Source organism: Perissodus microlepis, chromosome 5 (assembly GCF_051167445.1).
Source record: "Perissodus microlepis isolate ML-2025 ecotype Zambia chromosome 5, ASM5116744v1, whole genome shotgun sequence".
NCBI lineage: Eukaryota > Metazoa > Chordata > Actinopteri > Cichliformes > Cichlidae > Perissodus > Perissodus microlepis.
In genome coordinates, this window is record NC_140465.1 from 22,244,688 (window position 1) to 22,366,583 (window position 121,896).

The 121,896-nt window shown below is 39.6% G+C and overlaps 16 protein-coding genes across 31 annotated transcripts in view; 8 read left to right on the forward strand and 8 right to left on the reverse strand.

Moving 5' to 3' along the window:
• The window catches only part of abhd14b (abhydrolase domain containing 14B), a 5,536-nt gene extending 2,111 nt beyond the window's left edge, over window positions 1–3,425 (reverse strand). The window contains exons 1-4 of one of the 2 annotated variants that reach the window (XM_084928809.1): window positions 3,314–3,413; window positions 3,000–3,172; window positions 1,668–1,882; window positions 571–812 (exon numbers count right to left, since the gene is read on the reverse strand). In XM_084928809.1, coding sequence (XP_084784935.1) covers window positions 571–812; window positions 1,668–1,881 — 456 coding nt within the window. In that variant the 5' untranslated portion in view covers window position 1,882; window positions 3,000–3,172; window positions 3,314–3,413. Of the gene's footprint in view, window positions 1–570; window positions 813–1,667; window positions 1,883–2,999; window positions 3,173–3,313 lie in introns of both variants that reach the window. The other variant, XM_084928808.1, reaches the window with a different exon arrangement.
• mst1 (macrophage stimulating 1) overlaps window positions 1–17,865 on the forward strand; it is a 20,518-nt gene extending 2,653 nt beyond the window's left edge. Inside the window, exons 1-18 of one of the 2 annotated variants that reach the window (XM_084928805.1) lie at window positions 3,583–3,942; window positions 4,405–4,549; window positions 6,861–6,976; window positions 7,057–7,171; window positions 7,996–8,132; window positions 8,484–8,604; window positions 8,743–8,861; window positions 10,194–10,368; window positions 10,839–10,969; window positions 12,271–12,373; window positions 12,716–12,852; window positions 12,959–12,991; window positions 13,075–13,192; window positions 13,280–13,357; window positions 14,644–14,790; window positions 14,902–15,008; window positions 15,275–15,414; window positions 16,129–17,865. In XM_084928805.1, the coding sequence (XP_084784931.1) occupies window positions 3,894–3,942; window positions 4,405–4,549; window positions 6,861–6,976; window positions 7,057–7,171; window positions 7,996–8,132; window positions 8,484–8,604; window positions 8,743–8,861; window positions 10,194–10,368; window positions 10,839–10,969; window positions 12,271–12,373; window positions 12,716–12,852; window positions 12,959–12,991; window positions 13,075–13,192; window positions 13,280–13,357; window positions 14,644–14,790; window positions 14,902–15,008; window positions 15,275–15,414; window positions 16,129–16,290 (2,133 nt within the window). In that variant the 5' untranslated portion in view covers window positions 3,583–3,893 and the 3' untranslated portion in view covers window positions 16,291–17,865. Of the gene's footprint in view, window positions 1–3,582; window positions 3,943–4,404; window positions 4,550–6,860; window positions 6,977–7,056; window positions 7,172–7,995; window positions 8,133–8,483; window positions 8,605–8,742; window positions 8,862–10,193; window positions 10,369–10,838; window positions 10,970–12,270; window positions 12,374–12,715; window positions 12,853–12,958; window positions 12,992–13,074; window positions 13,193–13,279; window positions 13,358–14,643; window positions 14,791–14,901; window positions 15,009–15,274; window positions 15,415–16,128 lie in introns of those variants that run through there. The other variant, XM_084928807.1, reaches the window with a different exon arrangement.
• Window positions 17,866–18,950: 1,085 nt separating this feature from the next.
• Window positions 18,951–30,198, forward strand: LOC146387296 (uncharacterized). Of its 2 annotated transcripts, none has more exons than XM_084928813.1 (6): window positions 18,951–19,228; window positions 21,154–21,354; window positions 21,456–21,539; window positions 22,950–23,000; window positions 23,147–23,185; window positions 25,561–30,198. In XM_084928813.1, exons 2-6 carry the CDS (start codon window positions 21,250–21,252, stop codon window positions 25,627–25,629), a joined length of 348 nt encoding a protein of 115 aa, XP_084784939.1. In that variant the 5' UTR covers window positions 18,951–19,228; window positions 21,154–21,249; the 3' UTR covers window positions 25,630–30,198. The 2 variants fall into 2 exon arrangements, with proteins under 2 accessions (XP_084784939.1, XP_084784940.1); XM_084928814.1 differs by having other exon boundaries at window positions 21,185–21,354; window positions 25,561–26,380.
• Window positions 30,199–30,344: 146 nt separating this feature from the next.
• c5h3orf18 (chromosome 5 C3orf18 homolog) lies at window positions 30,345–34,218 on the reverse strand. 3 transcript variants are annotated; one of them, XM_084928812.1, is made up of 6 exons: window positions 33,836–34,218; window positions 32,456–32,883; window positions 32,327–32,352; window positions 31,901–32,030; window positions 31,691–31,726; window positions 30,891–30,925 (listed from the first exon to the last, which is right to left on the reverse strand). In XM_084928812.1, the coding sequence occupies exons 2-5, from the start codon at window positions 32,711–32,713 to the stop codon at window positions 31,721–31,723; spliced, it is 420 nt and encodes a 139-aa protein (XP_084784938.1). In that variant the 5' UTR covers window positions 32,714–32,883; window positions 33,836–34,218; the 3' UTR covers window positions 30,891–30,925; window positions 31,691–31,720. The 3 variants fall into 3 exon arrangements, with proteins under 3 accessions (XP_084784937.1, XP_084784936.1, XP_084784938.1); XM_084928811.1 differs by lacking the exon at window positions 31,691–31,726 and having other exon boundaries at window positions 30,345–30,925; window positions 32,456–32,869; window positions 33,836–34,215; XM_084928810.1 differs by lacking the exon at window positions 31,691–31,726 and having other exon boundaries at window positions 30,345–30,925; window positions 33,836–34,215.
• Window positions 34,219–36,144: 1,926 nt separating this feature from the next.
• Window positions 36,145–42,206, reverse strand: LOC146387298 (calmodulin-like protein 6). Its single transcript, XM_084927297.1, has 3 exons — window positions 42,198–42,206; window positions 38,120–38,290; window positions 36,145–36,252 (listed from the first exon to the last, which is right to left on the reverse strand). Exons 1-3 carry the CDS (start codon window positions 42,204–42,206, stop codon window positions 36,145–36,147), a joined length of 288 nt encoding a protein of 95 aa, XP_084783423.1.
• Window positions 42,168–53,025, forward strand: gnb1b (guanine nucleotide binding protein (G protein), beta polypeptide 1b). Of its 4 annotated transcripts, none has more exons than XM_084928822.1 (11): window positions 42,168–42,295; window positions 47,200–47,309; window positions 47,456–47,494; window positions 47,575–47,681; window positions 47,853–47,916; window positions 49,495–49,657; window positions 49,969–50,035; window positions 50,125–50,326; window positions 50,438–50,654; window positions 50,792–50,907; window positions 51,241–53,025. In XM_084928822.1, exons 2-10 carry the CDS (start codon window positions 47,253–47,255, stop codon window positions 50,896–50,898), a joined length of 1,023 nt encoding a protein of 340 aa, XP_084784948.1. In that variant the 5' UTR covers window positions 42,168–42,295; window positions 47,200–47,252; the 3' UTR covers window positions 50,899–50,907; window positions 51,241–53,025. The 4 variants fall into 4 exon arrangements, with proteins under 4 accessions (XP_084784948.1, XP_084784945.1, XP_084784947.1 ...); XM_084928819.1 differs by having other exon boundaries at window positions 42,169–42,601; XM_084928821.1 differs by lacking the exon at window positions 42,168–42,295 and adding an exon at window positions 45,268–45,812.
• Window positions 53,026–54,391: 1,366 nt separating this feature from the next.
• tardbpb (TAR DNA binding protein b) lies at window positions 54,392–59,077 on the forward strand. Of its 3 annotated transcripts, none has more exons than XR_014800269.1 (6): window positions 54,392–55,178; window positions 55,743–55,906; window positions 56,006–56,155; window positions 56,258–56,428; window positions 56,522–57,586; window positions 58,250–59,077. XR_014800269.1 is itself a non-coding variant. In XM_084928818.1 (5 exons), the coding sequence occupies exons 1-5, from the start codon at window positions 54,938–54,940 to the stop codon at window positions 57,011–57,013; spliced, it is 1,218 nt and encodes a 405-aa protein (XP_084784944.1). In that variant the 5' UTR covers window positions 54,392–54,937; the 3' UTR covers window positions 57,014–58,180. The 3 variants fall into 3 exon arrangements, 1 of the variants encoding a protein (XP_084784944.1); XR_014800270.1 differs by having other exon boundaries at window positions 56,006–56,146; XM_084928818.1 differs by lacking the exon at window positions 58,250–59,077 and having other exon boundaries at window positions 56,522–58,180.
• Window positions 57,872–63,699, reverse strand: cenps (centromere protein S). The gene is made up of 5 exons (XM_084928825.1): window positions 63,591–63,699; window positions 63,341–63,464; window positions 59,426–59,459; window positions 59,239–59,305; window positions 57,872–59,045 (listed from the first exon to the last, which is right to left on the reverse strand). The coding sequence occupies exons 1-5, from the start codon at window positions 63,618–63,620 to the stop codon at window positions 58,932–58,934; spliced, it is 369 nt and encodes a 122-aa protein (XP_084784951.1). The 5' UTR covers window positions 63,621–63,699; the 3' UTR covers window positions 57,872–58,931.
• A 2,680-nt stretch (window positions 63,700–66,379) lies between these two features.
• On the reverse strand, window positions 66,380–67,452 carry rbp7b (retinol binding protein 7b, cellular). The gene is made up of 4 exons (XM_084928824.1): window positions 67,346–67,452; window positions 66,962–67,140; window positions 66,679–66,780; window positions 66,380–66,451 (listed from the first exon to the last, which is right to left on the reverse strand). The coding sequence occupies exons 1-4, from the start codon at window positions 67,416–67,418 to the stop codon at window positions 66,398–66,400; spliced, it is 408 nt and encodes a 135-aa protein (XP_084784950.1). The 5' UTR covers window positions 67,419–67,452; the 3' UTR covers window positions 66,380–66,397.
• A 254-nt stretch (window positions 67,453–67,706) lies between these two features.
• On the forward strand, window positions 67,707–69,771 carry LOC146387303 (uncharacterized). The gene is made up of 6 exons (XM_084928823.1): window positions 67,707–68,414; window positions 68,502–68,564; window positions 68,664–68,743; window positions 68,832–68,962; window positions 69,061–69,127; window positions 69,225–69,771. Exons 1-6 carry the CDS (start codon window positions 68,341–68,343, stop codon window positions 69,302–69,304), a joined length of 495 nt encoding a protein of 164 aa, XP_084784949.1. The 5' UTR covers window positions 67,707–68,340; the 3' UTR covers window positions 69,305–69,771.
• A 12-nt stretch (window positions 69,772–69,783) lies between these two features.
• On the reverse strand, window positions 69,784–78,757 carry h6pd (hexose-6-phosphate dehydrogenase (glucose 1-dehydrogenase)). 2 transcript variants are annotated; one of them, XM_084928817.1, is made up of 5 exons: window positions 78,690–78,757; window positions 74,597–75,263; window positions 74,384–74,501; window positions 73,982–74,251; window positions 69,784–73,877 (listed from the first exon to the last, which is right to left on the reverse strand). In XM_084928817.1, the coding sequence occupies exons 2-5, from the start codon at window positions 75,236–75,238 to the stop codon at window positions 72,532–72,534; spliced, it is 2,376 nt and encodes a 791-aa protein (XP_084784943.1). In that variant the 5' UTR covers window positions 75,239–75,263; window positions 78,690–78,757; the 3' UTR covers window positions 69,784–72,531. The 2 variants fall into 2 exon arrangements, with proteins under 2 accessions (XP_084784943.1, XP_084784942.1); XM_084928816.1 differs by lacking the exon at window positions 78,690–78,757 and adding an exon at window positions 76,314–78,677 and having other exon boundaries at window positions 69,785–73,877.
• Window positions 78,758–86,108: 7,351 nt separating this feature from the next.
• Window positions 86,109–99,149, forward strand: epha2a (eph receptor A2 a). Of its 2 annotated transcripts, XM_084928828.1 has the most exons (17): window positions 86,110–86,324; window positions 87,129–87,196; window positions 88,660–89,296; window positions 92,774–92,929; window positions 93,034–93,366; window positions 93,763–93,890; window positions 94,017–94,194; window positions 94,312–94,414; window positions 94,689–94,741; window positions 94,831–94,956; window positions 95,055–95,240; window positions 95,328–95,389; window positions 95,816–96,025; window positions 96,214–96,363; window positions 96,617–96,810; window positions 97,644–97,799; window positions 98,359–99,149. In XM_084928828.1, the coding sequence occupies exons 1-17, from the start codon at window positions 86,249–86,251 to the stop codon at window positions 98,465–98,467; spliced, it is 2,925 nt and encodes a 974-aa protein (XP_084784954.1). In that variant the 5' UTR covers window positions 86,110–86,248; the 3' UTR covers window positions 98,468–99,149. The 2 variants fall into 2 exon arrangements, with proteins under 2 accessions (XP_084784952.1, XP_084784954.1); XM_084928826.1 differs by having other exon boundaries at window positions 86,109–86,324; window positions 95,055–95,389.
• Window positions 99,150–101,491: 2,342 nt separating this feature from the next.
• LOC146387306 (heat shock protein beta-7-like) lies at window positions 101,492–102,066 on the forward strand. Its single transcript, XM_084927298.1, has 2 exons — window positions 101,492–101,638; window positions 101,932–102,066. Exons 1-2 carry the CDS (start codon window positions 101,492–101,494, stop codon window positions 102,064–102,066), a joined length of 282 nt encoding a protein of 93 aa, XP_084783424.1.
• Window positions 102,067–102,482: 416 nt separating this feature from the next.
• cplane2 (ciliogenesis and planar polarity effector 2) lies at window positions 102,483–105,143 on the forward strand. Its single transcript, XM_084928834.1, has 5 exons — window positions 102,483–102,839; window positions 103,916–104,068; window positions 104,225–104,349; window positions 104,448–104,587; window positions 104,780–105,143. Exons 1-5 carry the CDS (start codon window positions 102,728–102,730, stop codon window positions 104,997–104,999), a joined length of 750 nt encoding a protein of 249 aa, XP_084784960.1. The 5' UTR covers window positions 102,483–102,727; the 3' UTR covers window positions 105,000–105,143.
• Window positions 105,144–105,335: 192 nt separating this feature from the next.
• On the reverse strand, window positions 105,336–110,229 carry LOC146387308 (rho guanine nucleotide exchange factor 19). Of its 2 annotated transcripts, none has more exons than XM_084928833.1 (12): window positions 109,807–110,229; window positions 109,355–109,525; window positions 109,211–109,275; window positions 108,838–109,112; window positions 107,288–107,448; window positions 107,047–107,199; window positions 106,752–106,881; window positions 106,599–106,673; window positions 106,281–106,367; window positions 106,039–106,187; window positions 105,725–105,889; window positions 105,336–105,641 (listed from the first exon to the last, which is right to left on the reverse strand). In XM_084928833.1, the coding sequence occupies exons 1-12, from the start codon at window positions 109,935–109,937 to the stop codon at window positions 105,596–105,598; spliced, it is 1,608 nt and encodes a 535-aa protein (XP_084784959.1). In that variant the 5' UTR covers window positions 109,938–110,229; the 3' UTR covers window positions 105,336–105,595. The 2 variants fall into 2 exon arrangements, with proteins under 2 accessions (XP_084784959.1, XP_084784958.1); XM_084928832.1 differs by having other exon boundaries at window positions 105,337–105,641; window positions 106,275–106,367; window positions 109,807–110,225.
• A 377-nt stretch (window positions 110,230–110,606) lies between these two features.
• On the reverse strand, window positions 110,607–120,808 carry ddi2 (DNA-damage inducible protein 2). Of its 3 annotated transcripts, XM_084928830.1 has the most exons (10): window positions 120,686–120,808; window positions 120,359–120,530; window positions 118,018–118,147; window positions 117,589–117,855; window positions 117,377–117,503; window positions 117,074–117,201; window positions 116,260–116,388; window positions 115,978–116,081; window positions 115,580–115,772; window positions 110,607–113,197 (listed from the first exon to the last, which is right to left on the reverse strand). In XM_084928830.1, exons 2-10 carry the CDS (start codon window positions 120,494–120,496, stop codon window positions 111,690–111,692), a joined length of 2,724 nt encoding a protein of 907 aa, XP_084784956.1. In that variant the 5' UTR covers window positions 120,497–120,530; window positions 120,686–120,808; the 3' UTR covers window positions 110,607–111,689. The 3 variants fall into 3 exon arrangements, with proteins under 3 accessions (XP_084784956.1, XP_084784955.1, XP_084784957.1); XM_084928829.1 differs by having other exon boundaries at window positions 120,359–120,808; XM_084928831.1 differs by lacking the exons at window positions 115,978–116,081; window positions 116,260–116,388; window positions 117,074–117,201; ... (3 more) ...; window positions 120,359–120,530; window positions 120,686–120,808 and adding an exon at window positions 113,545–113,593 and having other exon boundaries at window positions 115,580–115,764.
• Window positions 120,809–121,896: the final 1,088 nt, after the last annotated feature.

Below are 121,896 nucleotides of genomic sequence, written 5' to 3' on the forward strand. Positions count from 1 at the left end.
TTATCTGATTTTTTTTCTTAAAATCTTTAGGATCTTTCTTGTAAAGTAAAACATTGTTTTTGATCAAACATCCTTTAAAACTAAAAGCACTCATTATACAGAAAAACTGCTCCTGTTCGTGCCAATCTTCTTGCTGCATTATAATTGCTGAGACTTTAATGTGTGAGCTGAGTCTTTAGAATATTGTTTAGATTAAAATAAAAAAAGAATGTACAACTTCTGCATTTAAACTGTTTATAAAGGAAAGCAAATTTTGTTAAGGTAAGTGCTTGTTCTAAACAAGTATATTAGACAAATCACTTTTCAGGCTAATGTGCCTACAATTGATTTGCCATTAAGACATTTCTGAGCTGGATGAAAGCCAGTGGCATCTGTGCAGGTAAAGTCACTGTCTCTTTTAATAAGAAGAGTTGGAAAATTGGATGATATTCACAGCTGCTCAAGTTATCCTTTAAAAAAGGAAATGACAGTGCATATACTATACCAAAAAAGAGAAAAAAAACTTTTGCAGGAGAGGAACCTACAAAGGAATATCAAGCAGAGGCATATCCTCACACACAGACTCTCTACCTTTACGCTCTGGTACTGCTCCGCTGTGAATTTGTCCGTACAGATGGGAGCGACAGGGATGTAGGCTCGCACCAGAGCCTGGTGCTCGAGGAGGAAGGGCAGGGAATACATCCCGCTAAGGGATGGGCTGATCACCACCACCGGGGTTAGATTCAGCTGCTCACACACCTCTTTGAGGAAACCTGCAGGGGCGGGTGTTCCCACTGCCGCCGGGGCTTTGGCCGATTTAGACTGACCAAGTTCTGTGGAGAGAGGGGAGGCATGAGAAAAGAAGAGGAGGAGAGGAGTAAGGTTTGTTGATGGACACTGACTTATTAACCTAATTACTGTCCCCAAGGCAAACATTTTCTTTTGGGCCCATGCTGCCTCAGTGATCTATATAAATTGTAGAGTGCCTGCCAGATCATCACTAGAGGCTGTCAAAGCATGAGACAAAAATACCAGATTCTAAAAACAAGCAGAACACGGGCTGTAACAATCACTCGTGGAGGCAATTCAGTTCACTTCAAATTTGAGCCCCCATGCACATTTGACTTTCCAAACAAAGCCAAAGTCCTGATGCCAACTGCAAATACATATCCATAAATATAATGCAAAAAGTTAAAGTTTCACCTATGAAAATAGGTAAAACGACAGGACACAGCTAGCTTAAAAAAAGCTCTCATAAAAAGTTTAGAATATAAACAACAATAAGAAAGTTAAGAAACAGAGTTTTTGAGATTTCTAAATCATCACTGTGATTTTTATTTTTGTTGAAAAACTTAAATTTTTAAAATAAAAGTTTTAAGCAATAAATTGCAAACAAAAAATTAAAACAAGTTATAACTCATATATCCCAGCTGATATTTAATTAATATGTTTGTTTTTCATTTTCAGAAGGGTTAGCATAGGGCCACACAATTAGGTATTACTGTCAATAGTCCAAGCCCAATTTAATATTTGCGAGCATTCAAAACAGCGAAGAGCCTGAGACTTTTAGGAGCTCTTTATGTGCCGGTGGCAGCCTGTTGCCTTGCTGCGCTTCATTGGTCATGCTGACTTTTCAGTTAAAAGCTGAGTGACGGAAGGAGATGGTGTTTGTTCCCTGACAAACGCACCTGGCAGGTCGATGGCGACCGCGCGGCAACCTGCTCTGGCCAGCGTCTCCAGAGTGCCGATGCTGAGCCAGTTTTCTGAAGAGAAACGTATGCCGTGAAGAAGCAGAACTGACACTTTTGCTTCTCCTGTCACAGGTTCGCTTTGTCTGTAAAACAGTGGCGCGTTGCAGCTCTCCACCTGCACTGTACCCTCCGTCATTTTAACAGCTGCCATCCTGAACAACAGCAGAAGAAAGAGAAAGCAGTTATTTCACATTGTTATACCTCCCATTTTTCCTCCTCTTTAACAATATTAGTTCCTTCAGGTGGAAAACTCAATCATCTTCTATGCCGCCAGTTTCTGTGAAGCTCTTCTCTTGTCTCTTGACAGAATTAAAGATCACTCCAAGAGAGGACCATATTTCTTTGCAGAGAGAGAAAGTCTTGTGGAGATGCTAAAAAATAAAATTCCCAACCATAATGGGTGTACACCATAAAAATGCAATGATGTAACTTCATTTGCTTTGTTTTCGTTACAAAGTGCAAGCACAGAAAGATAAACTTCATGTAACTTTATGTAACATTTTTCAGCACAATAATGATCCCAAACACACTGTCAGTCTGGTAAAAGCATATCTGATAACACTATCAGTCATGAATTGGTCTCCACAGAGCTCAGACTTCAACATCATCGAAGCAGTGTGAGATCATCACGATCGAGAGAGAAAGGAACAAAAGCCGACATCCAAAGAAAAGCTTTGAATGTCATTCAAGAAGCCTGGAGAACTATTAATAGACTAATTAAAGAAATTACAAAAAAGCTTGGCTAACAGAGTTCAAGCTGTGCTGATTAATAAAGGTGGTCATACTAAATATTAGTATGGCCAATTAGAATAGTAAAAACTCTGTTTTTGGCTTATATTCTGTATTTCTTTGTATGTTTTCACACGTTTCAGTAAATCGCTGCACCTTTTCCCACATTGTTCAACCAAAATATAGAAGACCAAAACTTTTGCACAGCAGTGCAACATTTTTTCCCCTCTCTGTTGATAAATATGGTGATTATTTAACTGAAAATATAATAAACTAATTTGAAATACTATAAAATCAATGGTTTTTTTTTTAAAACTTTGCTTTATTTTTTTTTACTTTAAACACTTCGTAACAGGCATTTTTAACAGTCACATGTTTGTACATTTTATATATTATGTTTTAATGAAAGACATAACTGCATCACATGCCTACAAATGTGGTTATGTTGCCTCTTCATGTTCATGTTATACATGTTTTGTTACATTTCCGTAGCAACAACCCCCAATTACTCATCGCTCCACCCCTTTTTAATCCACTGACCGTGAATCAGAAAGTCCGATGGCAGGTTTACTGCTCCACGCTTACTAAGTACTTATTAGTCCACCGTTTTGTTGCTGTGAGTTTGTCCACGATCCCCGTGCTTTCAAAGATCAGCGTGGACTTAATCGGATGTTCCACGGACGCATAATCAGCAGACAGAAGTGTGTGCGCAGCTGCGGGTTAAACAAGTCGGATCAAAGTCCAGATTAGATCATTTTTATTTTACATCCAACTCGCCTATCTAGGTGCTTTTTGCTCATCATTCAAAACACACGTGGCGACAGAATAACAACCCCCTCCTTCCCTTTTCTTACCCGACTGTGAATCCCCGATGATTAAAGGTGCAAAACAGAGAAAGTCAGACAGGTTCTTGAACCAGCTGCAGCTTAGCTTCAGTTTATCTCCCCCGGAAAACAAGAGAAAGAGAAAAAACCTTTGGAAATCGCCCTACTGACGTCTAGCGTTTGTGGTGAGAATTGCGTTCATTGTGGCAGAAAAAAAATCACAAGTTTTCTTTTTTTCCAGGATATTGAGCGTAATCCTGATGCAAATATTTATATATCTGAGGGGCATGAAGAAGGTTCATGAACAAGGACCAATGTGCCACTCCTCATTAATGATTAATACATGTATTGATCGGCTGTGTTTTGGGGATTAGGGCCACTGTTTGAGCAAAGGCGCGACGCTGGCGTGTGGGTGGTCGTGATTTAGACTTTTTGTGTGGATGTTTAACATCGTGCTGAGCTTCTGGGGGTATTTTTCTGCCTGTCAGGTCGAGCTGTTCGTTGTTTGAAGTTGACCACGGCATCAAAAGAGAGGAGATTTTAGAGCAGAGATCTCGTTTTGACCCCCATAACGTGATTATAATAGTTTTATTTTCCACCGATTCAAACAATGAAACCGTTTCTGCAGTGCATTCTCCTGACTGTTGGAGTGGTCACTGGTAAGTTTGATTAATTTCTTAGTTATTCTGTCTACTTTCATTCTTTTTGGTTGTTTAAATCTATTTGGTTAAAGATGATGAGGCCTATTTACAGACTGAGCACTTTCAAAACAAATAAACTATTTTAAAAGACAGCTATTTTCATTTTGACAGCACCACTATTAGTATGTGATGGATTTTATCATTTCATTAGTGTATACTGGCAGTATCTGTGTTAATGGGGGCCTGTTTGAGTTACCAGTTGTTTAACTGTTGCTGTTCAAACCTTTTCTGGATATCTGCTGTCTCAAACTAGCAGCAGAGCGTCGGTCCAAAGGTTATATGTGTCCAGGCTCCTGCCCAAATATTCCATGTGGTGCCACTGCTCTCCAGTTAAAACCAGGACTAAACAGATGCAGATACTGCATGGTCCCCACATCAGTCTCTAAGCATTATGTTTGTGGTTTTGTTATACATGAACAGGGTACCGCAGTCCTCTGAATGACTTCCAGCGCTCGGAGGGCCGAGAGCTCGTTCCTACCTCCTGGAACTCTGCTCGAGTGCAGATTTTACCAGGCCTGAACCTTGAGGACTGTGCCACACGCTGCTCACAGTCACTGGACTGCAGGTAAACAACACACTTAAACTACTTAAAGATTACGGTTTGCAAAAGGACTTTGCTTATAAATTGGCCAAGAACTTAAAACATATTTTCATAATAGATATGGATGTCATTGTCACTTTGGGAATTTGGAATTGGGCGAATTTTTTTTTTTATATATATTTTGAATTCTCTCTAATTCACACAGGGTCAAAAGTATACACCCCCATTAATAGTTAGGCAATAGAAGGTGCTTCTGATTGAAGTGCAACTTGGCAAATTGCACTTCAATTACGGGCTTTTTTTGTTTTTTTGCCATCAACAAGCTTCTGGGCGCTGGTTTAGCTCAGTGGGTTAGCAGGCGACCATATCCCATATGACCGCAGAGAAGTACACCGAGGTTCGAGTCCCACAGCCCTCTTCTTGCTTTCCTGCCTCTATCCAATAAAGGCTAAAAGGCCAAAAAAAAAAACCATCTTTAAAAGAAACAGGCTTCTGGCATAATTCTGGATCGATATTTGACCACTGTTCTTGGCATAAATGTTGGAGTTCATTTAGCTGACTTCTTGGTACGGCCAAGGCTTTTGATTTCCTTAGGGATTATTAAAGTATTCTGATTCTGATTAAGCATAGTGCACAAATTTTCAGTAGGGTTAACATCAAGGCTTTGGAAAGTCCATTCCAGAAGCTTAACGGAGCCATTGCCAAACAACTGCAGATTCTAAGATCATCAGTTTAAACAATTGCACATAAGTACAAGCTTTTCTGATGTGTCACAATTTTACTAAGGTCCAGAACAATATCTAAACTCTTATCCTTAGATGAAAGGAAATTAGTTAGGATGTTCAGAAGCAACCCAGTAACTGCCAAGAACACCTGACTCACCGTTCACAGTTATATCGCCAAGGACTGAAAGAGTGTCAACCAAGAAAGAAGCCCCCGTTTCAAAATTGACGCTTTCATGCTGACTGAGATGTGCAGCTTTCCATACAGACGAGCCAAATGCCTTCTCGATTAAAGTTTTATGGTTAGGTGATACAGAAATTTAGCTGTTTGGCTAGTATGACAAAGAGGAGAAGGTGGTGCTAGTATCATCCTCTGGTGCTGTTTTACTGCCAGTACAACTGACACATTGCAAAAAGTGGATGGAATAATGAAAAAGGCAGACTACCTCCAAATTCTTCAGCTCAAATTAGCAACTAGATGGTTGAAATTACCAGCAGGACAAACTCACATGAAAAATTTTGGAAGGATAAAGCAGGCTGACATTAAACTTCTGGAATGTTTTTCCACAACAAAGTCCTGACCTTCTGGACTATAAAAATTTTTGGACTATGCTTAAAAGCCGGATCCGTGCCAAGAAACCAACCAACCATTCTGAATGAGCTCTACCAGTTCTACCAAGCAGAGTGGTCAAATATTCAGCCAGAATTGTGCGAGAAACTTGTTGATGGAAACCAAAAGCATCTGGTTGAGGTGCAGCTTGCTAAGGGACATTCAACCAAATATTAATGGACTCAGGGCTTTGAGAAAATCTAAAGTCAATTAAAACCTGTGCACCCAATTCTTGTTTTTTAAAGTCATTAAAGATGTATGCTGCACAACCTTTCCACCCTGGAATGAATGTCTAGCCTTGTAGATATTTATTAGTAAAAGGCTAGATGATGTGAGGCTTTCCACCACAGAATGAGTCCTTATTCAAAAAGGCTCAATTATAGGTCTGGACTATCAAGATTGTCATTGCAGCTTCTTTCCCCATAGTTTTGCCATCTTAAGACTAGAACAGTAGATAATAATGGCGGGCCATTACTATCTACTGATATTAGGTAATTGCCAGCAACATTGACATTTATAAATGGCAATAAATTTAAAAGAAAGAAATGGGAGAAACACTCTTCAAACACATCATGTTGCCATTTCATAGTTTCTAAATATGAACTTTCCTGTCTGCAACACATGTTTGGAGCACCAGAAACACAACAAACAGTGAATTGTGTCCCTGAAAGAAAAAGAAATCAACCGATATATCAGAATAGTCTTAAATGATTAAATATTGGTATTGATATCAATATTAAAATCTGTATCTTTACCAATCGGGGTCTAGTTAAGACAGCATTTATTTAATAATGCTGACACTGATATATCGGCAATCAGCTGACATGTCATCCCTGCCAGCATATCAGTCGGGCTTTCATTATACTGTCTGTTAAATGTTAAACATAATAGTCTTAAAAATAACTTTAAAATGTTCACTGATTAATTTAAAAACACTTTGTAGACATTAAGTTTATCCTCTGAAAGTAAAGAGCCTTGACATGAAAATATTTCTCAACATTAGAGCTTTCAACTATGAGACTCGTCCAGTTGTCACCTGTAAACATCTGCCCTGGGTGGGTGATGGCACCAATGCAGAAGTGAAGAGAAACGTGAACTGTGATCTTTATGAGAAGAAGGGTAAGACTCACATCGGTGATATCACAGAGATCAGTGCTTCCCATCGATACTGTAACCACTGATTGCTTTTTTTAATGCAGTCTATGTAAGGAAGTGCATTGTGGGTAAAGGGGAAGACTATCGAGGCAAAGTGTCCACCACAAGAAGCGGACTCACCTGCCAACAGTGGTGGTCCAAATTTCCTCACGATCACAGGTGAGTTACATCTTCAGATGATTCATCCGTCCCCATTGTACTGGAAAAAAAACATTGTGAAGATAAAGTGCTGCATTTCACTTTCAGTTCAGAGGTGAACAACAGCACAGCTCTATTTATAATTATTTTCCAATTGTGGGAGAGAGATGCAGAGGTGGGAAATTCACGACGAAGAAACTTTCCTGAATAACCGTGTCTTTCATTTCCCTTAAAGCCAGACTGAAGGCAGAAAGCCAGAGTGCATTACTGCTCGTACCCCTTTCACTGTTGTGGTATCTGTAAATTTCACTGTTTTTAAGCCTTATTTCCACCAGTGTGGGTGCCTGTTTTCTTCAGAAAAACTGATAAGCAAAATATCATAAGCAGTCTTCAGAGCAAAGTAAGGAGCCAGATCTTTTCTCTGTACCTGACAGCGATTAAATCGTGATGAATATCTGAGTAATAGCCATCAGGTGGCCAGCAGTTCTCTAACTACACCACCGTGAAGGAGGTGTACAGGTGTGCCTGATAAAACTGCAAATGATAGCAGATTTACATGTGATAACCAAAACAAATTTATGTCAGATATGTGTACTCTTCAGCTTGTAAAAATCCATTAATACATCTGTAAGTGTTTAAGATTGAACCCAGTCACTTTCTGTCATAGTTGTCTGAATCCATCCCTCGGGCTTAAGAACAGCTGCAGTTTCTATATTATTCATCCACACTAGAAGTTGACACTCCCAGATTAGGGAGTTGTCACTTTAACTGCATTATTTGTTTTATTTTAAACGACCAGTTGTACCAAAGTGTATGACTAACTGAAAAATTCTTTTTTTTCTCAGGTGGACTCCGACAGCTACCAATGGTCTGGAGCTGAACTACTGCAGGAATCCGGATGGGGATCGGATCGGTCCGTGGTGCTACACCACCGACCCGGAGCGACGCTATGAAAGCTGCAACATTCCCCAATGCAAAGATGGTACATCCCATAAATTACCACACATCATCCTGCTTATCTAAACTGCACATGTGAGATTTGTAAAGCTTTACGTAAGCTTTATTTCCTCCAAATGTCTCGTAATTAGCACTTTAATTTGGTGGAACTGGAAAACTTGTTACTCGTTTTTTGGCTTACCTGCTGATAGCAGTGCACTTACAATAGTTACTGTTTCAAGTTGCCTCATGAATAGCTTCAAGTTTCATTCTTTAAATGTGCTTTAAGAAAATTATTCAGCAATTATAGAAGCTGTTAAAAAAGAGTGGTGCTTTCTGAATGTGTGTTTCTCTTTACTTCAAGCATCTTTCACTTTGTGAGTCATTCTGCTTACAGAGGTGTGCATCACGTGTAATGGAGAGGACTACAGGGGCCAGGTTGACCACACTGTGAATGGCATAGAGTGTCAGAGATGGGACCAGCAGTACCCTCACCAACACATCTACCAACCTGAAAAGTATGCAATCATTACTACTGTTTTGTTTGCACCTGAGTTAGCATTGCACAACATATTTTGCTGTTGCACCTGAACTATTTAAGTCATTTCCTTTTTCCATTTCCAGGTGATAAAAACCTGCCTATGTGTGTTTTTCAGGTACCCTGATAAGAGTTTAGATGACAACTACTGCCGTAACCCTGATGCCTCTCCGGTGCCTTGGTGTTACACCACTGACCCTGAGGTGGAAAGGGAAAACTGTGACATCAGCCGATGTAGTAAGAGCTTGCATTTATTGGACCTTTACTGGACCAACTCCTATAGTAGAGTCTTTACTTTTACTTTTTTAGAGAGAGAAAAAAGAAAGGCAAAAAATCTCCATCCTTTCTTTCTTCTCCAAAATTCAGTATCTTTTGGATCTGTTTATAGGCAAAATTGCTGGCTTATACAGCGAGTAAGATAATTACTAGATGTTACTGTAATGTTTTCTCTCACTGTATAAATTTACTGGATTAAACATGTGGCTTATTTGTTTGTTCTGTTCTTGTCAGTGGGTCCCTCAGGCAAGAAAGAGGAAGCCAAATTGATTCCTGTAGTACTCTGAGACGGTGGGATTAGAGAGTCTCATTAAGTTGCTATAATTAAATCTAGAAAAATCACCTTTTCTGTGTTTGTACAAATTGCGTTCAGAAATGTGAGACATTTCAGGGCAGACGATGATTCTCTTTAAGCAAATCAATTTAAAAAAGTGTTTTCTCATCGATTTAAGCCAAGTATAACAGGCTGTGTTTGCCAGATATAGTGGCTTCAGTTGTAGTAGTAATAGTAGTTTTATTACCCCCCCCAGCTTGTTTTTTCTATGACTTTTTGTACTGCTTTTAATTCCAGTGTATTTTTGTAGGTCTTTGTAACTCTTGCCTATGAAAGGCACTTTAAAATGTTGCTTACTTTTAACAATAGCTAAGAGTTTTATTGGTTTTCTTTGCTTGTTTGTTTGTTTGTTTTTTTAATTACATTCATGACATACAGGCCCATACTTTAAAAAATAATTGTAATTCTAAAGCAGGTAGATGATGGCCACATGTGTTTTTTTTTATACACTCAAGGACTAAGAGAGAACGTGAACAACCAGCAAAACAAATCAAATAAACAGGGCGTTAGTGTTCTCCCAAAAATTTCAACAGAAGTTGTGTAACCTGGGGATTTCCAATGAGAATCATTGACACAAGAGAAGATCACGATAAAACAGTGCCATCCTGTGGTGTGATTAGTATTATGTAACATGTTATTATCCTTCACACACATGGAAACCACAGTGTTTTCCTGAGCTTCTTGTGTTTTCACTGTCACTTTCACATCTTAGTTTTCCTCATGATTTTTATCCTGTTTCGTTAGGTAATTATTCTCCTCTTTTATATCTGTGTTTATTTGATCCTCCTCGTAGTTTCTCTCTGCCGCTGTAAATCAGCATCATTTGGTCCTTAAAGGTGATTCATTAAAAAATGAGGTCACGTTGTTCTTTTATCTCATGAGACTATTCCAACAAACTTTCGTTTTCTCCTGCATTTTGTTGATGTTTATGTCATCTTTAACCTGTTCCTTCTCTCCAGCTGAAGTTCACGTAGAGAAGCGCCAGCGCTCCAGCTTCACCACCAAGTGTTTCCGTGGGCGCGGGGAGGATTACCGCGGGAAAGTCAACGAGACCACGTCAGGCATCCCCTGCCAGCGGTGGGATGCCCAGCAACCCCATGAGCACCCCTTCTACCCAAACATATATGAGTGCAAGTAAGCGTTGATCGCTGTTAAGGTTAACCTTTTCATTTAGTCTTTTTTTTTTAAATTTTGTTTGTTGTCACAGCTTGTTAGTTTGATAGTGCTCTCGCTGCATTGCACATGAATATTAATGTCAAAACGTCATTGCAGTGAGATTTCTTGCATCTTATTTCTCTGCTGACAGTTGACAGTAGATGATGGATAGTCAATAATTCTCCATTAAAAGCAGATCGCTCTCAGAGTGGCAGCATGCATTTGAAATGAATATTAAACTTCTTTGTGATGCTGTGATCGCTCATCACACCAGAAGTGATTAGCAGCATTTCATGCATTCATTTTCAGTAGACGTTACAAGGGTGGGGGGACAAGAACTTAGTTATTTCAGCGTGATCTCTGTGTCTCTACACTAACCCGGCACAGTGTCAGTGACCAGTAATTTAATGCATCAATGATGAGCTGAATCTGTGTTACATTTCATCCAGGGGTTTGGAGGAGAACTACTGTCGTAACCCAGATGGGTCGGAGGCTCCCTGGTGCTTCACATCTGTCCCAGCGATGAGGACTGCTCTCTGTTTGCAAATCAAACGCTGTGCAGACGACATAGAAGCTGAGGGTATTAGCCTTCTTCTCCATTTTAAAATGAATCCAGCAAACGGGCTCCTGTTGGCATTAATGAATAAAGATGACCTTACGATGCATCGACTGTATGAATATTCATATGAGGACGTGCAGGGCTGTAATATCAATGTGATGAAGACCCCTCCAGCGAGAGCCCCAAAATCCTGGAATATCTGACGAGTCGCCAGAAATTGTTTCTTTTTTTCTTTTTCTCAGTTTGAACATTTAACTATAGATGAGGACAGAATTATTAGCCCTCCTAAAACAAAAAGCAGCAAAGAAACAATTTTGGATGCTTACATTATTTTACTCTGAAACAAAACAACGAAATTATTTCTCAAAAAACAAAAACTACTAGGGGCAGGATTATTATTCACTTTGGTCTTCAGTTCTCTCTCCACAGATCTTCAGTGGGATTAAAGTCAGGACTTTGTGCAGGCCACCCAGTGAAGTTCACTTTGGTCTTCTCGAAAAACGACGTTTGTTTTAAGCCGTTGTCGTCTTGGAAGACAAAGCGAAGTCTTCACCAGAAGTGACATTATTACTTGATCTGCCACACGGGGTCCATTCCTGTGCAGGCTTCTAGTAATTGTCTTCTTTTAAACAACAATTCCTAACTTGGCTAAGTCATTTACTAGTGTCTTGGTAGTTGTTCTTAAATCTTTAAAGACATCTCTCACGAGTCTTTAAAATCTTTTCTCCCTCTGCCAGGCTTGTTCTGTGTGGCTCTTTGAATTTCCTGATGATACTTCTCACTCTAATTCTTGACACTTGGAAAGATTGTGAATCCATTTTGTTTTAACTTTGATTTTGGCACAATGCTTTCTCAAGTGGCAGCTCACTTATGGGTAAATTGGAAGAGGTTTACCTCAGGTTTAACTTTATAAAGCTCAAAGCTTGTAATATAAAAGTTAAATCACACCATTGCACAGCAGCGGTTTGTGCTATGGCTCAACTGAAAGGTCAGTTTTCAGGGGCTCATAATATGTAATTCATTTTTTTCCCTTTAATAATTTAATTACCGTGTGCTAAAAGAAATGATTTATTCATTCTAAATAAAACTACCATGTTGAAAATTTCTTTCTCTGTTAAATAATTAAATAATTTATCTGCATACCATTATTATAATGCAGAAATAAGAAACTTTGTAATGCCCAGACTTCACCTCAAATGTAGCTTTGATTCTAAATGAAGACAGAGTGCAGTGTTGTTCTGTCCCATTATGCTCATTTGACAGTCTGCCATACTTAGTAATGGCCGTTGCGATGATGATGAAGTCTTTCGTCTTCTTTCCAGACTGTTACCATGAAAACGGAAGAAACTACAGAGGCACTGTGCGTAAAACTCGTAAGGGCATAACCTGCCAGAAATGGAACGTTAACACGCCTCACAGGACAAAGTAAGATAAACATTTAAGTTATTAAACAGCAGAGGATTTATTTTATGCCCATGTATGACTATGACCACTAATTGGCTTTATATTGAAACTGTATCTGCACTTCATACTAACATCGAGTATGTTATGTTTTCTGTTCAAACCGATGAATACATTAGAAAATGTACTATTAAAAAATAGGCTCTATACTTAATATTTTATTAAGGTGGTCTGTAACATAATAGTTGGTAAATGTGTCTTGAGTAAGAAAAAAAGAATAATATTGTTACAAACAGAAGGGCTGTCATGTTTTCAGCATTTTTAGCATGCCTATATATTTTAAGAGATCTGTTTGTGATCTTCCAGGATAAACCCAAGAACGCATCCAGATGCCAATCTGACAGAAAACTATTGTCGCAACCCAGACGGTGACCATCACGGACCCTGGTGCTACACCACAGACCACAAAACAGAGTTTGACTACTGTGCCATCAAACAGTGCGGTACAGATCTTTTCTACCTGTCTCTTGTAGCACTTTATTGGGCTGTGTGGTGATGGTTCATCCAGAGTTTGAGTTTAACATTCAATCTGTTGGTGTTTTTACACAGCTGGGGAGAAAGTGTCTATCACTGAACCAGTAGGTTAGTTGAGCAGGCTTTCTAATATATTTCAAACATCTGCAAAATATGTTTTACAGTATTGAGTCGCCTTTTTGTGATCACAGAAAAAGTGGAGTTTAGTGAGTGTGGAAAGAGAGAAGACCGGGTCCATACGAGTCCCATAATGCGTATAGTGAATGGGATTCCTGGGAACTCACCTTGGACGGTGAGCCTGAGAGACAGGTGAGTCTGACAGCTGATGGTGTTTAACAGTTATAGTAAAAGGCTTTCTGTTATGCTGGATGTAACCTCTGACCTGTGTGTGTGCAGAAAAGGAAACCACTTCTGTGGAGGATCCCTGGTTAATGCTAGATGGGTGATCAGCACCAAACAGTGTTTCTCCTCCTGGTAAGTCTGGTTCTTTTAAAAGTGCTCTCTGATTTCACACATCTAAAGTTTTTGGCATTTTTGCAAATGTTTATTCTTAATAAGCGTTAGATGAGAAAACTGATTCCAGTTGTATGTCCAGTCACAAATAAAACAACTCCACGTTAGCATTTCAGCGTGCTGCTTGTCTGTACTGGTTTAAACCAGATGCAGAGGTTTTCTTACTTGTGTAAAATACTACAGAGAGAACAACAATGGCAAAAGACCAGAGATTAGTTTGCTGTTTGTGTGTTTAAAGTAGCACAAGAGCATGAAGAAGACTGGGATCATTGCAAAACATTCATGCAAAAATATTAGAGCAGTAAAGAGAGGCAACGTTCACCTGTTCAACTGCTCTTGACACAATTATTCAATCAGCCAATTGCATGGCAGTAATTTAATACATTTACACATGGACAAGGTCAAGATGACGTCATTGATAGAAAGACAATGGTAACTCAAATAATCACTTGTTACTTACAACAACCAAGGTATGCAGCAGACACACAGCAGTCTGTCGACAGCAGCGGCAGCAGACCACACCGGGTGCCACTCCTGTGAGCTAAGAACAGGAAACTGAGGCTACAATTGATATGGGCTCCCCCTAACCGGACAACAGAAGATTGGAAAAATGTTGCCTGGTCTGCTGAGTCTCAATTTCTGCAGTGACACTCAGATAGTAGGGTCAGAATTTGGAGTAAACAACATGAAAGCTTGAATCCATCCTGCTTTGTATCAACGGTTCAGGCTGGTGGTGGTATGTAATGGCACACTCTGGGCCTCTTAATACCAACTGAACATTATTTAAGCATCACAGCTTACCCGAATGTTGTTGCTGACGATGTCCATCTTCTGATCAAACTGGTTTCTTGAACATGACTGTGAGTTCAGTCTACTCGAATGCCCTCCACAGTCGCCAGAACTTAATCCAATAGAATCTGAATGTGGTGAAGGCAGAACGGGTCCTAACACAGTTTTAGGAACCTAATTACTACCTAATAAAGTGGTTGGTGAGTGCATATAAAAGTGTGAAATTTAAATTAAATCTCTAATAGGTCTGACTTACTGTTAGACTTTGGATATTTCTAAGACATGTCTAAATTTCTCAGTTTACAAAGCTTCAGATTTACCATCCAGATATGATAGAGAGAAAAAGCCGTTCATTTAAATCTCATCAGCAAAGTAAATAAGTATATTTCCAAACTTTCCAAACTCAAAAATGCTTTAATATATATTGATAGTGCTTAATCGTCTGAATGTGTGCATAGCTACGTTGACCTGCCTGGATATTCAGCCAAGATGGGAACTCTGTTTCGTGATCCTCAAGAAGGAGAACCCGGTGTGCAAACCATCCCTCTCACTAAGATTGTTTGCGGACCTTCCGAGTCTCAACTGGTCATGCTACAACTGGAATAGTGTGTACTGTCAGGTCCCACCAGCACACACACACACATGCATGCATATGTACACAGACATATACCTAAAAGTCCTCCTGACTCTTTTTCCTCCTCCCTTTCTTTCTGTAGCCCGGCCGAGTTTAATGCGCGTGTCTCTCAGATTTGCCTCCCTCCTGAGCGCTACATTGTAAGCGAGGGGACGAGGTGTGAAATTGCAGGATGGGGCGAGACAAGAGGCAAGTATAATCCTTCGGAAGTGCCGACTTCATGCAGTACCCTTCTACTTCGAATAATTAATAAAAGGTGTCTTCCTTAGAACGAGCATCTTGTTTCTGCCCTTGAAGTAATGTTTCTTCTAAATGAGAGCTATCCAGGCTTCTGAGCAACAGATGGCACTGCTATTTTCAAAATCTTTCAACAGCTGTCCAACTTCCTTTTCCTTTCACTGTGCCTCTAAATACATTAGCTGCTAACTAATTCCTTCTTCTTAATCTTTTTCAAGGGACTGGTAATGAGGCTGTCCTCAATGTGGCTCACATGTCTGTTATTAGTAACAAGGAGTGCAACAAATACTTCAGAGGTCGTGTTCGTGAAAATGAGATGTGCACAAACGCCTTCCAAGCTGGAGTAGGCGCGTGCGAGGTACGTATCTGCGTAAAAGTGGTGGACCATTTCAAAACGTTGCCGCTGTGATGTTACAGGAGAAATGCAAGGTCCCCTGCTTGAAGTGGTTTCTTAACCAAGTCATAACAGAAACACAGCACTGACCATCTTTGGTATTAATAGCTGTAAAAATTAATAGAATAGTTTGATGTTTAAAAATGGGAAAGTACGTGCTTAAACTGTGAGTTTAAGAGACACTGTTTAAATGTTCTCTTAAGCTGTGAGTTTATAAGGTCCTGGTAGGTGGATTTCATTACCTTTGGGCAGAGCCGATCCAGCTGGTTCCACCAGCTGTTTCCGCCGCTGTTTGTGTTAAGCTAAACTAACCAACTGCTTGTCTAGCTTTGTGTTAAAAGTGCAGATACTTGAAACCCCCGGCAAGAAAGTGAACACAAGTATCTTCCCAAAGTGTCAAACTATGTTCCTTAAGTGCCACAAAATAACAGCGTAACGTGTTAGGACTTAACGCTTCAAATACTGATGGTTGGGAAAACTGTTTGATAATGAAAGTTATTTTAAGCAAAGTGCATACAGTTATTTATATGTTCCTGTAAATCAAACACAGTCACCAGTTGGATAATGGAAGTGAACTGGACAAGATGTGACTGCAAGATGTTTCTAACTTCAGCAGTGACAGTCAGTCATAACAGAGACAAATAATGACCCCGGAGTGTTGTTCCTGTGTGTCTGCAGCGAGACTACGGCGGACCTCTGGCGTGTCAGAACACGGACTGTTGGGTACTCGAGGGGGTGATCATCCCCATGAGGCGCTGTGGACACCCGGGGCAGCCCAACATCTTTATCCGCGTGTCTATGTACGTGGACTGGATAAAGAAAGTCATGGAGATGGCTTAGAAAGAGAGAGCGCCGTCAAACACAGAACTGATTATTCTGAGTATTATCAAAACTTGCGAGACCTTTTCATGCGCTGAACATGTACACTTTTCCTCTTCTCAGATGCCTCTTTGTCTATAAAATCTATCCCTAACACAAATCCAGATTTATAATTAGAATGTGTTATATGACTTGTATTACTATTACATTACTATATTATGAAAAAAAAAGTTTTGTAGTAATGCATCTTTCGGGATTTCTTCTGTTATGTCTGCATTACATCTGCATGATTTAATGAATCCTTTCAGTCGCAATAACTAACATTAGGTGGATCAGAATCCAGTTTTTTTTTTCCAGTTTTTTTTTTGTTGTTGCTGCTGGCAGCCAGAAACCAACAGATATGCCAAAATAATAAGAACTCAATAATCACGCACGCTGACATGTAAAATAAAAAGCCATGCGGACAAGGTTCATCATAAAAATGTGAGCTGCTTTTCAAAGTTTTACTTTGATGAGATTTTTCATTTTTATTACCACTACTTTTCCAGTCTTTATTCGCCTTTAAACTGATAAATGTTTATCTGCTCACAACTACTTTTTCTTTCTTTTTTTTAAACCTTTTTTTGTAATGTTTATGCACCACAAACAGGGATTAAAGGGCTCCTAATTTTACCCGTTTTTGCACCAACTTCTAAAAAGATTTAAAAGCTTTCAAATGAATCAAATCAAATATAGCCCCCGAGGAGTCAGAGGAAAATATCGTCCCTAATTAACTTCCAGTTAGAGCAGGGGTGCAGAGGTTTACAGCTTTGGAGTTCCTAACATCCCCTGGAAATGCACCCTTTATTGCAAAACTGTACGCCTCCCCTGCTCTCCCTGGCAATGAATGGAACTCTGAAATACCTTCTTTGCCCCCAGCCTCTAAAGAAATCCCTCCTCTGCCTGTCTTTTGATGCCTGCCCCCACCTCTAAAGACATGCCTTTGTGCCTTATGCAGAACTGTATGCGCTGCACATTCTTTCTAGTTCTATAGGAGGATTTTTGTAACGCGGTCCTGATGAGCCCACGGAATTCAGCTTAAATAAACCTCAAGATCAGAGTCCAACCGAATCTCAGACACACCACACGCCGCGGAAGGCCAGTGAACTCTCTCATACATTGACACACACACACGCATAATTTCGCTCTCGCGACCCCCCCCTCTCCCCACCACCACCACTACCACCTCCTCCCCCTACCTCTACCTTCTCCCCCATTCTATCTTTCTGTGTCTTTCTCAGTAAAACTTAAACTTTTTTTCATCTCAGATAATCCCAAGATTTATGTTTATATTTGTTTGCAGAAATAAAACCCGATAAGAGAAAAGCTTAGACCGCGTTCCTGTCTAACTGATGATGGCCAGTTATGCTGCTGTTCTATAGAGTGTTTGGAAACAGCAGACTGGCGGTTGTGATTTCAGAGTCATCCTGTTCACTTTCATTTAGTAATATTTATAGTAGATGACTAATGAAAATTTGTATATGACTACCAGTTCTAAGTAACTGTTAACAAAAGCTGCTGGGAAACCCGACTGAAATCTGTAATAAATGCTGCCATAAAAAGAAAAGCAGATGTTTTCTTCTTTATTTTGCTTTTGTGCATTTTATGGTAATAACCTGAGACATATAGGCTACATTTGGTTGAATTATTATAATTTTTTTTTTTTATCTGGTTTCACAAGATGTTCAGTTTAAGAATGTATTAATTACATGATGAAAGTGACACTGCAAATCACCCAAACTAATCTCCGTGCTTCATCTTTTTTAACTTAAAGCTTTATATTTTGGTCGCAGGCCAACGTGTTCACCTGACATGACTCCGTGAGCGGTCCAGTGGCAGCAGCAGCTGCCCCTGGAATGTGTATTCACTGCGGTGGTTCAAACATTTCCATCCAATTTTATCAGTTTGTGTAAACGCAAAAAGTTACATCTTGAAAATATATTATTTTTAGGGTTTTTTTTTCAGCTGCACACAGGCAGCATGTAAAGCAGAAATCCACAAAGAAAGGGATCTTTTAATCTAAAAATGCTCCATGTTGACTTATTATTATTTCATTATTATTATTTGAAAATAAACAGTTGTATAATTTTTTTAATAACTGGGCTACACTTGTTAAAAGTACTTGAATACAAAATCCAAAGATTGCATCTAATCGCAACTTTTTGCGTGCTCTAGAAGTTTTTCTGCTGATGACTTCAAATGCTCTTTGCATGTAGCAGTTTTTGAAATGAGCTGAGCCGGGGTTACATTTTCCCCTAAAGAAAATGTATATGATAGTGCTGCTGAGCAAACTTTGTTCTTCTGAAACTCCATTTGATGTTTTATTCCTTTATGACACAGTTAACATCTCTTAGCACTGTAGGTGGGGAGATAACAGAGGGACAGAGAGTGAAACTTTTTGCTTGAAACAGTGCAGACAGTCTGCTCTCACCACTCTGTTCTGCTGAAACAAACTGAACCTTTTCCTCCCTTCTTTGGGGAACTTCCCAGCCCCCAAACCCCACTTTGGGAACCCCGGAACCAGACCCTCCTGTCTGATGCCCGTCTTTCTCCCTCTTAAGTGGGTGGTCCAGGGAGCTTTTAGGGGCGGGGTCCGCTGTTTCAACCCTCCTACCCTCGTTCTTTCTTGAAACATGCTTTAATAGAGAAAGTATGCAATGCATACAGCTCTGCTACAACCCCCCACTATACTGCATCTGGGGTATTCGTGACTGGACGTCTGGGGGGATCACACACATTTCCGATTAGGAGGAGGGAGGGAGAGAGAGAGAGAGCGAGGGAGCGAGAGAGAGAGAGAGAGATTACCCTTTCATTCCAGCCAATGAGAAGGTCGATACACTAAGATTTTCATAGTTGTGCAGGAGCACAAAGTGGAGTGAGTGTGTGTGAACTTCCAGGTAAAACTGCAAACCAACTTAAGGTAAGTCGAACCGCCTCTGCTCCCTCTATTATTTGGCGCTGGCTGCATGGGCAGGATTGCTCAGCCAGAACATGGAGCCTATAGCCTAAATGTATGTCCTGCTTTTGAAAGCAGAGGTTTTGCACCTGTGTTGCTTGCCTTTGTCCTTGGCAAAGTTTTTTTTTTTCCTCCTTCTTCCTCCAGCTCTTTCTAGCACACGGTTCATCCACTTTGGCGAACCTGTTAGCGGTCCAAAAACCCAAACACATTAGAGATCGATTGCGCAAGTGATGGAAGCAGGGGGATGTTGTTTGGTCAGCGTCGACTTTACGCTTTAAAACACTGCTGGCCTGTTGCTCGACTGTTGTTTTGGCGTTTGCATGTGCCAGCTACCAAACTCAAGTCGAGGCTTTGGGCTCACGGCTTCGCTTCAGGAGCGCCTCGCGCACCTTGGTAAACGCTGTAAAAGAATGTGTTTTTATGGTTGCAATTGCCGCCCATATGCAAAAAGTACATTCAGTCCCGTACTTGACTGCCAAACGCGGACTAGTTGAGCGGACGGTCTGCTGCTGCAAGAGAAGTGCACGTCGCCTGTTGAGCTGTTTGGAAACGAGTTTTAAAAGCGACGAAACGACGTCGTGCGTCTCGTTTGGCTTTAAATCGTTTCAAGCGAGGACGTATTTCTCAAATTACTCCGACTTCCTGCTTCGGTGCGGCCGTTTTTGATAGGCTGTGTTGGCAATTAGTGTTTGGCACATTCCTCGCAGAGCTGCCCGTTGTGGTAAGCGACCACCTTGGGACATTACCAAAAGTCAGTTTTAAGTGGTTATTTATTGTTTGTTCCACCCATGGAAATAAATCCATCACGTTTACAAATGGTTCAACCAGTGATCAAAGTGGAATATCCAATGTTTACAGTACCAGTGCTATTAATCAGGCCCGTGATGGACTGCAACTAGAGCTGAAACAAGTCGGTCGACAAAATAATTCACCAATTGATTTTTTAAAATTAATTTATTAATTTATTTTTTACAAAGACTTAACTGGCAATTGTTGTGAAAATCGATTTAACGTGCAAAGTAGTTGTTGTTGTTTTTTTTAGTTTTCATGCAGAAATGCAAACGTTATAGCCACCTGAATGTTGGTCAGGCAGTCCAAGCGACACGAAGACGTCCTGAAGGGCTGCAGGAGCTGTGAAGGCCATTTCTGGCCATTTTATTGAGTAGACAGTTAATAAGCTGTAAAGGCCTATTTAGAGATTACAGATTTACTTTGTAAATCGACCTTTTTGACCAAACCAAATATATTCACCTAAACCTTACACATTACTATAAGAAATTAAATGACTCTTACATTATCCAAATAGCTGTTGCTTTATTTCCCAGTTTTGCACTACAGGCTCCAAACTGTAAATTTACTAGTAGTTTCAATTCTTTTTGTTAAGTTTTTGCATGTAGCGTCTTTCATTTCTTGCAAATGATTGTCCGAGTTGCACAAGTTTTACATTTAAAAATGTCGCATCACCACACGTACAACATGCAACGCCTAGCAGAGGGCACATGGAAGTGGGGAGTGTAGTACAGTAGATGCAGATTTTGGATGGTAGATTGAGTTGTGAATATCTGTGCTACTTTTAGTCTCTGCACACCATTCTCATGTTTCCTTGCATTTGCCAGACCCCTGTCTGTGTTCCGATGAACCTGGTGCCAAGGCTTATGTATAAGCAGTTCCCACGCTTGCTCTTGGAAAAGAGTCCTGTGTGATCCTGAATTATCCTGTTAATGATGTCATTAAGCACTGATTGGAACTCATTGTGGTAATTTTGCAAAAAGAAAATTATTTGAAGTGGTATAATAGAGCTGATTATGCTAAATTTGTCAGAGACGATTGCTGCGCTGCATTCAAAACGAGTCATTTTTTCCATGTTCCTTTGCTCGCATCTCCAGCTCCTGATACTCAACTCTGCTCCTCTTTAAGCCCTCGAGGCCGCTGCTCCAGGCTTTGATGCCCACACAGTTTGAAGCAGGTGGACAGACGCAGGCATGAGTAACAGTGGGACCAAAGAGCCATCTCCTCAGCCAAGCACTGCCCAGTCACCTCCTGAGCCTCAGCGTAGGGGCAGAGGTCGACCAAGGAAACAGCAGCAGGTAGGACTCCATTTATTAAGCAATGAATGTGATGAGCTTTGCCTTACTGAGCCGATGGCGTGTTTACATCTACTAGATCCACATCTAATGTATCTCCACAGGAGCCTGTTGGACCACCAACTCCAAAGCGGCCAAGAGGACGACCAAAAGGCAGCAAGAACAAAGGCCCCAGAACTGCACTGAAGGTTGAAACTGATCAGAGTATAATTTCATCACAGTTAATTTGTTTCAAATAACCAAACATTACATAATTGAAATTGGCATAATAAGAAAGCTGAAATAGATGCAGATGCTTAGGGTTTAGTGGCAGTCTCTGCACTTTTTAAAAAATAATTCAGACTTTGCAATCTTAGTGGGCTTAACTTTGCAATGTACCTGTGTTAGTGAGGTTTTTTTGTGTGTGTAATACAATTTAATTCAATTATACATTGGTGGCTACAAAGCAGCCATCACAAGGGCAAATATGAGGTTGCAAAACAAAGACAGAAAGAAAGACAAGCTCAAGTTAAATCACTGCAGTTTTTATGCCTCATGCGTTATTATTCTGACAAATAAAACATTGTCTTGTCAGGAACAACGATTACATTACATAAGTGGTTGGAAGTATCAGAGTGGATGGACTTGCTTACACCAGCTTTAAAGACTTATTTTACTGTAAAAAGATCAGCAATTTTCTGGCAATAGACTCGTGAATGATTTGATTAGTCTTTTCCCATATAAACCAACCAATATTCATCGTTTTGCTGCTTGTAAAATTAGACATAAATTTGTGTGCATATAAAAAAATTGGGTTTCACTGTAGTTTAAAAATAAAGTAAAGAAAACTTGCTGTAGAAGGTGTGACATCATCATCATCCACATCTTGTAGTGGATCAACTATTTGGCTAATCATACAAAAATATGCTGAAAAATATAATTTGAAATTTTTCTATTTTGTCAGGAGACATCAGACTCACAAGATTTCTTTTTTTTATTCTTCATCACTAGCTCTGAGGGGGAAGTGTTATTGTCAGGCAACTGAGCTTGTTAAACTTGTTACAACATGGCAGAGAGAGGTATTTCATGTATAAGCCTGCAATTAGGCATGGCAAATCACACAAATCCATCCTTTGTGTTTTCAACCTGAACATTTCTCAGAACAGATGGATTTTAAAGAAAAGAACTCCACGAATATTAATTTAAACTTTCCTCTTTAATTGTTTAAAATCATTTTTACTTGGTTGTGATAGGCCAAGTAAACTTTGCACATGCTGATGCCTGCGAAAACTTTAATTTGGCATATTGTTCATCTGTGCAGGCACTGTACATGCATACATCTCCTACCCCTTGCATTTTTTTTTGCACTAAATTCTGAAGTTTTGTTTCAACTGTTGACTTTACCAACAGGAGTTGTACAGCCCCATCAAAGTATTCACCAAAATATTTCTTCAATTAAGGAAATGGTGCCACTCCTGAGAGGGGTGTTCCCCCCTTGACCTACAGGAAACTGTATCTAGCAAATAAATATGGCTGCTGGATTGAAGATTGAAAAACTACAATACTCTAAAGAAAACCACAGGATTTGTGTTTTCAACCGTTTTTCTCTTCCTCTGCAGAAAGTAGAGCCCATTGGAGAGAAGCGACCACGTGGGCGACCAAGGAAATGGGTATGAAGCAATCACTAACATTCATGGAGTTAATTGTAAATGTATGTCCAAAGCCTCCAAGGTGTCTGTGTATGCTGGAGCTGAGCAGTCCTTGAGGGCCCGTTTTCCTTCATGTTTAATTAATTCTGCTGCCTCTCTTTCCACAGCCCCAGAAAGTAGTGCTAGAAGTAACTGAAGAACAGCAGGTGAGGAAAACGAAATCTTTAAAGGGCAGTAGGGTGGTCCGGTTTTGTTTTGATGTAGCACTTTGAGACGCAGGTTCCCACAACTGAAACGCTGTTGTTGTTGTGAAAGGGCCACTGTTTGAATAATGGAATTAGGGCCTGTGTTTAAGATATGCTTGAGACAACTTCACAAAATAAAGTAAACCACTTAACATTCACAGCCGCGTTCCCCACTATATCAAATTTATGGCTTAACAAACTTAGCAGTGGCTCTGCGGCGGAATCCTTAAAACATTTACAATCATCAAATCATTGAAGTCTCTTGCAGTGTAATCTGTATTATTATAAGTCACTTTCAGAGTTTGACTGTGGTGTAATGTGAGCCCTGCTTCAGTTGGGCAGAAATCTCATTTTGTGTCATACATTTACCTTTTGACTAATGTCAGTTACATTTATGTTGTGAGACCTGCAGTGCTGATTTGCATAGCTTATCTTATTTATTAATATCAAAAGTTCATCATCAAAGAAAAACTACATTCAAAAGTCCCTTGTACTTTTTAGTGAAGCGGCAACTAAAACAACACGCTATAATCTGGCCTGCAAACTCTACAGGGTGAGTTAAAAAAACAACAAAACAAAAACATTAACAGTTGCACAAGTAGTGTATGCACTGTACATTTACATAACCAGTCTACTCACAGGTATTGATAAATACTTAAAGAGCAAAATACAAAAAAAATGTCTAACATTAAGTTTTAAAATATTGAATCTGCTTGAAACTAGTAGGTAAAGGTTTCTAGAAAGTTGCACCAACTAGTGATGAATATTTATATAATACAAATAAATATTTTCTACTAAATGTTATTTGCCCCCTTTTAAGATATTTAATATAGTATACTCAGGAACTTACATACTTAAGTCCCTAAAATGACATGGTGTTGACATGTCCTCCATGATGCTGCAGATACTCTTTTTTTTAAGCTGCTTTTAGTCCTGGTAGGATTTACTGATAGCAATAAAAGTGAGATAGAGAGAGAGACATGATGGAAACACAACCGCTAATCTACTAGGATCTGCAGGTTATATAAAATTAGGCTTAGTGATGTGCAGCCTGTTGACTTTAAACTGGTCGTGGCACAGAATCCTATCCTCTGACTTTGTCATTTTAACAGTAAAGTCCTTTATGCTATATGTATACACTCAGCTGCCACTTTGTGGGCTACACTTAATGCATTAAGTGTGACCATAACGCTCATGGCCCATATTCTGAAAAGTGTCCAGTTAACTGCCTGATAAATTTGCAGTACTGTTGATCTGTATTGCAGTACTGGTAAAGTAGCAAGTGACACCAGTGTCAAAATAAAGCCTTTCCTTATATTTTTCTGTATCTGTTCATGGAAGAACATCCCAAATAATTCCATCTTCTGAAAAGTGCCCCAAAATCTAACAATTGTAAAAGGGAAAGACTTTCAAGAAGCGAAACTGCCTTATTTCTCGTGTACTGAAGCACATTGTCTTTAATTAATCCTTTTTACTCCCCTGCACGTTGCGTATCTGCTCTTTTTAAATATATGGATTTCACTTTGCGCAATACTGTGTTTCAGTTCAGTACTCCTTTGTGTATGTTATAACCTTCTCAGGCCTTGGCACATTTTTACTAAAATGCAACTATAAAACCACTTAAAAACTCATTACCTTAGCACATTTGATAGCAAAGCCGTGAATGCACATGCTTCTTGCGCTTCATGTACACTGACTTCATGAGGATATGCCAAATTCTTGAAAATTCACAGATGCCGTTGCTAAATTCCCCAGATAAACCGCCAGAAACACCGTCTTGTGACACCAAGTGCTTTTCTGTAACTTTGGTTCGTTTAGCCATTTTTTTTTTCTTCTTCTTCTTTTTTTTTTTTTTTGAATTTCAAATGAAGTTGCACAACAGTTCTCACCGAAGCGGGCCAGTTCTCTTGATGCCCCTCGTGTGTCTTATCGCATCCTCTCCACTAAGCAGTTTGTCAAAGGGGTTGAGATGCTTTAAGAACTGAAACCGTTGAGACAGACTCCATTTCTCAGACGCACACACATGAAGGGGAAGAATGAGTCAATATAGTGAGGGGAAACCTGCTCTAACTGTTCTCTTCCCCTGTCTTTTTGGTTTCCTGATGTAACCGTCATCTTCCTCACATTTCTGGGTCTGACAGCTGGAACCTGCTTCCTCGCACGCAATCGCTCCATGAGATTCTAACAGTCATTCTTGTATTCTCGTGCGTTTTCTAGTATTGATTCATGTGCTTGAGCATCATGAGTCAGTAGACCAAAAGAGATAACAACAAAGTGAAAAAGTGTTTTGGGTTTTTTTTTTTTGTTTTTTTTTTTTGGGTGTCCTGCTGTTCCAGGGTGCTTCAGAAGAGGCTGAGGAGGGTCCCTCGTCATCTCAGGCGGCAGCACAGGAGGAAGGGGAGTAGATAGGGCACCTCTCTACCTACCTCAAGGTTTGGCCTCAGATAAACAGGGGTTTAAATCTGACTCCTATCTGTGATGGGGATTCAGGAACACACAGACACGCACACAGACACACACACACACACACACACACTCAAAAGTAATTGCAGTCAGTAATTTCTTCTCCTGATGTGATACCTTGGATTTGTTATCGAGTTTTGGATTTTTGGTGAGCAAACTGTGTTTTAACATTGGAGTATTTGATCTTTCAATAAGGTTTATTGAATAGGAATAGTTCCACTTTTTGGGAAATGCACTTATTCTCTTTTACTGAGACATTTTCACATATAAATATGCCGTTCATACGTGCAGCATCTCTAAAGCTCGCACACAAATATTGTCTCATTTCTGAAATCTAAAAATGTAAAAGCAGTTTTTGTGGTCGTTTTAGACGTGCCTGCTTCTCATGTAATTTTAAGCAGTAAAGGAAAAACAAAAAGGGTGCATTTCCCATAAAAATTGAACTATTCCTACAAGTATGCCAGCTTTCCTGAGCCCCTTAGTGTGCATGGTTGCTTGTGAGCGAGTGTGAGCGCGTGTGTGCGGCGGTTGCATGGAGAGGGGACTGGGCTGCCGGCTGAAATGAGACTGGTTAAGAAAAACAAAGGAACCAAACTGAATTGTTTTTATTGAAACATGTTTCTAAATCAAATATCACAAACCCTCGTATGAAACATCGTTACAATATAGACATGGTGCGCTGAAGTCATTATGATGAAAGTTGTGTGAAAGGTTTAAACTGAAAATGAAATATCAAATTATTTGAGGGGCGGGGCAGGGGCTCCTTACAAAAAAAAGAAGATTAAATTGGATCCAATAAAGTGACATTCAGGGTTTTGTTTTTCTTCAATCCAGCAGCTGATTTGAGAGAAATTGTTTGAATATTTCATTTAGAAAAGAGAAACCCTTCACACATCATTTAGTCAACAAGGATGTTGACATGTCATTTTTTTTTCACTCAGGATTTCACTATTAACAGTGCTTTTACACCATATTGAAACCTCAGGTACAAAACTATTCAGGAACATGTTGTCTACTCAGAAATAATTATGGTGCTGTGTTTGTTGTGCATTTCTGATCTGTATTTGACATTACCAGTATGCCTTGACACAAAGACCTCATTTAAACCTCAGTTACCTTCAGCTTCTTAATCTCTCATTCTACCTCAGTAACACAAAATGATCTCCTGCAAAGTAATCCTTCGCTCCCTCAACAGTGATATACACAATTACTGTACACACACACACACGCGCGCGCAAACACACACAGGTTTTTGTGCAGATATACAGTACGATTACACACGAGGTTTTCAGGGCTGCAGGCCAACACGTGGAAGCAGATGTTACACTCCAGTCGAGGAGTACAAATAAAAGCATCAGTATAATTTTTTTTTAACTGTATTTGATATAAACTGAAGTGAGATTTTGTTTGTTTGCTCTCCTGGGAAATAAAATGCAGCCAATAGTTTACAACAACCTGATGAAATACTTGCTTTTTAGGGTGCAGTTCCTCATGAAATACTTGTTTTTGTTTTTTGGGGGTGGGGTGGGGATTGTTATTCTTTTCTCATTTTTATTCTATCATGTATTTTCTGATTCTTACACTGTAAATTGTATGTGTGACACTCTTAATACATGGCAGCAAATAACCACAAAGTGCTGAAATACATAAGCGTTATGGCTAACTTCAGGCACCGGCCATACCAGACCGACTAAGGCTATAGCAACAAAACACCTCGTTGTACTGAAGGTATTGGGAGTGCGTTTTATGGTCTATCAATTAAACAAGTTTAACTTTATTTAGTTTCATAGAGAGGAAGTGCGTCATATCTTGTTGCAAATTTTACAGTCTTGCTTTAAAGGATTGTTTCACTTACCTCTAAAAGCATGCAGCTACACAGCTACAGTATGTACACCTCAATGCAACAAAGTGCATGGGATTTATTTTGTGGTGCTTAATGAACATTTTCTGTTGAAGCTACTTTCTACTTAAGAAAATGTTGACAAAGTGGTTTAAGACTTGTCCACACTAACATACTGTGGTAACTCCCAGTCTGTAAGAACTCTATAAATAAAACTCAGTTCATCTCCATTGCATTCAGAAATCTTTAAAAAAAAAAAAAAACGAAATGGGAGATTTTCAAATAGAAACATTAATTCAGAACTAGCTGCATGCCACCAGAAAAAGTGAATGTAGTATTTTTCACCATGAATACAGTACTGTGCAAAAGTCACCATCATTTCTATATTTTGCATACAAGGAGCCAGACTTTCTTGTAATTTTTTAGGTGGTCTTGAGCAATAGTTCTCCAGGTTTTCTGAAGGTCTTTCAAAGGTTTTCTTTGGATATTGGCTACTTTCTCACTTACTTTCAATCCAGTCTTTGTAGCTGACCATTTATATAGAAATGTTTTTGTTCGTTAAACCACTAAACGCTGTGCTAGGAATCATTCACGCATAAAAAAAGGCACCTAACTCAAGGGATGAAGAGTGCTGTGTCTACACATAACAGACAACTTGGCAAAGAGCCAATTATAAGTTCTTTGTAAGTATCTTTGGGCACTTAAAAAGAACAAAGACTTCTTTAGTTGAATCTACAAAATATAACAGTTTTTCAGGAAAATACTAGTTTTGCTCCAACAAGGTGACTCCTAAAGATCTACTAGAAAGAAAATCCAGCAAAGCCCTGATACAGGACCTGAAGGGTATACCTGACCCTTTAGTAAGTAGTAGTAAGTAAGTAAGTTTATTTATTAAGCGCTTTTCATAGACAGGTAGTCACAAAGCGCTGCACACAGAGATTAAAATAAACAGTACGATAAATAGCAAAATGCACAATATACACAATATAGAGTTTAAATGTAAATTAAAAATATAAAAATGTAAAAAGCATTGGTCAACAGAAAGCTTGTTTAAACAGTAAAGTTTTTAACTGTTTTTTTAAAGGATTCCACAGCTGATTTATCTACTGTTCAAGCCTCATCAGAAATGGTTTTCTGCCCTTCTTAAGGCAGAAACGAGGAGAAAAGGATGAGGTATGCCAAATTACACAAAAACTGGACCAAAAATCGGTGGCAATGGGGCTTATGGATTGATGAATACAAATTAGAAATTTTGGGTACAAATCACAGAAAGGAACACTATCAGTCATAGATTGGCCTCCTCAGACCCCAGACCTCAACGTTATTGAAGCATTGTGGGCTCATCTTGAAAGAGAACAGAACAAAAGAAGAGCTTTGAATGTCATTCAAGAAGCCCGGAGAACTATTCCTGAAGACTACTTAAAGAAATTACAAAAAGGTTGCCTAAGAGAGTTCAGGCTGTGTTAAAGAATAAATGTGGTCATACCAAATATTGAGTTTTTTTTCTTAGAAACTATTTCCATGTGTCTAAATGTTTCAATAAGTTGCTGCACCTATTTCCCAATTTCCTAGCAAAATTTAAAGAAATGAGTGGCTCACGACTTTTGCACAGCACTCTATGTCTCTGGCACCAGACAGTAATGCAGGGAAATGAAATTTACAAAAAAAAATGTAATTGAACGTTAAAGGTATTTTATATATATATAATATATATATATTATATATGTTCGTAGATAGTAAATCTGGTTTCTATCATGAATCAACATAAGTAGCCACATAGATATATAGAATAATCTGGAGAGCTCAGGATGTCTTTTTCCCTCATGGAGATGTTTCTCATACAAATGACTGAATCCTTTATGTCTAAAACATCAGAGGTTAAGAAATTTCCTGCCTCCATGTAGTTTAAAAAATGTTTTTGAGAAGTCGTTTTGTGAACATTTATCCAAATTAGATATCACTTACAAGTTGCTAATTACTGCACATTACTTGAATATCACCATTATTTACTGTATATATGTTTCTTCCACGTAAAATGTACTTATATTATCACTGATATTTTGTATTTCAGTCATTTCATGTATTTCAGCATTGTTGACAAAATTGCAGCCGGATTAGATATTGATTCAGTGTTCATCTGCATTGACTTTAATTTTGTTTTTTGCTTTTTGGGTTGTTGTTGTTTTTTTTGTTTTTTTTTTTGACTATGCTCCCTGGACTACCTCTGAAAACAAACACGCCTGGGTCATCTCTGGGGGAAACTCTTGGTTAAATATGTCTAATAGTTCCCATTAGACCTGCAGGTCATGTGGATCATGAAATTTTGAAGTAACTGTCAAACTAGTACTGTCGTAGTCCACATCACTCATCTCACTACATTCATATGACCATAAGTGAATGGAAGTCAGCCTTAAAGGGTGCCTTTTAATTTAACTACAGCTGAGTCAATGTGTGTTATTTTACAAGAGCTGTCTAGATATTTACTCTCTAAATGGGGACAATGTTTTGTGATTTTACTGATAGTTATATAGTTACATACAGTACTTGATCCATTTTCAACTCTTGAAAAGGTTGAAGTGTAACTTGAGAAATCAACTTTTTATGCCTTACTCTTAACACCATTTTGTAGTTATGTTATGTGTTGATGTGTCCTCATCCACTTCCTTAATAGAACTCACAAACCTGTGATATATATTTTGTTTTGATTCTTTACCTTGTGATTTGTGTTACTCTACGTCTGCGCATCACTTATTAATAAAATATCACCTATCAACTCCTTTGTTCTAGATTTGTACAACAAGAACATTTCGTTAGAAATCGGTTTAAATAACTTTAATGTACACACACGCAGAGAAACAATCCTTAAACGCTCACAAAAGAATAAACCGACTGGGGAGAAACACTTTACTTAAGGATGGAAACACATCCAGCTTTGAATCTTGTCAGGAATGTAGGACCAAAAAAATCACTAGAACACAGATATACACCTCTCTTTTATGAAACATAGACGTAGATACTGAAGCTCAGAAGAACTTCCCTGACAAGCTACCAAATATTTTAACAGCAATGACATGACATGATTTTTTTCCCTTAAAAAAAAGTGCATCCCACTTGATTTGTGTGCCATATGATAACAGTGCAAGTTCATACGTGATGCTTCCCGTTGCCCTTCTCCACCATACATGCAACCGCTGCCGTTCCACGCATGGTGACGATAACCTTCATCAGAGCTCCAGTTGCTCCGCCACACAGTCTGGTTTCCCTTTATAGAGGCCAGCAAACCTCGCAAACTGATTTTATCCAATGGAAGAGAACTGTTAAGCGTTGAGAGCTTTGGCTACATCTGTGAAGACAAGACGACTGGGCCTTTGTGTTGTCCCTTGGGAGCTTGTAAGAGTCTGCAGGAAAGCAGTAGCAGGAAGCAGGAAAGCGAAAACCGTTACATTAAGATCATGTGATGACACAAGCTTTATAGTGTCATTAGTAATAAAAGAAAGAAGGACAGAAGGAAACTATAACAATAACTAAATTATTCTTTTCCCAGTAATGTTTTGCTACTTTTAGAACAATAAGAGCACCTACACATACTTAGCATTTTAGTTTTAGACTGTGATTCATTACTGAAACTAGAAAATTTGTACCAGAGGCCACAGACCACATGATGTAAATCATAAAATCCGGAATTATGAAAATACCAGCATGTGTTATAAAACTGATTGATGCCGTTGTCCTGGTTGTTTTACACAGCCAAAATAAAGTTTTGATAAAAATATTACGGTTTGAAAGCCTTTTTTAGGCTTTCAAATGCATTTAATGCACAACATCAACAAGGACACAGTGGGATAGATTTAGTTGACATCTGAAAACTCTGAAAATGTGTTTGCTTCATGTGGCCCCTGGGGTAGTTTATGTGTAAGTATTTAGTTGAAAGAGTGAGAAGGAAAGGATGTGAAAGGTAATATGAATGTAGGTTCAAAGGAAAAGGCAGTATGATGTAGCGCTGTTTGTCCTCCATGTATATACTCTAATGCAGATTAGGTCAATGAATTAGAGGTTGTAGTTTTATTTGAGATACAGATGCAAAGACAGCATGAAAGAATAAGGGTAGTGAGAAAAGGGGGTTTTAGAGAAATGGTTGAAACGACATACAGGACATACTTTACCATTTTTTGCCTTTTATAACTATGCCATTGTCAAAACTTAAAAGGAATTAAAGAAAATAAAGAATTATGACAGCGAAAACACTTAACAGGAAAGCAACCTCATAAGAAAAACATACAAAAAATCTGCACTGAAATCTTCAGATTATACATAAAAATAAACACAAACAGTAAAAAATCAAAACTGCTACTTGGAAAAACTGTCAGTCCTACCTTGGCGTTGGGCCCTGTGATGCTGCCTTCCCGACCATGATCCAGTAGTTCCTGTTCCAGCAGGTCATCTTGTTCTTCAGCTGGATCGAAGTTGTACATGGGCATGAGCTGGTGTCTCAATTTCTCCAACCTGTGTGATGACAGGTTAAAGATGAGCAAGGGGGGGAAAGACTTTGAAATTAACATAATAATCATGTTGAACACATACTGAGCCAAACTTGGTGCCCTCTGTGTGATCCTAGTGGTACTAATTTGAGCAAATGATTTGCTTTTTTCAAGAAATTATTATGCACTAGATCTCAATGTAAGCTTAAACCCATGAAATACCTAATAAAGATATGTTTTAGTTGAGTTAATTGATTATTTTCGTTTTGTGAAGACTCAAAACAGATGGTAATCCAGCCTTGCTTGGTTGTGGCAACTTACCGCTTCCGTTTCCTGATATACAGCATCTGGAATGGAGAAGCAAAGATATGATGGAGAAAGTTAAATAACTTTTATGTTTTATACTGTGTGAAATGGTTTTGAAGAGACCATGTTTAAATGATTCCTTACTATTGCCACTGCTAAGCCAATGACTGTGATGATGCCAAAGGGTACGAGCAACATTCCCATGCCTGAGCTCTCAATCACGACTTCTGGCAACGCGGTGGCATTCAAATTGGTCTCATTTGTCGTTATAGTCACAGTCATTAACGTTCTTGAGGTGATATTGTCTCTGCTTCCAGGACTTGTCGAGAGGAAGGGGATCGTGGAGGTTGTGGGGGTTGTTGAGAAAAAACTTGTAGTTGTCCTGGTTCCATTTGCAGCCATTGTCGAGTGTAGCCGTTTCAACCGGAGTGTGGATCTTCACTATTTGTGTAGATGCTGTTATACTGCTCAGCCTCTAGTGTGTGTCATGATCAGCAAAAGTGTCTTCGTGCTGGTCCGACGTCTCCTGAGGCATCGACGGTGCTTTGGCCATAAGATCTGTAACATAAAACCTAACACATGAAGGAGAAGCTGATAACTATTTTGCTACAATGAATCTGTAGAAGGTTTCATGTGATAAAATGAATTGAATGAACTATAACCATATATATGAAAATGCTTACATCCTATTTTCTTATTGCTTTTTGACTCGTGATTTAGTTAAATCTTTAAAAAAAAAAAGAAGCAAAGAATTAAACATTTCACTTTTGGAACCCTCACCCTCATATTTACTCAAACCGTGGTGATTGTGCCAGTGGGTTGTGGTAGGTGTTTTGGGCAGGATGTGGGTCATAAACGCACAGAAGGAAATCGGTATGCAGAAAAAAAAAGCTTCATGAATTTCAGCGGAATGGTAAGCATTCAAACTTCAATATGCACTGTGAGGAAATGTGTTGGCAGCGTATTCTAACATCAAAATCAACTTACATCCACCCACACACACACACACAGGTTCCATAAATATCCTCTGCATCCAAGACTTGGTACATGTGCCTTCCACACACGTACTATGCACATCCCATGAGAGTGCAAAGCAGTTTTTCCTTAAGATTTACATTATATGAGGAGTGCTAAAAGACGAACATGCTTTCCATTTTGTTATATGGTGACACAGAAAGGCATAGACATATGATCCATTCCTCCCTCCTCATCCTGTCTGCTTGTGCTCTTAATGAGGAACATGTGCAACTGAAGCCAACCAATGAAAAACAAAGACTGGATTCAGTCATTGCTCTTGTCCAGTTAGCAATTCCTACACTCCACAAAGACGGAGCATGCAACATTTTACATGGTCTTTGTGAGGATGATTGTATGATTGTATTACCATGTGATACGGATGCGTGTTATTTTTAGTTAACGTGTAGTGGATCTCAGCTGTCCTGCACTAACAGCTGAAGCCAATAATCCTGCCACCAGGACCAGGTCTTACTCATGTGTCCTCTCAGATTAGAGATCCATACGTACCTTAACATACAACATGCATGCTCAGAGGTGACCTGCGGCAGACTAGGGGCAGTTAAAGACAGAGAATTTCACTGTAAGAGGCAACATTTGCTCCAGTATTTGCCCCTCCTCCTCCTCCTCTTCTGCTTCCCCCTTTAGCAATGCAGGTATTGGACAAGCTGTTTACATTGACAAAACAGCCATTTTCTCTGAAGATGGTTTCCACACGTCAAAGAAACCCTACCCTGGTAACCCCCAAGATCTTCCTTTCCAGTTCTTTGATAGCCTCCTAGGATCTACTCCCGTCGTCTTGCCCTTTCTTGTATTTCACACAGCAGAGGTTGCTCTGGGGATGCTGCAAACAGAGATCAGTGCGGCAAGCTCCCTCCCCCTTCACCCTGCAATTGGTCTAATGGCTTCAGGATGATAAATGTGGTTGGCTCCCTCAGCTGTCTGTTTGGCTTTGCAAGGATGAGAATGGGATTTAATGGGACTGCACACCAGATGCTGCCAGACCCGTGTGAATGACTGCATCCGGGTGGCAGGTCTGAGGAAATTAACCCTGTGATGTCTTCTGTCCGAACCTCAATGACCCGAATTCCCCCAGGAACACATGGACAGAAGAAGAAACCAGCAAAGAAATTAGCATTAAAATTTTGTTTCAATGGTAAGGATTTGCACAGTTGCACAAAAATCACCACACAGATAAGTGACTGAACACATTTTATTTTCCACTTTTTTGTCGATTTTAAGCAAATCTGTAGATTCTTCAAGTCATTTTGAACAAGTTTCCAGTCATCATTGCCACAAATTCTGAAAAAATAAAAATAAAATCATTATTATTTGTTTCAACCTTTTTGGTATGTGACACTGTGGGTATAATAGTACAGTTCTTATACATTACTACCCTGCATAACATATCTTACAAAATTTGTTTGGAGATTTGAAGTTAAAACACTTTCTGTAGTCAGTTACAGTCACTGGTTTAATAATACAATTAGGTTGATTAGTAATTTCTGCCTATCTGTGTTGTCTAAGTTTTTATGCCAAGACCTCTATTCCCAGTCACCTTCTCCAGCTCCTCTAAGGCAAGACCCAAGGCAAGCCATCTGAGAGACTTGATCTCTTCAGCAGGACCCAGATCTGTCTCAGGATCTCCTCTTAGTTGGATATGCCTAAAATACCTCACCGAGGAAGCACCCAAGAGGGACCCTAGTCAGATCCCAAAACTAAATAAGCTGGATCCTTTTAATTGTGGACTTTTAGGAGTTTCAAACCCTTCATGAATTACTGAGCTCCTAACTCAATGTCTAATAGACCCGGCAGCCACCCTTCAGAGGAAGCTCATTTGTAGATTTAAATAAAATGTGTAAAAGCAATAATGACTTGATACACTAAACATTTTCTGATTGATTTGAACAAATAAAATTAATCACAATCATCAAAATGATAAAATATAAAAGAGAATGCATATAACGTGCCTTCATAATCAGTCTCCATCTGATATCTGCCTCCATCGATATTAAACATGAAAAAAATATTAAAGACAAATTCCAATTAACACTAAGTGAAACTACGATGGCGTATTAGGGCCACATTAAGAAAATTATAAATTATTGTCCAATTTGAGAAAGAAGATGAAATGTGGAGGTTAAAGTTGTTTTTTTCAAGTCAAACACTGCCATGGCTGATATACCCTCTACAAAATACCTTGTGTATGATGAGTTAGTGAAACAACTTGATGAGCTGTCTTATTGTGTCTTGTGATGCAACACGACTGGATGAGAGTGTGTCCATCGACACCCTTGCATCTGTCCATTTCCAGTAATTTTATTTTGCAAACCCGGCCAACTCATTCAAATTTGTGTTTTTTCCTTCTGACCAGAAGTGGCTTTCTGCACCATCTCTTCAATGGTGTTGTACTTCTCACACTGTGTGTATGTGCTAAAAATAATAATTATTTTTTACTAACTGATCCTGAAGTATGATTTCACTAGCTTGTCTACACAGGGCATTTTGTAGAGCGTATAGCAGCCGTGGCAGTTGTTTGACTTGAAACGACAACTTTAATCTCCACATTTTGACTTTTTTCCTCCCTTTATGCTCAAAATGAACAATAATATTTTTATTCTTAATGTGACCCTAACGCTCCCGTGTAGAAAACAGTCTGATTAGCATATCCATGCTTACTGTGTTTTTCGCAGAATATGTTATAGCTTGATTTGAATTAGGGAACTTTTGTGCCGTGTAACAAGAGTGGAGAAGTATGATGTCTTTGTTACAACTTTGTTGTGTTTTACTTACTTGAGCGTGTTCAGGCAATATATCTCTTACCCTCTAAAAGCAGGTCTGAGTTCAGAATCCTGGTTCTTTGTTCTTTCATGGTATAGAACCATGAGACCCAGAAAGCTTTCATAGTTAAATACTCTTTTTCCTGAAACATCGCAAAAATAATACATTTTAATCTGCTCCATGTGTGATTTTTATGCATACATAAAAAAAATCAATACATTTACATGTATAGGGGCTACATATACCCTTTTAATTATACAGTACATAATAACTACACCTAAAGAAGATCCTCTCCAAGCAATATATCTCCTTTAAAGGGATGTATTCTACAGATATATATCAAAATTGTGGGTATGTCTCAGCTTGCATTGGTTCAGACAGAAAACGGAGGAGGGAGGTGTAAAGAGAGCAGGGAAGACAATAGGAAATCGGAAACAGGAAAGGAAATTGCAATATTTCCTCCAGTTCTTCAGATGAAATGACACATAACATAACTAACACAGTTTTGCTAAGTTAAAGTGACATGAAAACTATACTTCAGCATAAGTTAAATCCCAGGAATGCAGTGTTTCAGTGCATCACAGGTCATATAATGGTTAATTCATTATATCATTCATTTCACAAATGCAAGAAACTTTTAAATCACACTAGGAACAACTGAGGAACAATGAGCATTTCATTTCTACAAAAATTAATCATTTTTAAAAATATATATATATTTTTAATACAAATAAATGTATAATTTAATAGTTTAAATGTTGGACTCTGTGTGTGTGTGTGTGTATTTTCGGTTGCTTGGGAGATTTGGCAATGCAAATAATCATAAAACCACTAGACACTTCTCAGGTTACACACTGTAAAACAATGCCACCTAGTGATTTACAGAGAAACCTGCAGTAAGACTGCGGCATACATAATGTTTTTAAATGCATTTTGGAATATTATTGTTCTCTGGGAAAGCTGCTTCATAAATCCTTAATCGATTAAGATGTGTATTAAAATTCTGGGCCCGAATAGGCACAAAGGATAATACCACAAATATCTTAAGATTAATTTATCAGATCAACAAACAACAAACATCAATTTCATATCAGCACTTTTCCTAAGTTGAATAAGCCACATTATCGCTACAGCATTTTACTTGTCTGGTTTGGGCTGATTTTAAAGAGATAAAGCTTCCACTAATGCGCACATTAACGTGCAGCGGATGTAGAAAAAGACATTTCTAAAGTATGTAAATAGAACCGGTTTACGTGCAACACAGTATAATAAAGCATAACAACTGCAACAACTTGATTAAAGCTCAATCAGCAGACAACAGAAGTAGAACCTTAAAAAGTTCTATGTCCACTTGCTAGATAAATACAGTACATTGCAAAAGTCTTGAGCCATGCCATGCCTAGCATGTTTTGCTAAGAAAATGATGAATAGGTGCAGTGATTTATTGAAACATGTTCAAACATAATTTGAAATTTAGTATATAAGGCAGAAACGGTGTTTGTACACTTGAGAGTCAATATTTGGTATGACCACCTTTATTCTTCCACACAGCCTGAACTCTCTTTGCCAGGTTTTCTTGTAATTTCTTTAAGAAGTCTTCAAGAAATGTTTTCCACGCTTCTTGGAGGACATTCAAAGCTCTTTTTTAGAACAAATTTTGCATTTTTGAGAAGAGCTGCTAGTAACAAAGTGCCCAAAGATACGTTGTCTGTTACATGTAGACACAACACTGGTTCACCTCTTGAGTTTGGTGCTTTTTTAATGCTTGAATGATTTGTATGTTGAGGTGAAATGGTTTAACAAACAAAAGAAAAATCCTATGAAAATGGTCAGGGGCAAGAACTGGGCTGAAAATGAGTGAAAAAGCAGCCAATGGCCAAAGAAAATATTTGCTATTCTTCAGTCTAAGATCACTATAGAGAACATATGGAGAAATTATGGGTAGCTCAAGAACTCTGCAGAGTAAGACAGAGGGTTTTTTTTCCCATAGCAAGGAATTTTGCAGGTATCTTCTTTGTCCACATCTTTGGCCATCTGGATGAGCTCGGTCTTGGTAGGATTGATTCCAATTAAACTCATCATCCTCTCTAGCTCTTGTGTCTTCACGTCTCCATTTCCTTCTTCATCAAACATCTCGAAAATTACATTGTATTTTTTGATCTGTACTTGTGATAATTTGCTGACCTGGAAGGAAATGAAAATGGGGAAACTGTTTAAGAAGCTGCAGTTTTATGCTGCCAACAATATTTGTTAGAGGATTGTTAATCATGAGCCTAAAACCTCTCATTTCAAGTTAGTCATTTTAGATATTATTCAAATTAATAACTATTAATAGTTAATTCTCAAGATAGCATACTCACCAATTTTTCAGGATTATATAGAAACGAGTCAGTGCAAGTACTGTGTGTACCGAAAACACTTAATGCACAATAAGAGGATGTCTTAGCCTCATCATTTCTAAATGTTTAATGCTCTTTCCCCAGAGTTTAGAAAAGCCTGCCAGAAGACCATTTATGGCACTTAGAGGATGGACTTGCTAATCACCCATGAGGAATAATTTGATACTGATCTCACCCATCAAATGCAACACAGCTACACTGGAAAATAACTAGTTTGTATAGCTTTAAATTCGTCAAATATCCGTATTTTTAGAGAAAGTAACAGCAACGCAGCAAAATATTGTAAACAATCAGATGCATTTTTGTGTGACCTCAGTGTCACATGACGACACAGTTATGGGAACTGCAATTAGCTTAGTGTGGCCCATTAGCAGGTGTTTGCACAGCCCCCCGGTGACTTTTATGAAAGCTGACATCCAAATAAGGAGGCACTCAACTGCAAGATGTTATTTTCAACATTACAGTCGGAACATTAAGAATTTTACATTTGTTAGCTGAGTGAAAGAGCTGTGTATCACTGTACACCTCATTCCTCTTGTGAGCTAATTCAGTGCAGAGTGCAGAATTTAAAAGGACACAACATGGAAATCAAAATGAAAAGTTATGTGAAGCTATTAGCATTTAATATGTAGATTAGGTAATAGGCAAAGAGATAATAGTTACTTTTTTTTTAAACATTACTACCAGCTGTCAGGTGAATTTCATGAGCTGAATTTACCAGGTCCCTGTCCTTCTAGTTAAGCAATTACATGACTAATAGATCATTGTGACATTTACAAATAAAAATAATATGACCGGGAGAATTCACATACATTGAATTATAACTTACACAGCAATGTGGGAATACTTTTCTTTCTGCATCTGCATGTTGAAATCAAATAACTGCTTTCATTAATGATCAAAATGTAATATTAAAATTATACTGACAAGCCATAATAAAGATGGTCATGATAATCCAAATGTTATGTGATTTGTTTTTATTCCACGGGGTCACTCAGAGGTATGGTACTAAAGAGATTCTATGTATTCTTCATTTTGCTGATGGCAAAGATTATAGTAGATAAATCCTGTCATAAAATGTGAGTGTAACAAAAATAAAGAGGGAAAGGTAAACACAGTGGCTTTTCACATGCTGTGTATTAAGAAGAGATTTGTCAAACACTATTTTCAATGTTACCGATTCCCATCTTGCCTTTATATTTTTATATATATATGTGGACCATCAGTACCAATAATTGATTCAAGGTTTTCAAGGTTTAGTTATGCAGGGTAGTGATGGATGATGAATGGATGATGAATGGATGATGCGAGAAGGAAATGAATGTAGGAAGATCAGGTCTTATGTCATCTGAGCCTACTTTGAGCTCCAGATGGTATCTTGAAAATGGAGAGAAGGGAGAGTAGTCTGATTGAAAGAGGAAGGATGGACAAGATGCAGCGAGGGCTTAGATAATGAGCGGATGTGGTGACGGGTATGAATAAGATGGAATTCGTGAGGCAAGTGAGACAAAGAGGTTGGTAGTCGCTAACTAGGTAGCTAAGAAATTTGCCTGACAGGTGATTACATGTGGAACTTTAGTTAACGTCTTTACTACATTTACTCAACCAAATCCATTGCAGGTTGTTTTTTCTGTATGACATTCCTGAGCTACTTATTTTTTCTGGTATGAATTAATTCAGGGGTGCCCAATCCTAGTCCTCGAGAGCTACTGTCCTGCAGTTTTTAGATGCATCCCTAATGGTTTGATTACCTCTTCAGCATGCCATCAAGTTTGGCAAAGGCCTGATAACAAGCCATTCATTTGATTCAGGTGTGTCAAAACAAGGATGCATCTAAAACCTGCAGGACGGTAGCTCTCGAGGACTGGGATTGGACACCCCTGGATTAATTGGATTCTTATATTCTAGTTTGTCTAGTATGTATTTCTTACATGAACTGGGTCCACTTAGGATTTTTTTACGAGTGTATTTGTGCATCAGATAACTGCTTAGTATGACTAAATTAAATATCAAAACCGCTCATGCCACCAAAATAGCTTTGATCTGTCAGGTCATGAAACGGGACCTCTGGGGGTGTCCTGTGGTATCTGGCACTGTGAAGTTGGCGGGGGATCCTTTGGGTCCCATGGATTATGGGGTGGGACTTTTGCAGATAAGGTTTGTTTCATGCCATCTCACAAATGCACTATAGCTCACATGGGTAAAATAATGCTTGAGGGCAGGGATCAGCCTTGAACCATCTCAATCTAACCCCCAATGTCCTAAGAGAAAAGCAAAACAAATGCCAGTGAAATCAGAGTGTAATCATTGATGAACGAATCTTGAGGTGAATGACTGCACTGGGTCCACACAGCTATTTAATTTTAATTCAGTGCTGTTTTTTTTTTTTTTTTTTTTAAATCAGTGACCTATGCAGTAGTACATATCATACAACTGGCAAGATGTAGGCTAATTTAAAATGTATATAACAACTTTTTCATTTGGATTTTTTAAGCCTGTGCGGCCCTCTGGAAAAAAAAAAAAATCTTACCTACCCCCTACTCTATCAGTTAGGGATTCATGGAATGTTGAGGCAGGGTCAAGTAGCAGCTATGTCATTGTGTCTTTGCTAGGGTGTGTATACTCACTCTGCAAGAGCATTTTGGCTGCTGGTGCAATCAAAGTAGCATTGATATATATGCTCACCAACAAGATTTTCCACCAGAAAATTGCATTGCATCGCTGCATATGTTGAAAAAGTAATCATTACCTCAGTAGCTACAATTTTTGTGAGTGTTTTTTCCCCAGTTGCTTTCTTATTTTGAATCATGAACTTTGACCTTAAGTGCAATAACTGAGGCTTCCAGTTCTTTAGATGTTGTAATGGGTTCTTTGTGACCTCCTGGATGAGTCGTCGGTGCACTCGTGGAGTAATTTTGACAGATCGGCCACTCATGGGAAGGTTCACCTCTGTTCTACGTTTTCTTAATTTGTGGATAATGGCCCTCACCGTGGTTGACTGGAAAAAAAACCTTGGAAATGGATTTGTAACCCAGAATGATAGATGCGAGTGGCTTTATCATCTATTCTTGGGTTGCTTTTGAGACCTTTTAACTTGCTATTTAATTACTTGATGTCTTGATTCTGCAGGTCTGGCAGTAATCAGGCCTGAGTGTAGCTCCTGAAATCGACTCAGTTTTCGGAAGAAAAAAAAAAGTGGTTACTCACAGTTAATTCATGATTTCACAAAGGGGATTTGGGGAAGTAGCTGGGTAATTATTTTTTCACGTAGGGCCATAGGGTTTGGATATCTTATTTCACAGTTAATAAATGAAATAATCATTAAAATAAAGTGCATTTTATCAACAAGTGTGGAAAATATACGAAAAACTATGAAATCGGGAAGGGAGCAAAAGCCCCCCAGTACTGAACTGAAATCATGATTACCACTTCCTACTTTAGAAGCGAAGTTGGGGCCCTGTTTACTCGATCTTTAACTTAGGCTCCTTTGCTCAGAACATAAGCGAACAGTGTGCTCTCTTAAACTGTATTGTGCTCGAATTAAATACGCGTGTACAAAATTAGACGTGCTAAGCATCGCTGCAAGGGGGCTGATGATAATTGTAGCATCTCCAGTTATAGAACTCCAATCGAAGGTTCTCTCTCCCTCTCTGCTGCAACGTGGGGTTTCCCAGCGCTGACTGCAGGGTTACCGCGCCCATCTCATCGCTCGGTGGCCGGACAAGAGTGTTACTACGGAAAGGGCAGATGTTAAGCTCGGCAAAAGGGAGACAGTAGGCTGTCTTGTTGGGTGAGCTTTAGTGAATTTAAAGATTGGCTTTTTATCTGCCTGGGCAGTGCCTTCATTAAAGGGCTTTAGTGGGTGTGATTCCCCCTCTCCGTCCCCTCCCCTCTCCGGTTGGTTGACTGAGGTTGTCAAGCTCCCCCAGCCGTAGCCTGCGTTCGGGAAGGGCTACTCCTCGGAAAACTACGCTAGCTGGCTTAAGCTAGTTAGTAAGCTAGCGTTGTGGTGTTCGTTGATGCGTGGATCGGAGATACACACCGTCCCGTGTTCCAGTCAATGCCCAAACTCAAAAACAGGCGCAAATTGAATCAGGTAAGGCAAAATGAAGCGACCAGCACACTGCTTTTAGAGCTGTAATTGTAACTGTTCTACCTTTAGCTAATGAATTGTGGCGGAATTGAACTGCCCGGGGGTGGGGTAACAGTAGCCTAGCCTTCTAGTTAGCAGGGGTTAGCTAGCATTAAGTTGGCTATTTTGCCATAAGAGTGTTTGCATCGGTGGATCCCGGTGTAGAGTATTAGCTGCAAATTAAATGACGGAACTTAACTAGTATCCAAGCATCTGAGCAACGTTAGCTACAATTAATGTCGGCGGAAGCTTCTGGCTGGCGTTTAAGTAATGTTGGCCCAGCGGAGGTGCTTCTTGATATAAAATGCATTGATAACCATATGATATAAGAGACAACTGCAGTAATCATGCTTAAATTTAAAGCTTCACTGATTGCACTGACTTACATTATAATCGAAATGGTATATTTAAAGATTTTGTCAGTTGATGATGACATACTGGGTTGGGCTGGAACAATAAACGTCCCGTAATAACAGCAAACAGTGTTTTTCTTGTGATTAAAAAGAGTGGGTTATAGCATCACTTGTTAACTCTGCGCACGCTTCTGTGGATTAAATTGCAACACTTATTTAACGTAAATGCCATTGCCGCGTTTACACCCTGTTTTTACCAGCCGAGCAAATAAGTTAGCATATCGGTGCCTGTCTGCAACAAAACGGCCGCGTCGATGCAACGCCTTAACTCGTGTTGGGAACATTACTTATCAACAGCCAGCTAACTTGCAGGTTTCATGGATTTAGTTTTTTTTTTCTTTCTGTATTCGCTTATTTTCTGAAAGGTCATTTGCTTTATGAAAAACACCCAGCCCCCCTTCCCTCCCCCCTTTTTTTTCTTCTTGCATTTGTCGCTTGCTGGAGTAAAACAGGCCATCGCCGCCCGACCTTGCAGTTTTACAGTCTTCCCCCTCCCTCCGTCTGCTGCAAGATTAAAAGGACCAAATAAATTTACGTGGTAATCAAATTAACTTGGAAGTACTGCGTTTAACAAGATTGTTAGTATGTAAGTAAGTGGATCTCCGAAGGCCAATCCACAAGCCAGTTTTCTGGTTTACCCACTGTTGCTTAAAAGCTAACTACATAGCACCCTGTATAATTGCGGAAGAGCGGCGGAGTCTTCCCTGAAGTGACTGTGGTTACGTTATTTTGCATTAGATAATTCTGGCTATTTGGTTCGCGTGTTATGAAATTTTGCGAGTGTTGCGTTACATTGACTCTGCTCGTTTCCAGGCATTTTTAACCCTTGTGTGTAACTGTTCTTAATAAGGTGACTTTAATTTTTTGAATATTAGCTCTGCCCTGCCTGCAGGCCTACTCTGTCGAGCTTGCTAGCAAGCTAACTAGCGGACAGCAGTCTGCAAGATGGCGTTTAGCTGCATCTTCAGTGCAAGTCATATTATCTTTACACTGTGCAGCACTCAGTATTTTTGCCACCTTATTGTGCAGAATTGCGTGTAATTTCCTCCTGAAACGTGCGTGCAGCCTCTGCAGAGTAACCTACTAAACAAATTCAAACCAAAAGCGGGGTTAAAACGGCTATCCGGCAGCCATTCAAATGCAACGCAAAGTCCAATGCAAATGATTTCATTGTGACTGTTGTAGGCAAATCACAGTACTACACACAATGTCTGTGTCAACTATCAGTACAACTCATACACTGTTGGTTAAACCTTTGCACACAAACACGTTAGTTCATGCTGTTGATTTATACTAGTACATTTTCTGTCACAAAATCTGTTTGCATTGTTAAAACTACCAATAGTGTTTTGAAATTAATTGCATGTTACTGGATTCCTTCAGAAAGTAGTCCTACTTGTATCTGGTCACAACTGCATGAGAGGATCTGTAATATGGTTGCGATGTCATTGGAAGCTGAAAATCCTGGCAATTTCTCAAAGCAAGTGCCTGGATTAGTTGTGTGTAAAAGAATTAAGATTAATCTCATCCTTTTATGATTGGAAAAACATATTTCTAATGCCTGGACAGGCTTTGCCAGCTGTTTACATTAGTGGACATGGATAGGATTAGAGACTCATTGACTGAGGATTTTAGCTTTTAGGATTATGGAGTTGCTCAGTGATACTGCTGGTTATGGCTTTTTCTGTGATCCAGCTTTAGACCTGTGAAACATTGCATTATTATTATTATTTAACAGTACAGATAAGCCGATATGTTCTTGAGAACAAATGTTTGTTTATCTAGTGAAACATACACATTTAACTGAAAATGTAGAAGACACCTAAAATAGCAGACACAATCTGCCCTTAAGGGACTTGAAAACTAGTGAGCTGCAACTTCAGGCTGTTTGCCACTGCTCATTGTTTATCATGCAGTCAGCTGACCCTGATCAGGCGCTTGGAAAGGAGAAGTGATGAGGGAGAGGAACTCCTTAACTGTAAGCATCCACAGAGGTCAACAAGATTGAATTTTTATTTTTTTTTTAATTTCTGAATGTAGAATATTTAAAACTCAGATTTATAACATGACTCCAGGCTATTCCACATTAATATTTGCCACTGGAATTTATTTTTATTTTTTGGGGAATTTGGCATTTAAAAAAAGAACAAAAAAGATTTAGGTGTCTTATTTCATCTGACTCAAGTTTGAATTTAAAACATTGAGCATTGAGTAGCACTTTAAAACTAACAGCTTTTCATAGTTTAGTTGTGATAGATACTCATCAGTTTAACTTAAAATAATTTAATTTAAATTCATTGGAAAAGTTCAAATTCAGGCAGAGTTACTTATCTAACCTCCTTTTTCTGTAGTTGTTTCCAACTCTGTGTACTAAATAAAAACTCTGTTTTATTTTTGAGTTCATGGGATTAATTATACTTAAAGTTAAGACAGGAAACTCTACATTAGTGTAGTAAATATTTCTAACTTCAATTATTAGTTCTTTTATTTTTCTCAGATTGAGAGAAGGAATATAGTTTTAAAATTATGTTTTAAGAGGTTTTCAAGGTGAGAATGGCATCCTGCTGTCACTGGATGATGCTTAATCATGATTACGTTCCATGACACATTTATTATAAGATTAATGAGCATAAGAGGATAACTTGAGTTAGAAAGGCCAACCAGTCAGACAACTTAAACGATAGTGTAGATAAGGTTGAGAAGACTTTCAGTCTTGTCCTGCAACTTCCAGTAACATAGGTGAGCTGACGGAAAAACACAAGGTAAGGTAACTGGTAGGGCAGTGCTAGTTAACTTGATCTTTAGTAACTTTACAATCATATTTAAATCTGTATTACATTTTGTTTTTAATTTCTGGGTTAATTAGGTTTGGTAATGTTATTTATTTTTCACTTTTAAGCTGTTACATGTCTAACAAGTAAAAATTCTGAGTTTAACTTTGTGACTGTCGTCTTCAGTATCCATATAATAGAAGGAAGTTACAATTCTTTAGAAAGAATTTGGCTTTCAAGCGTTCACATGTTCTAACAATACAATAACTCTTGAATCTGTAGAAAATTATGGCTGATCTTACATTTGGTCAAAACTGAGAGTGTTTTCTCCACTTTAGGTTGGTAACTTATTTACTCTTTGCAGTTCAATACAGAAGTATCCATTTCCCATTTTAAATGCAAAGAGATGTCCCGTGTGCAGCTTCAGGTTGGTTTTGTAAAGTATTTTTGTTCACCGCACTTTCATAATTCATTAGATGGATTTTACCGCAAGGTTATTTGTCTTACAGGATAACTGGAGTCAGTATAAGAACATTTGTCCAACTAATACTCCTCCTACTGACCTTATTATTAAATTCAATACTATATTCATAAATCCATTCCTACCTGTTGATTGCAGCCATCTTTTAGGTGTTTCATTCTTCTACCTTAGGAAAACCTTACTTTTCGTTACTCTAAGTATGCTGACGTGGACGTTACTGAAATGGACAGTTAACAAATGTTCGAACCATAACAGAAATTAAAATGGTAGATAAATCTGTCATGCTAAATGCAGTTTTAGTTCAGTATTGCATTGCTGAGCTTTTGTCTTTTTCCTGATATCTTCCATGTGAATGAAATCAGTGTCGCATACAAAGAAACTGATTTCAGACACACTGGGAATGCTATATATATATATATATATATATATCTCATCAGTAAAATTAATATGTATATATTTTATTAGCTGAACTTTGAGCGTGCCTCGAGGCTCTGTATTAATATAAGTGGCTTATTGATCACTGAAATTCTGAGTATCCCAGGGATTGAGGTCAACAGGATAATGACTGCTTTTCGGATCACTGGAAAGTCATGCTTTAACAAGATTTGTCTGGCAATATGAATTGTGTGTCAGGATTTAGCTGGTGACATTGAGGTGGGGAAGTAAGGTTGAAGCATGAACTGCACATTGGACATATTGTAGGTAAACAGTTTATTTTTTATTTTTTTGCCATCAATTCAATCAAAACAATCTCGCTGAAAATCTTTATCCACTGCAGGTCTGTGAGCTGCGTTCAGACCCATTTTGCGTTTGTCTTCATTACAGCTTTGATTTTAAAATGGTTTGCTTGAAAGATTAAAGTTCCTCATATTTCCTTTGTTTTTGTTGCTTTTTTAGAGCAACAAGTGCCCGTGGTAGCTGGAGTAAGGTAATTGAAAAAGCAGAATAAGATGAGTGAACTGGACCAGTTACGCCAAGAGGCAGAGCAGCTCAAGAATCAGATCAGAGTGAGTAACAAAGTATCACTTCTCCACATAAAAGCATACAGACGTTTATTCTGAAAAATCTGACAGCCCTTCCAGTCGAGACTGGTGTGAGATGGAAAATGTCTGACCAAAGTGTTGACCCCCCCTTTTTTTCCTTGTCTCCTCAGGATGCCAGGAAAGCATGTGCAGATGCCACACTATCACAGGTAACATTTAACTTTTCATAGTGTTTGGGTTGAAAAGCATTTGATGGGAAATGAACCATATAGCACTTAATGTTTTACAGATCACAGCTAACATTGACCCCGTTGGCCGAATCCAGATGCGTACAAGACGAACGCTGCGGGGCCATTTGGCTAAAATATATGCCATGCATTGGGGAACAGATTCTAGGTAAAACCTAACAGCCAGAATATGATTTGTGGAGCATAGTGAACTTTGTGTCTTTCAGCAGTTTATGCATATTTTTCTATTGTTTTTAACTCTGGATAAAAAATAGATGCGTGACAACCCCTGGATACTGTGTTAGTGATGTTCATATTACTGTTCTTTTCTTTTTTGTAGGCTCTTGGTCAGTGCCTCTCAAGATGGCAAACTTATTATTTGGGATAGCTATACCACAAATAAGGTAATTTTCTTCATTATTATTTTATAATGAGGACTAATGGAATAATAGGCAAATCTTGTGTTTAATCTAGTTGACAGGTAATAACAACACAGCCTTACAAAGCGCAGACAAAAAAAGTGCGGTCATCTTCATTCTGATGTTTTAAAATGTTTACATAGATTGGATACTAAAAGTGATCTTGAAATTAATAAAACTATATACATTTAGTTTACCTTTTAAGTTGTTCCTTTTGTACTATGTTGTACTTCTTTATGGGATAAAACATTTTTTTTGAACCTATGAGGATATGTTGAATTGAAAAGAGGGAAAACTTATATTTAAAAGTGTTGCAGATCAGCTGAGCAAGAGGCATTTGTGCCCTTTCCCTTGAGGCTGATGTGTCTGGTGTGCAGTTGTTGATATCGGAGGAATGAGTACACTGTTTTAATGCCTAAAAGGTAATCTGGCTTCTCCACCAAAGACAGAAGTTTCTTCGGGATCCTTAAAAAGCTTTCTGACTTGTTTGGGATACTGAAGAACCTTTTGGGGTAATATAATTTAACGTGATACTGTGGACAATGATCCAGCTGGTAATAAAAAGATTAAAGGGTAATTCTTCCAACATTAAAGGGTAGATGGAGGTTTGATTTGTTTATGGGATACTTTAATGCTGGTTATTTCATCCTCTGTTTAATTAAGCTGTTGCATTATGGTGTCCCTAAGCAGCAGATTATTGACTGATATCATGTTTCCATTGAAATGGAAAAATTACGGCCGTGATTTTTACAGGATGCTGTCTAATATCTCAGCAGTGCAGCCTCTTCTGAGTTGTAGCTTGGGTCACAAGAACTTACTTTGTGATCTGGCAGTACCTCACAATAGCTTATTTTTATAGTTTAGACTTGAAAAGAATTTGGCAGTTTTTTTTGTTTTTATTTTTTTTGTTTAGAAACATCTTTTGTTCAGTTTAAATTTCAGGCCTAGGCTTGTCCTCGAAGGAACCATTGGAAACTTGTCAGCAAGCCACCAGAGCGTTCTTTGCTGTAAGCTTTGGTTCACTGCTGCAGTCAGGTTGTTGCGCTCTGGAGATTTTTTTCTTTCTTTTCTCTTAAAGGAACCTTGTGTTTGGCTTCTGTCTAACTACTCTACCATAAAGACCTTTTTGATGACGTGCTGACGTGATTGTCTTCCTGGCAGGACTTTCTAAACTGTTTAATCCAATAATTTTGACATAGGTCAACTCTACTGAAGCCCTACACACAAATTTTAAGGACACATTAAATCCAGCAGGACACAGCTGACTACAGCGTTGAGTGCTATAGCAAAGGGTCTGAATACTTGTTTAAAAGAAAGCTTGAAACTTTGAAGTGTAAAAAGTGAAGGAGCTGCAGTACTTTCTAAATTGTATAAATAAGTATTGACATTTATTTTATGCTTTATAAAGGCAGACTGACATTGTTGTGTGTTAGTGTTTAAATGCCAAATTTAGTTATTGTAACATTGCTCTCCAAAAGGTATGTAATCCTATTTTAAAGATTTTGTTTCTTTGACAAAATGGAACTTAAGTACCTGTGCATGTGTGTGTTTGTTACTCTATAGGTTCATGCCATTCCACTTCGATCTTCCTGGGTCATGACTTGCGCATATGCGCCTTCAGGAAACTATGTGGCCTGTGGTGGCTTAGATAACATCTGTTCCATCTACAACCTGAAAACACGTGAGGGGAATGTACGTGTGAGCCGTGAGCTCGCTGGACATACAGGTAAATGGTTGTAAATGTCTTCTCAAATAGCAAAGTATCAGTTAAAAACATGCTTCTTTTGCCATATTGTCTATGTTAACTTATAGTTGGATTCAACAAAACATTGGCATGATAAGGTGTATGTTGCTTTAAAAATTTGTGTTAGCCTTTTTTTTTTTTTTTTTAAATTTTCAATGAATTTTAAATAACTGATCTATTTACTGCTAATTGCTGATTAGCCGTAACTGCAAGTAGGGGTTAAATGTGCACTGCTAGTTCTACATTTGTCTTTCACTTGTGTATTAATGACTTCTATTGACTCTCAATATTAGGATACCTGTCCTGTTGTCGCTTTCTTGATGACAACCAGATTGTTACAAGCTCTGGAGATACCACTTGGTGAGTGAAAAGATGACATTGAGTTCCGTTAATGAGTAGTTAACGTGCTAGACAACTGGCAAACTGATTCTAAATCTTTTATTTCACAGTGCACTTTGGGACATTGAGACTGGCCAGCAGACAACCACATTTGCTGGACACACCGGTGATGTCATGAGCCTGTCACTCGCCCCTGACTCAAGGTTATTTGTCTCTGGTGCTTGTGATGCCTCTGCTAAACTCTGGGATGTTCGAGAGGGCATGTGCAGACAGACATTTACTGGCCATGAGTCTGACATTAATGCCATCTGTGTAAGTTCCATACACATGTAAATACAAGTGTTTTGCTTGCTAAATTTGTTTCCTGTTTGTTATTTCAATCGATAATTGGACAATAATTATTTCTGTTTTTGGAACTTTCAGTTTTTCCCTAATGGAAATGCCTTTGCCACGGGCTCTGATGATGCCACCTGCAGGCTGTTCGATCTGCGTGCTGATCAGGAATTAATGATCTATTCTCATGACAATATCATATGTGGCATCACCTCTGTGGCATTCTCAAAGAGTGGCCGCCTTCTTCTGGCAGGATATGATGACTTTAACTGCAATGTGTGGGACACACTAAAAGCTGATCGTGCTGGTTAGTATTGCTGAAAAAGCCTTTTATCTCCTTAGTGTTGGTAAATCCCAAGAGCACTTTGTAACATCCAAATTGATGTCACCTGTATTTCCTTAGTGCACTACTGTTAACTAAATGACAATTATGATTGCTTATAGGTGTGTTGGCTGGACATGACAACCGCGTTAGCTGCCTGGGAGTTACTGATGATGGCATGGCAGTTGCAACAGGATCCTGGGACAGTTTTCTGAAGATCTGGAATTGAAGCCTGAAGGTTCTTTTACTGTTTGATTGTTTTTTGGGGTTTTTTTGTTGGTTTTTTTTGCATTTTTTTTGTTTGGTTTTTTTTTTTTGTTATTTTTTGTTATTATTATTATTATTTTTTTACATTTGTATCCAAATAAATGCCAATTTCCCTCCAAAATCCAGTTACCTTTACGCTTGTTCCACACTTGGTTGTTGTTTGTAATGGGACACAATCAGTGCTTGATCTTTGTCCATAGAGTTTTAAGGTCTTAACCTGGCGGAACATTAAAAAAAAAAAGGCTAAACAGTAGGTCAGATTAGATTATTCAAATCTTAAATTTAACCTTTCTTTGTTTCTCAGATGTTCATTTAACTCCAAAGTTGACTGGAAGACCATTACAACTTGAGAATGTTCACAGCATCTTCTTCAACACTGTTTAAACTGACTTGGACACCACAAAAACGAAGGGAAACCAATGCCTTTCCTACACAAAGAAGAGCACAATTGTTTATCACCTAGTTAAGAAAGGATCTCCTGTGGTATCAAATCCAAAACTTGTGCATTCCTTCTTGGACCATTTTATGTTACCTTGAAAGAGAAAACAACACTATCATCCCATGCAAATGTGTGCGTCTTGAAAGCAAATGTTGGAGTGTAATTGTACAAATTATTTAACTTTTTTCCTTTTTTTTTTTTTTTTTTTTTTTTTCTTTCTCCTTTTTTTTTTTTTTTTTTAAGATTTCTATTCTGATGGTTTGTTATTCTTGATGGCTTTTTTTTTTTTTTTTTTTTTGTCATATTTCTTTAGTGGTTTTAGATATGTTTGAATTACAGCTTGTCTTTCTAATCCAGGTGAATCATATAAGACAGATGAGAAAAACATGCAGAAGTAAAAAGCTTGGATCATATTACACGAGCAGCTTTCAAAATGTCCATGATGTATTTATATACTAGCTGTTTTTGTTTCATCACAGCCTTTTGCACATGAAGCTTTGCCTCTCAACTAATACTGTGTTAACTAACCAAGCACATGCTATAAGTTATGAATGCTCATTCCAGTACAGAAAGAGTTATTACCAGTAAATTATCCAGTTAAGCCCCTTAATTCTTGTACATGCCTTTGACTTTTGGTGGGAAGGGTTTGGTTTAGGGTGCTGAGGTAACTGAGGCATGGCTCGATTTTACTATATGAAAGGGGATTTGTGTTTCGTATCCACTTTGAGTGAAACACCTCACCTGACTTAATAGACACTTCCTTTGCTTGGGACTGCAGTTGCAACTCTGTGAATGAAATGTACAAAATCAATGTCTGAAAATAATGGTCTGTTTTAAGTTAAGACATTTAATTTTGTCTGCCATGAGTTAATTTAGATGTGCATGCTGTAGACTTGCTTTCAATGGTGCAAAAATCCTAGATTTTTCTTTTGTTTCCAAAAAGGAGAGTAACCTGTTGATTGAACTTAATAGAGGCCAATTTATTTTTGGCTCAAACTCTGCATACATACATCATGTACTAATACTGGTAACGCTATGCACCAGAGTGAGCAAGAATGGAAACAGACTTATTATTGACTGCATACTTAATGTAAATTATGCTTACCAGTTCTATTGATGCCAATTTTGTAATAATTATAACAATCATTGTGAGAAATCTATCCTTGAAAAGTCCTTCTCTCTCCTTCAAATCTTCACACACACAATGGAACAGAAATGTCCTCACACACTGTCCATACTAAAACTTTTTGTACACCCCCTCCCCTCCCCCCCCCTCCATTGGTCTTAAATTGAAAATCAGAACATCTGAATGACAACATTTTCACTGTATACAGAAGCACTTTTGTTAAAGTTGTGACATATTTTCACTTTTTTCTTTTTCTTTTTTTTTTTTTTCCTTTCTGCGATGATGTACAATAAATGTGATGTATTCGTGTATGGCCACAAGTGAAAATGCAATTCAACTGAGGTGGATTCCCTTTTCTCTTTCCATTAATATTATAGAGCTCCGCACCCTTATGTACCTATTCACTTTTTGTATTTCATTTCGGTCTGTTGGTGTTCCACGGTGAGCTGGATGCAAGATAGATACTGTACTAAATTGTACTGTTATTGATTGGAAAATGTAATAAAAAGCTGTTTGAGATCTTGCTTTGTTGTGTTTTTGTGAGGGTTCTGTCAGAATCTTCTGATGTGCCATTTAAACAATTCACTGCTTTGTGCAGCTTTGAGTTTTTGGAAGGAGCCTTAAAAAAAAAAAACTAACTTGTATGCAGTAATTGTATTGTGTTCACTAAAGAGAGACCGGATTTGTTTTTCTGACCTATGCAGAAGGAATTGTGATGCATGTGGATGTAGAAATTTTTTTTGAGTTTTTTAAAATTGTGTAACAGTGCTTGTATTATTACTCTTTATTGTCAGATTTCAGCAACATAATTTTATATGGTACTTTTTTTTTTTTTCCTTCCAAGGATTTCAAAGTCATTTTCATATGACTTGAAGTAAATTTTTTCATTTGCACCCTGGTTAAAAACCAAGAAGAAGGCCCTGCTTCTGCTGGTGTAGATGTCTGTGCTGGTGGGGCTTTCACCGCCCTCACCAGAGTACCAGCATACCTCAGGTTCATGAGAAAGAATTGGTGTTCCTTTGTAAGTAGGTAGCAAGTGCTATGGCTCCAGGTAAAGTTTTCAATGAGATACACCAAGGTACCTGAAAGTGGAGGCCACTCCCACAGATGAAGTGCAGAGGAGGAGGGGAGTTAACTTTCCTGCCGAAACCAATGATCATCACCTTTATTATCCCTGCACCAGCTTCCGTTGCTTTACCACTTGTCTGTAGTCAGTCAATGTTGATCCCCAAACTTCTAAAATTGGTTTGTAAAACTGCTTTATGCACATGGAACTTTAAAGTTTCACTGTTCAAGTGAACAACATCCTATTAGGGGGATAAGCCACGCAGAAAGACCAATTATCTGAAAATGACTTAATATTGAAAAAGCCAGTCTCTTCATCATAACTGGATTCTTTTAAGTTCACCCCAAACCGACGCAATAATGCAATTTACATTAACATGGGCATGACAGCTATGCTTTAGATACGCTCCAGTCTTTTGAAATTTGAAAGGCGGGGGCGCATTTACCTACAATTTAAAAATGTAGGTAAATACTTGTGATCCTAACTTCTTATTATCTGTCTGGCTTTCAAAGTTTGTATAGCTCATTCAAACCGCCATCTTCCAATCTCCAGCCAACAAACGGAAGCTGTTGTTGTAAATGACATACACTAGGCCTTATCTACTCCGTTTACGGGGGGGGAACAAAATTCACAATTAACTTAAGTTTAATTGTTTATATTGCATTTAATCAATATAAACCAGTAAAGTACAACATAAAATATTAGCCTTAGAATGCATTACGTAGGTACTTACTTACAACTGCTACTTACTTTTACCGACACAGACAAGACACCGCCCCCCGCCTGCCTGGGTGAAATGAAACCTTCCAGTTTAATGACGTAGTTCCTTCTTCGCTTAGATAATGCCATTTTGCTCGCCTTACATGGCGCTATTATTTTTTGCCTCGTGGAAAAATACTAGTCTGAGCTTTCTTTACTTTGCATGTTGGACGAGACAAGCGCTTTATTTAAGTTGCACCACTCCTCTGGGCCGAGCAAACTATTTTTAGGAAAACGTTACATCTTTTTGTTTAGCTGACGGAATTTGCGCAGTTTTCTTTTCAACAGGCACGTTAGAGCGGTCGTCGTCCGGTGTTGACGGCACAGATCCCCGTCCCAGCAAACAAAGGAGCAGTAAGATCGTTGCCCGCTTTTTAGCGCAATCTAAAAGTAGCATTATTGATTAAATCATTTGGAAGTAAACTAGCCCCGACGCCGTTTTAGTTTTTTGTATTTGAGAAGTCTTTGTCTCAAGTATAATAAACAGTTTAGCCTGACTCATTCAGTCCTGTTAGAGTCATCGGCTAAGGTTAGCCGATTCTGTGGACAATTAGCGAGCTAACCGCTAGCATTGTTTTGCTTCTGCGAGTAAGTTTTATTTTTGCGGGGAAATGGCTGAGGTGTACATTCGAGTGGCGGAGGAAGAAAATGAGGAGCCCATGGAGATTCCCTCCGAAGACGACGGCACTGTTCTTCTTTCCACCGTGGCGGCTCAGTTTCCTGGGGCTTGCGGCCTGCGGTTCAGGAGCCCCGTGTCTCAGTGCATGAGAGGAGTGCGACTCGTGGAAGGGGTCCTGCACGCGCCAGAAAATGGATGGGGGAATGTCGTGTACGTGGTGAACTATCCAAAAGGTAAGGATTGGTGTTTTCCTTGTTCTTATTTAAACCTAGAGACTTTATCCGAACAGGTGGGCAGATGTTATTTATAATTCATGAAGTAGCCTCAGGTTACTGAAAATAGATAAGTGACGTGACAAGTGATTTGGTCACGCCCACCAGAGTTCGGGCACTAAATCCATTCATTAAAAAGAGCACCAAAGGATTGATTTTGTTCCTTAAAGTCCTTCTGCCAAACCAAGTATCTATATTGCTGGACTTTGTTTTGAAGGGCATGATTATTTTAACCTTACCATTTGGTGGTGTTTTTGTTTCGCCCGATTCCATTAAGGAACTTTTTAATTAAGATTAAGATTTAATTAAGAGCTGACTGGGTTTTCACCAAAGGAAAATCACCAGAACTGTGACTTTAAATTATTATTATTATTGTTGTTCAAGTGGTGTGCAATTTGTTTTATTAAATGTCAAGGGAAAGAGGAAAATGCATAAACTACTAACTACATAAGAATTTTATATTTTGCATTTTTGTTGTATAGCTTTTAAAATATTAACTTTTTTTCCCCCCATCTTTCCGTTTAGACAATAAAAGAAAAATGGATGAAATCGATGCCTCTTCTGCCGTGAAAATGAAGAGGGGAGATATGAAAACATCGGACCTGATTGTATTGGGTCTTCCTTGGAAAACGACCGAACAGGACCTTAAAGACTACTTTAGCACGTTTGGAGAAGTCATCATGGTTCAGGTATTACTTGGATAGTAAAACATTTGCGTTGATTTGCAATTTTTATTTATGTTTTATTTTCTTATTTTTGCTGGTGATTTATTTTTTCTTCTTTCATAGGTGAAACGGGATGCCAAGACCGGAAACTCTAAAGGATTTGGCTTTGTGAGGTTCACAGAGTATGAAGCTCAGGAAAAGGTGATCTCTCAGCGCCATATGATCGATGGGAGGTGGTGCGACTGCAAGCTCCCTAACTCGAAGGTGAATATGGTAATGCCCATGCATATACCCACACACTATGGGAATCAAAACTAAGCCAATACTGTGGTTAACAATCTGTAATGCTAATGCACCCTCCTTTCCTCTTTACAGCAAGGTCCTGATGAGCCACTAAGAAGCCGCAAAGTGTTTGTAGGCCGTTGCACGGAAGACATGACCACAGATGATCTACGACAGTTCTTTATGCAGTATGGAGAAGTCACAGATGTGTTCATTCCCAAGCCATTCCGTGCTTTTGCCTTTGTTACATTTGCAGATGATCAGGTAACGTATGAAATATGTAGAAGGTATTTCTTTCCTTCTTTGTTGGTGTTGCTTGCGTCCACATAATCTAATTTTTTTTTTTTCCCTTCACAGGTTGCCCAGTCTCTCTGTGGAGAAGACCTTATTATCAAAGGAGTCAGTGTTCACATCTCAAATGCTGAGCCCAAACATGGCAATAGGCAGTTTGATCGCACAGCACGATTTGGAAATGGTTTTGGGGCTCAAGCATTTGGTAGCAGCCGTAGTGGGTTAGGGAGCAGCACTAACAGTAGTCTGGCTAATTTCGGTTCCTTCAGCTTGAACCCTGCCATGATGGCTGCTGCACAGGCTGCTCTGCAGAGTAGTTGGGGTATGATGGGTATGCTGGCTAGCCAGCAGCAGACATCCACCTCAGGCAGCACCTCCAGTGGAACGAGCTCTAGTAGAGACCAGAGTCAGTCTTTCAGTACAGGCAACAGTAACTACGGCACCAGCTCAGCCAGTCTTGGCTGGGGAACAGGGTCAAACTCTACAACCAGTGGTAGTGGGTTTAGCTCAGGTTTTGGGTCCAGCATGGAGTCAAAGTCATCTGGGTGGGGTATGTAAGTTAAGTGTTTGTATGGTAAGTACTGCGAGAAAGACGAGTCATTTCGAAATTTATTTCTGGTGTTGATGCGTATCTGAAAACTTAACACTTTTGCGTGAAGATGTTTTGTACATTTGGAAAAAAATGCTAAAGATTTAATTTAGGAAGTGTTGAAGTGAATTGTTTACCAGGATGTCTGAGAAAAGTGCTATTTTTGATGTCTCATTTGTTTGTATCCATTTCAACTGGATTCTCTAATGCATGTATTGTGAAATGTGATAACCATTTTTGAAAATGCATGAATGTTCGTGGTTCACCATTATCCGGCATTGTCATCGACCTAAAAGGCAATCTTGCATTGGGAAGAATCTGGTTGAAACATAAATGTTTTAAGTGCAACTTTATTTGCAGTCAAGTTCTATGGAAAAGCCTTCATTGAAATCTCTTCTGCAGTTCACCTCTCTTCCATTTCCCTGCGAGGAAGCTCCTCTTTGGCAGCATTCTTGGGGTGATATCGGTATCATTCTCCCTCTTCCCACCTGTAAATGCTATGCCATCAAAGAACGGCTTCACTCCGCATGTTCTAAGAGACGGTGGGTGTTTTCACTTTTATCCACTTTTACATGGAAAGAACAGCGCAACTGACATTTTAAGAACTGATGAGTGCGATTGAGGATGGCTTGTGGCGAAGAGTGAAGCGATGAGTGAGCGAACGGAGAGAGACGCGTGAAACGGACTGGTTGTGCAGTGAAAGAGCCCAAGTTGACTGCTTTCTGAGTGTGTGAGTGGAAGCTGCAGATGCTACGAGCGCCTCCCCTAACATGGACATTGTTTAATTAGTACTTCAAGATTTTTTTTTTTTTTTTAATCTTTGCAAGTTTTTCCTTATTCTTAAGTATGTCTGTCAAGTGCAGAAATATCGAAATGTAGTGGAATGTTGTGATGAATATTTGTATTGCTTATATTATCTGATTTGAATGCCGTATGGTGTGTGCTTTCATGTTAATGAACTGATCTGTAAGTGTGTACTTGATGTGGATGACACCTGCTGAAGACACTGGGGGACGCGAGTGATGGTGTGCGAACGTGGAGTGGTGTGTCCAATGGTTCCCAGTAGATTTTGTTTGTGAGGTGTTTATAAACATGTCAAATGAAGGGAGTTCTCTAATAAAGTTCATTTGAATAGATGCTTAGTTGATATTACTTGAGTCAAGTTTGTCAAATCAAAAACCATCTAATTCGATTCACACATCTAGGGACTTTGGGCTCTGCTGGTCGAGGTCTCCGTTTGAACCCTGACTGAAGTCTGTTCTGAAGGAAGAAGATGGAAGTTCCAACACTTTCAGTGTGTGGCCTTCTCAGACATGGGGTAGTACCTGTCTTTTTGCTGCTTTTGATGGCTTGTTCGTGAATGATCCCCTTTTTTATTATCCACAGCTACTTATGAGGTACTGGGAAGGCAAAACAGTCCAGCTCAGCAATGTGGCTTTGCTTTCCTTCAGCAATATTCTCTCTCCCAAATTGGCTATTATACTAGAGCTAATGTCAGGTTTCTGTGCCTTGGAATTGGGGATTTGTTTTAAGAGTCTCACTGCAAAACATGAAGGGAACTTTACAGTCCCAAGTAAAACACAAGATGCAGTTTCTGTAGGGTCCCTTTGGTGAATGCTTTAAAAATCAAGTTTAATGTTTCATTCATACATGGTAACAAATCAGGTCAAAATTGTTACATGCACTAAAATTCAACATCACATTAGCAGATCCTGGGATGGAACTTTTCACTTATTTGCTCCAAATCTTGGCTACATAACTGTTTTGACAGGCACATGTCCCATGAAAGAACTAAGACTTGTTGGCTCTCGGCTTATCAGGTACATGTAAGTCAGTCTTCATGTTTATTTGATTGATTGGGCTCAAGTCAGATACCGCAGGCTGTCCTTATTCTCTGCTTTCCTCCTCAGTTTCTGTGTTCTTTCTCTTTGCAGTAGTCTTCTTTTTTAAACTCATGTGCTCCTGGGTCAGTTCGTCACTTTTATTTTGTATGTGGATGGACTGAAATAAATAAAGGCAAATTAAACATTAAATTTGCTGTCTGCTGTAGATTATATACGCAATACACAGGTTCAGTAAACAATTATTTGAAATTATTTTAGTGGTTAACATTGGCATTACTGTTTGTTGTACTGTAAGTTAACTGTACAGAAATCATTTGTCACTGAATGTGTTGTTTCTTTGAATAACTCACCAAAGCAGTACTGCGGCGGGCTACAAGTTTCACATCATCTACAGACACGGTGCTTCTTTTAGCATGCCTGAAATGAAATTTGGGATTGGAAGCCATGTGGACATATTTGAATAGCTGCAGTTTGAGTAACAAAGTATTTTTGGTTAAGTTGTTAATATGGTGCTGGGATAAAATAAAAAATCCTTACCTTGCAAAAGCCTCCAGGTCTTTTGCAAATATATCTGTTAAAAACAAAGAGTGAAATGTTGATTTCAGTCTGTTGCAAAACTACATTAATGTTGACTGTTGTGGATCCTCTGTCCACTTATGAGTTAGAATCATTTCAGATTCTAACTCCATTCATTTCCATAGATATTGCTCAAAAGTTAAATAAAAATAAGGGAACATGAGCACAGTATAACAAGGCATATTGCAGTTTTCAGGTAAATGGACCATTTTGAAGCCACATCACCTTCTTTGATGCAAATGAGAGTGAGAACAGGTTCACTAGAGGTGAAACAAGATGCCCCCAAAAAGGAAATGGTTTTGCAGTTTGTGACTTTCTTCTTATCCTTATCTAACTGATACATATACGTGCTTCTCGTGATGCCTGTCTACAGCTCTGTCCAGCCGCCCTCCTCTAATAGCCCATCTCCTGGTTTCTCCTCCACACTCTATGCTTGGAAACAAAACAAATCTTGTGACAGACCATATGTGCTAACCTGGACTGCCTGTGCAACCTAAAAAGGCTGCAGGTGCTGTTTCATGTTCCAGTAATGACAAGGACATCAACGAAAAGCAAAACTATATATATGTTAAAAATAAATAAATAAACAGAAGAGAAAAAGTGAGAGCGCTGTCTATGGCCACCACCTGTATTGCATTTTTAACTTGATAAACCTAACACACCACAACAAAAGACTACTGTACATGGACCAAACTTGACTAAATTATTGTTTTGACACAATTTTTGAATTCAGTGACAACTCATAATTAACTGCACTTTACCCCAGGAATGGGGTTTAGGGTAAGCTTAGGAAAAGTGTGTGTTTCCTGTTCTCTTTCTGAACTCAAGAAACCCAGAGTTTACCGCTGTCTCTTTTCCTTTTTGATGAAATCTAAGGAGTTCTGTAATGTAATTTCATTTCTACAATGCATACCAAAGAGCATATTAGCACACTGAGTGAAAACTACTACTTGAGTGTAACTGAATTACAAAAAAGAAGAAGCTAAAAACTGAATTTCACAATAATTTCATATGGAGAGGTATATTAAGTTTTCTAAACAATATAACTGTATTATGGGTTTAAAAATGCAAAACTGTACATTATGAACTGTGACTGAATCTCTGCATGATATTTTATATATCCGTTATTGAAAAATGTGTTCCAACACAGTGAGATAGAGCTGCTGCTAGGCAGGGTATGTAAATACCGCCACACTTTGTGATGTGCCAGTAAATTTTTATATTTTATAACGGTGGCACGGTGGTTAGCACTGTTGCCGCACAGCAAGTAGGTCCTGAGTTCAATTCCACCATCAGGCCGGGGTCTTTCTGTGTGGAGTTTGCATGTTCTCCCCGTGTTTGCGTGGGTTCCCTCCGGGTACTCCGGCTTCCTCCCACCGTCCAAAGACATGCAGCTTGTGGGGATAGGTTAATTGGATAATCCAAATTACCACTAGGTGTGAATGTGAGTGTGAATGGTTGTCTGTCCCTGTGTGTTGGCCCTGCGACAGACTGGCGACCTGTCCAGGGTGTACCCCGCCTCTCGCCCTATGACAGCTGGGATTGGCTCCAGCACCCCCCGCGACCCTGAAAAGGATAAGCGGTAGCGAATGGATGGATGGATGGATGGATATAACATATACCATCAAAGGATAAACAATGTTAACACACACACACACACACTCATTCACTTCATTATGTACACCATGCTATAGTCCTGTTTTGGACCCCCTTTTGCTTTCAGGACTGTCTTATTTCTTCATGGCATAGATTTAATAATGTGCTGGAAACACTCCTCAGAGATTTTGGTCCATATTGACATGTTAGCATGACATAGTTGCTGCAGATTTGTCACCTGCACATCATGATGTGATTGTCTTTTTCCACCACATCCCAAAGGTAATGTTGGATTGAGATCTGGTGACTGTGCAGGCTATTTGAGTACAGTGAACTCATTGTCATGTTCAAGAAACCATTTTGAGATGATCTGAGTTTTGTCACATGATGTGTGATTCCTTTGGAAGCCAGAATAATGCACCATGTCATACAATGGATATACTATTGGCATAAAAGAGAGGACATGGATATGCAACAATACTCAGGTAGGCTGTGGTGTTTAATTAATGATCACCAGGTACTAACAGACTGACAGTTCATTCATTCATTTTCTACTGCTTATCCAGGGCCAGGCAGCAAAAGCAGCAACCTAAGCTGAGAAGCCCAGACCTCCCTCTACCTCAGCTAACCAACTGAACCATTGATACAAGACAGGATAGATCCATGCTTTCATATTGTTTACGCAAAATCCTGGTCCTGCCATCTGTTGCAGCACAAATTGAGAATAAGCAGACCAGGCAACATTTTTCAAATTTTGTAATGTACAATTTTGGTGATTCCATGTGAAATGTAGCTTAAGTTTTCTATTCTTAGCTAGGGATGGGTACCGGTAATGGCACCGGTTCTGACATAAACGGTAGTAACCAGACCAAAAAGCAGCGCACATTTCGGTGCTTTTTTTTTTTCTTGAGATGTCATACACTTTGGATTCTAGCCAATCATTTTACCTTTCCAAGGATAGTAGGTGGGCCCAGGTACGCACGTTCTTTTAGAGCAGAGCTGCAGATTAAAAATGCCCAAGGCAAAGCAGTTAAAACTCTGGCTGTACTTCACAGCAAAAGATGCAAAGTCAGCAGCCTGCAACAAGTGCTTTAAGGTGATACTGTGCAAAGGAGGTAAAACCTCGAATCTGATGAAACACCTGGCGACACATAGCGTTTTTTTTAAAAGCCGAGAAATGCACCGTATTTGATAGCTTGCTGCAAGACCTCACACTGAGCACATCTACTACGGGTGTGGTGCCTGTTATCGGTCCCGGAGTTAGCAACATCCCCCAAGAACCCGAACAGTAGAGTCCTGGCCCCTAGCCCTGCCAGTGTAGCAGAAATGATGATGGATGATGATGGCAGCAGCAGCAGCTTCTCTGGGCGAGTAGCTTAATGTTGCTCGTGTGTAATACGTTGAGTAGGCTAACCACGTTATTACATTAATGCATGTAAGGTGAACTAGCAAACACCGGCTGTCTTCTTGTTTGACAGAGTGATACCATATATGCCCTATAGCTGCAGAAAAGACTAACATTGTTATCTTTTTACAAAAAAAAACCAAACATCTAAACATGAGAGGTTTTAGGACAAAGTTTGTGTTTTCCATTGTTTAAGCACCGGTTCCAACCAAAGGAGGTATGTTGTATCAACAGAAAAGGCTAACTTGGTTATCATTTTGCAGAAAAAAAGAGACTTCTAAAAATAAAAACGTAAGAGGTTTTTGGACAAAGTTTGTGTTCTCCATTCTTTAAGCACCGGTTCGAGCACCGTTTAAGCACCGGCACCATTTCAAAAGTACCGGTTTGGCACCGGTATCGGATAAAACCTAAACGATACCCATCCCTATTCTTAGCTGACAAGAGCGAAAGCTGGTGTGGTATTCTACTGCTGTAGCCCATCTACTTTGATATACTGTGCTGATGCGCTTCTGCATACATTAGTTGAAATGAGGGGGTATTGTGTTATTGTTGCCTTCCTATCACCTCAAAGCAATCTGGCCAGGGATCTGGTCAACAAAGCATATTCACTTAGGAAAATGGGCTTCCTGTATATTTTCTCTTCTTCAGACCATTCTCTATAAACACCTTGAGATGGCTGTGTGCGGAGAAAAAAAAAATCACAGTAGTTTCTGAAACACTCGCAAAACTAACCACATCACGTTTGAAGTCACTTAACCCCCCCCCAATTCTAGTGTACACGCGTTAAATTGGTGCAATCTGATTGGCTGATTAGAAATCAGGTATACCTAATAAAGTGGTCAGTGAAAGAATGTCCTCATTAGTTGAACACCTACCACACTGTCTGAATGTCGTCTCGGCTATTGCCGCTATAGCTTGTCGGCTGAACGGTCTCCGGTGGTCTTCACCGATCTTCTGGCAGAGACGACCCACTGTATAATGAACTGCAGCTTTTAACCTCTAAAACCCCAAAACACATCACGTTAAAACACATAACGGTCCTGTGTAGTAGCTTTCGCAACGACCCCTTTGTGTTAGCTAATATTAGCCAAACAGGCAAGCAGTGAAGCAAACTGAAACACTTACCTGGTGAGTTTCCTCTGTATCCACTGACATTTTCAAGCAGAAGAACTGTTGACAAACCAAACCGAAGATTTCCCAGACAACCACAACAAAGTCGGCAAAAAGGAAAGTCACAAACTGAAGGTTAACTTCTGCTGAAAACACGATATGTAACCTGTAAACTGATTTTTAAGCTATTTGCTCAGAGATAACTGTCTGATAGCTACAAAATTAAACTCGCGGCATAAATGCGTCAACAAACCAACGAGTCTGCCGCTTCTTCTTCAGTGTTTTGCTTCAATTGGTATCCACAGTTTCCGCTTACTGCCCCCTCCTGGCGTTGTTAGTCTTTTACATTTCAGTTCACTTCCAACCAGTGTGCTTTGACTGTGGAAAAAATTACGTCCCCATTGTTTGACTTCCCTTAAGTGAAGCCCAAACGTCTCTATCGCCCCCTGGTGTCTGACTTTCGTAAAGGCTATTAACCCCACAGACTCAATATTAGCGTATGGGCCAGGGGGGTTAAGTAAAACACTAAAGTCCACCTCAGATATACATATAACAGACACATTCTTCCATGTTAAGTAGTTCGTGTGGTCAATGGGTCACTTCTCCCAAAAGTCTGATTTTAATTAATAACTTCTAAAATTGTAAAACTGTGGTCTGACAGGGTTATGATGACAGCTTTGATTGATAGCTGTTGTCCCTGAAAATCTTGCTTATCTCAGTTCAGGAACCAAAGCTGTTAAGCCGAGAGGTTATCCTTGTGTGGATTTGTTCTCAAAAACCCAACTCCCTTTTCTAGTAATCATTACACGTACATGCCTTGTTTTCATTAACTGACCCATCATGTCTTTTCTTTCTTTTTCTTTTTTTTTGTAGCCGTATTTCCTGCAGAATAGATTATGTGCTCCAATCTCCATTACACTGACTGTACCCTGTTGGATGTTTTGCTATATGAATTGCATGCAGGCTGGTTTTCAGTCATTGTTGCTACTTATTTTAAAAGCTTTTTTCCAAATGTTACTGTCCCTTATTGATTGTGTGCTGGCTGGCACAGACAAAAAGGTAGCATTCTGCTCTGAAATGCTGAATCAATGAACTCTTTATACAGCAGATCTTGTTTTGAGTCAGTCTTTCTTTAGTTGATTAGTTTCATAGTATCATCCTGTGGTCCAATTGAGGTACTACAATATACAATAAATAGACTGACATCCTCATTCACCTATTCATACAAGTACATTTTCCTATCCCCAAGTGCTTTTCTATTAACATTTACACACAAATGGACACACTAGGTAGCAACTTGAAGTTCAGCACCTAGCCAAAGAATACTATAGCATTCAGACAGCTGAAGGGATTGAACCACCAACCTTCAGCTTACAGCACCTGGTATTATGAGGTCTCTCATCCAAGTACTAACTAGCCCCGACATTCCTTAGCTTCTGAGATCAGACGAAACATGTGAGTGGCACGGCTGTAAGCTCCAACATGCTTTAAGCTGCATCAGCAGCGATAATAATAATAATAATAACAATAATAATAATAATAATAATAATAATTTACAGATTATTCAGTTATTTCTGCTGCACTCATTTATTTTGTAAAAATTTTCAACTATAAAAAAAAAGTTACAAAGTTCTTTACAGAAAACAAAGTGAGTTTTACTTAAACTACGGGTTAGATGCTTTATTTAATGCTTGTAGAAGATAACAGCAATGATCAATGAAAACATCTTCAAAATGAACCAGCCAACAATTATAAGTAACCCTGGACGATCTTTTTCTGCTCATGACCTCATGAGATTTTGTGATGCATTAAAAGAATGAAAGATAACCCCAACTCTCTTTTTTTCATGTCACAGAAGGAGGAAAATCAAAAAGGCTTTTCTGGAGCAGTGATGTGCTCTCTGTGGACAGCACCCTCCAGAAAGAAATCGATCAGCTCTCCACCTCCTGAGTAATCACAGTGCACGATCATGCAGTCAAAGGAAGTACATAGTTTACAAAGTCCAGGGTTTGAATGAGATCTTTCCTCAGCTTGTACTTCAATTGCCAATCAGATTGGGAAGTCTGACAGTGTGTGAAAAACACATGAGTGCGCAAGAAATCATGCTTAATTTCTGCAACTTAGGTCACAGTATTACAGTCATGCTGATCCGTTGGGCAAAACCTCAGAGAGAAATGCTGCGTGTGCACACGTTGCATTAGTTTAAAACATCTAATGCTAACATGATGCATGTGTGTTGTCTGTCAGATGGTGCCAACAAGGACACTTCATCAGAGAGCAAGTCTAAACAACATCATGTATTTACTGTACTGGCAGACATGTTTTGGTTCTGTGATACTGGAAGCCGAAGGGCACCGTTGCAAAAAGTTAACACCTCCCCCCCCCCCCCCCACTTTACTATAAAACAATCATTCCTTTCATACGTCTACTTCTTTCCTTTATCTTTTTATAAAAGTTATTTAACCTGCCTCTACTTTTACTGACACAAACCTCTCCTCCCCCCACTTTTTTTTTTTTAAGCAGAGAAATTGAATCTCAACATCTGTTATCACCATGTTTTAGAAAGTGAGAAAGCTTGCCATTTTCATTATGGCAACATGAAATGAATCTGTATGTGGAAAGACTAGAATTTCGTTTGATAAATATCTACAAAGTTAGCTTTAAATTCCTAAGAAAGCTTTAGTATAAAACACTTTAGGATTGTAGAAAATGTATTGTGCATCATTCTAAAATATAAAAAGGAAAATATATAGTTTTTGTTGTATTATGATGTCAGTTAACGAGACAATAAACACACAATGCACTTCATTTTGTGAGTTTAATCACAGAGTCCTTTTATAAATTTGTTTGCAGACTTGATCCCCACAAGTGAGCTCCTGAAAAAAAAAAAAAAAAAAAAAAATTAAAACTGATCTTCATCAATTACAAAAGGGTAATACAAACAAACAAAAAACAGCAGGAGTTCAATGAATGGCATCAGTGTTCAGAGGGAGCAGCATTTTCATTTGTATGGTTACAGTTGTACACATGTACAATCACAGGATTGTGAATGTTATAAGTTAAAATATTAACAGGGACACCAGCATAAAGTTCAGAGTCATACCAGATGAAGCTCATCTCCCTCAAGCCAGTGAGTCCACCCTCGATTTCTCTTTTCTCCTTTTTGAACACACACCAGCTTTTCATTTTCCCAGTTGACCACAGACTGTTAGAGTAACATAAAAAAAAAAAAAAAAAAAAGAGATGATAAACTACACGGTTTCCCCAATACGTAAACATAAATGGAGTTTACACTGTGTAAAGAGGCTGCTTTTGTTTTGCACCACTGATCACAAATCTAATAGCGACCTTTAAAACTGGAGGTTACATTTTGGTAACATTTTTACCTTACAGGTGCGGTTGTCCATTCCTTTCGTTACCTCCTCGAACTCCTCTCCGGTCTTGAATGAACACTCGTAGTTTCTTAAAGTACTGAGTGTCTGAATTGTGAAGCAATGTCCGTCCTGCTTAATCACTTTCTGAGGCTTCAACATAGAAGCAATCTTGCGCGTTGCAAAATCAACACCTGCATGTCAAAATGAGAGGGATAAGTGACAACACTTTCTACAAAATGTTTACACTCCAAAAAGAGTATAAACTTTAACCTGCCATCTATAAATTTTACGTACACCCAAGTTCAAGAACTCTAAACCAACTAAATATGAGGTTTTCTACTAATCTCATTTTCTGCATGCAGTCTTCCAATTTGCTTTAAAAAGGGTGAAACTTACCAAGTGCAACCATGTAGCCCTCAAAATTGACATTGCTGACCATGTTCCACGTCCCACTGAGGTTGGCAGGCATTTTGGATGTTAGGTGGCCTCTTTGGAAGACGCAACAGCAGAATTTCAAGAGTGGAAGGATGCGAAGTTGTTGGGTGGGCTCTTTTTATTGTGTGTCAAATGTGGGGTAAGGGTGATGCGTTGCTTATGCTCTAGTTAATTTGGGCACATACGCAGGAGGGTGGAGCAAGACTTTTGAAATAATGTGAGGAAACTATCCTGTTCCAAATAGATTAACAGCCTTACACGACGCAAGACTTTTTTATTTTTATTTTAATATACTTAGTTTTATCCGTACTTTTACGTGGGCTTTGTACTAAAAGATGACTTGTGCGCAGATGTGATAATAGCGTAAAAAGCTCGAGGTAATTAAATCTGTAAGCATGCACACCTGGAGTCAGTGTTTCTTTATGAATCGTGGTTTGTGTGGAGAGGATCGGCCTCACATCCAGCCCTGTATCCGCCCAGTTTCTACCATAAATGGTCGATGCTAACCTCATGAATAGAAAGTTACCGATCACTGCTTATTTCTCTGTGCCAGTGCAGCCGCCATGCGTCAGTATAATGCAGTAAGCGATTAAACCCAGTAGCCAAGTATCAGAAGTTCAGGCCTGTGCATTCCGGGAGTGGGTGAGGGGGTAAAAGTGATGGCGAAAGGGCGCTGAAGAAATCTCATACAATTTCAGAGTGTTAGCGAGTTTTGACAAAAATAATTTATAAGCGTCTAAAATGTTAAAACCAACTTTAAAAAAAACCAACCTTTTAAGCATAACTTATTGGGGCAAATGTTCTGAGTTCAAGGAGTAAAAATATGCATCCAAAGTGCAGGCTTGGACAGGATGAAATACAATCCTTCCTCTGGTCAACAAGGGCGTTTGGCACTTTAATACAACACGTGCCAGGGACAGTGTTACAGTACATACGCGTCTGGATGTGCAGCATCCATGTTTCTTTACTTGCTGGTCTTCATGGCATATCACAGCAGCAGATGGATACCAAAGAATCAGAGATTAAGATTGTAAGTACTCTCATACATAAAGATTTCAGAATGACTTTTGGTTTACTATGACCTTAATCTATTTTCCATTCACTTCCCCCTTCACAGTCAACTACTGAATGTACTGTTCATCACAATTGTTCTGGTTCCTCAGTTCTACGTGATGGGAAGGTAAGTGGGACGCAGGCAATGGCATCATGCCATACAGCCCGCAGGTTACTCGTACAAGAAGGAACATGAAGTTAACAATGGTTTCTATTTTGGTTAAAGGCCCAAATCCTCAAGATACTGCAGGCAGCCCCTTCTGAACAACCTGTCAGCCTCAGTTGCTCTGTCCTTGGTGGCTTCAGGTAAGTCCCCTCAGCTCAGCAGTCCCAAAGCAGATACTCTCACAGCATTTACACAGGTTTAATAGGAACAGTGATTGTTTTTTTCAAGGTTTTGCAGTGATATTCACACTGACAGACCCAGTTCAACAGAGCTTGTGGGCTGCCTACCATGTGTTTGGTCTACTGTCATGTGGCCAAGGTTTGTGCACTACTATCCTGACTCTGACAGCAGCAGCATGTGTAAGAAAAAAAAAGAAGAAGCAATATTGGCCAGTTCAACCCCTCAAAAAAAAACTCCTGCAGCATGTCAATGATTTCTATGTACGGTATGTTCACAGGCCAAAACCACCCCTGAGCTGTACTACATGTCCCTTGTCCTAACAGTGGTCTCTGCTATCAGTACAGGTGAAAGACAACTCTCCCTTTCTCTTGCACACTGGAGAATTCATTCATTCATAAAATCTTCATTTCGAAGGACTAACACCTGCTTCTGTCCGTTCAGGTTTTTTCATGGTCAGAGGAGGACTGTGGCTAACCAACAGGCACTCTGTGACAGATCCAAGCAGAAACAATGAGTTATAAAACACTCCAGCTGTCCCACAATGATATGTGACACTACACATGTAAAGAATTCATGAGGGCTCCTTGCCACCAGCAGCTTGTAATTTTAAACCAGGAGAAAGAAAAAGGGAAAGTGAGCTAATCCAGCTCACATTTTTTTTAATGCACACTTCAGAAAAGCAGCTGTTGATTTTCCTTTTGCACTGAGGAAATGTATTTCATGTAACAATTTATCACTTAAAAAGATAATATTTCATACAGTAGATTTGACATGATTACAAGCAATGGTGTGAATGTAAACTGGATTTTTATCTTATTACTGAAGCTACAATAAAGAAATTCTAGCATGAAAACTAAAATTACATTTGTTGATTTAAAGCCAAGGTGTTCAGGAACGCCTCATCTAAATGTTTTAATATAAAGTAACTGTAAGAATTACTTTCATATTTTAAAAAAAAAAAAAGACAAGTGCAACTTCCAGCTTTTTAAAATTTTCTTATTATAGACTGTATTGACAGACTCCCAAACATCATTTCATATGTTACATATGCATTCAATACAAATCAATTTGTAAAATTCTCAAATATAAAGCAGGAGGAAAGATATAAAAGTATGAAGAAGAAATCAAATCACTTCAAAAATGCAGTGATGCAGAGGAAATCAGACTAAACTGCTGTGGCTTACTACAACAGAAAATCTGTGTTGCATCATATGAAATACAATAATGTATAATGTTGATTTACACTTGCCTTCAACAATTTCTTTCTGGACCACCGCCCAATGAAAGACTTAGATCACTGATGCCCTTAATTAACGGTATCTGTAATTAACACAATCATTTTTTTTATGTTTCCTGCAATGTTAACACACCAGTATGCACAAGCTCTTTAATCAAAATATTTTTAATGCTAAATATATGTATTCATCTGTTAATTTTTACATTTAATGCTTAAAAGAAAGCAGAAAAAAAAACAGTAAACTTCGCAAATTATTATTTTTGATAAAGATGCCAAATTGCAGTTATTTACTTCCATTCCTGGAAAGAAAAAATTGTTACAGTGACTGAATGTTAATTTGAATAATCGATATATTTCTGACTTCTCACAATTCAGTTTCCCAGCTCAAATTTGGAAATTAACTGTAAATTCAGTTAATCGTTTGCCTATTAAATAAATACATTTTTTCTGTATTGTCTTGTTTTTAATGGCAGGTGCTACTAAATTTGTTAAACATCATATTCACAACAGACTAATATAGCTGAAGAGATGACGGATGTGTTTAGCAAATGTTTTCTTACTTTGTTCCTAATCTTGAGGCACAAAGACAACACTACTGCTGACAATTAGCGGAATTGAGCTTTTATTTAAAGATGGTCTTCAATAAAGAAACCAAAAATATGATGTAGTGTTAATGTTGTTTTGAATCACTTTGACTCAAAAGCACCTCCAGGTCACATTAATAGAAGAAAAATGTGATTATCTCTTTAGTAAAACACATATTTTACATCACCTGATTGTGTATGTATGTCAGTACCACTCCACAGAATAAAACATTCATCCAATAAGAGCAGATTATACAGTAAACTGGATATCTTTAAATTCACCTGAGATCTGTTATAATTCACACATACAAACACCTTAATTCATCCGTGTGTTGTAACTGTCTTCCAGCAACACAACAATCGTCTGCGCTGTGTAGTTTGCAAAGGAAACTTCATATATTCCTCTAGATTCCCACTCACTTCACACTTAGACTTAAATGATCAAAAATCTTCATATGCATTTCACACACACACATAAAAAAATACTCATGAGGTTTAAACTTTTAAGAACATGGACCAATGATTTCATTAATGACAAATTACATACACTTAGCATCCCTTCTAACTCATTTCTGGTTTATAGTACCGTGTTAAACCTACACCATAACCTATCCTTTGGCCTGACATGCACTGTCAACAGGTGTGACAGGTATGTTTGGTAATATCCTCTGTAAACACAGATTATTGATTAGCACCAGTATAATTCCTCTATTTAACAAAATCTAATGAAAGTGGATACATGCTGTTATTGTTTCCCAATCTCTAACATAACTTTTAAAAAAGTGATTCTTTGCCTTCACAAACTCAAATGATTTTGAGTAAAATGAAACTACAATATATAAATATATATAAAAGGTTTATTTATTCATATAATTTATCATTAAGGAAAATATGCTAGATGCTAGGTTAATGCTTGGTATAAACTAAATGTGTACCAATCAAGTACATTTCATTTGACCAGATTGCATTAAATGTAATTTCTTATATTGTAATTATGTAACAAATGCTTGGAAAATATACATGTAATCAAATTACCTAAAGTCAGCATTTTGGGCATAAATATTTTTTGGGTGCACCTGTATAGACTGGGTCGTTTCTGAACTCTTATCTACTTCCTGCGGTGCTGTAAAACTAACTATTTATCAAGATTTCCCATATGGAAAAGATATATATAAATCTTATAAAGTTTGTATCTGTCTTGTGTGAAACTTGTATGAAAAGCATACAAAAATTATATAATGAAACTTGTATGTTTTGGATACTTACTAAAACAATATATGAAAGTAATGAGAAAGTGGCCACTTTCATGAGTAAATCATATAAGTTTTTACCATTTCTTTTCCATATGGGTTATTAGCTCCAAGTCCAACATAAACGGCTCAGTTTCACTTGTAATGGCAGTTCAATGCACCAGCGTACAATGCAAACTATGTCCGCTCACTATGGTTGCGATGCAGATTTATTGCAGTGCAATAAACTAGGCTTAACTCTAAAGTCAGGGTTATCGTCACATTATAAAACACTTACACCTTACATTCACCTTGTGGAAAACTCCTGTTCCATTAGTCAAGCCTTACTGAAGAGCAGTTCTTTAAATGTAAGAAACCACAAACTTCTTCGCTGCTTCACAACCACATGGACACCAACAAAGGGCTGTTTTCAACAATGTTCTACTGATTTCCTATTTTGATCAAGTCATTTGGTCTATGCATACGCTGTTATGATCTCAAACGGTGCGCTGGAGGGAAATAAATTAGAAGCCTGAAAGAGTTTAGCAGTTCTGCTCAGTACATGTGATTTGAGTTAACAACCTTTCCTATATGGTCCTCCTATATGTGCTGGTTCATATATTCTTTCTCACCAATCAACAGTCCAATTAAAGCAGCTCCAAAGACATTTGTCTGATTGCAAGGTAGAGATTACATTCTTATCCTAAAAGTGCATCATAGTCTATGTACCAAACAAGGTTACCATTAGTAGGCTTCACACCAGTGACAGGCCATTTGTCTGGGTTGTCCTTCACGCGGCTCAGCTGGGTGATCAGCTCGTGTTTGCCTTTGCCCATCACCAAAAGGGCAACTTTGCGGGCTCGATTAATGACATTAAAGGTGAGGCTCATACGCTGGTGTGGCTTGGAGGGGCTCTCAGTGAGGGCCACCAGACTATCGCCAAGTTCATCAGCTTTGCCACCGGGGAACAAAGAGGCTGTGTGGCCATCATAGCCGACACCCAGCAGTACAAAGTGGAAGCTGGAGCTGTTAACCAATTTAATGAGTTGCTTCTCATACATTAGCGCTCCTCCATCTTCCTCCACACATAGGCGCTGGTTGAGATGCACTGGCATGGGGTGGATGTTGTAATACGGGATTCTCACATGTTGCAGTAGATGGTCATGCAAGTTGCGGAAGTTAGACTCCAGTTCCGTCGGTAGCACGCAGCGCTCGTCCACCATCCATACATGTGTGTTCCTCCAGGGGAAGGTGAAATGGTGATCGGCCAACCTGTGAAACAGAGCAAGGGGAGTAGACCCACCGGAGAGGGCGAGATGGAAAACACCACCCTCATAAATAGCTGCCTCTGCTGCTTCCTGAATATCTGCAGCGAGCTTGTCAACAAGCTGCTCGGCCCATGCAGACACCATTTCAGAACTGCGAAATTTACCTTGCATCACTTGGAAACCATTTGTGGATGTGCCACCCAAATGATCAGTACTGATTATCACCACCTCATTGTTGTAGCTAATGTCTTTCCCTTTCAGATGGATGTCCAGCACGTCTGCATTATCAGCACCACCTGGGTAGATGCGCGGAAATGTGCTGGCTAAACTGCTGAGCAGCGGTGTCCATAAGTCCCAGGAAGCCAACATGTTCTCTGTACTAATGAAGCTATTCTTCTGTCCCAAAAAGATGTGAGAAATAAGTTCTGCATAAGCTTCCTTCTGCTCCATTGGAGTCTGGATGTAGAAGTCTGAAATAGGCAATCCAAAAACGTTGACGTCTTTGTGCTCCGTCACTTCCTTCCACTCACTGTCTACTAGAGCTGGCTTGAACAAATTCTTACTAACAAGAATCGCTGGATATTGAAGGCTGCCATGTCCAAAGTAGAAAACTATCTGCTTGGGCTTGCAGTGAACGTTATTGTGGTTTTGAACACAAAAGATGTCATTTTTAAAAAGAATACGTGCGTATCCCACCCGCTCATCTAGCATCTTCCCTGAGATCAAAATGATCGGCATGCCTTCATATTGTGCGTCATCAATCTGTGCGAGTACAGCTAAAAAATAGAAACACGAGTAAATATTAGCATCTAAACAGTGAAGGAGATGTAATACAGCACACTTACAGCAGAATGTATGGAGACAAACTTTCAGTACTTGCCTGCAAATGTTGGAGTGTGACTGACGTGATCTTTGGTCTTATTCAGCTCCTGCTGAACTTCTGCTTTGTAAGTTTGGTACTGACCGATCACAGCTTGATTCTTTCCTAAAGGCAGCATGGAACTAAGGACCTGCAGCTTGTTTCCAAGGACTTCCTCACTTCTGCTCACGTTCTTGGGAAGCCTCATGGTCAACAGTGTCATGACCTCAGTCAGGTGGTTCTGTAGCACATCCCTGATGACCCCATACTGGTCATAGAAGGCAATGCGACCTTTTGAGGAGAAAATAACAAAGACAGGGTAAGAATACATGATTCAATCAACAAAAAAAAAAAAGTGTCTATGATTTACCCATGTCTCAAAATACCGTAGTAATTAAGAGAGTTGATAAACCCTTTAATCACCTTTAACATCCAGAGTCTCTTTCAGTACAATCTCCACTCTCTCGATGTGGTGCTTGTTCCAGATGGGATCAAGTATTTTTTTGTTCTGTATTCTAAAAGGAAGTATCTTTGAAACCACCTTTGAAAAAAAGGAAACATAAGATGTTTGGATTTAGATTCAGATTCATTTAAGAGTCAAGGGTGGAAGGCATGCACTGTGTAGGACTTCCATACCTGTTTCCCCAAGTAGTGGTCAATTCTGTACATTTCTTCTTCCGTCAGTGAGCTGCGAAGTTGAGATGCCAGTACCTGAGCACTCCTGTAGTCATGTCCAAAAGGTTTTTCAAGCACCACCCTCAGCCAAGCCCCACTTTTTGGCCTGCAACTACTATTAATCTTCTCAGCAATATCTGCATATGCAAAAGCTGGTACTGAGAGGTAAAAGAGCCTGCCTGCCTCCGTCATTCCCTCTTCTTGAAGCTGTTGCTCAATGTGCTTGGCCAGATCCTGATAGTCCTCTAATGACTTTAGTTGGCGATACTGTGCGAGCCGCAGAAACTGGTCTTTCAGCAGAGCACAGCGCTCCTGAGAAACATCCTTTGAGCAGGAGACTGCCTTCAGAATCTCAAAGAGCACTGGTGTGGCCTTTTCAGTGGGGGACTGTCCCCCGCCATAGAAAGAAAAGGTGTTTCCACTACTGACTTGGTTGATATACAGCTGGAAGAATCCCTGCCACAGGTACTTCTTCGCCAGGTCACCCGTGCCTCCCACTATGACCACCGAAACATGGCCAGGTCTCTGTGCTTCCTCGCCCTCCTTTCCATTTCCTCCCTGGCTGCACAACGCGACCAGGAGGAAGAACACAGTCAAAAACATTCTCCGGTCCTAATGGTCCAAACCCCTGTATGAACACAGCAATGAAAGAAGGGCATTCATCTCAGGAACACTATGCAATAGGAGATGATATTAAAGCTAGACAACGTTTGCAGATTGTTTTGATAACCTAATCGCTCGAGCGAATAGTGAATATCTGTGTCTATGTGACAGCCCTGCAACAGTATGGTAACTGGTCAGCTGTGACACACAGTGGCAGCCACCGTGGGGAATATTTTCTTGGCACACCTTGTACCAAGCATGTTTTAAACACCCTAGCCTACCTGAATATTGTTGCTAACCATGTCCATCCTTTTAAAAGCTCATTGTACCCATCTTCTCATGGCTATTTCCAACAGGTTAATGTGCTATGTCAAAGAGCTCAACTGGTTTCTTGAACATTGACAATTAATTCACTGTATGCAAATGGACTCCACAGTGACCAGTTCTTCATCCAGCAGAGCACCTTTGGGATGTGGTAATTCACATCATTGATGTGCAGCCAACAAATCTGGAGCAATAAAAATCACAGAGCACCTTTACAGCACCATAGATACGCTAAGAAGAATTAAGGCAGCTCTAAAGGCAAAGGAGGATCTGACCCGGTGCTACCAAGGTGTAACTAACAGCCAGTGGGTGTATTTGTGACATACAGAGTGCCGTCTGACAAGAAAAGCCCCCAAAATGGTCAGTTTTACTAACCTGATGCATAAACAAACAGTTAATCAGAATATTTGAATATTGATTTTCTGTTCATCAACTTTCAGCTCTGAGCGCTTCATAAAAGAAAACGAATCACCTAAATTCCTCTGGTTACAAAGTCAAATGAAATATTAACAGAGACATTAATGCAATTACGCTCGTGATGTAATATACATGCAATGTCTGTCTTTGGTCATATCGACTGTCCAAAATATCATGTGCAAAATAATATTTAAAGCATATTACTTAATACAGTACACAACCATCAACTTGTATGCCAGAAATCTAAGAAATATGCCAGACAACCATTTTAGAAAGCAACAGTTAGCAGTGGTAAATGTATATAAATATAAATAGAGCTAAAAAAAACACATACTTAGCAAAATCTCTATCCTGAGCTTTTCCGAAGTCCCTTGAGAGGCAGAGATACTGTCATGAGTGTAATGATTACCGGATACTGGTGGATAAGGGGCGTAGCTTTTGCACTTTGCTCGGGGCGTTGAGCTTCCAGTACAAGAGCTGAGCTGTTCCTGGCGTTTTGGGGAAATCCAAATAACTTACTGATGATTTTTCAAGGACCTGCAAACATTTATTGAGCAAGTAACACATTTAATGGGAGCAAAGGGGATCCCATGCTCTGCTGGATGAACACAGGGTCACAAACTGTAATCAGAGGGGAACAGTCTGAGAACAGGCAAACAATCCGCACTCATTAATATCCAAAAACACCACTATCAGGCACACGAAAATCTCTTAAAGGTATCTATTGAACTTTGTTTTCTCACCGCAAAATGTGACTATGACGGAGAGTGAAAATTATTCACAGTGAACTGAACACCAGCAGAAAGAGGCTGATTTTATTACGGAGTGCAATATCTGGAATCGCTGCAGCTTGCATGTTTGCACAATGCAAAGCAAACAGCAAAGGCCACCCTCGTGAAGGCAGGCTGCTTCAGCGGCAGCTGATTTTTTTGTTTTACTTTTTTTTAGAAGTACTGCAGTCATCAAAACTGTTCGTACTATTTCTTTGTAGTATTTTGTTTATATTGTAATCCTCCCTCACAGATCAGCAGCTTTTTAATATTTTTTTTGCTGCTTTAGGGTTCTTCTGTAGCTCTGACCTACATGTGACACTTTGTTCCTCGTCAGTCAAAAGCTACTTTCATTTTCTTTCCTCTTTAAATCAGCACAGACAATCTTCCTTTCCACAGTCATGCTTCAAATTGACTCATCTATCCGTGAAACTCTTTATAAATAGCAAAGGGGAAAAACAGGGAAAGACTGCATCTTCTGTTCTACCGTGCACATACGATCAAGTGACTATCCCATATCTTATATTCAAAAACCCTCCAGGCACTGGTGAAATTCTGTGGACATCAAGTGCTTTTTCCAGGTGCCAAGTTAAACCGCATTAGACAGAGTCCACTGACGATCAGCACAATAAAAGATTTGTCTGACAACTGAGCAGTATTGATGAGGACTGGAAAAAGCACTGAAGAGATATCCTGTGTTCACTTTCTGTCATTGTGGTGAGATCTGTCACAGTCAAGCCTTAAGAAGAAACTCCAGATCAAACTGCTATTAATACTAATTAAAATGCTCACTTATGGATATTAAAAAAAACTATAGAACCTATTCATTCATCCTATATTACCAATAAGTAATTTCAGTTACAAAATATAATGCAAACACCAAAGGCCACCTCATGAAATCTTTGGAGCTCTCAGTATAGCAGGACTTATTGAAATGTGGTCTGACTTTCATCTAAACTGCATGTAGAGACAAAACTCTACTCACTGGCACTTTATTACGCACACCTCGCTAGCACTGAGTTGACTGTGGGGGGTATTTGGGTACAAAGAATTCATTATTGGTGCTTAGGAAACCAGCTTGAGCTTTGAGATGTGGTGAGTTATCCCACAGTCATCAGAAGATGGGTACACTGTGGTCATAAAGACACGGACATGGTCAGCAAGATTTCACAGGTAGACCACCTGAGTAATAAAAAGTGTACCAAGAAACCAGTTTCTGAAATGCTCACACCAACAACAATTATGTCAACTTCAAAGTCACATAAATCACTTTTCTTCTCCCATTCTGATGCTCAGCAGGCCAGCCCCTCCTGACCGTGCCTACACGCTTAAAAGCACTGAGTGCCATATTGGATTGGCTGATTAGATGTTTTGAGTTAAGGAGCAGCAAAACAAGTGCACTTCGTAAACTGCCCGGTCCATATGAGCACTTTCAGCAGCAGCAATCTGCAGGGGGAGTTTTAGATCACCCCCTTCTTTTTTCCTGAGCATTTCAAACGGCGAAAAAGCAAATGCAATAACTAGTCCAGTAAACAAATTCTGCTGACAGAGCTCAGCTGCCACCAGCTGTGTAACGTTCACAGGGATTTGATCCGAAATTCACAAGCCATCGCTACAAACTGTGAAACTGTACATAGACACAGATGCTGTATTGAAGACGCCTGCTTTCCACACAGTCGCTCGCCTTCCTGGCACAACAAGCAAAAAAACCCACGACGTCACATGAAGGGTGGACAACATGTTTATCCCACGAGTCCACCTGCTAGCTGTCCCACTTCACTTCCGCTACCTACACACAACACACACGGCTCTGCAAAGGTCTCGGTAAAAGTACAGCCGTGTCGGCACTACAAAAACACGCGAAGCAACTAAGGCAGAAATGTTCGCAACCGACAGCAACAGACGCACTCTTTAAAAAGTTACAACTGGAAACGACGAACCTGCCCGGTGGCGAAGACTACCGCGCGCTCTTCCTGTACCAGTCACGTGACACCCCTCAATCCAAAGGCAGGCTGCTAACATGATAAATGCATGCTTTCCAAGACTTTGAGCTTCCTCTGCGCAGTTCTTTTGAATGATGCCGTTTGAAAACATTACCATGTTGACTAGCGTGTTGCACGGTGTCATAAAATGCAATTGTAAGGATGGTTTGTTAATGAGTGTCCCGAAAACCTTGAGTCTAAGTCAAGGTTAACTGAGATCTCGCACTGGAGGCATTAAAACATCATGGCAAGTGTCAAGGACCAGACTCACGGTCAGAACCACTCTGAAACTCGATTTGTATAAACCAGCTTATATTTGGAGAGGTAAAGTAGGAATTAAACTGTTCTTTGAACTTGTTTAAGGGATTTTGTTTATTCCATTCCATCTTAAATCATCAAAAACTTCCACCTCTGATTTACCTGAAAATGTCATGTTTTAATTTTAACCAAATTCTTTTATATATGTTTTAGTGTTTTTTCTTTAAGAATAACACACTTTAAAATCTGAGGCGGTCTTAAATAAACTATTAAACATTAAAGTCCACAAACAACACGTTATATTGTTTCAATCCAGCATGAAAGTTGAATGAAAACTGCTTTCCCCCCATTTTTCAATACTTTCACGTTAAAAAGTAGTCTACGGTGTTTTTTTTTTGTTTGTTTTTTTTGCATTATTGTAAAATATAACTAAATGCCGTTCAGAAATTGGCACTAATTATCTTTTGCAACATGAACTTTTTTTTTATTATTATTACCGAGTTCTCAAATGTGAGACAGGATGGTTTTATGTCCTCCATATTTTAACTAGCCAAAAACTCACACTACAGATTGTAATTCACTTTGATGGTAAGAATGACCTGTCCTTGATATATGAAGTAAAAAGATTTACTGGAATTATTGTATATCGCCAAATATAAAATGAAACAGTCCCGTTTGCCTTTTATTGCACTTACATTGATTTCATAAAGAATCCACAGTTCAGGGTCAAGAGCCCAGCGCATGAGGATGCATATCTCACCGTGTTCTATGACTTTTATCAGCTGTTCTCAGTCCCTGACTGTTGCTCATGACTTGGTGGCAGATGCACTCTGCAGCGTTTTGCTGTAACAAGGGCGACCCCTGTTGGTGTCTGAGCGATACAGCTGTTCTACTTGTGTCCTCCCCTTCACCCTCTGAAAACTCAAAATACTTCGTCTCAGACTTAAAAATAACGTGGTTAAATAATCTGCCTTTCATCTGCAACTATAGAAAAATAGAATTATTTAATTAAGAGATTTTAACTGGATGGCATTCACTGCATTATTCAGCTGTCTCATGTCATCACGCCTACCTCGGACAAAGCAGGTGTCCTTTTGGCTGAATAATGATCTGATTGTTGTGGACCACACTGCCAGTAGTCTTTTCTGGTCCTCCCTTGTATTTTGGCTGAACAGATGTGGTTGTTTCAGCAGCTTTGACTCAGCGGGGTCATGTGTGTGTGAGTTAACAGCTAGTTAACTTCTCAACCTCTCAGAATCAGATTTAAAATCTTACTTTCTAACTTAGCTGGAAGTGTTTGTATTGCATGGATTTTGACACTTCTAGGCAAAGTACTTGTTAAACAATCTCACCACAGCATCCTTCAGTAGATGTTCAGTAGGAGTTTTGGAGCGTTTCAGCACAAAATCTTCCCAAACTACTTTTCCCAAGGTTATGGAATGATTTTCAACCTCAGCTTTTAGAAGATTTTAACGTGTTATTAAGCTAGTAGTTAATAACATAACAGGGCTTACAGAAAAATAAATAAATAAATAAATAAAAGAACCACCTAAACCTACAATTATGATTATGACAGGAGGCACACACAAACCAAATAACCTCACTACTACCTTACAAACAGCTGTAATGCCGGTGATCAAACCTCCCAAGTTGGCTGGCTACTGTGAAGTGTAAACAGTCAACAGGATGGAGCATCCTGTGTTTGTGTGTCACAGACTGTGTGTGCGGAGGGGAGGGGATGGGAGTGTGTTGCAAAAGAAAAAGAGCCCATGCAGAGTGTGCTAGGCCAGCTGTCACAGCTATAACCTCGACTTGAGAGGCCACAGGACGCAAGCTGGAGGGCCACCGTCTGTGTGTGTGTGTGAGTGTGAGAGTGTGTGTGTGTGTGTGTTGCCACCCCACATCCCCCAGACATTCCCCACAACCCCTGGCTTCCTTCCTCCCCTTTGTTAAGCCTGCGGGGCAGACTTTGTCAAGCTGAGCACACAAACTGATGCATATGAATGCGTGCCGTCATCTTTATTAGGCCCCCTTGCCAACATCCATTACATTTAACACGGGTCTTTACTGAAGGAGATTTCACTCTCAGTCATGCTCTCATCCCCCAACTCACTCTCAGGCATGTAGGATTAAAGCAGCCGCAGTCTGGGAGAAATCCGAATACACAACCTGTTGCATGCTAATAAGGAAACTTAATACTGAGCAATGAACAAAGGCTCATATTTTTTAAATGACTGGTTGTTCCGGCGAGTAATTTTAAAGTTGGTTAAGACTTGTTATTTGATGTTTTGCTTTAAAGGTAAATTTAATTACAGACGGTTTTATATTTCAAAGGTGAGACAAAATGTGTCAAACTGTATTACTTTCTGTTCTTGCAAAAAAAATATGCCCGTATTCCGTGTTGATTTTTCTGCAGCTGCTCTTTGAAGCAGGCAGTGCTGATTGATTGGGGCTAAGTCACAAGGAGACATAACCTATGTATGTATGAGTAATGCTCCTGTGTTTTAACCACATTCTCACATTTCTTTTCTTCATATTGCAAAACTTGTCTGAGCGTGTTCTTCCCTTTTGTTTCCAAGTGCTATGTTGCACATAACATAGTGCACAGAGACACCAGACACCCGCCCCAAATTCCAGTTCAGAGAGGCAGTATTTCCAGTGGTGGCATGTGGAGCTTTAAAAAGGAAATCACTGAGGACATCGGGGGGAATGCACAACCTTTTCAGATAACAGACAGTGAAGAATAAAAACATTTCCATAGCATCTATTCACTGTTTGTAAGACAGATATATGGGTGTTTTAAAAAACACAACCCCCAAAAAAACCTAATGTGAGATTATGAGGTTTTGTGGTTTTTATTTAGTTTTCGGTGACATCCTGCTCCTTGCTTGTGTGAAGAGATACATACTTTGTGCTCTTGTGCGGAGCTGAGATAACTCCTGTATTTGTCCGTACATGATTTTTGTTTTATGTTCTTTTCAAGCTGTGAAACACAACACACGCATGGTGCAATTTTTCTTCCATCAGATAAGTTAAAGGATTTTAGGCTCACAGAAACCCTTTTGAAAGCAGCATGATTATCTCAAACATGTCTCTCATAAAATGGTAACTGAAACTGAAGTGATTTTCCTGTGATTCAGATTTAGTCATCTCAACAACCTCTTAAAAAAAGCAGCCGTTTCACTGAAACTGTAACCCACATGTTTAAGTAAACTACTGGTTCCATTTATAGCCGGTTATTTTGACTATAATAATGCAGCAAATGAATACAAATTTTGTAAATGTATGTATCTTAATATTTCCATTTTATGTTACTTTGTATTTCTACTTCGCTGCACTTAAATTATTTGGTATTTTGTACAGTATTTACTTTACAGCAATAGTAATTAATTACATTTCAAGTTGAGATTTAAATACTTGGATGCTAGTACAGATCAGTCCAGAGGGTGACCCATATGCCGAAAGGCTACGGCAGGGGTCTGGGTTCAGTTCTGGCCCAGGCCATTTCCTGCATGTCATTTCCAGTGTTCTCTGCCCCTCTCTTCCTGTCTGCTTTACTGTTCTGTCATAAAATGAATTAAGACCAAAAAATACAACAAACACACAGGAAATAATAATGAAGAGTGGTTTTAAATTAAACTACCCAGTGGAACAAATGCAGCTCGCAAATAAAGTAAACAAAACAGTAATTTAATCATGTAAAACTGACAATGGTCTTTATTATGTAAGTTCATATTGTTGGTCATTAGTGTTTACAGTTGTATAAAAGAAAAAGTGATTTTTCACAGGACTCACCCAAGATTAGCTTGTAGGACCACATACTGAAGAAATCACTTTCACTTTGATTTTATCAGTCTTGTTTCAGTTTGTGAGCGTTTATTTATGCCCAGCTCTCTGAAGGTTGATGTCCGGACCTTCACAGCACCCTGATTCTTTTCTTTTTCAGACATTTAGCTGTAGATTTGCTGCTATGGTTGGGATTATTGTCACGTTGCATGATCCACTTTTGGCCAAGCTTTAGCTGACAGACAAATGGCTTCATATTTGACTCTAGAATAGTTTTCTATACAGAGGAGTTCACGGTCAACTGAATGACTGCAATGTGCCCAGGTCCTGTGACTGTAAAACAAGCCCAAATCCTTATCCGTTCACCGCCTTGTTTGACGCCTGGTTTGAGGTATTTGCACTGATATGCTTTGTTGGGTTTTCTCCTACTTGGCATTGTGCATTATAGCCAGAAGTCTTGCAGTTAGTTCAGATGCAACTTTGCAAACTTTGCAGAGAAGAGGCAGTGAGTTTGCTGTCCACTTTTTTGAAAGATTGTGGCAGCGTGTTAACACACACCTCAGTGCTCCAGAAAACTGCCTTGACTTGAGTTAATCAAGTGCAATTTATCAGCAGCACTTTGCTACTAGTCTTAATTCCTATGGAAGCAGTAAGGATGTGCTTAGTTTTTCACAGAATTGCATAGAGTCCTGCTACTTTATTTAAGTAAATGATTAGAGGGCTTCCTTCACTGTTAGGTGATAGACATAAAAATGCATGCACAAACGTGTGAACTCATCATTTCGTAACAAGGGTTTTAGGGGCTCTCACTGAGAGTGTGGTGGAAAACAGTAGGTGCATTTCATGTTAGTGCTACACAAAAACACCCCAGTGCTTTCAGTGGTGTTCCACTTCTCTGTTTGCTGATACGACAAAAAGTGTAAGGAAAGCGAGGGTATGGGGGAGCCAGGTTTGAATGACATGGTGTTGCTGCCACGACTGTTGTTCACTGACCCACAAAATGCAGGCCCAGCCCCCAGTGTGAAGTACTTTTGTGTTGTCATCACCCTCAGAAGCCTGGGACCTGTGATGGGAGGGTGTTTGAGCGATCTGAGGCGGCAGTCCACTCTCCAGAAGGTTACATGCTCTGTTAGGTGGCTAAAAAGAAGCCTGTATTGTAATGAAAGCATTTGCATACTTTTGTATTAGAGAGGGTATTAACCTCTGACACCTTTGAGAACTGGTTGACAAGAGGCCACTTCTCACAGTCTAAGCGTTAACACACTTGAAAATAACACCTAAGCGTACCTCAGTGTGTATCAAAATCAATAAAGAGAGGAGGAAAAGGTCTGCTTAGGTTTTTGAGATTGAAGTTGGCTTCAAGTGGCCGTTCACTCTCAACAGAGTGTTGGAGGATTTGAAAATGAGAGATCTTGTGGATCTTAAGCATGATGTTGGCTCGTTGAGACTGAAAACCAGACCAAATGTTTTTTTTTTTTCTTAAAGAGAGTTGCAAAACTAAAGTCTCTTGTGTTGAGTGACTGACATGAAGAAAGTGTTTGGGGAGTCATTAACAAATTGCAGATGGAGAGAAACCAAATGGAGGGACATTTAGAATACTTTTTTGAAGTGAAAAAACTGTGAAAAAAGTTCACTGTTAATTGTTGTAAGCTGTAAAAATAGCCTAAAAGAATTACTCTTATCAGCCCAAAATACAATTTGATTTATAAGCAATTGAAGGAGGGTCAGAGAGTCGTAACTCAACCCGCACTTAACTTGTTAATCTATTTCTTTCAGTGGTATCTTTCATTTTGTCTGTTGTATGATTAATGGCCGTGTAGGGTAGCGCTGGACAAGACATTGTCTGACTCTTCAGTTGAATTTTTTTTACAGGGGTCTTTGTGAGGACCGTTGGCTGTGTATGGCTCTAAGCCTGAGGGGCTCTTCTCTCCAAGTACATGCTGCTTCACAGAGAAGACTTGACTCTGAAATTCCTCCAGATAAGAGTTGCTAGGTGATGTTATTGTTAGATCTTCTTTGTGGTCGCATATTCATATCCAAATTATAAGGTTCTTTATGAGGACTGTCTCATTAGTAGTCATATATTCATACCAGACCACCCCCCTACTTGACCCCTCCTTTACAAGTCGTGGGAAAGACAAGCCCTGGATGGGATGTGGAGAAGGACTCAGGCAATTACTTGGACGATGGTCAACTTAAACTCACTTTTAAAAAGGCCAAAAACATTTGTAGTGTATTATTGACATTCAATGGAAACATTTGAAATCAATGTAAAAAAAATTCCAGAACATAATAAAACATTGGTTATATATTATTAGTATCTTTTTTAGACAAGATTGAACATCAAACACAGCAAGAAAGAAAAGAGAGAAAAAATAATTAGCTGTTTATCTACATAGGTTGATGCTTAATCTTTAACTGAATTCCTATATCATGTGCAAAACTCTAAAGCTACATTAGCAACAGATGGAAAGAAATAAAAAAGAGTTGAATGCAAATTTTGAACCCCCCAAAACAAAACAAATTAAAGCTAATTTTATATGTATTCTTTGTTAAAATTTGCTTAAAGCATGGCAACTATAGTATAATTAGGAAGAGATAAGATGCATTAGTTCTCCCTGTAGTAAAGACTTTAAAAGACACTTTTATAGATATAACTCCAACACAATATTTTTGAGATGGGATTTAAAGATCAGATGTAAATTTAATATGTCTTAAATTTGTGTAGACCCATTTGTTGACATTGGTGAAACATACTAAAATGCCATTTGCACTACTGTTTTGCACAGTATTTTACTTCAGTATCATTTTTAATTTGAACAACTTATTCATTATGAAAAATAAACCCTATAAAATCCAATGTACAGTCAATATTATAGTCATTGAAACATCATTTAAAAATAAATAATAGGCATTAGGTAGGCTATTGAAGCATAAACATCAAGAGGCTGCCAGGATTATCGGTGCAAAAGTGTAACAATAGGAATAGACGCTGAGTTGTAGGATAATTGGTATTGTTAGTATGTGTGTTTGCATATTAATATTTATGTTTATACTTAACACATATATGATCAACAATAATTAATAAGAAGTGTGCATTTACCCGGCTTTAACGCTGACAGAAACTGAGTGATATAAGCTATAAAAATTATACTGATTAAATCAATATTTAAAGAAGAAGAAGAAGAAGGAGTAATAGTTGAAGAAGAATCTCTCGTTCTCAATGAAACAGGTGCTTCAGACGCCTAGCCCCAAACGCCAAATATGGAAGACTTCCACATTCCAAAGGACAAGGGGGCGGGGCGATGACGCCACCTGTTTCTCAATGGGCTCGAGGGCTGGAGAGCTCGTGCTCAGCCGGTGGAGTGAGGAATTCTGAGAAGTGTCGGCCGAAGGGTGGACGGAGGAGAGAGCGAGCGAGCGAGAGAGACTGTAGGATACACGAACAGGACTTTTAAAAGTTTTATGGAGCCATGGAGCTGCGTGGACTCAACTTATTCTTGTTTTTATTTATTAACCGAGTATTTCTCAGCCTCCAGTCGAGAGAACGTAAGTTACTTTTTCTTTTAAACTACTTTTATAAGAGATTAAAGTTTAGCTCGGCTTTACCGCATCCCGTGAATCATTCGGCTGGAATTTGAACTCTTTGAGTTTTGTCTTTTATTTTTGTCCTTATCAAGGTTTTATTCTTCATTAAAAATAAATAAATAAAATAGTTTCACTGTAATTTTCTTTGTCAGCCAGCTGTTTAAAATCAAGAGCGATGTCTTTTTGATGTCGGTTCGCTATACGGTTCTGGAAACAAATATATAGATTTTTCAAATCTATTATTACTTTTCTGTTATTGGCCCAAGTCTTATTTTATTTTATTTTATTGTAATAAAATAATAATAATAATAAAAAGATTCTTATTAGTGATACTGCTAAACCTCGGGGCTAAGGGGCACCTGTTGGACTTTTTAATTCACTTGTGCAAGAGATACATGTATTTCTCTCGTCATGGCAATTTAACTGCCCACGCCTTTCACAGGCATTATTAGCCCTGAATCCTGAACCTGGAGGACACGGTCAATGAAGTCTTGAATCAAGCCGATATGCTGGATTAAAACGTCAGAAAGCATGGCATGTGCCCCCCATAAAGCTGCTGGCCCCCAGAGATCAATGCAGACAATGTTACTGTACATGCAAAAATAAAAGCACAAAGCCAATAACTAATATAAAGACACACAGTTGTCTTTTCCAGCTGGGAATTAAGTTGGTAAAATTAGTTAGCTGCGCTTTTTTCTTGTGTCTATCTTAATATCAGTTGATTATGTCCCTGTTGTAACAATTTATTCTTGTTTCTTCCTGCAGAAGTATTGCTGGATATGAGAGCTTCGGGATCAGAGTTGGGATGGTTGACATTGCCATATGAGAACGGAGTGAGTATTTATACCTCAGCAGGCATTTTTAAGACTGCAGGTTCATGGATCTAAGCTGCCTTTCGCTTCGCAGAACAACAAGTACACAAGTTTCTCTTCAAGAATTTGAATAACAGAAGGCCTCTCCTTCTCTCACTCTCTCTGCTCATTCAGTCCTCTAAAAAAGCTCTCTGGGAGAGGTGGAATAAGTGGCAGCTAGATGAGGTTTGGCACATCTCAGCTTAGTCTTGTGTTAACACTACCCTTTCATAAAGAACTTATGAATGCAGTTAAAATGTCAAGGCTCAACCTACATTTAAATTTACTGTACCAAAGACAGTTTTACACAATAGCTGCAGATTGTTTTTCACTCCAAGCCCAAACCATAAAACCAAATTTTAGGATGATTTTTTTTCCCTCCCTCTCATGATTCCTTTCTGAAATTAGAGATGACAGAAACAAGATAATGTGTACAATATGAAGAGATGACTAAAAGAAAACACAAAAAATGTGGTCCATATGTGCAGAACCATCCTTCCTGCCTATCTATAGTTCAGTGGCTTTTTGTCTTAAAAAAGCAACAGGACATGGCCAGTTCCACTGTGTGGGCTACGTTTCTTCTCAAAGATCTGAAGATTGTCGCTGTGTTGGATAGGATTTCCCGTTGTCTATTAAAGCTGACGGTTGCCGTGAAACTTTCTCACGCTTAAAAAGTTTATTTTTAATTTGTACCAGGAATGGCTTCTTGTCTTCAACAGTTTGTTTTTTAACCAGCCAGACGGCCTCAGTAATAAGAACTAAATACCTAAAAGTTTGACTGAAAATTTAAGGGATTCAGTGAAGGTACCTAAAGCAGTTCTAAAGTGTTCTTCTAATGTACTGGCACAACTTACCTTTCTCCAAACATTTGCCACCTCTTTTTTCCCCCCAACTGCTCCCAAAGTTGTCTAAGTGGGAGAATTGATTTAGTTCCTGAAACCCATTCCCAACTGCTAACATATGAGGTGTTGAATTTTAATGGTTAATCTAGGCTTTTAATCCCTCTGCTTCTCTCTCTTAAAAAACTCTTAATAGCTGCCAATTTTGCTGCCATGTCTTAAGCAGGACTCTGCTCATAAAGCTCATTTAGCTGCTGTAAATGTTAGTTGGTGTTCTACAGTAGTGTTTGCTGGATTTATGTCTCACACACATGCAGGCTTGTGCGTTAGTGGAAAACCACACACGTCGTGAGCGCAGCACATGTCCAGGCCAATAATCCTTAAGCGAGGAAAAAAAAGCTCCAGCTCACTTCTGCACTTTTACAAGCTTCTTAGTAAGCATGAAAGAAGAGGTGTCTCATCAATGAAAGTGGGTTTTTTTTTGGAAAGAACAAAGCTTCTACTTATTTCCTGAAAAGATGCCTTTTCTCCTTTCATCATTGTGTGCGACTTTACCCCCTTACACTGATCCCTTTTGCTGTCTCTTTATCTTCTTCTGTTCTGCAGTGGGAAATTGTCCAGACAGTGGTGAATGGCACACTTTTCTACACTTACAGTGTTTGTAGCATAGAGACTACAGAACAGGATAACTGGCTGCGCACGACGTTTATTCAGCGGCGCCCGGGCACAAGCCGTGTCTCTGTGGAGCTCAGTTTTGTCGTGCGAGACTGCAACACTTTTGGTGGTGCGTCTGTTGGCTGCAAAGAAACCTTCAACCTATTCATCTCAGAGGCTGATGCCGACGTGGGAACGAACTTCCGTAAAGGACAGTTCCGCAAAGTGGCCACCATTGCTCCCGACGAGGTCACTCAGGGCCGGGTGCTAAAGGTGAACACAGAGACGAAGACTGTGGGGCCGCTGTCAAAGAAAGGCTTCTACCTGGGTTTTCAGGACGTGGGCGCTTGTGTGGCGCTGCTCTCTGTCCGAGTCTACTACAAGACATGCCCATCCACCGTGCAGAGCTTGGCAGTTTTCCCGGAGACGGTGGCAGATGCTCTCAGGGAGGTTGAGGGAGCCTGCGTAGAGAATGCCGTCAGCCAGGCCACCCCGCGCATCTACTGCACAGCTGAGGGTAAATGGGTGGTTCCCATGGTTCAATGCCAATGTCTCGCAGGCTACGAAGCCACAGGAGACTCCTGCCAAGGTAAGCACTGCCAGAAATATGCAACACTCTTGTCTGAGACGTGTTTGTGTTTTTCTGTGAGTTAAAGCAAATGAAACGCCTTCAACCACTTACTTGTCATGGTGGAAATAATGAGTGCACGAGAATGTGAATTGTCTTTGTTTGCTTCGAAGTCTTGTGCAAAAAAAGGCTCCATATCATACTGTAGGTAAGGTACAGCAGGCAGGGCTGGGCATGGGAAAAAACGGAAGAAACGAATATCCAAACCTGTTTTGTTAAGCTTTTAAGGCAGTCAAACATTTCTCCATATCACATTTCGTCACTTTCCCACTGATGCCTCATCTTTATTGTCTTTATTTGCTAATGGCACATTATTTCCCCTGCCTTCCACTCAGGTCTCAGGAATGAGGCTTGGGTGAGACATTAGTTTATGGATAGCTCAGTGACTTTAGGTGATAATGTACAGTAAAAGAAGCTGTGGACTTTGATTGTTTTACTACACTGGAAGCTTTTAAATGCAATTAAGAGTGGAAACTTAAAACATAACAGATTTTTGTTAGCAAATTTTTTTTTTTTCCAATTTAAAAAACAAAACAAAAAAATGCATTTCATCACAATTATATTTCCTTTCAGTGGATATACATAGCTTTTAATCATTTAAGTGTTAAAAAAAAAAAACCCTACATAATTTTTAACCTAAGGAGATTTTGCCAATTCAGCCAAGCCCAGGTAAAGTGTGCAAAAAGTTTGTGGTATGTACCGACTTTTAGGAAGACAGCGTGTGCGTAAAGTCAGTACAAAAACACACAGCTGTGGGGTTCATAGTGTTTGTGCTCATGCTGGTCATGCAGAAGTTGGCCTGTGCGTTGGCATTCTGGGGTGTGGTGCACTGGACTGTCTGGAGGAAACGTGGGAGGAGAGAGGCTGCAGAGAGAAAAGGAAGGAGGAAGGGCACGATAGGCTGTGGGGATTTCTGAAAGGAATTCTTTTATCCTGGCGTCACCTACAGAAGTGACTGACTACAGGAAGGGCCGGGTGAATGTGAATGTGTCAGAATGACTACCTTAATGGTATGTCTTCTCCTCGCAGGAATTTGTTTTGAGCAAGTTGCTAAGGCGACAGGAACCACAGATTACAGGGAAGAGGTTGACACGCCTGTTATAGTTTAGCCTGAGTCAAGCTGCGGTTTATGACTCCTGATGGTCTGAGCCACCTTGCCTGGCAGAGATTGGTTTCATTTTGAGTCTTTTCCAAGAAGAGCACATATTAGTCATGCCAGGTGACAGAATTAAACGGTCATTAAGATGGCCATCCATCAAAAAATCATTTTTTGAGTGAAAAATCTTTGGATTTTTAACTTCTGGTCATACAAACAAAGACATTTAATAGCTGTGAAACATTTTCCACCATTTTTTCACACTATATTAATGAAACAAATAACTGATTGGGAGCTCTTCAAAGCATGAATCTTATTTATGGGTTAGGGAGTTGCAGGAATGTTGCAGCCTGAGCCAAGCACCTGAAACGTTGGCACAAGAAGGCAGGAAATCTTTATGACTGCAACAATTGTTCAAGTTTCTTTGTATAAATAAACAATGCTGTAGCTTCATCTAATATGAAAAAACAAACAAACAAACAAAAAACAAAGCCTTATTCCATTTTTTTGCAATAACTAGAGAAAATGATATCCTAAGAGGCCTCAAAGTGGCCTCGTTGAGTCCAACTGCTATGGGAAAAGGAAGTAAAGTGAGATGAGGAGGAATGCTGACTGACACAAATAAGCAGGTTGCCCGTGTTTTGAGTCAGAGGGTGGGGAGTGCGCCGACAGTTGGTGTGTGAGGGATGTTAGCTTTGTGGCCGCTTAGTTAGGTGTGGAGTGTAATTTGGTCAAAAGGATTAGTAGAGCAACAGGACAGCTGTTAGCCAATGACATGCTCTTCTTTTTGCTCTTTCATCCGGTTGTTAACACACGCAACGAGCTCCCTAATCCATGTTCCCACTCATTAGAACAATGGGCCGGCACAAAGAGTGAAAAACGGATTCAATTAACAGATGCATCAGTGCGGAACATAAGTCCTTTTCACATGCATGGCAGTCAAAGAGAACCTAGAACAATTGGAAGCACATTTTTCCATCAACAAGTGAAGACAAAAGTTGGGCAAAAGTTTTATTTTTTCTTAAACTAGCCTTTTTAAACATGAGCAAAACACGTTTTTAAGCCAAAACTGAAATGCTGAAGTACTGACATGAGAATCTGAAAGTTTGCATTAATGATGTTTGTATTCTTGCACAGCACACATGCTGCTATTTGTGAGCTATATAATGAGGAACACAACATATTTATAGCACCACTCTGTCCAATTTCAGAGACAATAGATGAATGGGGCTGGGGTTTCTTTGGTACGTGACAAAGGTCCTGCTGCTCCAGCTCAAGATAAAATGGGCTGGCCTCCTTTTCTTATGCGGAGGGGAAAAAAAGCCCCTCAGCTACACCCCCACTGCCGCCAAGTGACTCCCCAGAGAGAACTTCTGTTGGTGCTCCAGACCTTTACCCCATCCCCCATCTTCTATCCATTCATCTCTATCCCTCCTACTCAATCTCAGCCTGCACCTTCGCCTCCAATGCAACAGTAGTTGGGGTGCAAAGGTCCTTCTGCTTTGGCATTTTCAATCCAGGGTTCACTCAGTTTTTTTTTTCTTTGACCACCAGCACAGGAGCCAGATGAAAGACTGCACCACAGGGAGACTGCAGAATCAAACCAGAGACAGGAGCTCTTTCATAGGATAAAATCTATTTTTCTAACAGTGCTCTGAGGGCTTACTTCAGCTAGAAAATATGTGCATCTGTATCCACGAAAGAGCAAAAAATATTCCTGTCCAGCTCTTCCTCTTTCCTGATTCAGAATGGCTCGCTGTAATTTGTGACTGATGTCGGGGGTTAGCGGAAGGAAGGAAGAAAGGGAGGAAACATCAGCCTGAGACGGAGTTGCAGTTCTAACCCTGCGCTCTGATTTTTGTGCTGTCTGCATGTTCGTTAACCTCTCATGCCCTGGAAGGCTGTTTATCTATGTGGCGAAATGCCCGCTACAGCATTGCACCAGTGTCCAATGTGCCATTTCCTTTGGCAAGACCGTAAATGTTAACTGCCAGAGAATATGAGCCAGGGGTTCACAGGGGAAGGGAAGATCAGATCACCTGATGGATTTAATGCTGTCATCCGGTTGACACTGGCAGTGCGACCTGAGATTAGGCCTCAAGGCAAAACAGGCGAGTGAAGGCAGATCGTCAGGGAAATCCCTATTCATTCCTCTGGGTACAAAGACTCTGTTATTATGGGTTACTCACAACAAATGCTTCCTGTCGGGTGGAAATGGCTGGTAACACAGAGAGAGCCTTATTGTTTGCATTTTGATCATTCATTCCTTCCTGTGTTTGTCTGATTCATATGTCATGTTTAAACCAACACACACCTTCTCCCCCTCTCTCTCACACACACAGCATGCAAACCAGGGTACTTCAAGCCATCTGTATCGAACGACTTCTGTCAGGTTTGTCCCGATAACACCAAGCCCTCTGCTTCCGGAGCCAGTGAATGTCTGTGTGAAGAAGGTTTCTTCCGGGCTCTTTCAGACCCTCCTACATCAGCCTGCTCCGGTAAGACCCTGACTCAGATTTCTTTTTTTAAATTACTTTTATCACATGGAAAGCATTTTCAAGTATTTTTCTGACTGTTCTGTGTCATTTATTTATTTCCCTAGCTCCACCTAGTGCCCCTCGTGACCTTACCTCCATGACTCTGCCAGGGGAGGGCAAGTTGCAGCTGTTCTGGAGCCCACCACTGGTGACTGGGGGTCGCAGTGACCTTATGTACAGTGTGGTGTGCAAACTCTGTGACGAGGCCTCTTGCATCCCCTGCGGCGAGAAGATCCGCTTTGAGCCAGGACCTATGGACCTGCAGAACCCCACGGTTGTTGTTAGTGACCTGGACTCTCATCTCAACTACACGTTCACTGTAGAGGCTCAAAGTGGCGTGTCGCAGTTCAGTGCCGAGAAGCCCACTGCAACCATCACCACTGCTCTGGACTACACAGGTGAGCTTTTCTTTTTCGAACATTGGCTTTATATGATTATTGTTTTGGGGCTGTATGTGTGGCAACCACTGTTGTATGGTAAACACCGCAATGTGACATATTCTGTAATATTAATGACCTATTCCCAGAAAGTCATCTTTCATATATCTTCTGAGAGCAGGGGTATCCAGGTTCCTAAACTGAAGAGTAGGGTTAAAAGAGTGACAAACTTTGGAGCTATTTTCATGTAATATCAGAGCTATAAATTAAAGGGTTTTGCAAAAGACAGGCTCAATCCAGAGAGAGGACTTCAGTCTGACCCACTGAATCCCAGAGGCTTTCATCTCCACATGTCCTTTCCAAAGACTATGATTAGTCACTAACCATTATTTTGCTTTCTGTCTCGCCAACCGTTAGATCCCCCCAAGGTGACGGAGATCCATCTGGATGATCGCAGCCCCACCAGTCTGTCTCTGTCCTGGACTCCTACTCGCCGACCTCCAGCCCACATCAATCATCGCTATGAGCTTATGTACCGCAGAAAAGTACGATGGAGAGCTTTGGGATCTTTTGTTTTTTTCCCCCTCCTTTTTTCAAAATCGAGTCTGTTTTTTCATTTCAAATTCTAATCCATTTTCCTTTTCCTTTCTTTTTCTTTTTTTAATTTGTAGGACGACAGTACCGAGGGTGATGTGACCACCTACAAAGTCCTAATTTTGGACAAAAGCTTTGTGCAGATTGATGGTCTCATCCCAGCCACTACTTACACATTCAGGGTCCATGCTCTGGGCCCCGAAGGCAACCCTGGCAGCTACAGTGCCGACCATGAGTTTAATACTTTTCCATTAGGTACCAGCAGCCTTAAAATCTGCAGTAGCCAAAACAGTTTCTCAAACATCTCTCTATACATGCGTATATTTTAATTACTTGAGTTGATACAGGTCTGTATTTCTGTCATTTATACAGCTGAGCCTCAGTTTGGGAACAAGCCCACCATGGTGATGGTAGCTGTATTCGGAGTAGCGGTTATTCTGCTTGTTGTGGTGGCTGGCCTGCTGCTGCGTAAACGGTTGGTAACTGTACACTTCATATCCACGGTCAATGTGTGTGTCATTCAGATAAATATTATCTACAGCCATGCAAACTGTGTGATTATGTGCCACAAGTCCAAGTAAATGAAGGATACTCTGGCGTGACAGCTCAGGGAGAGGTTATGAGTAATAGCTGGTGCTGCTATTGAATACACCCTTTGTCTTTGTCAGCTCAAGCTGACCTGCAATTGTTAAAAAAGCCACTCTGTATTCTACCTAGTCCTCTGGTGATTAATCTTGTTTTCCTCTCAGGAGACTGAACGCTCGCAGGCGAGGAGGACCCGAGGATCCCTGCTTTTCAACAGGTTAGCAAAGCACAGCTGCAGTAAGAGTCAGAAAGTAGGTTGACTATTGAAACTGTAGGCTTATTTTTTGATTATGATCTTCTCACCAGATCAACATAAACCTCTCAAGACGTACATTGATCCACATACCTATGAGGACCCTAATATTGCCATCCACAAGTTTGTCACCGAAATTGACCCCAGTGTGATCGGCAAACAAAAAGTCATCGGTGTAGGTGAGTAGGTGTTTTCAAATCTTCTTCATTCCTTCACTTTTATGAAATCTCAGATCGGACTTTCTAACATTTCCACCTGCTGTTTGACTGCCAATCAGGAGAGTTTGGGGAAGTGTTTCGGGGTGTAATGAAGATTCCCGGGAGAGGCGAGGTGCCTGTAGCAATCAAGACCCTCAAGCCAGGCTACTCGGAGAAACAGAGGCAGGACTTCTTGAGTGAGGCCACCATCATGGGTCAATTCTCACACCCGAATATCATCCACCTGGAGGGAGTTATCACCAAATGTGAGTCAATGTTCTCAAAAGCCTACATATCTGTTAACTTCTTGTACTCATTTCCTCCATTAAACATATTTGTGTTTATATTCTCAGTTAAACATGCCATGATAGTGACTGAATACATGGAGAACGGAGCTCTCGACACATATCTGAAGGTAGGTGCATGCTAGTGGAAAAACAGCTTCATTATTTAATCATCACTTTCTAATCTCTCTGTTCTCAGAAAATGTACTTAAGGGTTAAGATAAACATTTCTGGCACCTTTCTGTGTTCAACTTGAAATTAATTGAACTTTGTTATATTGGATTAAATGAATATGTGTATATATATATATATATATATATATATATATATATATATAAAATTAATTTGGCTCAAGCCTGACTCACTTTCATGTACAAACAGTATACACAGTACAAAGAAAAACAGACAAATGAAACTACAACATTTTTTATCTATGCTCTTATGTTATATCATCCGGCTCTTTCCACGTTTTGTTTCATTCCTCTACATTTCCCCAGTAAAAACAAGAATGACAAAGAAAAAACAATAATATCACAATTATTTTTTGTTTATTTTAGGGCCGTGATGGAGAGATTCCCCCTTACCAACTTGTGGGAATGCTGCGTGGAATAGCCGCTGGCATGAAATACCTCTCTGACATGAACTATGTCCACCGTGACCTGGCAGCAAGAAACGTTCTGGTCAACGGCAACCTGGAGTGTAAGGTGTCTGACTTTGGATTGTCACGTGTGCTGGAAGATGATGCTGAGGGCACCTACACAACCCGAGTAAGTCTAACAGCTACATTTCACAATGCAAACGTAGCAAAAGAGAGCTAAACTGGATTTTTTTGGTCTAGTAAGAAATGCCTTATTGTTAACTGTATTTCCACTCTTAAGTATCCAGACTGTCAGCATGTCCTGTTTCCACTCTTTTCACCCATTAAATATGATTTGTTAATGTTTTTTTCTGTCAGGGAGGAAAAATCCCCATCCGCTGGACTGCGCCAGAGGCCATCGCATACAGGAAGTTCACCTCGGCCAGCGATGTGTGGAGCTTTGGTATTGTCATGTGGGAAGTCATGGCATTTGGAGAACGGCCCTACTGGGACATGAGCAACCACGAGGTATGTTTCATTTGTCACTTTTCGTGGAGATGAGGGATTGTTTTGGCCTGTGAGGGTCAAACTTTAATGTATATTAGCAGTGAGAGTCTGCGTGAGCTATGCGGTGATAGAAAGTTGCCAGACATCCAGTGTAGTCTCCAACCGTCCTCTTCAAATCTACTGTTAATGTCAACATATGAGCACAGCAGTTTATTGTAGCAATGGCAGGCAGCGGTCTATGATTAATCTAAGCACTGCCTTCACTCCTTCCCAGGTCATGAAGGCTATCAACGAGAACTTCAGGCTTCCTGCTCCAATGGATTGCCCATCCGCTATCTACCAGCTCATGCTCCAGTGTTGGCTGCACGAACGCTTAAAGCGACCTCGCTTCTTAGACATTGTCAACTTTCTGGACAAACTTCTCAAAAGCCCAGAATCCTTAAAGACCATCGCAGACTTTGACCCACGGTATGAACACAATAAATAACAGGGAGGAATGTGCCTTCCATCTTTTTTCTTTTTTTTTTAATCTTTAAACAAAAACAGGGGGAAGTGTAACACGTTGCTTTACATCTTGTTTATTTGATCTGTACAAATACAGATAGGTGCGTTTGTGTGTGTATGCATGAGTGGAATTATTCCTTGGCAAGAAACAATGAGTCTCTGCTGGTTGTTATCCAGTTATTTTCTTCTGATAAGTAGTTCTTCATAAAACTACTGATCTTGTTTTTACATCTCCAAAAATTCAAACCATTTGGGGAAAGTGTTAAAAGAAAGTGATTATGCTAACTTCCAACTTCATAGTTTGTAGTAGCTTTTAATTGCTCACAGTGCAAAATAATCCTTAATTATGTTATACCGGGCCTTAGTGCAGATCCTCAGTTCACCTATTGTCCTAAACAAGCCAGCTTTTCTTCTGATTGGCTGCCCCTCGTAAATAGTGCTTAAACAACAGCTCACAGCCAAAGCAGTGTGCCTGAGCTGACCACATTAAGGATATTTGCTATCAGTGAAATTGGTACAAAGGTCAATGGAAAATACTCTGTGAAACCGAGCCTAAACTTTCAGCACAGAGGGATTGGTTGGACGCTATATTTGTTTAATATAGAAAGCATCACAGGCCATATTTAGAGAGAATAAAGAGACTGTAGTGGATTGTAAAGTTACACAACTCACAGCTTGTAAGTGGACTTTAAAACAATAAAGCAGGTTGTCTCCTGTTCAAACATCATCACATGTACTCAGCTTGCATAAACACACTGTTAATGATGAGTAATCCAACTACATTTTGTTCCTCACAGCGTCTCCATCCGGCTGCCCAGCACCAGCGGCGGCGACGGTACCATGTTCAGGTCAGTGCCCGAGTGGCTGGAATCCATCAAAATGAGCCAGTACAAGGAAAGCTTCGCTCGCGCTGGGATAACGACCATGGAGCAGGTGCTCGCTTTGAGACATGAGTAAGTACACACATGGCACAGGTGCAGCCTCCGTCATGCTGTACTAACTTATCCGGCACCGTTGCACATTTTTTCAGTGACACAGAGAAAGTATCCAACTGTCAGCCTGAACATTTGTTAACCAGCGTGCGAATGCATGAGCACTCTGCGCCGCCTCTGCCACTCATGTCATTCCACTCATTCTCTGCTGCTGTTACTTCTGCATGAGTGGCTCACAGGCATTTTTTTTTTCTGAAATATGCCCCATAGCCCTGTCAGATAAACCCAAGTAACCATTTAATGACAACATCGCTTTAAACAAACCATTTTAAACCCATTTGAAATAATAAACAATAATGGTTTGGTTCATTTGTACATATTTTTTGTGTAGGTACAACTTTTATATTACCCTTAAGCCACCTATATGAACTGTCTTTGCCTTTAAAGGAGTTAAAACACCCTGAAAATGTGTTGACATACACCACCGCTCTGCTGTTTTGTTTTGGTTTTTTTTGGGTTTTTTTTTTTTTTTTTGTCATTTCAATCCTGTGTTCACGAGATACTTATGTGTCATTTTCAGAGACATCAGGAACATCGGAGTGAGGCTGCCCGGTCACATGAAGCGGATAGCATACAGCATCCTGGGCCTGAAAGACGAGACGAGCTCCCTCAGCGTGTTCGCCGTGTGATCTAAGCATTCCTTCAAATCAAAGTGCACTGACCGACCATGCCATTTCACTCACGGAAGACAAGGACTGAAGTGGAAGGGCTGAAACTGAGCTACACTACAGCAGTGTGGTATGACTGAAAGGGACCCTCAGAGAGGACTCAAAATGAGACCATTCATGTACTTAATAAAAGAAAAGTAATTTATCTTTATATAAAAGTGTTTATAATGTCGAACATAAGCAAGTTATGCAATGCAGTAAATAAAATGATATAAATGAGGGTCAAATGTGGGATAATGTGAGAATGCTCGGCCCTGCATTTCCTGAAAGACTGAAATATCTAAGGCTCTTCAATGATAAAGAGCGACTTCTTCGAAGCACTCAGCATCCTGCCGGTGATTCTGAATCCTTAAATTTGTTTTGTTTACTTCTTGTGATCAGTGAGACTTTCTTTTAAATTAGGAATTGTTATTCCTCTCAGGGCAAAGAATCACATTCTTATGGTTTGTTTTTTTTAGTTAGTCTCTGTGTCACACCACGCATCTCTTTGTTTGTTTTGTTTACATTACGTCTTAATACAAATGTTCATTTTTTTATTTATTATTTATTTTGTATTTATGTCAATTGTTACATGACAGATAACTCTGATCTTGTGCACAGGTGGTGTATTTTGTGTTTAAATAAAATCAGAGTTGCCTTGTAACTGTATCGCTTTCTTGTATTGGGCAGCAGTGAACATGTGTTTTAGACTCATGGCTGTAGTGATGGCAAGTTTGACAGTCCGCTAAAATAGCTCAACACCAAGCTGGATGGATTGGCGTGAAAGCCGATTCAAATGACTGTGGTCCCCTGGCAATGAATCACCTGCTTTTTTTTTTTTTTTTTTTTTTTTTAAAGCAACACAAGCAGGTTGACATTTGTGGGTCAGACAGACGGTTTCAATAACTTCCGGATGGATGACCATGCACATAGTCTTCGTAGACTTTGATCATCAGCTGAACTTTCAACTAGTGCTATCATTAAGTAAAAAGAAAGCTCTCCATCAGCCTCAGCTGTACTTTGTAGTTACAAGAAAATATTAAATTACATTAATACATAACACCTAAAAGTAAAAGGCCATGTTTTAAAAACATAAGAACATACAAACTCTGCAAAAAGAGGTCCCAGTTGGCCAAAAGATTCAAACCCAGAACCTTCTTGCTGTGTGGGGCGGCACTAACCATTGCACCACCATGTCGTCCATATAATAGTGCCTCTCTATGCAAAGTATGCAGAAATTTTCTTTGAACTTGAGCATTGTCTCCATTGCAATGATCTTTCCATACTATCCCAATCTCCACTTGTTGTGATCATCTGTTTCTGGAAACCTGAAGCTCAATCAAAATCTATCCTAATCTGCTGTCTGTTCAATCTAAGATGTATTCACTGCTACAGATGTGCTTACATTAAACACACTTCATATTTAAGACCTGCTACGATGGTGGCTCTGACATGGTGTGACATGCAGGCAGATGAGCTGCTGTGATGACCCTTAAAGGGAGCAGCCAAAAGAAGATACTTCATACTTGTCCATATTTGTCTTATTCCATTAGCTCTGCAACAACAGAGAGTGTGAATCAAACCTTCAGTCTCCTTTTCAAAAGGCAAAAGCATCATCATTATGCATTGCAGCTAATAGTTGCTCTGTTTCTAGACTACACTCAGTAATAACATGTCACACAAGTGTGCTACACAAAAACCGAGGGCATGGTGTGATGGACTCGCACACAAGAATTTCACTCACATGTACTGTACCAGTGTACCTGCACATGTGATGTGACAATAAAAGTGATTTGATTTATTCAGTTTTTGCAGAGCTATAACGATCCAACACCATAATTTCTTCACTATATTATGGAAATCTCACTAAAAAATCAAGAAAAGTTACAATGTCTTATTAAATAGTGTTGGGGACATGTTGAGTTGTCCTAGTTCTTAATTATTTCAGAGCAGAGCGGTGCACAGGCACACATATTCAGACCAGGTTGTTTCTTAGGCCTATCTAAAGGCCTAAGGCTCAGTGGCCTTACTTACTTTAGCAAATGCACATGCCCCTCTAAAAGGCTTTACACAGGGTAACATCCCAACATGGACCCAACATGATATGAACCCATAAATTAGTTGATGATCAAACCAGCTTTTATTAGTGTGTTTTGCTTTTCAATCGCCGGTACAGCCTCACAGAGCTTGTTTTGCCGTGTTTGTCATGCAGATGGAATTGATAAGGCTTCGTTACTTTGGCAAGGTGGGGCAAAATGTCACATCTACTCATGAGTGTGCTCCTTCATACCACAGCTGTGATTAATCACCCCGTTGCTCAGTTTAACTGGAAACTCATTGACACTGGGTCTTTTGTGTCAAATCCCCCTTACACATCCTTAAAATGAGCACAGTTAAATTATAAATTATGAAAGATAACGTGACCTTTGTGGCTTAAAGTTAAGACTGGCAGCTCACACAATGATAATTATTATAATTATAGTATATTGCTTCACACAGAAACATCTCCGCACCCCTTTCTCACACATAGACACAAAGACCCACATGGACCCCAGTCATGGGTGCGGCTAAAAATGTCAGACCCCCTTGACAACAGTTCAACAACAGTTCTGACACATTAAATATCTACAATCGGTGTCATGTTCCAGTCCAGCTGGATCATTAAGGGACCAAACCACAGCCACAGCCACACCCGGTGGTACACACAATTTCCCAGTAGCCTATAAAAGACTCAGTGCATGATGGTAAAGGTTTTAAGACAGACAAAGGAGAATTTACTATGGAGAAAAATGGGAGAAATTTCTCTGAGGATTCAGGATTGCTAAATCAGCACAGCACCAGAGAACACAAATTTACAGGTCAGCTGGACAAAAACAGACACAGATATACTTTAATATATATATATATATATTTATAGCACTGCAGGGAACATATTAGCTAAAGAAAAAACTAAATCAATATGTATCAAATTTATGTGGATTTTATTTTAAAATCTCTATTATATAAATGACTATTTCAGATCATTTACAGCCTACGGGAAAGGTGCAGATCACTGGAGACATTTTTCAGTTCACTCTTGATGTGAGTGAATTTTCTCCAGAGGATGTCATCATTACATCCTCCAACAACCTAATAGAGGTGCATGCAGAGAAGGTGAGCCCTGCAGTCAGGCTGGTGTAAAATCAGATGTAATCTGTGACAGTGACTACATATTAACTGATGGCCTGAGTTACTGAATCATTGACAAGTTATACTATTCATTTATTTAAATGAAATTAAAGCAATGCACTAGCTTTAGTTGTTTGATTGTGTGTTAAATTTTAGAACTGTATATATCTTTTGCTGTCTCTATGGTGTTTTCTTTGAATTTGATGGCTTGATGGTTTCTTTGATGGTTTAACTTTCTGCTTTGTTCTGTTCTCATAACCTCTGTTTTTGCCGTGCAGCTGGGTGAAGATGGCACAGTCACAAATACTTTTTCCCACCAGTGCAAACTGCCATCTGATGTGGACCCCATATCTGTGAGCACGTCCATGGCGAGCGGTGGGCTCCTGACTGTCAGGGCTCACAGAGTGTGTTAGTGTATAATTTCTGTGCATTTCAATTAAAACACATCAAGCCTCGTTTTATTTGAACTGTCTTCTTTGCTCCGTTGTATTTTACCTGCTGTAACCTCAACATTAACTGACTTACAAATAGAGTTCGATGGAGTTTAGCGACCTCAAGTGTCCAGGGGAAGGACTGGGGGAAAGTTTTTTTTAGAATGTAACATTTATTTTCAAATGGGAAGGAAATATACTGAAACATATAGTTGTTGAAATAAATGAAAATAAGAGTAAGTAACTTTATCATATTAAAAAATATCAACTGTAAAATATCCAACGAAAAACTACGTTGAATTATTTCATCTACAACGGAAAAAAGCAAATAAAAGAAGTAGAAAAGAGTATTTACGAGTAAACCTGAAGGCAACACCACAATTTGAGGGAAGTGACGACATATGTTGTCAAGGGACGCTTTAGTTTACGGAAGTTTTTACATTTTGCCGACAGCGGTTGTTATAATTTATATTTATGGGTTTTTGTGATTGATGTGGATGCTTTAAATGTTTTATTACTGCAGTTCAAGTCTGTAACAAGACAACGTTTAAAAAAATATCCTCTGGCCCAGACGGGAACCGACTTTTGGCCTTTTCAAGCGACAAACCCGAGCTCTGTGTGATGCTGTAGCTTTGTAACCGACATGGCAAAGGTTCCTCCCCCAGGATCAGTCGTAGTCGCAGACTGGCATCGATATAAAGACAGTAAAGAATATTTCAGCAAAATCCTCCACAAGAAGAGACGGAGGAACTTTGGTAATGTCAGCTAAATAGATATGTTTCCAAATTACAACAGTTTTGTCTTTTTTTTTCTCCCCCAGGAGACCTTACGCATTCATATGTAAAGAAAAAAAGTATAAGTATTCAGAAATACCACAAATTCTTCTTGCAGCTGATTTATTGCGACTGAGACTACTTGAAGTGCAGCCACTCATCAGACAAATGCAAAAACCTTTGTAGGCAGCATCTGTGTTTCACTGGAAATCAGCCATAAAAAGTAGCTAGCGAATAAATGTGCATTTATTTCAAACCTCAACATTATAAGGGTTTTTATGAAGTACAAACTCCCTATTTGTTGTTGTTTGTGGAGGATAAAAACCCAGAATTTATAAATAGATTAAAGCAACCCACGAGGCTGTAAAATATTGGATTAAAACATATTGGGGACGATATTTTTAGCTGCACCATTTCTCGGTGAACAATCAGCTGCGGCAAATTGGCGGTTTTATGCATACATTGCTAAGTAGGCACCAGTGTGACAGAGTGAAATATGAACCATGCACAGTATGGGTACCTATGAGGACAGAGACAGCCACATAACTTAAGGTGGGACTGGGATCACATCAGGGAAAGTCTCTGGGGCCCCTTCTTGTTTACAGTTGTGATGGACAGACTGAGTCTCTGTGGATTATGATGTTTGCAGATTACAAGATACACTTGGGGTGTGCTAAGAAGACATGGCAGCATTTTAAATCATGGATTTATGACACGCAAGGAGATAAACAGGGGAAAGAATGATGCCATAGTGGCATCTTTAGTTTACTAAGATCCCCATTAGCTGCAGCATTGCTATTCTTCCTGGGGTCACTTGTGATAGAAATGCCAAAATCTGGCCACAAGTAGTCGGGGACATGCTCCACCCTCTGGTTTGGTTTGAAAGTTCTTCTTGATGTCCAGAGATGACCAAAAGTGCTGGACTTTCCTCCACGGTCACTCACTGGATGTTAATGGGGTGCTTTTAAAGACAAATTCTATTAACCTATATCCTATTCTATTATCCTGACTCAGGTGTGCAATTTCTTTCAGTGGTCCTTTTAAAATGTGTTTTTCAGGCCTTTTGGAGTCTCCAGTGATGCCTCCACATGTAGCTGTGGACACAGTTCATTATAAGATCTTCATCTCTGGTAAGAGCGGAGTTGGGAAAACTGCTATTGCTGCACGTCTTTCAGGCATGAATATTCCCAGCATGCACCATGAAACCACAGGTAAGCCATTCACACTGCTGGTGTAAAAACACAGATTTTTAACTAGATTATGTAGAACTAAGTGTGAGCCTGTTTTTAAAAGTAGTTTACAAAGTTTCAAAAAGTTAAGAGGTTGACAATGTCACTAATATTCTTTGTCATCTTTTGTTGCTTAAGGCATTGAGACAACAGTGGTGTATTGGCCAGTGAAGCTAAAAGAAAGCAGCAGAGTGCTTTTCTTCCGTTTTCAGCTGTGGGACTGTGGAGAGAACGCCTTACGCAGATTTGACCATTTGCTTCCAGTATGAATGAGATAAAGCAAAGACAAACAATTATTGTAGATGTGGAAAACAAACAGATTTCTGTGTTTTGTCTGATCTCCTTTCTATCTCTCTTCCAGTCCTGCAAGGAGCAAGTGGATGCGGTCCTCTTACTATTCTCCTTCACAGACAGGACATCATTTGATGATCTGCCAAATCAGCTCGCCAAATGGTCCGAGCCATCTGTCAGGCGTGTTGTGAAAATGGTGGTTGGCACCAAGTATCCTTTTATCTTCCTTACAAATAGTTGGAAACGCCAATCAGAAGTAATCATCCACTTTTCTATGGGATCATCTGTGGTTCTACAAGACCAGGAGGCACAACTTTGAAGTGCCAAAAAAAAAAAAAACTAAGACGAGTCTGTGGCACAAACACACTCTTTACATAAACATATCCTTAATGTTTCCTTCAGATTCGACCTTTTCATGCACTGTGATGTGGCAGAGAGAGATATAAGGGACTTCCAGGAGACATGGGGTATCCCGGTGCTGCGTACAGGCGGGGAGGTCACAGACGGGCTGGGCGACGTAGCCTCACTCCTCAACTGCCTTGCAGAAAACCTGTGGCATCAGGACTGCGTTACAGCTGGCTCAGCCAGCCACCATTCGCAGGAGACAGTGACTCTGCTTTAAAAATGAACGTTGTTTTAAACAGCCTGGACTGAACCAGAGATGAGGGTGCTCACCTCTGAATGGGGCTCATGTTGAGATGATGATACTACATTACTTGGCTCCAAATTATGTATTCTAAAAAAAACCCAAAAAAACCCAGTAATACTTAATAAAAATAAAATACAATACAAAAAAAAAAACTGAAAAGAAAGTTTTGGATTATTAATATCACCTCAAAACATCTTTTGGTGAGAGGATATAAAATGCCACTATGGCATGGTGAGCATATTAAATATTTTGTCCGATTGTCATGTTACACACTTGTACTCCAGAAAGTGAATTAGAAATCATTTTATTATTAATTAAAGTAAACCGTACACTGCTTAAAAATTAATTGGTATTTTAAAGTAAGTCAGAAACAACAAAAACGTCTGTAGCGATGATCTAGCTCATCGTGAGGTTAGTGGACGTTTGAACACAAAGCGCACCGAGTGCATCTTCACCAAGAACAGTGCAAAGCGTAGACTGAACCTTAAAAAGTGAACAAGTTAACATTGTTTCAGTTGTCAGTTACATGGAGCCAAGTTTCGTCTTTAAAGTTTAAAGCTGCTAAAAGGTCAGTGTCTCGATGACAGCGCCTTCATCCATGCCTCCTTCTCCGACCTGTAATTTAAAAGAAGGCCATCAGATGGTGAGGGGGACTCCAACAGTGGATGTAAGGACTTACAGATTTTATCCACTCTTGCCTTGTGTCTGTAGCAATTATCATTGCAGTCGGATGTCCTGTTTGAGTTTTAGAGAGATGTAGCAGGAAGGAGTATGAGGGCAGACCCAGGACTTCAGTCTTCACAGGCTGAACGCTCACGTGTTCTGGGAATTGAGCATGGTCCATTACTTTAAAGCGCTCATCTCTGAAAGGGATGAGGGGGGGGGAAAAAAAAGTATGATTAGACGCACATTTCCAATGTGGATCATAAAGATCCTATTTTTTGTTGACTTGCAGCAGCTTGGACTGTACAGAGACTAAAAAGTTTGATTGCTAGGATTGCTAGTCAAATACTTTTTCATAGAGACGATCAAAAGGTCATTGAAGAGGTGGAGGTAGACGCCAACGAATGACATTCTTAAGTTATAAGTGCTCTCCTTGGTCAGCTGTTTCAGGGCTCCGTGGTGCACCAGGAAACGCTTGCTTGTGACCAGAGGAACTGACTGGATGGATGAAGAAGACGCACTCTGTTATTGCTGCAGGTTAAAGAAGACCACTTTGTAGTCTATTAAAAACATTTGTGTCGTCACCTTAACTTTTCCGAAATCCAGCAGCATTTCGAGGCAGACCAGCTCCTCAATCTGTTTCATTTTTCGGACCCCCTTGTCACACTCTGTCACTATCTGGGGTCAGAGTAGTGCAGTTGTAGAAGAATTAGGCAGATTTTTCACTTAAATAAAAAAGCTGTCAATACTGAAGTGCAGAAATTCTGTTGCAAGTAAAAATTGCATTCAGATTGGCAAGCATAACATTTTTTTTTTAAACAAGATCAAGTATAAACTAGCAGAAAATGGAAAGTGAATCTTTTTCTCTCGCCTGTCTTGGCATGAGTGTACAGATCTGAAAAGCATTACCTCATGAATGGCGTCTATTGCTTTTTTAAGGTTTGAAACTGAGTCAGAGTCTGGCTCAGTCAGTTTCAGGATGCTCTGAAATGAAAGAAAACAGAAACCTTAGCTAATGGAGCAAAAATCTGTTTAACAGTTCAAATCTCATCAGACGTTTACCTCCAGCAGAAGCTTGATGCGAGTAATTCTCTGGAAGGGAAGGACGAGGAAGGACTTGAGGGTCTTTCTTTGACACACCGGGTCACTCTCGAGCTTCTTCAGGGTATACAGAAAAATTCTGTTGTGCTGCCTTGAAAAGGGACCATTTAACAGAGTTTGCATTGCGAGGTGTTGAGAATGTATTTGTATTCTGAAATATGTCTGTGAAGGTTCTCAGTCATCCAGGTCATCGTAGTCAAAGGAGCTTGCAAAGAAAAGCGTCTGGACTTCTTTCTGAAATACAGAGTACACTTACAGCTTTTCGTTGATAAGGGCTTCTTGGTACATCATATTCGTCACATACGGCACATAGAGAGTCTGGAAATGTTTGCAGTGCTGGAGGACAACGTCGCCAATCTGAGGGATCAACACGTTCTCTCCCAGTCGGCTTTCCAAATCCTTAAGAAACCTAAAAAGACACCAGGAGCCCAACTAAGTTAAAACATCAGGACAACCTGCCCATATATACAACAAGGTGCTACGTGTGGAGCTCTCACTTTTCACTGGCCACCATCACGTGTTGAATTTTGGAAAACAAAATGTGATGTTCTGTTTGAGACAGAGTCTGCTTGAGTTCCTGCGACTTATAAAAGTGATTTACGGCCACGCCGAGGCTCCTTAGGTAAGATGCTTCTGAGCCGATGAGCTCGAACATGGTCTTTAGAGGAAGAAAAGGAGGAGGTGGGGGGTTATTGGCAGTCAAACAAAATTTAGACGGCTTTATCTACAACGAAGGTAATAGTGTTTCAAATTACCAACCATGTCAACAAATTCCATAAAAACCAGAAAGAGCAGCTCCTGTTGCCATACAATTAAATCCTGATGTCAGCACAATATTTTTTAAGCACTCAAATGAACTGAAAGGAATTACCTAAAAATCCAAAATATACCTATAAAAGGACCTCTTTTTGCAGTTCCCCTCATTTTAATTTCCTGGTAATAGTTCTTAACCATTGCTGTGGATTAATTGAGCTCACTCTGGTTTTCCAGTTTGAGCGGCCTGTTTAAGGTCACTGCAAAGCATCTCAATCTGATTTAAGCCCAGACTTTGACTACGCCGATTCAAACCTTTATTTGATGCTTCTTTCTTTCTGGACATGAACTGATGGCTGGACATTCTCCTTCAGGATTTTCTGGAAGTCTTTAGAATTCATGAAGATTTTGGAATTATTCCAGAAGATACCTGAATTAAAAAGTTCAGCTTTTGTCTCAGAGAATATTTTCCCAAAAGTCTTGAGGATCATCAAAATGTTTTTGGTAAATGTGAGATGAGCCTTTGTGTTTTCTTGGGGGTCCGCAGTGTTTTTGTTTTGCCTTGGAATTCTTTCATGGATGTCATTTTTGCCCATTCTTTCTTATTGCTGAATCATGAACATTGACCTTTAAGGAGACAATTGAAACCTGCAGTTCTTTAGATGTTATGGGTTCTTTTGTGGCCTCTTAGAGGAGTTGAAGCGCTCTTGGAGTAATTTTGGAAGGTTGACCACTTCTGGTAGGTTCACCACTGCTCCAAGTTTTTACCATATATGGATATTGGCTCACTCTGTGATTTGCTGGAGTCCCAAAGCCCTTAGAAGTGGCTTTGTAATCCATTCCAGATGTCGGTTTTTTTAGTTTGTGGCCTGACATGCTGCTTTTTGAGATCTTTCATCTTATTTCACTATAAATCAGTTTTTAAGTAATTTCTTGATTCGTCAGGTCTGGCAGTAATAAAGTCTAAGGTGTGGCTAGTGAAACTGAATTAAGGTTTCCACAGAAAGGGTGGTGAACACAATTCATGATTTCACAAATGGAATTACTTAATTACTTTTTTACAGGACTGTACATTTGCAGTCAAACATACGCTATACAGGTAAAGACTGAAATGTTGCGATCGAACAAACTTGATGCAGGCATATTTAACTTCATTAAAGATCCTAAGAGCAATATGAACACTTATGCTCTGCTTCATGAGTGTGATTATAATGTACCTTCCAGTTTAGTTAAATTGCATGCATCATCTCTAATACATGAAACAGTTTTTTGTTTTTTTTACATTTTTGCACACCTCTTGAAGGCGAATCTCTCCGGCTGTCAAGCTGCTGAGTAGACCAGATGCCTTCACCTCATCCAGGTCTTGCCAGAGTGTACTTTGAGTCACCCTAATAGGCTGAGATCGAGGAGTTGCATGACGAGCGCTTCGCTGAGGGCTTTCAGCACGAGTCATCGGTGTCTGCAGGCTTTGCAGATACTTGGGAGTTATCAGTTCAGACAACAAACCGTCTTTGAGTCTGTGGAGATCATCTTTCATTGTCTGCAGACAGTAATCCTGATACAGTGGGACTGCAGAGCAGAATGAGAAAGACAAAAACAGCTTTACAAAAATTACGCTTTAAAATTTAAATGTGATGATGATACCTTAAGAAGAAGGTTAAACTTACAAATATGAATGTACTTCGACTGGAATCGTTCACTCTGCAATTCCTCCCCAATCACATTCTCTTCTCTGGATTTATTAAGAAGGCCACATGCAGTTAGCTATAAAATATTTTTGCCAAAGTTAAGAGATCCCCACCTCATCTTACCCTTCTTTGCTTTTATCCGGATCACATTGTGCGGACGAGCTTGAGTTATCTTCCTGAAGTCCAGGTGGCAAGAAGATTTTCAATTTGGGCGCTGCCAAATGATTTTTTTTCAAATCCCATGTGCGCCTTAAAGCCACCAATCTGAGAGCTGGAGATATGTCTAAGGGAAAACTGTGACAGGATAAAAGATTTTATAGTTCTGGATAAAAAGGCTCACCTGTTTTGTACTCATTTTAGATTAAAGAAAATCTCATATGTGGGGCCAGTTCCCCCATTGCATCAATTTGACTTAAAATGATGAAAACTTCAAAAATTTGAACAGGAAACTCATTTTGACTCTATACTTCACTACACTGCATTTGAAATTGAGATGCATTTAGTCATAATGAAGTAATTTATAGCCATAGGTTTTTTAAAAACCATTGGCATCTTTCAGGGGCTGAGGTCCTTACCTGCAATTCTCAGGCTTGTTTAAAGACCCGCTGCCTCCATCAAGGCCTCCAGTGTGCTCTGCCCTGCTGTTTTCCAGAGAAAAGCCCTGACAGAGCATCTCTCTCCCCTCTGTGGTTGGTGACTGAGACATTAATTACTCAGTAGATGACTTCTAAACTAGTGTATGTTTGTAATGGTTTTTCTCACTGTGGGTGTCAGCTGTAGTCTGGAACTGATCTTTTACTAAACCCTGTCCGATGTGGATGGATCCTTCCTGTGTCCCACAGCCAATCAGACTACACAGTTTGAGTTACCTGCAGTCTGAGCGTTTAGCAGCAATCAAAAAACAAACTAGAAGCAGGTGTGTTTCTTTACATGCTCCTTCAGGGTTTTACAACCTATGGAGGCTTGTTTCTGCCACAATTAAAAAATACAAAACAAAAAAACAACAACACAGATGTAAGTCAAAGTTTGAGGTTATTATCTCAAAATTTTAATGTAACTCAAAGTGTCACATTATTTTCTTAGAAGTCTGAGTTAGCAGGTTAAACTTATGGATGTCAAAAGATCTTTTTTTTTTCAGTGGTGCAGACAAGCTTCCATACACAAGAGCAGTGGGCTATTTTTTTTTTCACCTTTTAGATTAGTCCAACTCATGGCAACATCATTATTTTGATACCACATACCCTTTAAGATGTCCATTAAAAACATGGTTTATTTAAGATTATGGAGAATATTTTTTACAAGCAAGATATGAAAACTCGTACTTTCTATACTTGGCATGTGTTTGAAAAAAAATGACTTAAAACTCACACACGTCTTTACAAATACTAGTTTCATTTTATTTGCAATTTAAAATTCCATACAAGATAAAAGTAAATAATTCAATCTGCCTGAACATTGTGGATAATGTACATGACTCAAATAAAGCCATTAAAAGTCCCGATAGATGACATACTGATGAAACGTCTGACATTTTTTTATTTATTTTTTTAAAAACCGATTATAAAATAAAATATGGATGTTTGAACACATGATCACACACTACGAAGAACTTACACAAAATAAAAGACTTCCTGAATGGGAGCTACAAACAGATTTGTAATCTAGACATGGCAAAGCGTTGAAAAAAGTGGATACATACAGTACAAGATACCTTCGGTAAATAACATACTGAATCAATCAATCCCATTTATGATCGTACTTCGGCGAACCCACTCGTTATTTTATAGTGATGATAACATTGACATGTTGGGTTTCCCTTGTCAATGGAAATTGTAAACTTGATCAAAAATGATCAACCCTCCTTAACTGCAAAAGTTCTTCCAACATTGGGTTGTTGCATTAGGTTTTATTCAAAAAAGGAAAAGAAAATCATTAAAATATCCACATTTGTGCTGAACAATCTCAAGCTCACCAAACAAAAGTTACTGTGGTATGAGTAGCGGGTAATGCTACTCCACTCTGAGATTGTTTTGTTTTATTGACGATTAACAAATTAGACAAGAGTAGTTGTATGATATGTCAAAGAGGGGGAATTACAATAATGTTTAATGGTTCAGTAATCAATAACGGGCATTTAATAATATATCAATGCTGAACGATGAAACGAGAAGAAAATCATTCTATGTTACCAAATCTCTAAAAACCAATGAAGTGGGTGAGGACCCAAAACATCTGCATGCAAACACACCTCACATTTCTTTTTAGCCAGAAAAGTATCAGCAGTTGTCCTGTTTCTTCTCGGATAGTCTGTACGACAAACCAAGAGACAGCATTTCCCTGTTTCTTTTACGTGGTCCCTGCTAAAAATGGGGACTGAGACATCTGGATTGGTAACAAGGTTCCAAATAAGACAGATGCTAATTTGGGAGGCCAGGGACTCACGTGATTGGTTTTGAGTCTAGGTGGGCACAGTGATACTGCGGGCTAGAAGTGCCAGCAGAGCTAGCTCCACAACCCCATGGGCTTGTTCCAGTGCCTCTGCAGCCTCCCCGGCAGAAAAGCCTGCTGCCTGGATTCTCTGGATGTGCTCGGCTGGAAACTGTTCTATAAAGGGATGTAGAGGAGGGAGAGGAGAGGCTGGAGATGAAGGCTGGGGAGTCTGAGCCAGAGGAGGAACTGATGAGGACAAGTTGCTTGAAACTTCCTCCGGTGAGCCCGCTGCCATTGACATAGGGCTGAGGAAAGTGTGCTCAGTTTGGAGGCCTAGGTTGTCTGGGGTATTGGTGCCAGAGGCTTGTCCATCTGCGACCCCTCTCCCATGCTGCCCCTCAGGAGGCTCCCTGAACTCCAGATCCTCAGGGGGATCAAGTGGAACCTCTGGCTCAGAATGAGAAAAGCTGATGTTACTCGCCTCATCTTGCCCACATCTGTCTGCCCTCCTCTCCTCATAGCTATGTGGACACTCTAGTGGTCCTTGTCCAATCACAGCCTCTACTGTATCACTGCCCAGATGTTCATCCTGGCCAGAGTGGTGGGGCGCAAGACACTTAGATGGTTCCCCATCAGACACAGCAGCAGCATAGTTGGCTTTGGCATCGCTTGGTTCTGCACCGGGTGTAATGGCAGTAGAGGGGGTAAGCTGGGGATTTTCGGGGATTGAGGTGCACGGTTCGGGGGACATGTTGTCTGTGTCCTGCCTGAATGGATTTGAAGGAGAGCAGGAGGTGCTGCGATTTTGTGACTGAGCACAGTTGTTGGATACCAGCAGCTCATGGAGCTCCCTAAGGGCAGATGCCAACGAGGGGATGCTTTCAGAGCTGGAGCAGTGCTCTCCATCAGGCTGATCCCTCTCAGAGCACACCACACTGTCAGAAGCAGTGGGAGACTCCATTTCAATTGAGTCCGGTTCCCTGGGAGCACCTGGACCGACTTCCGTTGTAACAGCAGTATCACACTCTGTCACCTCCTGCTCCATTGGCTGAATGGGGGAAAGTTCCTCTGAATGGGGAAGCATGGAGCTGTTCTCCACCTCATCTGATTCAGCATCCCCCTTTATGGCTCCAGGCTGTAGCTCTCCCCCTGGATCCTGGGATACGTAGTTCATGTCTGCAGGAGGGGTACACGAACGCACAACATCTGTTGAGGGACTGCTTAGAGGGGGCACCACGGAGTTGCTATGGAGAGGCAAAGGGTCAGGGTGGATATGGTGAGGTATAGAAGCTCCATCCTCTGCTGGGGATGAAGGCTGAGGAAGCTCCTGGAAGCCAGGTCGATCCTGGCACTGCCCTGGTGCTAAGGTCTGCTGCATGGCGGCAGGGGCAGACTGAGAGCGATCCAGGGTTGGGTTCTGGGGTTGATCAGAGGAGAGGCTTTGGGAAGGGGAGGTGGCTGACGACGTTTGGCCTAAGGTTTTGGGTAATGAAAATGGTTGGGGCTGCGGTGAGGTAGTTTGTCCATCTGCAGTGTCTATCACAAGAGAAAATATGCCTAGGAATTAAACTGTGAACCCCAGTGTGGGACAGTAACTATGTCAATTTAATAGCTTTAGAACCAAACACAAATACATATTCTCTCACCCAAATTCTTCAATGCATTCTGTACTAACATACTTTATTCATTATTCATTAATATTAATTATAATGAATTTCCTATTCTAATTCAATCAAATATAAATAATCACAATAAATGCATCAGTAAATAACAACAAAGGTACAACACTGATTACCTGACCCAGCAGCAAAATAACAGCAAAATAAAAGAAACAAATAGCAATGGACTTAGCACTGGCAATGGACTTGTGAATTTTGCAGTACCTGGTTGGTAGGGCCCTCTCCAGCTGTCTCCAAATGCATCAGTGCTGTCCTGCTCAGGGGTTAGGGCACACACCACACACATCATGCAAAGGGACGGAGAAAGTTAGCAGTCACACACAGGGCATGCACCAAACTATCGGCCTTTTCACACACACAGATGTGAAAAGTGTCATCCAAAAATAAATAAATAAATAAATTTAAAAATTCTCGGGTCTAGGTCCTGACAAAGAGATTGCAGCGTACATCCCCATCACTAAACGTCAGGGGAGCTCAATTCAAAGGGTTGTTCAGCAGTTAAAACTGTGGGCTGATTAAACTGTGTCTCCTGACTCGAGTCCATTAACAACCTCCAGTCATTGCTGGGCATCACTGGAAACAACAACAAAGACTTAATGGGGCTCTTGCACAAATAATAATGTGAGTATTAAAGGGAAACTGAAGAGTCCTGTATGGGTGGAAAAGCACCACTTTCCACTGACAGTGTATCTGTGTTGGTAACTTTCTAAAGTAGGAGTGAGCGATGTCAAAAAATGACATAATTCCAATAAATTAAACTCTTATATTTTAATATTTTCTTAAAAAAAACCCTGTTTATACATTAGAAAAGTTGCTGGACAAGAAATGTTGTCATGTAATAATCCACTAACTTACAACACTCACAACACCCTAAAGGAGAAACTTCACTATAGTGATGCCAAAGTATTTATTTGGTGCTGGAAGAGCTAATGATGAACAGTTTAACCCTTTATCACACAACTATCAGACATGTCGCCTGGACTACTGTGAAATCATAAAACAATTCTCATCTTTCAGGAACCATTTAAACTTTCTCTCTAGCTCAACACAGTTAAGGAGTTACCGTACTGTAATGTCTTCATCTAGATAGAGCCGATTTTTCTCTCTGTGTTCAGACAGACCTACCTTGTGAATGCTTTGTGCTACTGTGATACACCAAATCAATCTTTAAAGCTCATATTCTCTTCTTTCCAAAACCCTTTGAATTTTGTGTCTAACTCAAACAGTAAGAGAATTATGGTAATTTAAAAGAATGCTTGTAAAACGAGTCTGTGGCTAGACCGACGGCAAAAATAAAACGTTTGAAGCATTAAAGTGGTTGACAAACTCACACTGTCCACAAAGTGAGACGGCAGGGGACCGACAAGCTGCCATTAACCATAACTGATGTTTCCCATGCTAACATTTTGTCATAGTGAAGTTAAGTAACTGCACAAATACAATGGGAGTGATTGCTTTTATTATTAGTTTTGTCAACACTGCAGGCATTTTAAGCATTTTTCTTATATATATATTAAATAGATTTTATTTCACAATTAGAGGACTCTTTTTAAAACTTTTAGTTAGATACAGATGTTGTCGGAGATTTTAAACAATAACGAGACGATAAGGCAACATTTAATCCTGTTTATGAATCTATTATTTCCTGGTCTGCCATAGATTCTGGTTCGTATAAATCCCCACCTACGTTTCTGTTGGCACAACATGTTTTTTTCCATTTGTCTGCGTAGGAGGTTTCAAGTTCTACTCTCACACTCTTCAGATCCATCTGCACTGGAGTCTACATCATAATCAGACAAATTTTAGTTGTCCTATATGAACTCACTATAATGAAACAGTTTTGAGGAAGCACTTTCAGGGACACGATTCGCTAAAACCTAATCTGAAGAGGTACTTTTAGATCACAATACACCTGGTATGGACAGTAAGGATGGTGAACTTTATAAATGGTAAATATATGTATATATAGTTTAAATCATTTTGTTTCATTCATCAGTTTGTTTTGTTTTAAGCCTAAAAAGCTTATTTCTGTTTTAAATGTGCTCTCATTTGCCTGACTGTTGTCTTATACTAAGGTACATTTAACTTGCTGAGGTGATGACATGAAGTGATCATGTGACTGCATAAATGGAGTTGAGAGTAAGAAGCTTTAAGTGGCACATGCAAATGTAGTTCCAACTGAGCTGGAAAAAAGCTCAATGAGAAACAGCCTGAAGTGCACACATAAACGGCTTCTTACCGCTTTCCTGTATGGACCTCTGAAGCGCCTCTGCCAGTTCTCTGTCAGCCAGCTCCTCTGGGCGGGCATCTTCACGCCCCTCTGTGCCGTACGCTAGCCGGGCACACTCTGGCAGCTCCGCCTCAGACAGAAAGCGAGTTTCTGTGCCTGTAGTGCCGATCAGGAGGACGCTCTTCTTCAAGTCGATCGAACACTGCAAGAAAAACAGAAATGTATAATCCTAAGCTTTTCTAAAGTTTCCAGTGTTAATGTTGTTGATTGATCATTTTTGTCAGCGATATTTCTTTTCTGACAAAAATAAGAAGATAACTAAATAAAAACCGGGGCACGAGAGCAAAAACTCCCATGCGCCCCGTTTCTCATGAAAACACCACTGCTCAGATAAAAGGAGCTCACACCTGGTGTCTCTTCAACATATCCAGGCCAAGCAGCATATCCATAGGCTGGTCTTCCAAAATGGAGAAAGAACAAGGAAGGAAGTCTCCCTCTATCTGGACCTGAGCTGGATTATGAGGAACAAAAAAAAGGAAGAAAAAAAAAGAATCAATACACTGAAAATGTGATGCAGAGACTTAAATTTGGATGTATTAGAAGGCATAGCAAGGTAGTTAGGCAAACATTTGTGACTGTTCTGCATAAAAAGTAAAATTGTTCATAGTAGAAACACTCTTGACACAAACCCAAATGAACTCTGCCAATGATCTTCTGGGTGCCCACTCCTTTGGCGATCCCGGCCCAGCGTCTGTCCACCAGTCGCATAATGTTGCAGCGCTCTGCGCATGCTTGGCTCATGATGGTCATCTGGGCTCCTAAAAGTGGGAGAAAAAAAATCAGTGAAAACTAAAACCAAAATGTGTTTAAAGATACCTCATATGTAAACCACAACTACACACCTGTATTTGTCAGCCTATATTGCATGGGTACAATCCTATTTTCCACACCTAAATCTGTCCACACCTATAAAGACCTGAAAGCTGCTATAACAGTCCTGTCTCCACCCGACAAGACTGCTACCCAGACTGGGTGAGGAATCTCTACAACAGCACCACGAGACACTTCTTTAATGACTGTGAGAAACAAACAGAATCCCACACACTCTGATAAGTATTAGGCTGGTATTTTGTTTGTTTTCATACAGTCCTGCCTCGAGCCTCCGCCTTTAAGTGGCACATCTCCCTCTGATGCCACAGACAGCAAGGCGTTTGGGGTATTAAAAAGCCTCACCCTCAGAGTATGGAGCAAGATTGACGACACTTTAAAACCAGTAGGATATCATTAAGCTTGTTAAAGAATTTATATTTTCTAACTGATGCCTGAAAAACCACCCCCCAAAATAATGTGATTTATTCCTTTCAAAGAGAGCAAATGTAAATCATTTGGCATTTTTTTTCCACATTGGAGAAAAATAAAAACAAAAATCTTTAAATTTTTTTTTTTATGTAATTTTATTGTGCAGCCCCACTACTGTTCGTATCAGGATTTAATGTTCATTACCTGAGTCAACAAAAGCTTTCACAGGGTGGCCATTGACTTTGCAGTTAATGTACAGCATAACCACCTGTCCAAAGCTTTCTGGGGCCTCCTCCATTGCTATGGTCATGTTTTCTTCCACATTGTGCTGCCTAAAATAAATTCAACAGTAAGTGTAAAAGAAAAATCACAAACAATTCATAAATATTAAACCAAAACACGCAAGTGGCAGATGAAAGTGAAGCTGTGCCTCATAGGATGAGGATTATTATGTGTTGTGAATGTCTCTAAGTGATTAACGTTGAAAGCTTTCAGGTCTTTTCCTACCTGATGTCCTCTTCAATCTTTGCTTGGGCTTCCAAATCAAAAGGATCAGCGGTCAAAAGTCTGATTCTCTCCTGCTCCCTCTTGGCTCGATCCTGCTGTTGCTCCTGCAGCACTTTGGTGAAACGCTCTAAGGAAACACAATTATGCTAACATGGCCAATTCATTGTAAATTAAAAGACGACAAGCACACCCATTACTCTGTTTTAGTTCACCTAAGTCTCCGCTCAGCAGGGCCTCAGCGAGCGGTGGGTTTCTCTCCTTGAGGAGCGATAGCTCGTGTGGATTCGATAAAAGCATCTGCTGAAGTAAGGCGGGGTCGTCCAGCCCCTGAGGAGAGGACCCACGAAAGGCCATTGGCGTGGAAGGCTGTGCGGCACGCTGCGGTGGAGCCTGTTGCTGTGGTCGTACGGCACCACGTTGATTGGCTGAAGAAGAGGTGCCTGGGACTGTGATGGAACGAAAGTCAATACGGGGCAGACCTAAATAACAGAAAGGGTAGAAGATTAGCGTACTGCATAACGACATTATTATTATGTCACGTCTCTCGTAACTCATCCAACAACAATAAGATTCAGATTAAACATTTCCCTGATTAAAATACAAACATAAACAACATGTTTATTAGTTTTCATGTGTATTACCTGGGAAGGCGGGCTGAGCCGCTGGTGGCCTTCTGTCAGCTTGCCGGAGAACCACCACGTCTCCATCCTTTACACCGTATGTCCCCAAGGCACGAGTGAGGTCTTTTAGGGGCTGTTCAACATATGTGATCTGTACAAAAATAAAAAACACTAAATAAGAAGAAATCAACATGCATAAGATTCACAAGTTCTTGCTCACATTTTATTTGACGCAGAAATGGGCGGACACTGGTCATACTTGAATAATGTGTAAAGATTTCTATTGATTCTTATCTGTTTCAATAGTTTATTTTTCTTTTCTTTTTGTTTGTTTGTTTTTTTCCTAGTGCATGCCCATGCTACATTATTGTTTGGCCTGTCTGTTCTGTTGATAAATTGATATACTCAATTAATTAAATAGCGGTGGCAGATGTTGTTTATAGTGTCAATATGCATCATTTGATCCCACTGTTACGTGGTTTCTTGGTGCGTATAATTACATTTTTGTGGATCTAAATTAGACTCAGATTAGTGTTATGAAAATATAATATAAAAACTGGTAATTTTAGCACGTTGCTAGCTGGTTGCCACATGACGGCACCATAAAGCATGCGTAATTCAAATTTTGTAGATATAAATGAATGTTGTTGTTGTGAAATAAAATTGATAACAACACTTTTAAAAGGTGCATAAATGATTAACTTTTAGTTTATTTTAGCCCGTTGCTAGGCAACTTTATGATTTAAAAAAAAAATGTCATAGATAAGAAACCTAAGATGGTCTAAGATGTACTTGTGTTCAAGCATTGGTTACTCAACTTATGATGGTCTAGGAGGAGTTTGCAGACAAACATACACACACACACACTTTTCTGTGTGATTTTAAGAAGGTCTGATTTTTTCTTTTCTTTTTGCTGCTTATCTTTTATCATTTATATAGTTCTAGTATAGTACTTCTTTCTACTTGACTGACAATGAGTTATCTTAGTACTGTTAACTGAATCTCAATTCATCAAATTAAAGCCACATTTCCCACGTGACCATCATAGGTTTGCATGACAAACTTTCAGGAAATACACACTTCTTAACAGGAATTACAAAAAATTTCTAGTACAATGTTTTTGACAAAATGGGGAAAAAAAGTTTCAATGGATGAAGTTAGGAATTTTCTTCTATTATGGTAGTATGGCTCTATGAGTATAGCTCAAAACAAATGATGTATGTTTGAAGTCCCTAAAATATTTTGGAGAATGTCAAAACCACAATTTTGCAGGTACTGATATTTTATTTCCAACTCCTCATATAGAAATCACAAACCCTCCAAATCAGATAAATAGTCACAGATACTATTATTATTACTACTGCCACTTTTATTTAGCCTGGAAATTCCACTGAACTCTAATCTCTTTTAGAATGGAAACCAGACCAAGACAGGGGTTGATTAAATTTTCAATACCAACCACTAAAGCTTAAATGTGAAAAAACACATTTTCACCCAACTTCAGTGTGATATTCCCCAGACACCACAACATGTTTCTCTTATTTTCTCTTTTTATCCGATGAGCTAACATGGAATGACCCTCTACTCCTCATCCTCACTTTCTGTTTCCAGTTTACCCACAAACACTTTGTGCAGACCAAAGTGTGTAAACGAAATGATACATATATTTTGAAGCCAGCAGAAGAAACTGATTCATGGCTAAAACAAACACTTATTGCCATTACTATAAATATTATTCTTAAATGTTATATTATTTTTCACTTTGCATTTAATTGTTTGATCTACAGTCAAGTTTAGAGTCTATTTTTCTTCCAATCTAACATAAACTACGGGTGCATGTATTAAATGTGTTTAAAACTTTCTAAATCTGCCAGAATTAAAGGCTCTGGCGAGTAGTTTTACTTTTCGCGTTATTACTGTATACCACTGCTGCACTAACTTTATTATCCCCTTTATAGCGTGCTGAAACCCAAAGCTCGTCACGCAGTAAAACATTTGGTAGGTTATCACTTGTTTGGGGTTCTTCCTTCAGCCCAGATAACGTTAGCCTTATATCTCGAGCTACCAGGCGTACAAAACTCACTAACTAACCCTGAATTAAACTTCTCCAACCATTAATTACCCGGACAACTATTAGCTTCCTTAGTTTGCCAGTGTGCTCACTTTTGCTTAGGTTAAGGCCACACACACTTTAGACGTGGGATACATAATTCTGGAAACGTGTCTGTTGTGGATAACAACGCAGGTTTCGTAACACTTCGTCCATCAAAACAGCAAAAGTCCGATTCATCCTAGCAACCCAGCTAGCTAGCTTAGCTGCTAGCTACGTTAGCTCCGTTGCTACATGTAGCATGGGTCTTGCCTGGATTTCCCCTGCTGGGATTCCTGATTCCAGCTCACAAAGTGCTACGAAGTCTCTCAGTTCCAGCTCTGGGGACACATCGAGGGCGAAGGTGGTTTCTGGGCGATCCCTCGGCGCGCAGAAAACGGTGACCAGCATCGCTTTTTTGGGGCAGGATCTGTGGACAAGTCCGCTGCAATAGAATGCGTTTAGTGTGGTGTAGTTTTTCCACAGGGAACCCCAGTTAGTTTGTGGATTTCCCCCCTCTTAATTAAGCTGACTTTCTGTAGAAATTGCGTCAAAAGCGAAAGTAGTTACATGAAAAGAGAGTGACTGCTTTGCACTTACTGGTAAGAAGCCTGATGTCACAGTTTCTCTTTTAACAAGAGCCAAACAAGTATTGCATCTCATTCAACCCGTTTTCCGGCATGTCGCAATACAGAATTTGCGGTCGTGCGTACTTCTTCTTCTTCTTCTTCTTCTGTCGTTTTAACGGCAGCTTGCATCCGCGGTCGTGAGTAGTCTCTGTATTTTTTTAAATGAACTTTATTGGACAATCAATGAGTATACAACACACAGACAGATAAAGTATACAGAAGAACAGAACATGAACACACAAAACCAGGGGTAAAAAAAAAATGAATACACGCAAAAATTCACACATATATATATATTGTTTTGAGAGCCTTTTTGTTGGTGGTGTCTGATACTGATTGTATGTACAATTCCACATCCTTAAGAAAATGACCGAAATATGGTGTTTTATTATTAAACTTGAATCCCTGTATTACACTGTCTTACAGTGTAATGCCGACACTAAGTGTCCACGGCACTTTTATTTTAACTGTGTTGTTTATTTATTGTAAACTGCACTATTTTTTTTATTTTTAACAAATAAATAGCACTTTAAATAACACAATATTTTACCCTGTGATGATGATGATGATAATAATAATAATAATAATAATTGTTATATTATTATTATTATTATAACAGTTTTCCATCTGACCTTTTTATTATCTTATTTTTTCTTATAATCTTCTTACTATTATTATTGTCTTTAAGTTTGTGAGTATACGTATTGGAGCAGCAGCAGTCAAAAAGGCACATCAGAGACTCTAATTCCTGAGTTATGAGGAGAAGCTGCTGCCATGTTTTTCCAGCAGCTTCATCAAAAGTGTGTGGTACGCCAGCAACTCAGACGCGAACAGGAAAGCCCTTTGGAGGATCATAAACTCTGCCCAGAAAACAAACAAACTAAAAAAACGTGCCTCTTTGGAAGAGCCTTTCAGCTCTCGCTGCCTCAGCAGAGCAGCCAGGATCACCTAGGACACTTCCCACCCACTAAGATGCTGTCATCAGGTCCACCTCATCATTAACAAAGAGATTTGAAAACAGCTTCAATGTTCCACATGTACAAATACACCCAAGTGCAGGTACTCAGCTGCTCTATTGTAATGTAGTGTATTATATTGTGTTTCTGTTACATTTTTTTAAATCAGTAATCTGATCTAATCTCAAGAATGAAAGTGTTTCTTTATTCATTTCATTCATTCACT

Excerpts from the sequence above, each read along its gene's own strand:
- LOC146387296 (XM_084928813.1), top strand. The coding sequence starts at position 21,250 with ATGAGTAACAGTGGGACCAAAGAGCCATCTCCTCAGCCAAGCACTGCC. Across the intron at positions 21,540-22,949 it reads GCCCCAGAACTGCACTGAAG|AAAGTAGAGCCCATTGGAGA; the intron begins GTTGAAACTGAT and ends CTTCCTCTGCAG. Across the intron at positions 23,001-23,146 it reads GTGGGCGACCAAGGAAATGG|CCCCAGAAAGTAGTGCTAGA; the intron begins GTATGAAGCAAT and ends CTCTTTCCACAG.
- c5h3orf18 (XM_084928811.1), bottom strand. The coding sequence starts at position 32,713 with ATGGCTGCAAATGGAACCAGGACAACTACAAGTTTTTTCTCAACAACC. Across the intron at positions 32,353-32,455 it reads TTGGCTTAGCAGTGGCAATA|ATGCTGTATATCAGGAAACG; the intron begins GTAAGGAATCAT and ends TCTCCATTCCAG. Across the intron at positions 32,031-32,326 it reads TATATCAGGAAACGGAAGCG|GTTGGAGAAATTGAGACACC; the intron begins GTAAGTTGCCAC and ends GTCATCACACAG.
- LOC146387298 (XM_084927297.1), bottom strand. Across the intron at positions 36,253-38,119 it reads TGGCCAAAGATGTGGACAAA|TCAGGAAAAAGAGTATTTAA; the intron begins GAAGATACCTGC and ends TTTTGCGATGTT.
- gnb1b (XM_084928822.1), top strand. The coding sequence starts at position 47,253 with ATGAGTGAACTGGACCAGTTACGCCAAGAGGCAGAGCAGCTCAAGAAT. Across the intron at positions 49,658-49,968 it reads TGAGCTCGCTGGACATACAG|GATACCTGTCCTGTTGTCGC; the intron begins GTAAATGGTTGT and ends TCTCAATATTAG. Across the intron at positions 50,036-50,124 it reads AGCTCTGGAGATACCACTTG|TGCACTTTGGGACATTGAGA; the intron begins GTGAGTGAAAAG and ends TTTATTTCACAG.
- tardbpb (XM_084928818.1), top strand. The coding sequence starts at position 54,938 with ATGGCTGAGGTGTACATTCGAGTGGCGGAGGAAGAAAATGAGGAGCCC. Across the intron at positions 55,907-56,005 it reads GAGAAGTCATCATGGTTCAG|GTGAAACGGGATGCCAAGAC; the intron begins GTATTACTTGGA and ends CTTCTTTCATAG. Across the intron at positions 56,429-56,521 it reads TTACATTTGCAGATGATCAG|GTTGCCCAGTCTCTCTGTGG; the intron begins GTAACGTATGAA and ends TTCCCTTCACAG.
- cenps (XM_084928825.1), bottom strand. The coding sequence starts at position 63,620 with ATGTCAGTGGATACAGAGGAAACTCACCAG. Across the intron at positions 59,460-63,340 it reads GACGACATTCAGACAGTGTG|ATATATTTGCAAAAGACCTG; the intron begins GTAGGTGTTCAA and ends TGTTTTTAACAG. Across the intron at positions 59,306-59,425 it reads GACCTGGAGGCTTTTGCAAG|GCATGCTAAAAGAAGCACCG; the intron begins GTAAGGATTTTT and ends ATTTCATTTCAG.
- rbp7b (XM_084928824.1), bottom strand. The coding sequence starts at position 67,418 with ATGCCTGCCAACCTCAGTGGGACGTGGAACATGGTCAGCAATGTCAAT. Across the intron at positions 67,141-67,345 it reads GGGCTACATGGTTGCACTTG|GTGTTGATTTTGCAACGCGC; the intron begins GTAAGTTTCACC and ends TTTGACATGCAG. Across the intron at positions 66,452-66,678 it reads AGGGAGATGAGCTTCATCTG|GAGCTCACTTGTGGGGATCA; the intron begins GTATGACTCTGA and ends TTTTTTTTTCAG.
- LOC146387303 (XM_084928823.1), top strand. The coding sequence starts at position 68,341 with ATGTTTCTTTACTTGCTGGTCTTCATGGCATATCACAGCAGCAGATGG. Across the intron at positions 68,415-68,501 it reads AAGAATCAGAGATTAAGATT|TCAACTACTGAATGTACTGT; the intron begins GTAAGTACTCTC and ends CCCCCTTCACAG. Across the intron at positions 68,963-69,060 it reads CTCTGACAGCAGCAGCATGT|GCCAAAACCACCCCTGAGCT; the intron begins GTAAGAAAAAAA and ends GTATGTTCACAG.
- h6pd (XM_084928817.1), bottom strand. The coding sequence starts at position 75,238 with ATGTTTTTGACTGTGTTCTTCCTCCTGGTCGCGTTGTGCAGCCAGGGA. Across the intron at positions 74,502-74,596 it reads ACCACTACTTGGGGAAACAG|GTGGTTTCAAAGATACTTCC; the intron begins GTATGGAAGTCC and ends TTTTTTTCAAAG. Across the intron at positions 74,252-74,383 it reads AGAGACTCTGGATGTTAAAG|GTCGCATTGCCTTCTATGAC; the intron begins GTGATTAAAGGG and ends TCTCCTCAAAAG.
- epha2a (XM_084928826.1), top strand. The coding sequence starts at position 86,249 with ATGGAGCTGCGTGGACTCAACTTATTCTTGTTTTTATTTATTAACCGA. Across the intron at positions 93,891-94,016 it reads AGCTTATGTACCGCAGAAAA|GACGACAGTACCGAGGGTGA; the intron begins GTACGATGGAGA and ends TTTAATTTGTAG. Across the intron at positions 96,026-96,213 it reads AGGGCACCTACACAACCCGA|GGAGGAAAAATCCCCATCCG; the intron begins GTAAGTCTAACA and ends TTTTTCTGTCAG.
- LOC146387306 (XM_084927298.1), top strand. The coding sequence starts at position 101,492 with ATGACTATTTCAGATCATTTACAGCCTACGGGAAAGGTGCAGATCACT. Across the intron at positions 101,639-101,931 it reads TAGAGGTGCATGCAGAGAAG|CTGGGTGAAGATGGCACAGT; the intron begins GTGAGCCCTGCA and ends TTTGCCGTGCAG.
- cplane2 (XM_084928834.1), top strand. The coding sequence starts at position 102,728 with ATGGCAAAGGTTCCTCCCCCAGGATCAGTCGTAGTCGCAGACTGGCAT. Across the intron at positions 102,840-103,915 it reads GAAGAGACGGAGGAACTTTG|GCCTTTTGGAGTCTCCAGTG; the intron begins GTAATGTCAGCT and ends TGTGTTTTTCAG. Across the intron at positions 104,069-104,224 it reads CATGCACCATGAAACCACAG|GCATTGAGACAACAGTGGTG; the intron begins GTAAGCCATTCA and ends TTGTTGCTTAAG.
- LOC146387308 (XM_084928832.1), bottom strand. The coding sequence starts at position 109,937 with ATGTCTCAGTCACCAACCACAGAGGGGAGAGAGATGCTCTGTCAGGGC. Across the intron at positions 107,449-108,837 it reads GAGAGATTCGCCTTCAAGAG|ACCATGTTCGAGCTCATCGG; the intron begins GTGTGCAAAAAT and ends CTTCCTCTAAAG. Across the intron at positions 106,882-107,046 it reads GCCCTTATCAACGAAAAGCT|GCAGCACAACAGAATTTTTC; the intron begins GTAAGTGTACTC and ends TCCCTTTTCAAG.
- ddi2 (XM_084928830.1), bottom strand. The coding sequence starts at position 120,496 with ATGCTGGTCACCGTTTTCTGCGCGCCGAGGGATCGCCCAGAAACCACC. Across the intron at positions 117,856-118,017 it reads GGCTCAGCCCGCCTTCCCAG|GTCTGCCCCGTATTGACTTT; the intron begins GTAATACACATG and ends TCTGTTATTTAG. Across the intron at positions 115,773-115,977 it reads ATATGTTGAAGAGACACCAG|TGTTCGATCGACTTGAAGAA; the intron begins GTGTGAGCTCCT and ends TTTTTCTTGCAG.